This window comes from Gossypium hirsutum, chromosome A11 (genome assembly GCF_007990345.1).
Source record: "Gossypium hirsutum isolate 1008001.06 chromosome A11, Gossypium_hirsutum_v2.1, whole genome shotgun sequence".
NCBI lineage: Eukaryota > Viridiplantae > Streptophyta > Magnoliopsida > Malvales > Malvaceae > Gossypium > Gossypium hirsutum.
In genome coordinates, this window is record NC_053434.1 from 8,302,790 (window position 1) to 8,425,406 (window position 122,617).

Genomic DNA, 122,617 nt, shown 5'->3' on the forward strand with positions numbered 1-122,617 from the left:
GGGGGACCCATTTCTTCCACAATGTTGTAAAAAGTAGAACTGGTAGAAGCTCAATAAAAGGTCTAATGAATGAAAATGGGGATAGACTTAAACCTCAAGAAGAACTAGCAGAGGAGATTGTTGGATATTATAAAGAGCTTTTGGGAGTGAACGATAACAAAGAAGCAGTTCCTTCTGTCAAATTCCTAAAAGACTTGTTGCCAATGACTTTATCACAGGTTGAGCAGAGGGATTTGATGAAACCAGTGGGAAGAGAGGAAATAAAGGAGGCTATATTTTCTCGAGATGGTGATAAACCACCTGGACCAGATGGTTATGCCTCTCATATCTTTAAGGTAGCGTTGGAGATTGTGCATGAGGATGTGATAGAGGCAGGGCAGAGTTACTTTGAAACAGGAAAGCTCTTGCCTACTTTTAATTCTACAATTGTGGCTTTAGTACCAAAGAAGACAAATCCTATGTGCATCAAAGATTACACACCAATTCCTTGTCGCTCTGTAATTTTTAACTGCATTACAGGGATTTTGGTGAATAGAGTTATTAAGTTTCTACCAAGCTGCATTGGGCCTAATCAGTCAGCCTCCATTCAAGCGAGGAGTTTTTCAGAGAATATACTCTTGGTTCAGGACTTGTTAGAGGATATGGAGGACTTATCTTTCTCCTACATGCGCGTTGAAGATCAATTTACAAAGGGCGTTTGAATCAGTGAGCTGGGATTTTTTGGATATTGTTTTCAAAGCAACGAGATTTCCTCAAATTTTTATTTCATGAACTTAGGGGTCCATTACTAAATCCAGGTTTTCTATATCGATTAACGGTAGTTTAGAAGGGTACTTTAAGAGGGCAAAAGGGATTAGACAAGGAGACCCTTTGTTCCCCCTACATCTTTATGATGGCTATGAATGTGCTATCAAGGTTACTAGATGAAGCAGCAGCTAGCCAGGTATTTCATTACCATCCTAAGGTGCGAAAGATAAAACTTACTCACTTATACTTTGCAGATGATCTTCTCATTTTTGTCAAAGGAAAGCTTGAGTCTATTGTTGGAGTTCAGTGCATTCTTGAACAGTTTTATACTTTTTATGGGTTGAAGCTGAATCCTTCAAAGAGTGAGGTTTACTCAGCTGGTATGTCTCAAGTTGAATTGGAGGAGGTGCATAAGTTTACTGGTTTTACATTGGGTTGTTTACCAGTAAGATATCTGGGGGCACCACTTGTTGCAAGGAACTTGACAGTAAAAGATTGTGCTCCTTTGCTGAAAAAGGTTGCCATTAAGATTAATGGGTGGGCAGCTAAAACTTCGTCTTACACAGGTCGGGCTCAGTTGGTTCAAGTTGTCTTGTTTTACATTCAGAACTATTGGGCACAGCATTTTCTTCTACCTAAGGCAGTGATTAAGTTGGTGAATCAAATGTGTGTGAGATTTTTATGGAAGGGACAAAATGAAAAAGTTAAAGTAGCTAGATTGAGTTGGGAGCAAATTTGTAAGCCAAAAAAATGGAGGCTTGGGTCTCAAAGATCTTGCCAGCATGTGTAATTCAACACCTTTGGGCCATTCTTATCCAAGCTGGTTCATTGTGGATTGCTTGGATTAATGCTTGCATGCTAAGGGGAAGACATGTTATGCAATTACCTTTAGCTCAAAATAGTAGCTGGGATTGGAAGAAATTGATGGGATTAAGAAATGAAGCTTTTCAGGTTTTTCAAGTAAGAGATTGGCTAGTGCAGGGACAGAGGTATCAAGTGAGTAAGGTTTGGCAGGAAATAAGGCCAAAGGCTAGCAAGGTGCCTTAGAGTAGAGTCATCTAGTGCCCTCTTTATATTCCTAACCATTCATTTCTATCTTGGTTGGCTACATTAGTCAGGCTACCAACGAAAGATAAAATAAGGGCTTGGGGAATGACCATAGATGAAAGTTGTATACTTTGTAAATCAGGTCAAGAGACTAGAGGCCCCTTGTTTGTGGAATGTGTCTACTCTAGAAGAATCTCACAAGCGATACTAAAACTTTGCAAATTAAACAGGAACCTGGGACTTGGAGAAAAAGAAGAGCCTTCATTACAGTGGTTCTTAGGTTGGCTTGAAATGCTCATGTTTATGGGATATAGTGAGAAAGGAACTGTCGGCAATTTAGGAGCCAACAAAGATTCAAACTGGAGTTGCTGGAATTAATTAAAGACATTGTAAGAGTTAGATCGTCAACTCCTAAAATCAATAGAAATGATACTGTAGATAACCTTCTCCGTCAAGTGTGGGGCATTAGTTGATTTATAGGTGATTTGATTTGTTGATTGTTGGTGTATAGATAAGTTTTTTGATGTTTTCTTGTAGCAGAATACCGTTTTTTCTTGTATAATAAATCAAAGCTTACAACAAGAAGAAAAAACAAGTGGAAAAAGATACATACAGAGAAAAGCTTACATTGGCAAGATATTGCAAGGCGTGCACGTAGTCTTTATTCCTCCTTAACCCATGTCTTATTAGCCTCCATTGATTAACAAACTTTATCAAGTCACAAACAAGCCCACTGATGGTCAATCGTCACCAAAATTTGAAATTTTGGAAGAAAACCAGATTAGCAAACAGCCAATCAATTAACTTATTTTTTTCCTTTTAGCAGAGAAGTTGGAGATGGAGATGGAGATGGTGCATCGAAAAAAGTGTGTAATGCATTATACTGTAACGTAGGATATCACTAATTTTGGTTACAGTCCGTGTATAATGCTCTAGACTAATGTGATGAAAACAGAGTATCGATCATAAATCTAAAAATGGAAACCGGGGCACAAGATTGCACTTCAATGAGCAAGCATTGACCATGCGAAATCAATCTTCAAAAAAATCAGTTCAGACGATTTAATAAATAAGTTGAAAATATTTTAATAAATGGATATGTTTATTCAAGCGAGGCCCATTTGCAAGTATTTGAAGCCCAGAAATTACCAGCCCAAAGAATTGATGATTCAATATATCATGCAACGACGCCTTGAAAAGTAATTATTGCGTGAATACAAAGCGGCACCTCGTAAAATCACGATTAGGTTTTCTTGAATTTCTGCAAATTTTGTTCAAAATGCATTTGACCCTTGAATTCGGGTAAGATTTTTAATCATGTTTTTCGCTTTTTTTTTGGCTTGAAATTGCGTTGTGTTTTTTTTTTTAATCTCATCAAATCTTCTCTACTTATTTAGGCTTTTGGTTTTGCTTTTAGTTAAAATAAAATAAATTTGCCTTGTTTTTGGTACTGTTAATTCTCTGTGTGCCACAACCAATCAAAATGGTAAGAAAATATATAAGAATAATCATGGGCTTGCTTCAAATTTCCTAATTATGCTCCAAATCTGCTTCTAACTAATTTTTTTTTCTTGAGCTAATAACCCTAGTTTATTTTACTTATTCTTGCTCCTTTTAATGTATATTCATTGTTCGATGCAGTGGAGGCTTAGAGCTTTTATGTAAATCTGTTAAATTTCATAATGTGAACGTTGATCTGCCAAAAGGAGCAGATAAGGTATGCTGTTTTTTGTTCAAACTCAGTATGTTTTTAGCTGCTTAATTTATGAGGAATTTAATGTAACATATACCTATGCTAACTTATAGTAAAAAATCTTGGGTTTTGTTTTGTGCTTTTCTCAGTTAAGCATGAGGGATTTACTAGCCTGGGTTCGTACCAATTTGATCAAGGAGAGACCTGAAATGTTCATGAAAGGGGAGTCTGTGTAAGTGTTGCAAAAGTTTAGTCTTTGAATTAGGATTGTAATCTTAAAAGCAAGCCATTTAACTGATGGTGGTCTGTGGTTAATGCAGGAGACCTGGTGTTCTTGTCCTTGTAAATGACTGCGATTGGGAGTTGAGTGGCCAGCTTGATACTACCTTAGAAGAGAAGGATGTGGTAGTTTTTATCTCAACATTGCACGGTGGATAATATGAACATCTAAGGTTATAGTTACTATATGTTAACAAACATTAAGAAGAGCATTTCAGTGTTTTTGCCTTTGATGTTATATGAAAATGCAATGAAATTTGTAGTGTTTGCCTCTCATGTTGTTAATGTCACCATTGTTATGTGCTAATTTCTGTAGGATTAATGCATGCTGTAAGTTCCTTTTGTCTGTAGTTTTCATTGTATTCTTTAATCTGCTGCCTTGCTTGGTTCTCTCTCTCTTTTCAATCTTAAATCATTTTCATTGAAAAGAGAAGGATTACAGCAAGCTCTAAGACCGACAGGACTTCATGGAACCCAATCGATTGTGTTTTCCTGATCGGATAGCATAGCAAAAGCTAATATCATGAATAGGTACCACAAAAGCCATAATGTGAGAAATCGCTGTAGAAACTCTGCAAACACATTGAATCTTTTACTTAAATCATTTTGATTGTGCAGCTACAATTTGACTCAGTAATAAAGTTTTGCTAATAACGTTATCATTCAATGATCGATAACGCTTCAATAAAAATTACGTTTTGAAAAATTTACGTGTTGATTTCATTGATAACAACCCCTAACTATTACAAGTGTGACGACAGTAGTTCCAACAATGTTGAGTTAGGTTGAATATGAATATATATATATAGGGGAAAAAAACTATGTATTATATCATATTCGAAAGGAAACCAGAGTTGCAAGTAATGTAGCTCTAGTATCTCATGGTTAAGAGTTGTTCCCAAGTAACAACTTAAAACAATGTTTTCTTTTTCTTTTTCTTTTTATTAATTGACCTAAAATAACCAGAGAAAATCCATGGGAAAGTTTCGATCTTACCTAGTCCTGATTATATAAAAAGGGGAATTACTAATAACAAGAAGTTGAAGGCTTGAACCAATGGATGCCAATGATGAAATCATGAAGAACAAACCATGTTTCCCTTGGAATTGGTGATTGATAAATAGGAAGAAAGCTAGAGGCTAAATGAGTGAGTTGGCAGAGAGAGAGGAGTAATCTTGATGAGAAGTCCGGGAAATACATCATCAGGGTCATGAATATGAGGGTTGTGCTCCACTATAAAAGGATCCCCACACTTGTCGCTAATGGAGTGGAGGGTTTCTCCTTCTGCAACCACATAGATTTCATCACAAGCTCGCTCCAACACCCAACGACTCACCCCTTTCCCATCATAATCCTCATCCTTTGTTATGGTATAGTTAGTTTCCTTGAAAGAGTTGAGCAATAACAGGGTTACCAGCACAAGGACACAGCACCAACGAGCTTCTTCCTCAGCTATAGATGTCAATCCAAAACTCTGACTCTTAGAAAGATTCGAAGCCATGGGAGATTGAATAGGATTTTGAGTAGTGAAGGGAAAGGGTTATTATATTTTAAGGGAGGTATGTAGGACACGAGTGTGGTGTGAGGAGCAGTATTGGCGGTTTATAGTGGTGGGGTGGTGAGAGCGGGTTGAGAAAGAGGCCACGATTTAGTTTTACGTGAGTCACCTTCTTTGGAAGGGGCCTAAAAAGAAGGAACCACTTACAAAAGGACTTTGCTTCAGAGTTTGAGTTCTTTGTTTACTTGTTTCTTACTTTTGTCATTTCATCGGAAACTGAAAAGAAGAATAGCATTATAATACTTTTGCCTTTTTGTTTTGCTTTGTTTGTGGAGGGGGTTTGGGGATTTCCATAATTGTGGATTTACTCTCCTGATATTTGTTTATATCTATCTGAAATTTGATAAAATTTAAACGATAATATTAAGCTTAAAAATAAGTTTGGGTAAAAAATTAAGTCAGTTTAAAATATAGATTAAGCTTGAACTTGAATATTTAATATTTGAATCCAGCCTGAGTCGACTCATTTTTCAAGTTCACAATATTTTATATTATGTTATTTTTATATATTATTTAATTTATTATATATTAAAATATATAATAATACACAAATGTAAACATTAAAATAATGTTAAGATGATTATATAAAAAATTTTAATAAATAGAAAATTATATAAAATTATTAGATATTAAATTAAAATAATTTAAATTTTTTTAAAAAATATATAATATAAGTGGGTCTAAAATGAGTTTAATTAATCTTTTGCAAAAATAGATTGGTTTGAACAAAATTTTAGACTCATATTTTAAATTAAGTCGAGTTTAGATAAACATAAAATATGTTAATGTCATGATTAAGTCTGATCTGACCTATAAAAACTTTAATTGTGGATCACTTTCTTGGCTTGTTAAAAGAAATTACTTTTAAAGGAGGAGTTAAGTTGGAGGTTTATCTAATATTTTCCATGCACTGAAAGAATAAAAGGAGTTTAAAAAAAAAAGAAGCAAATTGATTGGTAGATAGAGAAACTAACAAGAATAGAGAAAAGGTTTTGACATTTTGGGATTCACCTAAGAAAAAGCTAATTACTTTTGTCCTTAGTTGGCAAATAGGCATTATATTGATTTAAAAAATGTGAGTTTGGATGGGCGGTATATTTCCCTACTGTTAGGTAAAAATAGCGGTAGCGGTGAGATTAAATATTATAACGACACTGTAGCTTGAGATAAAGTAAACTAAATGCACTCCAATGTACCCCACCGTCCATTCAAACTCACAATTAGTTTTTAAACGATTACAATTTGACATAATCAAAATTTTGTTGTTAAGAATTTTTAAGAAATTGCTTCTTGAAATTTGCCATTTTGTCCCTCCAAAAAAATAATATAAATAGGAGTTCATTTTTCTTATTTTTCATAAAACACAACAAGAGAAAAATAGTTTCTCTCATCCTTTTGTTCTCTAAATTCCGGTATTCTATAGAATTACACGAGAGAGAAATTTTATCTAGAAGATTGGATTTTAAGTAGGATCGTTTGTGACCTCTTCAATTGTGTCCCACCTGCTTTATTTAGGTGTACGAATATTGAAATACTATGTTAATATTGGGAGATGACGTTCACTACACGATTACACCAATTAGGACCAATATGCTTCTAAAACAGTGGTTCTTCCATAGTAATTGTTGTATTTATTTACATTCAATTTAATTTTCTATCAATGCTAATAATTTTATTTTACAGTAATATATTTTTAAACAATTTTTGCATCTTGAAATTATTGAACAACGAAAGGTACGAGTTAAAGTTGGTGCGAGCTGTTATTAATGTGTTGGGACTTAGCTTTTCAAACTGAATATAAGAATGCAATGCTTTCCATGATCTTGATTATAGCTTTCCCCAAAATAAAGGAAAAACTCTCCCTTCAATTCCAATCTGATTTGGTTCAATTATTAAGGCTGCAAAACTAATACCACTACAATATTCCCCCAAGGATCCTCTCCTTTTCCGAACAAACAACACAGTTAAGACTTTGAAATTGTTAGATTTTAAAATTTTAAACATATTTTGAAATAAATAAATACCATTATTTTCATTTACTATTATAATTATGATTAAATTTAAGTTAAAGTTTTTTTCCTTGTCGAATAAGTTTTCTTATTTTCCAGATTAGCTATGGAATTAAAAAAACATTACAAGTCAAGAAGCTATACTGTGTGTTTTAAGAGAAAAAATAAAATAATATAACCACACTTACCCAACTTCCAAACCTTGTTAGCAAAGATTTTATCAAATTAATTTCATTTTGTCAAATCCACCGGTCATCCTTTGCCAAAAGAGACAAGGAAAATATATTTGGATAATTTTCCCGAGAAAAAAATGCGCCAATTTTGTTTTACGCTTCCTAAATTAAATACAATGAGTCAGGTAACTTTTAGTTCATACTAATTTTATTTTTACCTTTCACATCACTCAAATTTTATTCCTTTTTCCAACATAGCAAAGCATTGTTCTATATCAAAAACCTGAAACACTACCCATAGTGACGAACAATGAAAACTAATTTAAATCTAAAGACTTCTAAAAATCTCCAATATCAGTAAAAAAATTTCATATTATACATCTAATCTAAACCGCTTTCAAAATCAAAACTGTTGCGCAAGAAGCCTTAAAGGCACGAAAGTCCAAACTTATAGATATATATGTATGTATATATCATATATCATATATCATATACCATATCATCAATGTCAAACAGGGGCAACCAAGATGCAGCAACTGCTTCAGGCCCGAAATAATATGAGTCATAGCAGCGCAAAGAATGAAATTAATTAGAAGCTACTTAAAGCCAGCCAGAGAGAGACTTGTATGATCATCTACACATTGTGATTAGTTGAGCCCAGTAACTTTTCCTCCTCTCTTGGCATGTCAACCATCGGAATCTGAAAACCGGACTTGGTAATTTTGTTCCATTCATTTTCAACTCGGAAGAATATCCATTGGAACCTTCTTAGCATCTCTAAGGCAGTGACCATAAACACAGTCAAGTAGTTGTGGCGGAGATGAGCAGACAGTTTATATGTCCATGTGCAACGCAAAATCAAGTTGCTTCCAATAACCCAAAAATAAACCTACCAAGTTTCAGAAAAGGAAAAAAAAATAATTATGCATATGAAAAACTATAGCTATTTATGTGCTATTAAGAGTCGTGAAATGAATATGTGTGAATAATTATCAGCACCAAAGATTCTTACCCATCTTCGCCCATAGAACAGATTGGTGCACAAACTTGGTTTGTTGAACTTGAAGATTCTGGTGAAGACACTGCCACACATGCCAAATTTAAAATTGAACTTCATTAGGTGCAAGAAATGCCAATGTGACCTCACCATCAAAAGCTATATAAGGAATATATTATCACACCTAAGATCCCAATCACGTGTTATATCCCAATAAAATGAGTAGAGTGAGTTGACAACACTTGAAAAAAGCCAGAGGCGACGATAAACATATGTCCACCTATCAGGTGAAACATGATATTTAAGAGCCGAGAGAAAAATCACAGGGACAGCTGTTGAATATTTTAAAGCTGAAACCACATGCAAATTGGGTTAGAATAAAAAAGATGGATGATAAACAAAAATGGGTAAAAGAATTCAGGTGCAAATAGTCACTTAGCCAATATGAGATAAACCGAGGTAAGAAATAGCAATAGAAATCACTGAAAAAGTTCAATGATGTGCTATCCACAAGGAAAATATTTTTTAGGCATCACATTGTACATTTTACCAGTTTGTATATCCATATCCATTCTGACTAAATGTAAATTAATAAAAAAAAAAAAACACCAGGTACCTAGATGTATTACCATTAGAAAGGGTTGGTTTCTCTTTTGTGTCCTTGTACTGCCGCAGACATTGCAGTAGCCGCCAAATATAAGGAATAACAAGCACTAGTGGAATTGCAACTGAGTGGCTGCCACAAACTGAGTCTGCTTCAAACCATGCGATTGTTGCAACCTACATGACAAGAGAATCCTCATCTTATTCATCCAAGGAGATCAACATTGCATCAATTCAAACAGATTCAACAGTTCAATGTTGCGATATGAATGGACCAAATCCAAATTAAGCATAATCATATTTAATACTTAATAAGAAAGACACGCAGTATACCCTCATTGTGTATATCTTCACTAAATAGATAAAAAAAGTGAGCCGATAACCACCAGCATTAGTTTGATTAGAAGACCTCATCCAATCAATTCAAAAACAGCTGTATTCTAAAGCATTACAGACACAACATAAGTTAAACTGGTTCTAAACTCTCACAAAAACCAGAAACAAGAGTAATGACTACACATATTCATCAAGTCTTTCCTTATGATCCTTTTCCTCCATATTCAAAAAGTGGTCTACCATCAACTTGTTTTTCATAGAACTCCCAAATATTAATAATCCGTGAAACTGATAGGCTGTTGAAAAGACCATTGAAGGTCTTATCTTCAGCCAGTTTGAGAAGAACAAAAATACCACAACACAATACATTTGAGAGCGCTCTTAGCCTTCTATAAATAACCTACATGAAAATCATCAGTATTAAAATTACCTGGCGATGAACCATTCGACAGACTGAACGCTCCAAATCTGAAAATACCTTCACAAAATAAAGAATACAAGCAATTAAAAAAAAAAAAAAGCTCCACTTGAAAAACCAATCCTTTTTAGCTAAGCCTTATAAAACCAAATTAATACCATAAACTTAGAGTGGCTCCAATAATTTTGGTTCTATGGCATACATCTAATCAGCATGAAACTCCATGAGAGTATCAAAGTACAAGAAAATATTTTCATAGGCCCTTTAACTGGTACAATCTACTTATTAGGAGAAACAAAAACAGCAACTTTCTTAAGGAGATGAAATGAGGTTAAAGGTTCATACCTTGGCCATGGAGGTCAGAATATCAGCCAAGAAGAAGTCGGGAAATGAAATTGGCTGTTATACAAGAATTAAACAAGTAAAAAGTGTAAATGCATGTCAGCCACAGCAAAACTCTGAGTAATAGTTACTAAAAAGGAAATTTTCAAACATTAAAGATAAAAATATGCCCATCACGACGAAATGCTAATCTGTAAATGCAGCTTGCTAGCTCAAGTACCCAAACAAAAAATTTAAAAAGCTACAATAGAAACTAGCCTGAAGTGGGAGAGCTATACGCCAGAGTGTTCTTAGCAAGAAGTAACGAGATGAAAAATAGAAAATGTCAAAGGGGAATATCAAAACCAAAGCAACAGCAACATAGAGGATCACCTGCAGGTTGTATTTCAAACGTCAGAACCATCAAAGTGTCAAATTACTTATGGCATGATTGAAAACTTGGTAACCCTACAGAATGCAATCTACAAAACTAGAAGAGAAGACTACAAGCAGTCACATAAACATTTGCATTCGTACACATAAAAAAATCATTATTGGCATCCCATACTAATGAAACTGACACGTAATAATTAAGTAGTAAAGACATAATCAATCAATCTAATGGTTGAAACAATCAAAAGCTAATGTCTTGCATATATGCAGTTAAAATTATTATCAGCATAAAAATTTGCATTCATACACATAAAAAAAATCATTATTGGCATCCCATACTAATGAAGCTGACACATAATAATTAAGTACTAAAGACATAATCGATAAATATAATGGTTGAAACAATCAAAAGCTAATGTCTTGCATATATACAGTTAAAATTATAGGAAAACAAAAGATAATGCTGGGAAACATGGTAGATATTACACTGGTTGTGATGCTGCCAATGCTACTTCTCCATGGGAGTAAAGATAAAGGTATGCTGTCATGCTAGTTGGCACTATAACTGTCATCCATATGCTAGACTGCATGCAGCAAAACAGGAGGGAAAAAAGGACATTAAAATCGGAATACGTTTTTTTTAGTAGTGGCACTACAATCTCAGGACCAAGCTCTCAATAAAGCATATGAAGTGCAAAAACGCGAATAACATGAAGAGTGTTTAGAACAAGTACCTTCCATATTTCTCTGTGAGTAAGGTGGTTTGAATCAAGGTCAAATATTTTTGCATAATTAATAGTGCTTTGTGAGAAGACCCATAAACACACTCCCCATAGCCAAACCATCATAGTCTACAATTGCAAAAACAAGAAATAAGATTTGAAAGACATCAAATAACATTTTTTTAGTCAAACTCAAATATTCGTTAACTAACCACAAGGAGGAGAGGGTTATAATATAAGAATGCCTCATACAAGAACAAGTCTCGCAAGTCCGCGCTCATTCTCATGACTGAATCCCATCCAATCTGTTTCAGGAGAACAAATCAAGAGTTTTCAAGACCAATTCTCAAAAGCATCCACGACATTTAGCTAACTGTATAAATACTGACCTTGCAACAAGTGAAGGCCCATATCAGAAACCATATAACCTAGAAAACCACTTCCGTTAGAAGTTCTCAAAGTTAATTGTTTTTAAGAGTGAATCGTGAATTCTGATTTGAAGAACCTCCAGAAAAGAACAAACCTTAAATCTCCATAGAAAGATGGGAGAAGGCATTATGGATGTGGTGTGCATGGGTGAATTAGAAGCCTTCATTTCACCTACCGTCAAAGGAAACACGTAACCCTCTTGAACACTATTTCCAGGTTCACCAGCCCCTAGCCAATAAATAAAAGGTAAAAAAGGATTCGTATCTTGTTAGATGAGTTTAAATCGAAGGTCAATCGATTACTGAAACAGATGAAAGATTTACCTAGGTCAGAAGAAACAGATTTGGAGCCAGGTTTCCGAAGGTGAGGACTGTGAGAAGAAGCGATTGCCGTCTGACTTTCAAACATGAGCTTGCCTGATTCTTTTTTTTTTTTTAAATGTTCCTAATTCAAGTTACATCCTGCGACAGTCAAACTCCAGTTACATTTTCTCATCCAAAAACAACAAAGCAAAATTATACTAAAACTAATGCAGCATATGGATTCCTTTTAACTGGAATTAGGAATTAGTAATAATGATCAGATCCAGAATGAGAATGAAACAGAACAGTTACCGGATTAGGATACGAAACGACGTCGTTGATCCGCGATTTTGACAGATCTGAAAAGACAGTTAAAGAGATGAAAGGATTTTGGACAGAGAGAGAGGTGCATTTCAGTTCAGTTCAGTTCGTCGTCATTGTGAGTGCGAAATTCACCGTTACCTTTCTCTCTCGTTCCTCGGCTTTTTCTTCTTCGAGATGGGCCTATAATAGCCCCAGCAGTATAATCTAAGTTAGGTCGAAATGGACGAAAGAGCGGGTGGTGGGCTAATTTGCCACTTCCAGCGTGATAGACGGTATGTCCTTTCAAAAGCTTCCACTCAAGTTCAAGTAAAAATAAGAACTTAATTGCCATTCTTTAAATATTAATATTTTGCTCACCTTAACTGAAATTCAAAAAAAAAAAAAAAAAACCCTCAGGTTTTAAGGTGTTATCAAGTTTTTGTTTTTTTTTTATCATATTCTAAAATACATTATATATTGGGTAAACTATTAAAATAGTTACTTTTGTTTACCTCAGTTACATTTTAGTCACTTATATTTGAAATATTATATTTTAGCCACTTGTGTTATTGCATTATAACATTTTAGTCATTGAGCTATTAATTGCCATTAATGATGTAAGGTAAACTGATATGGCATATTAAATCATCATTTTAAATAAAAATTTTAGGTTAATTTATACAACTGATATTCATATTTTTTCGTTTTAAGCAATTTAATTTTTTTCTTTTATGTTTTTTTAACTTTCTTTCTTTCTTTCTTTCTTTTTTCATTCTCTTCCGCTTCTCTCTCTATTTTTTTTCCATTCTCTATTTCATTTAGCGTAGTTTTTTTTATGTTTTCTATTTGTTAAGACTAATCCATGTACTTTTATTTTTTGAACAATTTAATTTTTTAAGTAAGACAAGCTTGTGGACTAGTTTTAACAAATGAAAAATATATAAAAACTATGTTAAAAGAAATGAAGAAATGAGAAAAACTGAAGAAGAAGCAAAAAAGAATGGAAAATAAAAAAAATAAAGCTAGAAGAACATAAAAGAAAAATTTTTAATTGCTCAAAATAAAAAAATATAATGGCCAATTGTAGAATTTAATCTAAAATTTTCGTTTGAAATGATGATTTAATGTGTCATGTCAGCTTACCGCCACACTTTTAACAATAATTAATGGCTTAGTGACTAAAATGTTACAACACAATAACATAAGTGATTAAAACATAATATTTCAAACATAAGTGATTAAAATGTAACTTGAGGCAAATAAAAATGACTATTTTAATTGTTTTTCTTTTTTTATTTTAAATTTGATTGTGAAATATGAAAGTTTTAATAAAAAATATAACTTTTATTACATTCTAAAAGTACATGTATCGGGATGGGATGTTAAATCCTATTGATTTGGCTAGAAGCAACATTTGATGAAAAGTTGTGGTTTAATGGTAAAGTAAAGTGGTTTCTTCAACATCTACATGGGGTTTGGTCTCTCCGTTAAGCAATGGTATATTTATTTACATAAAGATCACTCAAACCATCTCTTTTAAGATATATTGTTTAATTTATAAAAATAGAGGGGATTTAGGAAATTATTGCACCATCACCAAACTTTTATTTGGTAATGGGATGATTTTGAATATTTATATACGTTTGATATATATATTTACTATTTAAATAGCTTATATATGAAAACTTTGATTAAGTATTATTATGACAATTATCACTGTTAGTCCAAAATTTATTTGGGTTTTGGTCGATATCAGTCTAAACTCACGAGATCATGAATTGAGATCGTATGATGAGGTCACAAATTGAACTTGCAGCTCGATCATCAAACTTATTCCCCTGAGATGTCATATGAGCATGAGAGTGCGTAACACGTGTTTAATCTAGAGTAAGGTATGTGTTTGTATGCATAGAATTTATTTAATTTGTCATCTCAATAAATAGTACCTATATAAATAGACAAACATGATAAAAAAAAGTGATAAAAAAAGAGGACGCAAAAAAAATAGTTTTTATAATAAAAGTAACCTTAAAAAATAAATTAATTATCAAAATAACCCACATTTTAATTATGTACAAAAATAACTCATTTTCTACGGTAAAAAGTGGTGGAGCCACATGATATGGGGCCACCACTTTGCCACGTCAGCCAGGGGTATTAAAAATTTATTTTTTGGTGGAGCCATGTTTAATGGCGCCACCAGTATAAAATATTAGGAAAATATTAAAAAATCTGAAAAAACGGGAGACTTAAAAAAAATTCATTTTTTGGTGGAACAATTCTAAATGACGCCACCACTTTTCTGATTTATCAGGTTCTTATATTTTTTTTTACTTTTTTCTACTTTTTTTACTTTTTTACTTTTTTTTCTTATATTTTGTCTCTTTCTTAGATTTTTTTCTTTTTTAAGTTTTATATTATTTTCTTAATTTATTTTGCTTATTTAATTTATATTATTAATTTTAAAAAATTTATAATATATATTTAAAATGTTTTATAATATTTTTTTAAAATTTTAATTATTATTTTTAAAAATATTTTTTAACTTTATATATATATTTGTAAAATTAATTTTTTATAAATTTTAAAAATATATTTTTCAAATTAGTTTTGAAATTATTAGTTTTATAATATTTGAAATGTATGTTTAATATTTTATTAATTTTACATACAATTTTAATATTATTTTTAAATTCTTTTTTTATCATTAGGTATATATATTTAAATTTTAAAGTTTAAATTAATATATATATGTATTTATTATAACTAGTCACATCATGTCAGTGATGTGATTATTAATAAATTTAAATATAAATATAAATTTTAAAAAATATATATTAAATATTATTTTATAAATATTAAATATATTTTTTTTCTTTTTTTACTCTTTTTATTGTTTTTTTTATGTTTAATTATTATTATTAACTTTAAAAAATTTGAAATATTTTATTAATATATATATATTTGTAAATTTTAGATATGTATTTTGAGATTATTTTTTAAAATTTTAAATATAATTTTTAAATACATTTAAAAAATTATAATTTTTTAATAATATAAGAAATCATAATATTTTAAATATTTTTTTAAAATTTTGTCTTTTTTCCTTTTTTTTACTTTTTTGAAATTTTATGTTTTTTTCTTATTTTATTTTGTTTATTTATTTTATTATTAATTTTAAAAATTTTGTAATGTATATTTAAAATATTTTATAATATATTTTTTACAATTTTAAATATTATTTTTAAATTTTTTTTAACATTAGATATATGCATTTAAAATTTAAAGTTTAAATTAATATATATATATATATATATTTATTATAACTTGTCACATCATGTCAATGATGTGACTATTAATAAATTTAAATATAAATATAAATTTTAAAATATATATTAATTAAATATATTTTTTATTATTTTGACTCTTTTCATTGTTTTGTTTTTAAAAAAAAAATTGTTATATATATGGGTAGGGCTTGGTCCCCCTTTCTATAGATGAAGAAGTTGAGTGAGGGAAAAAAAAAGGTACGTTTGTTAAAATTTTATTTTTTTTGTTTTTATATTTTATAGTTAATGTAATATAATAAATAATTGTATTGTATGTTTGTTTTTTTATATTATACAGATTTGAAGATGTCTTTTGGAGCAAATACCGATCACACTTCATCGATGATCGACGAAACAGTAAAATTTATTATAAATTAAAAAAATTTTGGTTTAGTTTCCCAATTTTTTTTGCTAATCGCTACTCTGTTGAACATGTTTTGACTGCTTTAAAATACTTATCTCTAATTTGTTGTTATTTAGCTTCTGTTCAACATTTTAGATTATTAATTTGATTATACTTTGTAATACTTTATTTTTGTTATAATTGATTTAGATATACATTATTTGTAATTGTATTTGTATACTTTAAAAAAAAAGAGTTAGTAGCACCCACCTCCAAACATCTAATTTAATCACACAAATTATAATAGAATAGATATATTATAAAAATAAATTAGGATATTTTCATTTTTTTAAATAACTACCCCTTAAAATCGACTTACTTAAAACTTTACTCTATTTCTACTAATTTCATACTTAATTTATTAGACGGTGTGTAGGGATTAATACGCAAAACTATTACTTGACGAGCTCGATTTATGAAAAAAATTTCTTTTAATTTTAATATACATATTATTAAAACAATAATAATAAAAGTGAATATATTTGATTATTTACTATTTAATTTATAATTAACTAGAAAACATAAGTATTTGTTTAAAAAATACTTTATGTTTTTAAATTTTATCATATAAAAAAATATTAGTATTCCTTGAAAAACAATTTTTCGCTATTACTCACTTTAAAATTTGAATAAGATATCATAAAATTTTAAATTAGAAATATATATGTATTGTAGCCATTGGTGTCAAATTGGACTTGCTTGAACCAATATCTTCTCTTGGGTTGCTTTCTGGTTTGAACTTATTTTTTACACTGGTGGAGTTTGAGTTGCTGCTCAATGAATTTCTCTTTTCTTGTAATTTTACTAGTCCCCAATTCATATTCCTGTAATTTCTCCCATTCTTTTATTATTAATATATTTATTTTAATTAATTTAATGCTTAACTATGGTTAGGATATAATAGTCACATTTAATTTCTACGTGTTATTATTAATATTTTATGACAAATTTTCATTCTATTATTAATATATTATTACTTATTTAATTTAACTTAAATAAAAAAATACTTAGAATGGTTACGTTGATATAATATAAGTGTGATGTTTTTGTTTTCTCAACCTTTCAATTTTACTCTTCAATATATTTTTTTATGTTTAAATTATATAGATAATTGATTTATCATATTTTTATAAAAATTTACCATACAGGATGGTTATCGGGTTTTGAGGTTGCGGTGTCATTTTCTCAAGTACGATCCGGACGAGCGGATCATGCCATACTTAACACAACAACTACACCACTCTATATATAGAAGAGAACCAAGAGGTGGAGCCATAAAGAATGGCTCCACCAAAATACTGTGATTTTTTAGAGTATAGGGGGCCCGGTAGCAATTTTGTCATTTCCTGGTGGAGCCAAATAATTTGGCGCCACCAGTTTTCAAGTCTGACAGCCAACTTATTTGTTTCAGCCTTTTTTTTTTAAGTTTTAACTTTCTGTTTTCTTTTTAAGTCATTATTTATTTTATTTATTTCGAAAAACTTGAAATGTATTTTTTAAAAATGTTTTATAATATATTTTTGTTTATAAATATTAAAAATATATTTTCAAATTATTTTTTAAATATTAAATATATATTTTAATATTATAAAACATTTAAAATGATTTAAAATGATTTTTTAATATTTTAAATGATTTTAAATATTTTTTAAATTTTACATAGAATTTTGAAATTTATAATTTTCATTTATTTTTAAAAATATTTAACATTTTTTAAATTTTTTATACAAATTTTATTTAAAAATTTAAATGTTTAAATGTTTTATATTATTAAAAAATAAAAACAAATAATAAATTTGAAAGATCATATCTTTAAATTATTTTAATATTTTTTATTATTAAAAATATGGTTAATATTTAAAAAATAATATTTATAATTTTCAAAAATTAATTTGAGAAATATACATTTAAAATTTTAAAAAATCTAAAACTGATATTTAAAATTTTAACAAATATATATTATAGAACATTTCAAATATACATTACAAACTTTTAAAAATTAATAATAAGAAATAAATAAATTAAATTAAATTAAATAAAATAACAAAAAAACTATAAAATCTTAATTTAAAAAATCTATGTAAAATTAATAATATATTAAACATACATTTCAAATATTATAAAACCAATAAACAAAATACAATAAGAAAATAATATAAAACTTAAAAAAAGAAAAAAATTAAAGAAAAAGACAAAATCTATGAAAAACTAATCTAAAATTTAATTTGAAATGTATAATAAAAATAAATAAAATAGATAAACAAAATAAAATAAGAAAAAAATTAGACTTCAAAAAACTAAAAATAATTATTTTTTTAAAATTTTAAAAAATTAATTTGAAAAATACATTTTAAAATTTTATAAATAATTAATTTTACAAATATATATAAAGTTAAAAAATATTTTTAAAAATAATAATTAAAAATTTTAAAAAATATTATAAAACATTTTAAATATATATTACAAATTTTTTAAAATTAATAATATAAATTAAATAAGTAAAATAAATTAAGAAAATAATATAAAACTTAAAAAAATCTAAGAAAGAGACAAAATATAAGAAAAAAGTAAAAAAGTAAAAAAAGTAAAAAAAAGTAAAAATAAAATAAGAACCTGACAAATCAGAAAAGTGGTGGCGCTATTTAGAATGGCTCCACCCAAATATGGAAATTTTTTTTAAGTCCCCCGTTTTTTCAGATTTTTTAGTATTTTCCTAGTATTTTATATTGGTAGCACTATTCATCATGGCTCCACCAAAAAATAATTTTGTAATACCCCTGGCTGACGTGGCAAAGTGGTGGCGCCATATCATATGGCTCCACCGCTTTTTATTGTAGAAAATGAGTTATTTTTGTACATAATTAAAAAATGAATTATTTTGATAATTAATTTATTTTTTAGGGTTACTTTTATAAAAAAAACCCAAAACTTCAAGAAGCAATATTACAAGTTAATCAAATATAATTTAACAAATAATATTTTAAAATATTCTAATTATAATCAAACCAAGTGCGCTGTCAATTAATCAATGTAGTTTTCACAAGTAATACAATAAATTAGTGTAGCATTTCATTCGAAAAGACTTTTCACTCTCTTCCGTTATTAACCGGTTGTCCATTTTCATTTAAGAGAGTGAAAGATTCGGGACTTCTTCCATCCATCATCCGCTTGAAGTGGCAGCCAAACTCAGCTTTACGTGACTATGGACAATGGTATCTTTAATAATACTTAATTGCTAATATTTAAATGTAACCCCACGACTCCCTATATAAAATGATATTGTCTCTCGACAGAAGAACCAGTCAATGGGGAGCAATAAGTCGGACAAATGTTGGGATAGCCCATGATAAGATAAAGGAAAATTCCCCAATTTATAGATGCAAAAAAACAATGTCCAAAAATTGATACACCATGACATTTCGGGGTTGGAACTCCCTTACGCCAAAAAGATTACTAGAAGAAAGAGTAAATATATTATGAAATCTAGTTGTGGAAGGATTTTCTCGATGTTTGGTATAATCCAAAAATACAACGTTAGAAACCGCTAATAGGCTCTTGATAATTTGCCCAAAAGCGACATGACAAACTCACAAGATCCTCGCAAATCATTAGTTTTGGGGCAGATGAAAACCAATCTGAAACAGGTGCAGGAGAAGAAAGAAGCCTCTCGTCCATATACTGCCACTTTGCCCATTTGAATGCTCGATGACACTAAAAACTCATACTTATAATGCACACGTTGCAAACGTCCTAAACGCAACATAGCCACCATCTCCTTTATTATTGTGGTGCATGATAACTTTTCACCTTCGACTATAATATCCTTTTTTTAGAGAATTGTCAGTCATCTCTACGGGAGGCAAAAAATAAACAACAAAATCTCACGAGAAAATATTATGACAATTAAAAAGGACAAAGATGATAAACTCCCATTAAAGCACGCAATGATAAAATCCCACAAGAAAATATTATCACAACAAAAAAAGACAAAGATGTCAATCTCCAAATAAAGCACACACCCTGTTTATATAACTAGTGTAGCAATATAAGAACAGACATTCCGAATGAAATGATGACAAATATAAATAACACCTTCTCCCACCACAAATTAGGAAAAGCCATGTGTTTAAAAACAATTAGTGTAAAGAATTGAAGAATAATGATGACACTTAAAAAAAAAAAAAGTCATTTCAAGTGACGACCGTTACCTTCACCTAAAATAGACGACTTAATCCAAGTCAATTTATAACATATTTTTCATCTAGGGAGACAATTGTTATACTCCATAACTTATATGTAGTACCTAGAACCCTTCCCATCGACAAAATGATCCATTGACATAAGGATCTTCTCCATAAAGACCTATATTCATACCCTCGCCCAAGCTACGACAACATAGCCCTCTCATTGTTTCGCTTGAGAGCCCCAAACCCCAAGTCCTCACTCGAGTATCATATTTTAAGGCTAATATGATCTTTGGAGATATATTGGAAAAATCCCTAAACACAACAATCAATATATCACATTTGACAGCTTCCTCGTTTAGTCCTTTTAGATCAAGTCAAATAGTACCTTGGGTTGACTATCGCTACCTTATCATATTGCTTACATGCAATGTTTGGGTCTTACATCCAACTTTCCTCCCATTTATAAATACCCCTTAACATTAGGATCAAGTAACATGAGAACACAAGCAACCTTACTCAACAAAAACTCATTCTATTAGTTTCGTTATAATTCTTAAATTTACTGGTTCTCCTCACTTTCCAATTTCATGGTGTGAATTGCCCTATTCTTTGTGACTATTGGCACCCCTACAGTGCAAATTATCACAAAAAACCATTCATATGTATTGTGTTATAATAAGAATAATAACGGGCATTGATTGAAACTGTGAAGTTTAAGAATGAGAGAGTTTGATGTTCTAAGTTTAAGGGTGGGTTTGGATGGGCGATTGGGTGCGGTGCGGTGCGTTTAGCTTACTTTTTATCTCACGCTACAGTATCGCTACAGTATCTAATCTTACCGCCACCGCTGTTTTTACACTAACCGCAGGTAAACGCACCGCCCATTCAAACTTACCCTAAGTCCTTTTATGAGGACTTAAGTCCCACCATGTATTTTCTTTTTTTTGGGGAGGGGTTAATTTTTTTTCTTTTATATTTTTATATAAAAGTATAAAACAATATTATAATAATGTTTATTAATTATTATAGAATAGTTAATATTTATTAATTGTTATAAATTTAGTTTTTTAAATACTTTTCTTAATCGAGTTAGTGTCAGGTTAATTTATGACACCAATTTAGTTAGATACTTATGCTTAGTAGAATATAAAAGTGAGGAAACAAATGAAGAATTTTTTTTTTTGAGTATGTTTAATAGAAAGAAGGTGAGGAGAGAAAATAAGAGAGATAGTTAATGTATAAAAAAAATAATCTAAATTAAAATAATAAGATGATGGATGTTAAATTAAAATTATACATTTTTGTAACGGTTTTTTTCCTCCCATTTGTTAACTATACAAAGAAATGAATAAAATAAAATATTATGTGTTGAATTTTTGATCTTTTCAAATAGTATAATTTTCTTTTTTTGAGCAAAGGATTATTTGTTTCCTTTAACAATTTTTTTATTTGCAATGGATTATAAATAAAAGGGCTAACCTAAATTTTTAAAACAAGGTATATTACATTGATCATTTATTTTTTATAAATTTTTATTTTGGGTATCGAAAATAAAAATATATATAAATAAAGCATTATCGTTAACAACATTTTTTATTTTAGTAAACTAACTTTAATAAAATTTTATTTTAGTCACACATTTGCTTTTTTAAAAATTAATTTTATTAAAAAAACCTTGAATTTTTATAGGAGATAGAAATCTAAGTTTTTTCTTGTCACTCAATATCTATAAAAAAAAACCAAGCTTTTCTAGTAAAAATTCAGGGTTTTACATGAGGAAACCCAGATTTTTTCCCTAAAAATTAATTCTAAAAAGGGTTTTTTTTCTATAAAATCCTAGATAATTCCTAGTAAAGTCCCATGTTTTTCCCTTGTATTAGAAATAACTAAAATTCATTTAAAAAATCCATGTAATTCCTTATAAAATCCTAGATTTTTCCTTTTAAGGGAAAACTAAAATTAATTCTAAAAATAAAAAATAATAATAACAGGTTTTAAAACAATAAAATGAGTGACCAAAATAAAAATTTATTAAAATTAGGTGACTAAAATGAGTATAATAACATTGAATTAACAACAAATGACCAAAATGAAAATTATTAAAGTTCAGTGACTAAAATGAAATGATTATTGATGGCAGTGCCTAATTTGTATTGTTTTTATTTTCAGTACCCAAAATAAAAATTTATCAAAGTTGGGTGACAAATTGTGTAATTTATCTTAAAAGTAGGGGTAGTTTTGACTTTCGAGAGACGTTACAAAACGGTCGTTTTCATATTTAAGATGGGTAACTTTGGAATTAAAAAAGTTAGGACATTGAAAATAATCTTCATTTTCCAAATTTCTCGCTAAGGAAGAAATGACCACTGCGGTTCAGCTCTTCCACTCTCTCCCGCCAATTGCTTCCCTCCCGACCGCTACAGTCCCGGCGGCCAAAAGCAGCGCCCGCGCACGAAACCAACCAGCATCGTTGCATGTAGTATGCGCTTCGAGGAAGGGCCGAGATGACGACTACCACGCCACTCTCAAAGCTCTCAACTCCAAAGGTCGCTTCCCACGAAAATCCCTTGGCCAGGTCTAATTACGCGCCCCACCTTTCTACCCTGTTTTTTATGCACTGGGTTAACTTTGGTAAACTAAGTAATTTCTTAATATTTAATATATGCAGCATTACATGTTGAATCCTGAAATTAACGAGCAACTGGCACGAGCGGCCAATGTAGAAGAAGGTGACGTGGTGTTAGAAATCGGACCGGGAACTGGTTCTTTGACCAATGTCCTCATAAACTCCGGCGCCACAGTTCTCGCCATCGAAAAGGTCCGCTCATTTCTACGTTGCAATTACTGGAAATACATTTTACTACAGATTATAGCTTAGTTTTTTCTTTTTGGGTGATGTAGGATCCTCATATGGTGGATCTTGTAAGAGAAAGATTTGAAACCACGGATAAGTTCAAGGTAAATTCAGTATATTGTCTGACAAATATTACTTCTCCATTGATGATCTTCATTGGATTTTGAATCTCGTTTAATATTTATATGAAAAAAAAAATTGTAGGTATTACAAGAGGATTTTGTCAAATGTCACATTCGTTCTCATATTTCTCCAATATTGGAAAATAGAAAGGCTTTGAACGTGAGCTTGATTCGTGCCAAAGTAAGAACCGTGCTTCTTATACATTTGAAGTCAAGTTAGATTAATTTTTAGACTTCAATTTGATGATAAATGCTAATCAAGAGATTTTCGATTTATGAATAATAGATAAATCGTCCCCCCACCCCCCCAAAAAATAAAAAATAAAAAATTTTGACATGCCAGTCTTATCCATTGTTAGTTTATACTTGTTCTTTTTGCAGGTAGTTTCTAACCTACCCTTTAACATAAGTACGGATGTAATTAAACTACTTCTTCCTATGGGTGATATTTTCTCTGAAGTTGTTCTCTTGCTTCAGGTCTGTAAAGTTTTTATTTGTACCTTTTGATTTATTTATTGATATGGTAAAACTAGCATTTTTCATCAAAATTTTCGAATGTTTTTATGAGGTAGAAATGTGAGGTTGAATATGTTAAAATCTTTTGTCTCTCTATGTTGATTGTTTTTGGCTGTTTGGGTTTAGTTTTCAAACTGGTTTACTAACTTTAATGCTTGAAAAATACCAGGAGGAAACAGCTGTGCGATTGGTGGAATTGTCTTTGCGGACATCTGAGTACCGACCCATCAACATCTTTGTTAATTTTTATTCTGGTATTTCTACAATATTTAGTGGCTCTAGAATTCGTTGTTCACTTAATCTTTGCTTTTAAACTGCATCATGTGCTTTTGATTTACTGAAGGCTTTTGTTTGGTATTAATTTGTTGGTTTTTTCAGCTTTCAACTTTATGCAATGGGAAAGAATTTTGTTGATGTATTCCAGGTCAATATTGTTTTCAAAAACTTATGTCATCTTTATATTATGTTTTTTTTTTTTTCAGAGCCTGAATACAACTTTAGAGTTCCAAGAACAAATTTCTTTCCTCAACCTAATGTAAGTTATCTAACCAATGTCAGTGCACCATATTTTGTTATTTTGAGCTTCAACTTAAACCAATCTAGCTTTACCTGGAATAGGTCCTTCTTTCTCTAACCGCTTGAACCATCTTTTACTTTACTAAAAGGATGGTACTAAGGCTTCGATTGTATGCTTCTGTAGGTTGATGCAGCTGTTGTTACATTTAGGCTGAAACAAGCACCAGACTATCCTTCAGTGGCCTCCACGAAAAGCTTTTTCTCCATGGTTGGTTGATTCCTATGTTGAGGCAACCTTACTTATTGTTAGTAAAACTCATCATAGTTCCGTGGAGTTCCATAGGAACTTAAAGTAGACTTTCAAACTTGAGTTCTAACCTGTTTTGAGATGATATTCATATATTTTTTGGATGATAAAACCTAAATTAGTACTTAAATTTAAGTGACATCCTGTAGTTCTTTTCTTAGTAACTGTTATTACCTAAAAATATAGGTGCATTCTGCTTTCAATGGAAAACGGAAGATGTTGAGGAGATCACTCCAGCACATATGCCCATCTAATGAGATAGAAAGAGCTCTTGGAGATGCTGGCCTTCCAACGACAGTGAGTTTCATTGGAAATTGGCACTTTCTAATTATTAGTATAATTAGTTCCCCCTTTCTATTTTATATGCAAAATTGTTTACCTGGCTGCGATTTTCTGCACTGGGCTAATTGATGCGCGAATCATTCATGCAGTCAAGACCTGAGGAGCTCACCTTAGATGATTTTGTGAAGTTGTACAACATGATTGCAAAAGTCTAGTCCCACACAGTTCTGAATAGTTTAGACATTGCAAATGGCCCTAAGAACAGCTAGTTTTGGCAAAAGCCATTTGCCATGGGCACAAAATGCAGTCTTGTACATCGCATGGTTCACCTTGAAGAAGAAAAACACAATCTAACATGAACTCATCAATGGAGGACAGTGCCATACAAGTCATTTTGATATCCACGGTCCCATCTCGAAAGCAGTGCCTCCAGCAGAAGGTATTATCCAGGGTAATGATGGTTATGACTGCCATATCTTCTTTTCAAGTTCTCTTCAAACAGCTCGCCCCATATTTAATTCATATAGTCTTAATATTTAACACATCTATAAAGATTCCCACAGATTTTATCTGTACACTTTAATACCCGGTGTACAGAGAAAATGTGCTTTGGAAGAGGAGCTTGTACTTTTCGCTCTCTGTATCTTATAACATCAAGTTCGGCAATATTTTGACTTATTTAATTTTTGACTTCCAATGGGGAGGGCTTCCATAACGTTAAATATACGAGTAAAACAAATACTTGAATGAAATTTTCAAAGAAATAAAAAAAGATGTTTCTTTGCATTATATTTGATGAAGGGAATAAGCCCTGTACGAGTTGAAAGACCAAAAGAATCTCTTGTTAATTGAAGGAAACTGAATAAACTAAAAGGTAATATAACCAAACTTCCTCGATAATAATAACGGAAAAGCACTCTGTTCTGCTCCTCCCAAGTTTCGGCCCTGGGCCCATGAGACTTGTAGGCAAGATTCAAAGCTCAAAACTTATACCCGGATTGATGTCTTTGAAATTTTCCTGGCCTCGGCTTCATTATCACCATCGGCTTGCATTTTTGCTTGCTGCCTGCCTGCCTGCCATCCTTATGGCAGTGGCAGAGGAGAGAGTTCTCTGCTGCTACCAGTGGCAAAGGATGCTGTAGCGGAGCAGGAAATTGAGTTTTGGGTAGCATCTAACATAGCATCAAGTAACTTTGCCATCTGGGTTGCTTGATGTAGCGAAAATACTAGCTCTGTTAATTGCACTGCCGCCACTAGTGGTGCCTTGTGCCTCGGTCATGACCACGTTGTTGTAGTTCTTTTCTTATTCATAGTTTAGAGACTTAGAGAAATGTCGGTAGCAAGTCGCTGCTTTTCTTGTGTTAAGCAGTTGTGACATTGGGGAGGTTTATTATGAGTTTTTCTTATGGCTGCCGAGCACTTCTTTTCCATTGAATCAAAACATTTCTATTTCTGTTCGTTAAATAAAAAGAATAATTTCATTTCTGACCGTTAGCTATATATATATTTCCAGGTTCTGATTGAAAATGAATTTCGTAGGGCATAACTGAGAATATCATCACCAACCAGAGTACGAATTACAGCTCACAACAAATAGATAAAAGAGTAAAAGATAATGAGGCAAAACCCAAAGATCCTATTAAATCACAATTTGAAGGATCAGTACGAGAATGAAAAGTTCCAACAAACACGAAGATACTCAGAAGAAAATAAGAAGGCAGATCACGAATCACAAGAACACTCGACAGCAGTGGAGACAGGCACCTGAATATCCTTATAGAGACAAACATAGGGAACATCGCAACCAATGTAAGGTCCAGTCCATTGACCTTCAGCAATGTAGCTTGCATCCCAAACTGAAGCATACAAAACATGGGTTTCTCAGGAGCTGCCTCACCTTCCTTCTTTTCTGCTTTCCTCACCACCTTCCCATCAATAACCCACTCTATAGAATCGGGATTCCACTTGATGGTGTATTCATGGAACCCATCAGAACAGTCAAAACCCAGATCATGAATCTGCTCTCTGTTCCCAGTTCCTACATCACAATTCATAGAAAACAGTACTTGAATGCTAAAGAAAAAGGTAATAATAAATTAAAAAAACCCTTGAAATCAACGTATCAGTATACTATACTGAAAACTTAAAAACCTGTAGTGTAGTAATTGGTTTGGACAATAGTTTTGTCTTTGCCAAGGAATTCGAAGTCGATCTCGTCTTGCGATTTGTCGCCTTCGAGTGAGGAAAGGTAAATGTTGAAGTTGAGGCCACTGGTGTTGCCTTTAGGGCATTGGATGAGGGAAGTGAAAGTGCCGTAGAGGAAGCGAGTGGTGGAACGCCACCTGGCGCCTCCACGATGATCAAAGGTGAGTGTGATGGAGTTGGAGACAGGGCAGTGGGTGCAGGCCTCCGGGGTGTAGTCTATGGCTATTTCTTTGATGGGTTGGATTTGATGGTGAAGTGCTGGATCCGCCATTGCCATAGTTTGATAGCAAAGGAAACTGAGATCTAATTATTGGGTGGGTCAACTCAACTCTTGTGTAGCCACTAGCCAGCCATCGCCATTTGAGTCTTGGAATATATCCACTCTCTCTCTCAAAATAGTAAAATATATAAATAATAAATAAATAATATGGGGATGTATTCCATTTCCGATGCTCATCCATATTTATCTACCTATACTTATCTATATCTATACTAATATTTAATATTTAATATTTAAGTGTCATGAATCAATTCGATCAACACATGTATATGATAATTTATATTATCACAATAATATTTCTTTTATATTTTTAATAAAATCAATAAAAAATTTTATAACACGAGATTTAAATTCATGGTACCAATATTTATAAAATTTTCTATTTATCACTTCAACTAAAGTTTTATTTTAATAATTTTATATATTTCAATAATATTATACAAATATTGTCACCTAAGCCATTTGTATATATTATTTATATTATTATTTAAGTGTATAATTAAATTGATGTAATGAATCAACTTGATATAAACTTAGTCAAATAATTTACTAAAAAAAACCCATATTTTAAACAATTAAAATATGCTATTATAGGGTATTTTCTATTTTCATACTTTTTTTATAAAAATTATTAGAAAACAAATTTAAATTAAGAAAAATATCCAATTAAGGCTTGAATTCAAAACATGAAAATTTTTAAACTTTATTCAACCAAAGTCTCATTATTGTTTTCTGTGACGACTTTTTACATCAATTTTTTTCTTATAATTTTTTTTCTTACCTATATTGTTTTTTACAAATATATTCGTATTATTATTTAAGCATTTTATTGAGTTGGTGACACATTTAATTAGGTTACTAACTCATTTATAAAATTATAAAAATATTATTTATCTTAAATAATAATTAATGTTATTATAATGATCCTTCCTTCTTTACACACTTTTATATAATATTTAAATAAAGGAATTGAAAATTAAAAATCAAATAATTGAGCATGTGTTCAATAACATTAAATTTTAAGTTCATTATCACTCCACTCAATGACGGATATAGGATTTTACTCTAAGTGGGTCAAATTTTCTAAATTCGAATGATCTATTTTTTTAACGTAAAAAAATGACAATTCTTCTCGGATATTTTTTTCTTATCAAACTAATCAATTTAGTGCTTTTTAAAAATCGTGAATGTTTTAGCTGTGGAAAAATTAAAAGAAAAAAAATCACACTATATAAAATTAAATCTTTCTTTCCAATGTGCAAAAAAAAACAAATATTGTACTAAAAATTTCATAAATATCATTATAATTCCCAAAATTAAATTAAAAAAAACTTGACATTAGTCTTATTTCTCAATACTAGGCATCCTAAATTGCATCTTCCGCTTTTTCATAAGATCGAACTCATCAACGATAGAATTTGTTAAAAATTCTTGAGCTACCTCTTTTTTATGTATGTCACCAAGCAAGTTAAAAGAAAACCATTCTCCATTCTATTGACGAAGCTTTGACTTCACAACTTTCATGGCTGAAAATGCTCGTTCAATTGTTGTAGTAGACATGAGAAGAGTTAACACAAGACGAATAATTCTACTAATAAAAGGATAAATACTTGACTTGTTTGTCTTAACTAACAATTGACACAACTCGGCAACTGTGATGAGCATCAAGTTGAAAATGCTCCAATTGAATCTTCATGTGTAGATTTTCTTGCTACGTAAAATCGTTTGGATAAAAATCATTCATAAGTTTACAGATATCTCTCACTTGAAAAGCTTTGTAATTATCTCGTGGATTTAAATCAAAGCTAAGAACAAGTAACTCCACTACCTCATCATTAAAGCAAAAATTCATTGCTGGTTCATTTCTGTTAGCAATGAATCGATACCATCAATGAATATATCAAACTGATAGTGATGCTCAATTGTGAGGTTATCTTTCTAACTTTAAGTTCTTAACCTAATATACATGGGTATGAGGCAAATCAATTAATTTTGGAATTTGGCTTTAAAGTCCATATTGGTCCTCTAAGTTTAGTTTTTCAAGATAAATTATACATTAATATTTGATTATTACTATTAAAGTTATATAATTAAAAACTGAAAAATACTTTGTTAATATAAAGTATAACCATATAGCTTAAAGAGACGAATTATATGAAATACAATTTGGTCAAGGGAGACAAATGTTATACAATATAGACACCAAGCCTAAAATAAATGATAAATTATATATAAAATTAAAAAATCTAAAAATTCCAAGGGGCCTCCCGTGCCCCCTGAACTAATCATTGACTCCACTTATAGTCCTTATTAAATAATTTTTAACATAAAATATTCTCTTTCGCCCACAACTTGTGTGCATACCATCTAGTACAGAGTTAGTGTCACAAGTCAACTTAATATTAAATTTTTTATAATACTATTTTTAATATTGAATTTTCTTTTTTATCAACACCAGCATGATAACTTTTTAATGTGTTATAGAAAAGTGACAATACTATGATAAGTAATTAAAGTGCATTTATTATTCTCAAAATGATTTATTTACCTATTTAATTTCTTTTTACTCACAATTTAAACTATTTTTTTATTTTAATTTTATATATACTACGTATTACTATCATTATTAATTTTAAACTTTATGTTTTGTTATTTATTATATACTATTTTTAGACATATATCTATATATTAAACATGTTATTTCCACGTGCGATAAGATTTATAGTTTATGTTAAGTAACTCGCTGTCTTATTGTTATAAGTCAACTAAATACCAAATTAATTAGAGAGTTACGACAATATCCTTTTATATAAAAGGCAAGTTATATTCTTATGATTGTGTTTTTGCCCTTTTTTAAATTCTTATTTACATAATATTGTTATCACTTACTGCGTAGATGTGTTGTAACCTAGTTTATTATAAAATCTCTAAATAAATTAGTCTCATGAGTTATTGAGCATTAACTCAATTAGAAAAAAAAGACTAATATTACCTTTTTTTTAAATGATAAATAATATTTTTATGATGATATTTTTATTTTTTCATATTTCTATATAATTTTGATCAATTATTTATTTAATAAAATTTATATATAATTTTATCACTTCATATTAAATAAATTTTCAAACAATATTTTTATATAAAATAATTTTTTCGTCTGATATAATTTAGTATATTAATTTATGAATGATTGTAAAGGGAATGAAAAATCTTGAATTTCCCCTTGTAGCATGTTGTAAGGAGAAACTTGTATGGCTGTCATACAACTTGGGGCCAAAAGTTAAAAACGAATAGGGTTAACCTCAAAGCCAAACAGATCAAAATTCTTTTAAACAGAGACCCAATTACAACTCGACACTATCAGGACCTGTTTGCCAGTCAGCTGTCTGTGTGAGAGATTATAGTGTTCCGGCGTTCAGATAATGGTGGCACACGTGGGACTTATATCTCTCAGCGCTTCTTTACCGTCTATGCCTTGTCTTCCTCGAATCGGCTTCACCAAACGCAGACCATTTCCCAGTAAGCAACATTATCATTGCCTTTTCTTTTTTGCAGGACTTGTTTGTTTATGGTTGAATTTAGATGTTTCAGGACCAAGCATTGGAGGTTTGAGGAATTCCCTTGTATTGATTGAATGCGTTATTTCTTTTCATTTGAGAACTAAACGATTCCATTACCCACCATTTATTTGATGTTCTTTTGAAAGATTTTCATATATGATACTTCTAGAAGTTGCTTTAAGGTTCTGTTTAGACCAAAATATAATAATCTTCATAACTTTTCATGAGTGAAAGTGAAAATTTGTCCATAGCGTTGGCAGTTTTGGACTTTTTGTGGAAATAATATAAGGGCCTGAGAAAAATTTTTGAAAATTTGGTCTGTAGGAGTTATGAACTTTACTTTTGGGTTTTGCTTGCGTGCTATGAATTTTTTTCTTGAAAGGACTTAATTTAACAATGGATGAGAATGCTTAATATATGATTACTCTACAGTGGCAGCATTGAGTGATGATCCTGTTCAAGAATGGATTCTCACCGAAGGAAAAGCCACCCAAATTACAGGTATTCGTCCCGTAGGTGGTGGTTGCATCAATCTTGCGAATCGCTACGACACTGATGCTGGTTCCTTCTTTGTTAAAACAAATAGGTGTGTTGTGCAAAGTTCAAAACTTTTGATGTATTAGGCGTTCATAATTCATCCAAGTTATAGCATTAGGTAGTTTCTTTTGCTTAATGAATTATTGTTTGTCAAATGAATGAACGTTTGCATGTTGTTGCAAAAAATGGATCAGGAGTATCGGTCCATCAATGTTCGAGGCAGAAGCTATCGGTTTAGACGCCATGTATGAAACTCGAACAATTCGTGTGCCTAAGCCCTTTAAGGTAAGAGTCTAAGTTTACTCTGATGCTGAAATTTTGGTTTCTTAAAGTTCTCTTATGCTATTCTTTTATATGGAAAATTGTATACTTTGTTACGCATTGTAGGTTGGACCCTTACGAAATGGTGGATCATACATCATTATGGAATATATTGTTCTTCTCGAAGCAATCAAGTGAGCCAGTTCAAGTCTCCCCCGCCCTTTTTTTAATTACTGCTAACAGTAATAGTGATTTGCCTCTTATCTCCTAACTGTCTATTATCTGTTAGTCTGTGCTGGGAAGGAAGCTAGCTGAAATGCATAAAGCTGGGAAATCAGATAAAGGCTTTGGTTTTCCTGTTAATAATACTGTCGGCAGGTTCAATTTCTGAAACACCATTATTGTTTTCAATCATATTGGTCATTCTTCTGTTGTCATACAATAATTTTTCTGTTTTTGCCATTTTAGCGTTGATGGTATTGAGGAATTCAAAATGGTCTGTATGCTTAAGATTTTGTTTTTTTAACGAGTGAATATGTGCTGCCTTTGTAGTACTCCACAGATAAATACTTGGTGCTCTGATTGGATTCAGTTTTATGGAGAGCATAGATTAGGTTACCAGATCAAGTTAGCACAGGACCAGTACGGTGATTCGACCATTTACCAAAATGGTTATTCTTTCCCCATTAAATTGCTGTCTACTTTTCTTATGTACTTTCTGTTCTACATCATGACTTGCCATATATACTCTGGTACAGATAATGAGTTATCTACATTGGAAAAATGGTGTCCCGAATATTTATACCCATGGCTACATTTATTAATTACGTGTAACTTACATGCATATTAATCGGCGATTTTAGACTACTTGCATGATTTATGCAAGAATATCTCCTTGATTGTGGTTGTTTGTGCATCTTTATAGTTGCATTTCAACTAGTGCGACTTAAGGTATCAGTTTACCAAGATGGTTCAAGAACATATGGAAGTGTGTTTTTTTTTTTCCACGAACACTTACCCAAAATATCAACTTTTAGGAATTCCAAATCAAATGAGATAGATATTGACTTTTAAGACCAGCTTGTTGAAGCAGATTGTCATACACTTTTCAAATCAAAATGGAAATCTTATTTACAGGACAAAGGTTGATAAAGAACATGGCGCCTCTTTTTGAAGACATTGTTATAGAGCCATGCTTGTTACATGGAGACTTATGGAGTGGGAATATCACTTCTGACAAGAATGGCGAGCCGGTTATACTTGATCCTGCTTGTTACTGTAAGTTGCAATTTGTGTTGATAAACTACTCTATTGGTAGATTTATTTTTCCTTTGTACATATATTCAGACTTGAATTGATCTAATTTTGCATCCTGCCAGCCTAGAGCTTCTGAACGAACTAATATGCTTTTTGATGACATTGTGCTTCAATCTAAGAGAATTTAAGGCCAACTACCGTGGAGTCATCTATTATATCAGTGGCGGTATGAATGCATGTGGAGTTGGGTGCTCAAAGAAATAATTTAGTATATCTTTGTGCGTCTTACAGATGGACACAATGAAGCTGAATTTGGAATGTCATGGTGCGCTGGCTTTGGAGGATCTTTCTATACTTCTTACTTTGAGGTATTGTTATTTTCAAAAAGCTTTATGACTTTTTGTTGTTTAAAGCATTGCTGTTTCAGTAGATCTAAACAATGATCAAATTCCTGTGTAATTGTTCTTTGCATTGGAAGACGTTAATATCTTTCGGGGCCACTAGCACTTGATTTTGAAAAATTGAAAGGTTTTTATAGCAGCTACCTCCTGCCATAGAAACCTGTACTAAGCACGTTCAATTTCAATGCCATTGCAGCCCGTGAAACTGCTGAAGATTAGACCTTAAGGATTGACCACCCTTTATAAATCTTGATTGTGTTGAGTTTACTAACCAGAAATGACATTATGAGGGTTGTAGAAAATCTCATCACTGCAACCCAAGCTTCATATTTTACTTTCTCATGCTGCTTTCATTTACCAGGTGATGCCTAAACAGCCAGGCTTTGAAAAGAGGAGAGATCTTTATCTGTTGTACCATTACCTAAATCACTACAATCTATTCGGCTCTGGTTACCGCTCATCTGCTATTTCAATTATAGATGACTATCTTAGAATGCTCAATGCATAGACACATCGCGACTGAAAAGTGCTTGTACAAATCTGTATGTAGTAACTTTTGTGTGAGAAAGATCATTACTATTCATTTATTTGTTTTACTGTCACTATAATATCAATATGCTATCTGAATGGTGCCGATTTCCTCTCTGCAATGCCTGCATGATGGTGCACGCTGCCATGGATGAATCTGCTATCATTTAATGAAGCAGGTTGGTTTGAGCATTACAAACCTACAATTCAGACGCTTGCTAAGACAAACGATAAACAAGAAAAGAAAGTTGGCGGGTTTGGTCAAGAGGCAAGGACCTGGCTTGCAACGAACATGGCCTGCCATCCCTCTTGTGGAGCCAAAGAAGTACACTAAGAATCTCACACTGTAGGGCTTAACGGACATAATCTGGTGGGAGACATGGAGTTAGGTTATCTTCATTGAAGGCTAAATGGAGCAAGAACCTACAAAGTATCATGGTTATGACAGCCACTTCACTGTTGCCAGTACTTCCCATTTAGAAACTACCAATTCCAGAACCCAGTTGAGATGAATATTGAAAAAGTGGTGCACCCTAGCATCATTTTGTCTCATGTGGTGGATGAGCCGATCCCATCCTCAAATTGGGAAAGCTCCAGCGTTTTAGATTGTAGCAATGAATGGATCGGGTTTCCACTCAGCTGAGTCAGATATGGGGAAATGAGTTTAATGACCAATTATTTGCAGATCAAATGATTTTTGATGGGATCAATATCATGGTTCAAGGTTTCTTCTTCTATGGTAGTTCCTCCGACGTTTAGTCGGTCCACCCACAATTAGGGGCATATGCATGAAGATGTACTTGGTTTATCTTTATTACATTATATAGCACGTGATTTACTTTATAGTAAGAATATATAAACTAATCTTCTTTAAAAAAGAAAAAGAAACATTAAAAGCTTACACAGAAATGATAAGTTCTTTGAACCCTTTGCATTGTATGGTGGAAATCTAGATTTGGTCAAAGAGACCGGTTTCAGTTTGGCATAATTAGGCCCAAACAGGTTAAGCTGAGATAAGCCTGTGGTGAAATGGCACATTACCTGTCAAAAGGCAAAACCCAATCATATGGTTCATAATGTTCTTAAGGATGATATTTAACTTCTTGTTGGAGTTATCCAGCAAATTTGAAGGTGGGGCTTTGAGGACTTAAATAATCTGGTTTTGATTACTTGGTGTAGGTACCTAAGAGTGGAAGCAGATGAGTGGTCCCCATTTGGTGTGGGTTCTATTAAATTCATGATGTGCAATGAATCATCACTAGCAACTTGAATGATACAAAAACTTGGCATGAGTGCAAAACTTTACATATTAACAACCGCCCGCCGTCTATAATCAGGCTCTGGGCTACAGTATGCTAGCAAAGAAGGAACGATTTGAAGCTGACAGTGGACATAGAACAAAACAACATAAACAAGTTAAATGATGTCTAAGAGGCAAGGATCTGATGGTTGTTAGCACATCAAATGTACATCGAACCCAACATGTTACTCCTCTTGGGGAACTAAAGAGGTCCACTCAGATCTCACACTAGTAGGCATCAAAGTTGGTTTTGTTTTTTGTGACGACAAGGGAGAAGGTTAACCCAATACCAAGCAATGGATGATTCAAACAACTATCAAGATTCATTTCCAATGTTGGAAATTTAGGACTAATTTTGTTCGTGAAAAAAAAATAAAAATCATGGGGGCCAAGTTGTAAGATATTCAGGCCCGGTTATATAGAAGCGAAAGAGCATCGCTTTCTACAACTGGTTCATGAGATCTGGTCGGTTCACCATCTATATATATGGTTGGTATGCTTTCAGTTTCAAATCAAAACCATACGTAATTGTGGTCTCTATTTTATGTAGCTTACAAGCTAATCTGTTTCCTCTACAAACATGCTACAACATTTTAACGTTCAAGATTACCGTTAATAAAGAGTTTAAATTGATGAGTGTTATAATAAAAAAGACTGTAATTTTGTTCAGGGATCTGTGCAGTTTAATCCAAGATTTTTTTGATAACATATATTCTTGATATAATTTTTTTAGCCATTAGGCGAATTACTTGTCGGCAAAGCTAATATATTTACCTAAACAGTCCTTTACCTATATTTGGCAAATCTGAACAGGAAGGGAAGTACACAGTGTATCTTTCTCTTTGGTGTTTGTGGAGGTTGGTGTACAAAATGCCAAAAGGCCAAATAGTTGAGATATAGCCGACAAACGACAGCGTCCCATCATGGCGACGCCGACGCTAATCCTCCCTCTAGCTATAAACCTTGCTTTTTTTACTTGTCACGTCTCAGCTCGAAAAGGCTGCGGTATAATGTAAGTAATCTTTTCTTTTTTTTGGTCTTACCATCACCACTGAAACTTTTTTTAGTTTTAAGCATCCTACCTCTCCAATCTGCATGCATAAATTATTTGTTTTATATGTTGAATATGCTATACAGATAGATTTTGAGTTTGACCTTTGTTGTGTTTTGGGTGTATTTTATGGTTGAAGATTTGGACATCTTCAGACCTATCCCCACAAATCCAAAACCAATACCAACAGCACACGTGGAACAACGAATACTCAACGTAAATGGAAAATAATTTGTAAAAATTGTAACCAATACCAACGGTAGATACTGTCCTAAACAGGAATCATAACCGTACGATCTTCAAACTTGCTCGACATTTAAACGCTCCTGTCTGAAATGAATAGAGACTATATATTCGTTCTTTAGTAGTCTTTGGAAAATCGATGGCCCAGTTGCTACAGGCAATAGTTAAAAAAGGAAACACTTGCTTTTTTTTCTACAGAGAGAAGAACCAGAGTCTGAAGCACTCTGACACACTGCCTTCTATTATATATTATTTATAAAGAGAGGCAGACAGGCAGAAAGAGAGAGAAAGTTGAAGGTAATTTGATTTTTGAATTTTTGATTTTTGAATTTGATTGGGATCGTTTCCTAAACCTCGAATGCTTAAATAGGTTTTTAATTTGGTTTGTCTTCAAAGTTTAAGATCTTCCATCAGGGAACAAAAAATGGGTTCTGGGTTTTTTTTATTCTTTTAAAGAAATCTGATTGTGCGTTGCAGGATTCACATTTGGAGTAAAGGAAAGAGTTTTCTTATTTCCTTGTTTGGAAGCCATGGTGTGTTGCTGATTCTTAGAAGCGTATTTTTTCTGGGTCGGGGAATTGAGAGAGAAAGTGAAAGAAAAGTTTGAAGCTTAAGCTACAGTTGGGTTGCTTGGTGGAAAAAAAGGAACAAGCTTTGGAGTCACTGAGTCGTAAAGGTTGGTCCAATAATGGTCCTTGAAGTTGTTTTAGCTTACTCTCTTTGATCCCTTCCCTCATAAAAGGGAAAAAAAATGGTTTTTACTTTTGTTCTTTTCTCTTTTCTCTCTCTCTCTCATATATATATATTTGCTTCGTTTCATCCTAGTTCTCATATCTCTGAAATTGATCGGTTTGATTGGACTTGAATGTATGTTTACTGTTCTTTTTTCTTCGGCACTTAGCCTCGAGCAGAGGGTATTGACCATTGGAGAATAATTGGTGGCTGTAAATGGTGGAGACTAGAGTGTGCTTGTGAATTACAAGGAAAGTCAAAGCAATTTTGAGGTATTTCTTTTAGAATTTATTGCTTTGAATTTTCTTAGAATAAATTATATTGTTAGTGGGGTTGCTCCACCTTGGAGAATTTAAATACACAGCTTTGGATAGTGACTCCTATGGTTATGACCTATCTTCTCTTCGAAGGGAAGTCTCTTCTCCAGCTAACACTATTTATGGGTTTATAATTAGTAATGCAGCTTACGATCCAAATTTTTGGCTTTCATTGCTTGGAAAATTCATGACCTTTGTCTTTTAGATCACAAGTCAAGACATCAAATTTCTCTACCAATACCTGGAACAAGGATTTCCTTAGTTAAAAGCTAATTTTTTTTCTTCTTTTTTGTCAATTATTTCTTCACCCACTTACAAATCTACCCTCAAATTACAGTCCATGGCTATGGCAAAAAGGGTATTCTGGGTACTTTCTAGAATTATTCATTGACGGCTTCTTGATTAGTTTGCAGATATTTAGTAGTTAAAAGGTAACTTATTTCATTTCCATATGATTACATGTTATTTTAAAGATCATAAAATTTTTAGTTGGCATTTAATGATCACTTGATAAAGCAAAGGACTCGTGTAGGCATCTTTAGGTACTTCAATTTTGCTTGTCGGGTCTTGGTTTTTTTTTTCAGTAAACAAGCTTTGGGTGTGTGGTTACACAAGATTCCCGAAACTCTTTGGTGCTGGACCTTTTGTTTTTGTTTATTTGTATTTGGTTAATTTATGATTTAAATGTTTGATGATTGCAACTACTCCACTGCCTTTCTGTTATCTATCAAAAATATCATTTCTTTCGTATTAAATTATCCCTTTTCCTCATCTAGCTCATTGCTAAAGCTTTGGGTTTTCTATCAACTTCATTTGATACAGCTCTAATGATCATTTGGATCAAAATCCATATCTGAATCATGGGAGAAGGTACTGGAAATGGGGTTTTGGCTGATGGTAAGTCGGCTGAGGAGTGGTTATGGCATGCTCAAGAACTTGTTCCCATGGCACTTGATAAGGCAAGGAAGGTGAAGGGGTTCCCCGGTAGGTGGAAGATTATAATTTTCAAATTGGAGCAGGTCCCGTCACGGTTATCGGACTTGTCGAGCCATCCTTTCTTTTCGAAAAATGCTCTTTGTAAGGAGCAACTGCAGGCTGTGTCAAAGACATTGAAGGAAGCCATTGAATTGGCAGATTTATGTCTGAAGGAGAAGTATGAGGGGAAGCTTAAGATGCAGAGTGATCTCGATGCGTTGTCTGGGAAACTGGATCTGAATTTAAGGGATTGTGGACTTTTGATCAAGACTGGTGTACTTGGTGAAGCTACTTTGCCTGTATCTTTAGTTGGTTTGTCATCGGAATCGGAGACTGCAACACACGGCCATCTAAAGGAATTGCTTCCACGTCTTCAGATTGGGCACTTGGAAGCAAAGCACAAAGCTGTTGACAGCCTTGTTGAGATTATGAAGGAGGATGAAAAGGGTGTGTTGTCTGTTATGGGACGGAGTAACATCGCTGCTTTAGTCGAGTTGTTAACAGCAACTTCTCATCGTATCCGGGAAAAGACTGTGACTGTAATCTGCTCACTTGCAGAATCTGGGAATTGTGAGAGCTGGCTTGTTTCGGAAGGTGTTTTGCCTCCTCTCATAAGGCTTGTTGAATCTGGCAGCACAGTTGGTAAAGAGAAGGCAATAATTTCACTGCAGAGGTTATCGATGACCACAGAAACAGCCAGAGCAATTGTAGGGCATGGCGGGGTTCGACCACTAATTGAAATCTGCCGGACTGGAGGCTCGGTGTCACAGGCTGCAGCTGCTAGTACATTAAAAAACATATCAGCTGTTCCCGAGCTTCGGCAAGTGCTAGCAGAGGAAGGAATCATAAAAGTGATGATCAATCTCCTTGATTGTGGAATTTTGTTGGGTTCAAAAGAGTATGCTGCAGAATGCTTGCAGAACCTCACTGCCAGCAATGAGAATCTGAGAAGGTCTGTTGTTTCAGAAGGTGGAATTCGAAGCCTATTGGTATACCTTGATGGTCCTTTACCCCAAGAATCAGCAGTTCGAGCTTTGAGGAACTTGGTTGGCTCGGTATCGATGGAAGTTCTTGTATCACTTGGCTTCGTCCCTCGATTAGTTCATGTGCTCAAATCTGGATCATTGGGTGCACAACAAGCTGCTGCATCAACCATCTGTCAAGTTTGCAGAACAAATGAAACAAAAAAGCTGGTGGGCGAAGCTGGCTGCATTCCTCTTCTTATTAGGATGCTTGAGGCTAAATCAAACAATGCTAGAGAGGTAGCTGCTCAAGCCCTTTCAAGCTTGGTAACTGTGTCCCAGAATTGCAGGGAAGTGAAAAAGGACGATAAAAGTGTGCCAAATCTGGTCCAGTTGCTTGATCCAAGTCCCCAAAACACCGCAAAAAAGTATGCTGTGTCTTGCCTGGCATCTCTCTCATCAAGTAAGAAATGCAAAAAGCTTATGATCTCATATGGAGCCATTGGGTATCTCAAGAAGCTTTTCGAGATGGAAACCCCTGGTGCCAAGAAGCTACTTGAGAGGTTGGAAAGGGGAAAACTTAGATGTTTGTTTAACCGGAAGTAGGGGGGAAGAAATTGGAAGAAACACTCCCGTTTTGTATAATGAAAATTTCCCATTTTCTTGTTTCATCTTCTTTCCTAGCTCCTTGTATTATTGTTTCATTGCCTGTATGAAAACAAACTAGTTATGTGCTATCAATGTTTTTATATTTATCATAACTGTAAGATTTCCCTCGTGTCTTGGATCTTTGCAGACATAGATCATAAACTTCTTTTATGTTGTCTGGTAGTTTTAGATTCTGCTTGTTTTGTTGTTATGGAGAGCTTATGATTAGGAAGGACCTTTGATGGAATGGTTTCAATCAGACATTGGCATATGCTCGCATATGTTGTTTTCAGACAAGACTCCCCTACTCTTGCTTCTAACTCAAGGTAAAGCTTTTTGGATTTGATTCCATCTAAGTTTCTTCATTTATTTTTGAGACAGACATTTACTTTTTTACTTTTTTCATGAGCAAAATAGAGTTTCCATCCTTGGTTAGTACAGGGATTGAAGCTGAAAGAAACGTGGTTGGGGCTATGGGGGAATTCACTAGGAAATCAGTGTTCCTATGACTCTGTACCTAACATTTACGGCTAAAAACCAAATCTAGATGCTGAGACATTGAAGATGGGAAGAATAACATGACAAGTTGGAGCCAAAAAAGTTGGTAAACCCATGGTAATAAAGAGCAGTTAAAGCACCAAAAAGTTGTAAACCCCACCACTTTGGGTGTTTGTATCTGTCAGAATCGATCAAAGCCCTCAAATGAAACTCTTTTAACATGCTATGCCGGCAAATGCAGAACCCATCTGCAACTAGTGGCAGATGACAACCACCCCATTTATTCATTCTTTTTATCATGTATATTTTTCTTTTTGTACTAGTTCTGCTATCATCACCACTATATTTCCAACCTATGCTTCCTTGAGTAAAAATGAAACTTGGTATTAAAAAAAATTGAATAAGAGTCATTTTTATCTTAATACATAAAAATAAATAATTTCATAAGTGGAGAGAAAATACAAAAAAAATGTTTGTTACTTCAAATTTATATATTTTTTAAAATATTCATTTATTTTCATCTTTTTTTTCAATTTTATCTAGCAATGAATAAAAAATTTTACTTAGTATATTCTTCATTTAAATGGGACACATGACACTTTAAGAAAACACCAAAAAAACATACTCCCTCTTGTACCCTTATAAATTAGGACTGAAATTACAAATTTCCCTTTTTTACTTCTTTCCCAAACAAATGCAAAAACCCATCTCCAAAATTTTCCACAAATCACCCTTAACTAAACCAAGAAAGTAAAAATAAACAAATAAATTTATATTTATTGCTCCAAACAAACCTTTGGACTCTTTGAACAAAGTCAACAACTTCAATGATCCAGAACGTGGATAAGCCATAAGCATAGGCAAATTTGTATGGAACAGTAGCAGCCGTAGCTGCTGCCAATGTAAAAAAAAGAACAATTGGAATGCGTGTAAGTAAGTAGTAAGCAACTGCTTTACGAAAACCTCGTTCATCTATCTATTATATACAATTTGTTACTCTCTGTTCACACCATCACCGATTATGCTAGTGGGTCCGCCCAAACATCTTAATCCAACGGTTTAAAACTCATTGTTGGAAGCCAGAAGTTCCTGTCGTTTTAAGGCTTATTTTTTTTCCTCTTTCGAAAAGATTGGACCAAACAAGCCTTTATCAGAAGATTAGAGAATCGAAAAACGACACATTGAGCTGACGCTGGAGAGGGCGTGACACCCAGAGACCCTAATCTGCTTGCTTGCCTTAAAAAAAACGAATTTTTAATTAAAAAAGGAGAAAAGTTTGTGGATTTCGAGGTAAGATCATCGGGCACTTTCTTCGGTACTATTCCCATTCTCTTTCTCTCTTTTCTCCTCCTTGTATGTAGTTCTTCCTCAATTTACCAAATCCCTAGTGCTTTTAAATTGGTTCATATTGGTTTTTAGCTGTACGAAGAAAAATCTCTTGACTGTATGTTGATGTTGTTGTTATGGCTGTGGTTATACTTTTTTTAAATGTTTTTTTTCCCTGGGTACTTCTTGCTTTAAAGTTTAGTTTATGTTCTTCCATATGATTGTTTTTGTGTTTACGAATTTGGGTGATTTGGGTTTTGACGATTTGATTCATTTTTGAATTTATACCCCCCTTTTTTTTGTCACGGTGATAGGGTCTTCTTGGTCGACAGGAAATTGCGGAATTGAAGATTTAATTCTGAGTATCTTGTCTATTATATGGATATAATCCTAAAAACTAAGCTAAATTTTTAGGTATTAGGCTCAGCTAATTCTGATTTTGCATGTTTTTTGCTCAAGCTAAAAGCTTCCATCTGTGTACTTTCAGAAGCCAAATAGATTTGAGACAATAGTAACCGTGTGAAAAGAGTTTAATGCTTAGTACTGCATATATTCGAGAATTAAGTGGTTGAGTCCAACGAAATTTGAATGCGGGATTATGGTTATTCGGTTTAAGCTGTTCATTAGAACTTTCATACTATCTAGGGATTGCTAATTTCTTATAGCATGTTCATGCCATTAGGTAGAGCTTGGTTGTTTAAGGGACAACATACTCTCTGCTTGTATCTTATGATCATATTCGTGCTTTCGCATTTGACCTTTAAGTTTGTATGAGAGTGTAATTATCACAGCTTTTTCAGGTGTCGTGCAGATAAAGGATGAGTACACTGGATGCAACTAGAGCAGAACTTGCTCTTGTAGTTTTGTATTTGAATAAGGCTGAAGCAAGGGATAAGATATGCAGGGCTATACAATATGGCTCGAAATTCCTAAGTGATGGGCAGCCTGGCACAGCACAAAATGTTGACAAATCAACCAGCTTGGCACGGAAAGTTTTCCGTCTTTTTAAGGTATCTCACAATGTCAAATACTAAAAGTAACTAGTTGGTTTATTTGAAAAAGGATGAACTTTCTTCACTTAATAGATAATTCTTTTTTGTTCTACCATTGAATGTACAGCACTCTGAGTTAGTATTTAATACTTGGAATAAAGATGTATATTTTCCTTTTGGTTTCTAGAAAGTAATGAGTTAATTGAACTAAACTTTGATTCTTGGTACTACAAAAGGCATCTGATTCTTGGTACACCGTGAATTTGCAGTTTGTGAACGATTTGCATGGTCTTATTAGCCCAGTTCCTCAAGGAACTCCCCTTCCACTTGTTCTGCTAGGAAAGGTGTGATAAACTTCCAATTTCCTGTAAATTTTCTCTATCCTTTCGACTTAGTTAACTTAATGATCCCTTCGTGGGTTAATTTAATGCTTGTTTCAGTCAAAGAATGCACTGTTGTCAACTTTCTTATTTCTCGATCAAATTGTGTGGCTTGGCAGAACAGGCATCTATAAGGTATGTAATACACTTCATTTTGGTATTATATTGAATTTTGCTTGTCTTGATTTACAAATTTTAACTGGAAGAAAGGCATTTACAGAACAAAGAACGTGCTGAGTTGATTGGACGAATATCCCTTTTCTGTTGGATGGGATCATCAATATGTACCACATTGGTTGAGGTTTGTTGCTCTTCACTAATTTGAGGAGTCTCTGCTTACTTTTGTTATTATTAATATTTAAGATGTTCCTTAGCTCTATCCCCTTTTTCAAAACACATTACCATCTTTTTGTCAGCTTGGGGAGCTTGGAAGGCTATCTGCATCAATGAAAAAGTTGGAAAAGAGATTTAAGGATAGTGATAAGTACAAGGTATGCTTGATATGTGTTTCTTCTAAAGTGTCCTTATAAATCAGTCTTCTTCTGTAGTTTCCAACTTTATTGTGCTTTATATAAACACAGAATGAGGAGTATCGTGCGAAGCTCCAAAAATCAAATGAGAGGACTTTGGCCCTTGTTAAAGCCGGAATGGATATAGTAGTAGCAGTTGGGCTTCTTCAATTGGCACCAAAGAAAGTCACCCCTCGAGTAACGGGAGCCTTTGGATTTGTTTCATCTCTCATCTCCTGTTATCAGGTATTCGGTTCCATCTTTTTAGTTTTATAGTGGACATCTTTATTTTTCTCTGGTCGGTTGGATGTTAGAAGTGAATACCTTTGGGAAATTGCTCAAGTTATGAGGTAGGGCATTTTATATCCAAAACTCAAATCATCAAACCGACTCTACATTTAAGTGATGATAAATTATTGGCAACTTTAATCGGTGTTAATGAACGGCGCTGAGACATAAGAAAATTGGTATTTACATCTATTGTTTGTGTAACGAGAAAGGACATTGAAAATTTTGGTTCGATTTTTTGGTTTGGGAGGCTAACGATATTCTGTGTGTTGCAGTTACTTCCGTCACCGCCCAAGTCTAAGACACCTTGAAGTTGGAAGCCTGTTTTGCCCAACAAGCTTGGGTATCTCTATCGTTTAAATAATTTTATTGAACTTGTGCTTTAAGTTCATATTGGTGTAAGCTTTGAAGAATTTGTAAACCCGTGGCGACCTGACCTGATTCTAATAATACTAATATATATTTGATTTTAGGTTGTTTTAATTACGTTGTCCACTATGTTTGCATGACCATTTTGATCAGTTTGGGTTAACAATTGCCCAATTTAGTGGAAACCCACAGAAAAAATTGTGAGGCACATTTTACCTACGGCAGAGTTGGGGATTTGCCCATCTAGGTAAATTATCCCAATATGATAAAAGGAACCAACCAGCAGACTATATAAATACAAGGTCTTCTCACCCATTCCTTAGCATAGCCTTGTTTTTTTAGCATTATTTACTGTTTTAGTTTTCCGGCCAGAAATGGCACGGTATTGATGTGTCATCGGGGTTATATGTGGATACATTGGGCACATGTGGAAGCCTCGCCGCTAACAACACTTAGATAAAGCTTTTATATATTGATTAACACTAGCATATCACATCAGAATAACTAAATCCTGAACAAAGTTCAGGTAACACTCCAAAGGGCATAATCCTAGTGTTACAGGAAATTTTAACTTCCATGTGACCTGTAACTAAAGTTCAACGGGGAAAGAAAAACAGCACTAGTTTTATTCTCGGTCTTCCTCATCCTCGTCCTCCTCATCTGATTCTTCATCCTCTATTTCCCATTCATATCCATATTCCACTACGTTGACAACATTTCCCCGCAGTAAATTCAAAATCTGCTCCAAGTCTCTCACACGCATCTGCAAACTGGGTGCGGAGCTGGACTGTGCAGGTGAAGTTGGTTGTTCATAACTCAGTGCCTCCAGCACAAATTTTTCAGAGTGTTCAAATGTCTGAATACCAAATGCAGGAGATAATGGCCGCCCCACAACTTGAACATGAGACACACTGCAATGATGCCAACCAACAGATTGCATCAAAACCAGGACATAGCAAAATGGCCAAAAATATACTAAAGAAACCGAGAGACGAACATTATATAATTGAAATTTATGGGACCCTAAGATAAATCTTATCAAAAAAATCTCTACTCATTACCCCGTTGCACCAATGTTAGTATCAAACTAGGTTAACAGAGGGTGCATTTGACGGTACCATATATAGTATAAGCTATCCATTTCCTGTCTCTGGACCCTACCCAACAGCTCAATCTGTAATATTCCACCAATACAAAGAACAGGTTCCGGAAGCCTGAAATTCTGCAAACAATTTTCCTGCTTACGTAAAAAAATCCACTGTCAGCAGTGCTCCTTTTTGAATTATTACAAAACTACAAGAATAAGATAGTATTAACTTCACAAGCAAAGCAGAAATGATACTACTAAGAGATACTTTAGTATTGTATTAGTACTATATATAGCCAATCATCTTCGGGATTGGCAATGGATGCTTGCAGAATAACCAAATCTAATATTTCTTGTAGTAACAACCAGAGAAAGCCAATAAAAAAGATATACGAAATAAAACCCAGCTACTTGAACCTACCTGAGCCATAGGAAACTCTTGTGAGGTGTAAGTCCATGCAAACTTTTCGTTACCACAATCCTGGCATGATTCTTTCACAATATTGTCCATGCAGGACTTGTCGTTACCACAATCCTGGCATGATTCTTTCACGATATTGTCCATGCAGGACTTGACATGACCCATGCGAAATCTCACAGAGTTAGCTGAGTATATGGGTTTACCAATCTGGAAGTAAGCTGGATTTGAAAGAATATGCATCTTATCAGAAAATTTTCAAGTTAATATAAAACCAGATAGACGAAAGATGGAACCAAGTTAGCAGAAAATTGAAACAATTATTACCTTGGAAAGGCCTTATATTGATTTCAGTAATAACACATAAATCAGCACACAATCTATATGTCAACGTCTCAGGCACTGCAGGGTTACTTTGTCCTTTACTCGACCAGTATGAAGCTCTCCGTCCCACCCTATCTCTTGGTTCCAAAGTATTAGGTATGCCTTCCTCTGGATCATTATCAGTGCTAGAAGCGATAATTGCTTCATAGATGCACTCCCTGAGAGCAAACGACAAACAACCTCGAGCAAAAAAGGCATAAACTCTATGCTCCCTCTTCAAAGCTTCCCATTCCATAAAATTGCTAGATCCAGCTTCAGCATGCCCTTTTGCAGTGCCACATAGCTCGTTGACATGATCAACTCTAGATAATTGAGGAAACATTCTCTGGCACAGATGCTTGAGTAGACCATTTTCAATCACTACAAACCATTGAAAACTCATAAAGTCAGCAATGACTGTAAACTGGTCATGCAAAACAGCCAAAGACCAGAGTGACAAGATTGATATCATCATGAACACATAAATTTTGACACTGCCATAAAGATCAAATGGCATGATTGTCTCCTTTATTTCCAAAGGTAGATTACTCTCTTTTCTTTAGTGAAGTTAGCAGATTATGAAGTAAGTTCTTAGGAGTTCAGCAAACTTTCACGTAAAAGAGAATTGCACACCAAACCACACCAGAAGAATTGAAGACTAGATTGCAAATAAAGCAGCTTATTAAGATCAGTAGTGGTGAAAATAAAAATGCACAAATGAGGAAAGAGGAAGACTTAGCAAAAAACAATCAGCTAGTTAATCAATCAAAACTTTCTGGAACGAAAGGAAAATTTGCATCAAAGGCAGCATCTGAAAAGAAGAATTTGAGCATTTCAAATATCTGCATTGAATTGAGAGGATTATAGCCTATTGTTTTTATTGAAAACTATTTTGCTTCAAACATCCAAATTTCTTAAATAGATAAACATACAAGGCACGGAAGACAAAAGACCAAATGAAAAATAACTAAACTAAACTAAACTGAAATCCCAACAACAAAATTGCATTGAGAATACCATCCACTTATTGATGCTATGCTCCATTAGAACTTTCCCAACTTGATAAAGTAAGATGAATACAGTCTTCATCTCATAAGCTAGATTTTATATAGAGAAAGAGAATTCTAGCTCACCAAATTGTCGCCAGGAGCGTGAGACAGCACTGAAACGAACAAAATCAGATGGATCCTCTAAATTCTTAAGAATCTTTAGTGATACATCACAATTGAGTAAATTCAAGAAATCGAGACCATTTTTCATTTTCCTTTTAAATTGCTACAAAGGTATCAAGCAGCTATGCATCACTGAGCTTCAACCCCTGCTTTACAACAGCAATAAACAAAATGTTAGCTCAGATATTAAGTAAAATAAAATCTTCAGGCTTTATGCATTCACTTAATACCCTGTTTACACCACTATCTTTTCATCTAATCAAACTATGTTGTTAAAAGAAAATAGTAAATACGGTGTGATTAAATCAGACCAAATATTTGAAAAATACACACACACATCAATGCAATTGAGTACTATAATTCCCATAAAACCAACGAGATCTTGCAAGGGTTCGATCAAATTTTCCTTCGAGACCATAGAAGTACAATGGTTTACAATTCACTGATAAATAAAACCTAGTCATAACAGCTAATTCTAATCAGTATCATAATTAGTACCAACAATCCAATCAATTGAGTTTAATACGAATCTCAAGAAATAAAACTTAAAAACCGCATGAAAATTGGCAACTTTAAGGATTTTAAATAAGAATGCACCAGAATCCAACCAAATTCAATGGATTCAGAAAATAAAACAAAAAAAATTGGGGGAAAAGAGAAAGGAAGGAGAGTTTTTGAAGGAAAATATGTGAAAAGCAAAGCAAAGATCCTCACTTTTTTTTGTCGAGAAAAGAAAAACATTAAATCGAGAATCTCCCAAGCAGCGGAAACCCTAGCGATACAAAGTGAGGGAAAAAGAGAGAGAGAAAGTGTTGTCATTGTTGGAGATAATTGGAACAGAGCGATGGCGCATAAATGGCAGGTACATGGCCGATTCGGGCCGAAATTTCGACAAAATATTTTAGACCCGACCCGTTATCATCAGTTCAAGCGGCAAATTCCCAAAGCCTTCTCCCCTAATATTTTTAGTTCTTTTTCATCTCTTATTTCTAAATAATGTTTAAAAAATTACATCATTTTCTGTCCTATGTTTTTCTAAAGCAATAAATTCACTTGAATTTGTAAATTCTTCTCACTTTAATTCGATTTTTTATTCAAATTAATTTTAAAATTTGACAATTTATTTCAATTCAATCATTAAATTTAGATATTGTTAAAGTAACATAACATAGCACTTTAAGGTTCAACTATGACATCACTTGAAATTATTTTAAAATATTTTTAAAAATTTATAATTTATAATATTCTTTTGTTGTTTTTAAATTTTATATAAAAATTATAAATTTTTAAATAATGATGTAGTACAATTTTAAAGTGACACGTTATGAATGGAATTTAAATTAAAAATTTTATCAAAATTGGACAAATTTTAAGGATCAAAAAATTGCTAAATTAAGAGATTACTTATTCCTTTATCCACTTTCTAAATAAATGTGTGTGTTTTTTAATTGTATAATCTTTTAACCTCTAAATTTAAATGTAATCTCATGAAACGCACATATATTTAAGAGTAAATGAATACAATTTGATTAACATAAAAATGTTGGATTTTACTTGAAAGATATATAAAATCGATTTACTGTGTGAATAAATAAATTAAAGGGATAAATTCGCTTGTGTTTTTACTTTAATAAATAACCTTTGCTTTTACTTAAAAAGCATCTAATAAAAAAAGCAAGATTTACACTTTATGAACAGAAAGATGAAATTACTACATCTACAATTCGATATTTACAGCTTTAAAGTTGTCAAATCTCACGAACATGAACTAATCTCTTTAGCTACAGTAGTGGGGTAAATTAAAGCAGCATCCACACAAAGGCCTCCTTTGGTGTGAGTACAATCGATCTGGGTCAATGAAAATTTGATATTTGTGAACGCATTAGGATTTTGTACGACAAAATCTCCCACTCTGTAAAGTACCCAATTTCCAGGATTGTCTAAATAACACCGGGATTCGACACTTTGCCCCTCTGAAGTCGTTAGCTGGAATCGTACGGGCTTTATTTCCCAGCCATGGATGTGCTTCGAGTTACAAACACGCCGACCCAGTCTCTTTGAAGATTTCCCCAGCTGGAGCCTGAAGAATAAGCTATATGTCCCCACTGGGAATCCAAACTCGACCTCTCCATCCACTTGGAACCACCAAATTTGCTGTAGGTATGCTACCGTAGGATATCTGCATTAATGCATACCAAATCAATCAAATTCAATTATTTCCAAGACCCCAAGATCGAATGATAAACACAAATACACCTTGATTCCTCGGTGGAAATGTGAGTCCAATATCTCCTGTCATCGATCCCTGTGATGGTTAAGGCTTTGGAAGATATTGATAAACAAACCCCACCTGTATTCTTATCTAGCCATATCTCCTGCCAAAAGAATACAAGTCAAAACCCAACATTATGTAAAAAGAAAATGGAGGGAAAGAGAGAGAGAGGCAGGGAAAGTAAAAGAACAAGTGTGAAATAATATTTACCTTTCTGCCAGCATCAAAGGGATTAGGCCTGCATAGCCCAGCGTAAAGTTGTTTCTTCTGCAGGTTTAATAAAGTTGAATCCCTTAGCACTTTCTCCACGATGAATGTATAATTGGATGGCAGTTTCGATTCCCATATAAAATCAGCCGACGAAGCATCATGAAAAGATCGGTTCACTCGAGCCAATTTGCAAATCTCAGGTGGGTCTAACAGGGCCAGAACCAAGGCCGCGCAGCTCTCTGGTATGTCACCAAGTCTCGGCTTCAATGGAGAACCGGCTTCATCTCTATCCACCATAGCTCCAGATATGCTGGCACCCATTATGTACCTTTTAACCCCCAAAACCCAGATTTTGATTCGGAATCTGGGTTTTCCCAAAGACACAAATGATTCCAAAATAATAATAATAATAAATCTGAACAGAGGAGTCTAATCAAACAATGAATATATAGAACCTGCAGTTGACGTCAAGTGAAACCAAATACCAGTGGGAAAAAATAGAGATGCGCAGAGAAATATAGAACAGAATTTGTCATTTGAAATCTGACAAAAACAACTGCAAAATAACCCCTGAAATCTGAATATGCGTACAAAGTATAGTTTACACGGAGAAACAAGCGTCGTAAGCAAATAAAGGTGACGATGTATAAAATCTGTGTACACACATCAGTATTACAGTTTGTAAGAAAAAGGAAACGGGGAAAAGTATCATAAAAGCTGCTCTTGAGGGTGAACTGTTAGTTTTTTCTATTAATTCTTTTTTTAATAATTCTTTGATTTGTATATCAAATTCATCTATATTTTGTTTAGTATAGATCATAGGTTTGATTCTAATTATTTTATTAGGATTCTTTAATTTTATTTCACAAAATCTTGGACTATTTTCCCATAATTTTAATGATTCTTCACTAAAATTATTTTCTAGAATTTAGAAATTTTTCTTCTAACAAATTTTTTCTTTTTCTTATTATTATTAGTATATTTTTTATTTCTCAATTTCCATCTAATAAATTTATATTTTTTATTTTTTTTCTATATTTTTTATATGTATTAGGACGTGTTGTTTTACATCCAAATTCCATGCGTTGAGAAAATAAAATCTTCTTGGGGTGAGTTGAGAAGTTAAGACAGGAGGTTTCATGAATCAGCTTCAGTTTGTCTGAGCTGGCTGAGAGAGATCTTATCCACTTCACTATTTAAAAGGGTGGGGGTGGAGTTGCTTTCCTCGCCGTTCTTGTCCTAGGTTAGGTTAGGTAGTTCTTAGGATCTCAGTTCCAACGCGCTACAGTTTGCCGCGTGTGTCACGAATTCAGTTCTAAAATTATTCTTACCATTTTACCTTTTGCAAACACAGGTTATACTGTTTTTGGATGTCACGCCCTGGATAAGTTCAATATGTAATCAATTTTATGATAAATATGTGTTTATGTGTTTTTGTTTTGGTTAGCTTGCATAGTGATATCAATCTACATCGTGTGAGTTAATAAAAGGACACAAACATTTTATATGTAAATTGAGGATACAAATCATATAAGTTATGAATTGAGATTTAATCGAATAACCGATTAGCGGATTGATAATAACAAATATAGTAACAAGTATAATTTTCAGGGATAAGCAAATGTTTGAGGGGGGTTTGGAGAGTTTAAAGTCTCACCAGTGAAGTGGGTATAATTCCATTTTTATGCCAGGCCAGCCTAGATTATATTTGTTTAATAGAATTTATTTAATAATGGTGATGAGCGAAGCTTTTTTAAATAATTGCATACGTATTTCATTAAAATTGTTCTAGGACTACCAAAATAACATATCCTGCGACTCTCTCTCTACCCCAACCTGTCTCTGCCAACTGATTTCAGCAAACTTTTATGATTAGACTTTTCTCGAATTTTATTTTATAAAATTAATTTTAGATTTTACAAGTAAGTAATTGTATCCGTCAATCCAACAGTTTTTTTCAGCTTTCATCATTATTAAAGGGTTTTCTTTGTTCCACGCCCTCATTTTTCTCTATGCCACTGCTTTTAAATTAAACAAACGATGCAATAACATAACTTTTTTAATTTCTTGTTTTTTTTAAAAAGAATATTATTTTCTTTAAATTATTTACTTGTTAATTTGAAAGATTAAAATTTAAAATTTAAAATTTTAAAAAAATTAATATAATTATATATATTATCACATTTAATTTAATTTTTAATTATTTTATATTAAATATTATTTTAACTACTTTGGATGACTTAACTATTAGCAACAGTCCACCCGCTTCCGGCGTGGAACTGAGTCAGAAGAAATACGTATGGAGCAGAGACACGCGGCTTCCCTTACCTCCACCACGTTTCAACTGATGACATAGATCATTTTATTACATTATCAATTGAATTTGTCTGCTGTGCGACTTAATATTTAATAAATCCATCATGTTTCATCTAATTTCTGTTCGAGAGAAGAAAAAAAAAGGGTGACAAGTGGCAACTCTCCCTGCCCGCAAAAACTCCGTTTTCCGGTGGCAAAGGATATAAGACTCCCGGAGTATGATCCATCTTTTCATGTTTCATCTTCATTTCTTTCATAATTTCTACAGTCTGCTGAACCTTCTCGCTAGCTGTTAAATTTCCGAAAGCCGGAAACACCAAAACCTTCATTTCAAGTCCAATGTAAATAGAATGGCAAATCATAGCAGTAACTAATTGGCTTTTCTTGGAAGCTACCATTTTTGTCTTGTAGCCCCTTCCTTGCAGTCTAAGTAATTAATCCCAGCACAAAACCAAATTCTATATAAAGCTAGCAATTGAAAACGCTGACCTAAGACTGAAAGCTAAAAGCATGAGTGATGTGTTCAGCATTGTATACTACAATAACCAACAATCCTTGTTTAATATTGCGGCACAAAGTGACAGACAACTCAAAGAGAGATTTTGTCTTTTTCTCCTGTTGAAAGCTATAGATATCCTCCTGTTCTCCAAGTTTTTTTGTAGACTGTAACAAAGGATATTCAAGCTTTTATTCAAGAACCCTGGCCAAAAACAAGGGGAGAACTAGACACTTCAAGGGTTGCCAATAGCATTTAGGTCGCAATTCATCAAGCTGCAACAACCCATAAAAAGGCATATCATCGCATATCCTTTGAATTAGAAGGGCCTGGCTGTGCAGTCGAAAAAGTGAGATTTTGGATAAAAATATAGGTTTAAGAATGAGTTCAGGTAAAGGTTTTTAGCTCAGTTTGAATTAGAAAAAATTTTGTTGCTTTGTTGTTGTTTTCGTACAGTTTTGTTGTTATTTTATTATTATATTGTTATTATTTGGATATTGTATAATTCTTGTTTTATTGTTGATTTTTCTACCATTTTAAAGATATCTTTTTACTATTACAAATATCTTAGTGTTATTTAAATATAATTTTTTAAAATTTATTTTTAATTTATTGAAAAATATTTATTTTAATATTTTATTGTTGTTAATATATTATGTTTTTTATTTTTTTATATAAAAAATTTAATTACGGGTGTACCGGACTAGACTTAGTTTTAACATTTTTTATTTAGGTCGAGTTTGAACAAAATATTAAATCTATTTTTCAAATCGAACTCGAACCTACCAAATAAACCTAAAATTTTATTAGAACTTGACTTGACGAATGAACATTCGGAAGATATCATACACAGACTTATTATGCCCAAACCTATACATCAATTTATTAGGTCCTAAAATAATCCTTTACATTTTCCAGTTTTGGTTTTTGATCTAGTATGAAACTAACACAATTTTGTATTTTTTCACAAACTTTTTATTATTATTGATAGTTTATCAATCTAATCAACATATTTCATGTTTCACGAATGTATATAATGTATATCAAGTTTCGATTAAATAAATAAATAATTTATTTATTTATATTTAAGATTTTGATTAAGCGTCACCCACAAATCGAGCTTCAACTCAGTTGTAAAATTAACAAAAAAATTATTATTTTACAAAGTAACATATATTATTTCGAGAGCAATTTTATCTTTTTTATATAAAATCTAGAAATTTTTTGCACATAACCGTATTCGATCACAAAATATTATGATCTTTAATAATTTAACTTTATCATTTCAACCAAAACTATATTTAATTATTATATATAATTTAAAATTTATTACATAAAATTTTCACCATGTCATAAATAAAAAAATAATAAATAATAAATAAAATTTATATATTATTTTTGAAATTGTTTTTTATATACTACTTTTAAGTTATTACTATTTTTTTAAATATAAAATATTTTTACACTGTAAAAAATAAAATTCAATTTAGAGTTTTTTAATTTGTACATAAAAATCATTCAAACAATAGTGATTTTGGGTTTCACAATCTTTCTTCTTAATATCTAAAGACTACTTGAACATTTCAACAATAGAAGCAAAAATTAGTCAGAATGTATTTGGAAAGTCACTTAGTATTAGATATGGGTGTAATTGCTTGTAATTACACAGGTATGATGTATTTGAGTAACTCTCGTGATTGATGTGTTCCACTAAATTGAACGTAACAGAAGTAGCCAATTGCATTTTCTAATTCTTGAAGGTTGAGAATTTAGATAATTACAGACAAATCTAATTATTTTTCATACAAGTTATAAAATTTATATTAGAAACGTAAACACAGTTGAATATGGACAAATATACATGAACAAGTTATAAAAATTAAAATATTATTTGTTAGAAGTTATATTATATAAATTATAAAAATTAGATTATAACTATAATTACATGTATTTTATAAAATTATAATAAAAAAATTGTATTATAAATAAATAATAAATTATACTAAAAATTATCGAAGTTAGATCATACTTTATTTTAATTTATTCCCTTAGTTAAAAAATCATAAAAGCATAGTAGCAGAGACATGCTAACTATCCAAATTAATGTTACAAGAAATTTTAGTGCCTTAATATTTTTGGCTGATTCTAACCCCAAAAAATATATGCTTGGCCGACTCTATTAATGAGTATCAAGACTCGTAAATATATGGCCTAAAAATAAATAAGTTATGATTATATTATAAATCTTTATAAAAAGTCTTATAAATTTTATTATAACTTTATAAAACCCCTTTATAAAAGTTATATATATATATTTTTATGAAATAATATATCATTGTAAAAACTCTAAATTTTATTTTTTTAATTAATTTTATTAGTGACCTTAATACCAATTATTTTTATTGGATTAAAATATTGCATATGATGAGTTGATTTTAATATTTGTTACTTGTTTAAAAAAAATTAATTGTACTGATAATTTTTTATAACAATTAATATTTTTAAACTATAAAAATTAATATTTTTTATAGTAATTAATATTTTTAATTTAAAATATATAATTGTGTAAGTATAGTTTTAAATTACCAAACATGACATATGCAATTACAATGTAATTACTATCATGTACTTACTCTCCTAGTAATTACATCTTCATCTAATTATATTGTGTTTTCAATATCATAATTTCATATTATAAAAAAAAAAGATTACAAGAACCCCATGTGATGTCTTGATGGTCAAAGGTGTTCTTTGCCCCAGATGCAGCTTGGGTTCGAGTTGCATTGGTTATTTAGGCTTTGTCCTGTTACTGCAATTCTCTAAAAAATAATACAACAAAAAGAAATAAGATCCCATTCAAATAGAGATTAATGACGCCACTAACTGAATCAACAAAAGTTCAAAATTTTAATCTTTTTACTTTTTCGATTTAAAAATTCTAGTCTAATAATTATCGTTGTTGTTATTTTTTGAAAAAAATTATCAAATTAATATGTTTTTTTTTGTGTTTCAATCATATGCCACATCATATGAGGATGGTCTAATTAAAATTCCAAGCTAATAAATGTTGAGAAAAATATTTAAAATTTTAGTGATAAGTACAAAAACTAACAATATATTTTGACTGAGAAAAAACCACCATAGCTTGAATGAAGCTTCCCCACCTAAAAGGAAGCAAATATTAATACTACTGCTTAGATTAAACTGGATTAAAAACTAATTGAGGGTATCAATTCAGAAAATAATATTAGATCGATTAATTAATGAATCGATACAGATTAATTGAATGGAGTAAAAAATAAGTTGAATTGACAATTGAACTATTTTTATAATTTTTTTATAAAATTTTAATAATTTTGAATCCATTTAATTCATCCGATCAAACTAATAGAATAGGTTCACCATTTGGCTGTTCTAATAGTATTGAAGATTAGTTAATCATTTATTTTTTGGGGTAAAAAAAATTAGTTAATGATTAGTAGAAGAGTAGGGAAGCAAAGCATGTCGAATATTCAGAACTTTGGATGAACTTTTTTGGGATTGTGACGACATTTATGCTGTTGCTATGCCTTCCGTCGAGTCGACTGCCTCTTCCTCATTTACTCACGCGCTTTTTCATTCCTTTTTGTAACTTTAAAAATAATTTTAATTTTGTTCATTTTCAAGTTAAAACATTAATTATATTACCTCTTTTTTTGTTATAAATAGTGTGTTTAATGTGTCATTTGAATTCCCAAAAAGTCCACTTCACAAGGTCATAAAACATTTTTATATATATATTTAAAAATTTATTAATTCATTAAATGAATGAAATTATATAAATCGAAAAAAAATTCATCATAGAAGATGAAAGACAAGTTCCATCAATATAATTAAGGCTTTAGCCTTAATATCAATATAATATTATGACATGTTGACAATTGACCCTATCACAATTCAAGTATAACATATCTGAAGTGATTATAAGCACTTAATATTAGGATAAGCAAAATTTGATTCGATTCGAAAAACTCGATAAAAATTTCAAATGTTGAATTAAATAGTTCGAGTTATTTGAGTTAATCAAGTTATTCGGATCAACTCGAATAAAAAATTTAATTTTTCGGTTTAACTCAAATATAAATTACACAATTCAAATTATCCGGAAATCCGAAAAAGAAAATGCAAAACTACGTCGTTTTGATAAATGTTTACTCATTAAGTTAAAAGGCAAAACCATTATATTGTTGATGTAGTTAAATAATATTGCACTTCCTCTACTAGTTAAATAATTGATTCATGTAAACATAACATTGAGTATTAATAATAGGATTCGTTAACTCGACTCAACTTGACTTGAAAATTTTTAACTCGATTCGAAAAAAATTTAAATTGAATTCGGTTGCTAAAATATGATTCGTCAACTTGACTAATTCGAATTTTTTTTTACTCAATTCGAGTCGACTCAATCGAATAAAGGAATCAACCTTGGATGATCCAAAGCAACATACATAAATCGACAAAAGAATTAAGCATCCACTAAACTAGAGAGGACAACGACAAAACTAGCTTTAAAATCACTTACAAAAACAAGACTACATGTATAAACATTTTTACTCCGTAAACAAATATATATAATACAAACCAACTTTTATAGTTTAATATTATAATTTGTAACTTTATTCATTTAAAAGAAAAGTTTATTATTTCTTCTGCTTTTTAAAATAATGAATATATATAAATAAAAATTAATTAAAGGAAAACAAATAAAAGACAACCAAATCAATGAAAGGAAATACATTAAATAAAGGATAACAATGGAAAGACAATTTTAGACAAAAAAAAATCTCATAATCTTATCATAAAACACACACTATACTAAAAAAATCATATTATTAATTATAAGATTTTATTTGATACATTTATAATATATGAATTTATTATTATTAAAAATAATAAATAAAATAATATCACATAATTAAAAAATACTTTTATTTTATTCATATTTAAAAAATAAGAAAAATGAAAATATTTTAGGTATCAATTAAAAAAACAGAACAATGGAAACTTCAATATTAATTGTATTAATTAATTCTTCCTCTTTTTCTCCTTATGAGTTTAAAGCTTATGTCTCCTCTTTCTTAACCCTTTCAACAGCAAGCGTGTTTCCCTATCTATATATCTATATATATTATAAGTGTGTGTCTTTGTTTCTCTGTATTTTTATGTTTTACTCTGTCCTTTTTTGAGTGCTTTTTTTTTTTTTTGGTAGCTTGATTTGTTTGAGTTTGTCAATGGCCGCAATGGCTTGTATTCCAAGAAGACTTTCTCAAATCACATTATTCAATACCAAAAATCTCACCCTCTACCATATCACTCTCGTAGTTATTCTATGCACTACTTTTTACCTTATCGGAATTTGGCAACACTCCGTTGGCACCACCTTCTCCTCCTCCTCCGCCGCCGCGGCCTTCCTATCCTCAGTCCCTTGCTCTTCCCTTAAGACCACCCAACTCGACTTCTTGCCTCACCACCTCCCTCCTGACCCACCATCCGAGACGGCGCGTGCCGCTCAATTCCCTCCGTGTGACCATTCCTTCTCCGAATACACCCCATGTGAGGACGTTCAGAGATCGTTGAAGTTTGACAGGGACATGCTTATATACAGAGAGAGGCATTGCCCAGAAAAGGACGAGTTGTTGAAGTGTAGGATCCCGGCTCCGTACGGTTATAAGGTCCCTTTCAGGTGGCCCCAAGGTAGAGAATTTGCATGGTTTGCTAACGTGCCGCACAAAGAATTGACCGTTGAAAAAAAGAATCAAAATTGGATTAAGGTTGAAGGAGACCGGTTCAGATTCCCCGGAGGTGGCACCATGTTCCCGCATGGTGCTGATGCTTACATCGACGATATTGACAAGTTAATCAATCTAAGAGATGGTTCAATAAGGACTGCCATTGATACCGGTTGCGGGGTACGTTCCTTATTTTATATTTATAACCTTTTTAATACTAGTTTTTACGTTCATGTTTAACGTTTTCAATCAAACCGGAACAGCTGGTTCAGTTTTGAACCGGCTAATGATGCTATTGCTAGTTTAGGAAGATGGAAAGTTGGTTAGAAATTGTTGAAAAAGAAAAGTGATTGGTTGGAGGGGTTCTATAGTTAAAATTTTTCATTTGATTCTTTTTTTACTGCAAAACATAAGAAAAAGAGTATGAAAATTAATTAGCTTTTGCCAAGTTTACATAAGAAATTATTGTACTGCCTAATATGGATAGTTTTTTTTTTCCCAGTTTTACCGTGTGAACTAAGAAAAGTTAAAAAAAAGCCAGAAAATAAAAAATCATAATTATTCAGATTGAAGTTTCCTTAGTGGGATGATTTCACTGGGAGAGAAATCTGGGTTTTTGATACTGCCAGCAAGAAATTAACTAAACCAGGCATGCACTTTTATAGGGCAATGGGTTTTAATGGAATATAAAAATAAAAACTTGTCATAAGGAGAGATTCCATGTTGTTTTTAGCCAATTTAGGTAAGAATATGTTTAAAATGTAGGTTGATGAGTGTTCCTTCATTGTCAGAATTTCTCTTTTTATCTGTATGTATATATACGTTTATCTTTTAGAATATTTTCTGGTAAGATTTCAGTGTAGAAAGGGAAAAAAAACTTGTTCAACAAGATCTTGTCGCCCAACTAGGCCAAAACCTAAAATTAATTAGTATTAAACAGTTAGTGCTTTGAATTTGTATTAAATATCAATACTATTGAATAAGAGCATTTTTTGTAAGTATAATAATTTGGGTTGACTCTGAAACCACCCTCAAGAAAAAGCGTCCACTCAAATAATTATTTATGGTTTTTGTTTGAACCAATTATTGACATACAGGTTGCGAGTTGGGGAGCTTACCTTCTATCAAGGAACATCCTAGCGATGTCGTTTGCACCAAGAGACACCCACGAAGCTCAGGTTCAGTTTGCACTTGAACGTGGGGTGCCGGCCATGATCGGAGTCATGGCCTCTATTAGGCTTCCTTACCCTTCAAGAGCTTTCGACATGGCTCATTGCTCTCGTTGCCTGATCCCTTGGGGCCTGTACGGTAATAGACCCCCCTTTGTCTTTCATTTTCGAAGAAAAGCCTAATAGTTTTGGTTCATGTTGGTTGTTCAGATGGGCTTTACTTGATTGAAGTTGATAGAGTTCTTCGTCCTGGGGGTTATTGGATACTGTCGGGGCCACCAATAAACTGGCAAAAGCATTGGAAAGGTTGGAATAGGACGACTGATGATCTGAAATCAGAGCAAACCCGCATCGAAACTGTGGCTAAAAGTCTATGCTGGAAAAAACTAGTACAAAAAGACGATCTTGCAGTTTGGCAAAAACCAACTAATCATGTCCATTGCAAAGCTAACAGGAAGGATTTCAAGCGGCCTCCTATTTGCCACACTCAAAATCCTGACATGGCATGGTGAGATCTTTTTTCAATCCATTTTTTCCTCCAAGACAAATATGTAAATATTTACATTATGATTGGAGCAGGTACACGAAATTGGAGACTTGTTTAACCCCATTGCCTCACGTATCGAATATAAAGGAAATTGCTGGTGGGCAATTAGCGAAATGGCCTAGGAGGTTGAATGCAATCCCACCAAGGATCAGTAGTGGGAGTTTACTAGGAATTACAGAGACGGTATTTGTGGAAAATTCAGAGCTATGGAAGAAGAGAGTAGAATATTACAAGACAATAGATCATCAATTGGCAGAGACCGGTCGGTACCGGAACTTGTTGGACATGAATGCTTATTTAGGAGGCTTTGCAGCCGCTCTTGTTGATGACCCTGTCTGGGTGATGAACATTGTCCCTGTCGAAGCTGATCAAATCAACACCCTTGGTGTCGTATATGAACGTGGATTAACCGGAACATATCAAAATTGGTATCTTACTTTCGCTCTTTTTTTGTTCTTCCTTTTTGTTCCATTTATCATGTGTTTGTTTGTCTCTTCATAGGTGTGAAGCAATGTCTACTTATCCTAGAACTTATGATTTCATTCATGGTGATGCCATTTTCAGCCTCTACAAAGACAGGTAAGAACAAAAACCCAAATGTAAGACTGTTCTTTTTTTTTTGTTCGATCATTGATGGATCTAAATGGTTTGTAATGCAGATGTGAAATGGAGGATATAGTTTTGGAAATGGATAGGATTTTACGACCAGAGAGCAGTGTAATAATCAGAGACGATGTAGATGTGTTGATGAAGTTGAAGAACATGATGGATGGTATGCAATGGGATGGAAGAATTGTAGACCATGAAGATGGACCCCATGAAAGAACCAAGATTCTCTTTGCTGTCAAGCAGTATTGGGTTGCATCACCGTTATCACAAAATCAATAAGGATTAATAATGTTTGCTCTGTTTTCTTGTTTCTTGTTTTTCTTTTTTTTCTTTTTTTTTACTGAAAGAAAGAAGAAGATATTATTGATGCATTAAATTTTTTTTTTGAAAATAATTTAAAATACTCGATTCCCAAATTTTATAATTAATATTTATAAACTACTGACCTTTCTCACAAGAAAGCTTTTACATTATAAAGATTTTAATTTTTTTTTTATATTTCTCTCAACAATTCATTTTCTTGAATACCTTTTCAGAGTGTAATAAAATAATAAAAAATATCTTAAAAAATAGATATATTAAAATAAATATATACGTGGCATTATTTGGAATTAAAACTAATTGTACTTGCATCATCTTTCTGGGTAAAAGTACTAGCGAAGCCCCTCTACTTAGGGTGAAATATATTTTGGTTTTTTTATTGGAAAATTAAACTTTATAGATTTTGATGTATAAATTAACCCTCCATTATTATTTTTTCAATGCCCTCAATTAAATTATATTTATTAAATAATTTTATGGGTAAGTTATACTTTTCGCTCTATTTTAGTTAGCTTAATTATTTTTTATTTAATCAATGAGTTTTTTAAAATTAAATATTTTAGTCGTTCTAAATTGAGGTGGGCTTTTTACTAGTCTAGTAATAAAATTAGTCCTCTAATATTTACACATTCTATAAATGTTGTCTTAAATATTCAATAAATTTAGTCATCAATGTTTACAAAATTTGTCAATTTAGTTTTAATTATAAATAAATAAATAAATTTGACCCTCGATATTTACAAAATCTATCAATTTAGTCTTAACTCTAAAAATTTAAAAAATATATATTAGCCCTTTAAAACCAATTGGCTAACCCTATGTGAGATATTAAATAAGAAAAAGAGTACCTTCTTTCAAGCCACTTGCAAAATAACTCTAAAATTTTGGGATAATACACACAAAAGAATTAAGATCCAAAAGAAAATAAACATATTATAAACGTTATTTGTTCGAGTAGTAATACAACCAACTATTCTAGATAGGTTCCAAATAAATTGGTTTGGTCCGGTGTGAAGCTGAAATGATCGTAAAAGAAATTTTGAGTGACTAGAAAGAGGGTATTATTTTTCTTATTTTTGTAACTAACATGGGTTAATTGATGGGTTATAAAGGGTTAAAAACAATTTTTTAAAAATAGTTTTAAAAATTTTTAGTGTTAGGATTAAATTGATAGATTTTATAAATGTTGAGAGTTAAATTTATAAAATTTTTTAAAATTAGGGCTAAAATGATAAATTTTATAAACATTAAGAGTTAAGTTTGTTAAATTTTTAAATTTAAGATCAAATTAATATAATATGTAAATATTTTTAGTGACTAAGTCGAAAAAATTAATAGTTAGGTGATGTATTTGTGAATTCACTTGTATCATGAAATGAGAAGAATAGTGTTTGCAGATAAAAAACGGCATCGTTACGTCGGCAAGGAAACGTCTATAAGAGGTTACTTGCCAGCTCATTTCTTCCCCCCAGCATCTTCCGTCACTACTGCTGTTATATTCTAAACCAGTTCATAAACAGATAAACCCTAGCCTTAAAATCCCTAAAATTGCTACATCGTTTCGTTTCTAGTTCTTTTTCGCAATGGATGGCGAAGACGACGCCCCGAAATCATTGATGGAGGAGATGTACGCGAACGGCATCGAGGGCGTTGACGATGCGCCGTCATCCTCAACTTCGACAACGATCCGGAAGAACCGGCCCATCATTAGCGGCGAGCAGCTAGACATCGAGGCCTACGCTGCGCTTTACTCGGGCCGTACCAAGATCGTGCGGCTCATATTCTTAGCTGACCACTGCGACAATTCAGGGATGCAATTGGAGGCCCTAAGGATGGCTTACGATGAGCTCAAGAAGGGGGAGAACACTCAGCTATTCCGTGAAGTGGTCCAGAAGATCGACGGTCGACTGGGTCCCAACTATTCGATGGATGCCACGTGGTGCGCTATGGTTGATCGAAAAGCCGACCAAAGGAAAGATAAACTCGAGAGCGAACTCAATGCCTACAGGGTAATTCAGTTTTTCTTACTTCAAATTATTTTCTAGAAACTAATTAGGGCTTACTTCTTTTTGTTTGTTTGATTTCTTATTTTCAGACGAATTTAATCAAAGAAAGTATAAGAATGGGATACAATGATTTTGGAGATTTTTACTATGCTCATGGCGCACTGGGAGATGCTTTTAAAAGCTATGTTCGAACTCGCGATTATTGTACAACGTCAAAGCACATTATTCAGATGTGTTTGAGTGCAATTCTTGTGAGCATTGAGATGGGTCAATTTGCTCATGTGACAAGTTACGTTAGTAAGGCTGAGCAAACACCCGAGGCACTTGACCCTCCAACTATTGCTAAGCTACGTTGTGCTGCTGGATTGGCTCATCTGGAGGCTAAGAAGTACAAGCTTGCTGCTCGTAAGGTTTGTCAGCTTATAAATTGTTACCTTGGATAATTCGAATGTTGCCATTTTTGCTTGTTTTATGATTGTATCATGCTCTGCTTTACTGGCAAGATGTGTTGAATTTGATATGGCTGAAATGCATAGAAGATAATGGTACTTCCTTGTGATTATCAGGAAAGGGTTGGTTATTTACATAATTGTATTTTCTAGAACTTAAATTTAGAAGCCATTCAATTCAAGCCACACGATCTGGTTTCAAATCTTGGCCTATAAACTCAAAATAAACGGGACTTGATCTTGAGCCCAATAAGTCTGATGAAGCAAGTGTAAACAAGCTACATTTTAGGCATTCCTGGAACATTGCACTCCTAAAATTAAACCTGAAATCTTCTTATGGTGTTGGATTTGATGGAGTACATTATGGTAGAAAACTTAAGAGAGCTTGATGTACTCGATAGAAAATTAGTATTATAGTGTTCTTTCCGATGGTATTAATACAGTATAATTGTTGTATGCGTTGAAGGTTTAGTCCTGCGGTCTTTACCTGGAGCGGCCCCTATAGTTGGTTGGGCCTGATTAATTTAAAGTTTGCTTGCTTTGGTTTTTGAGGTTGAGTGTTCCTTTTGTTGGTTATCTTGCATTTTATTGTTGTACTTTTATGAATTGTAACAAGGGAGATTTTATAATTAGTTTTATTCCAAGCAATTACTATTTTATTGCTGGATTGATTGTCTTTTCTATGGATGCAGTTTTTGGAAGTGGGTCCTGAACTTGGGAATTCCTACAGTGAAGTGATTGCCCCTCAAGATGTTGCTACTTATGGTGGGCTTTGTGCACTTGCAAGCTTTGATCGAACTGAACTGAAGGCATGAATCTCTTCAGTTCGCCCCCTCCCTGTCATTTGTTTTCTGGCCTTGTCTTACTGTTGTCTTATAGATTTCTCATTCATCGAATGCTTTTACTTTGCAGAACAAAGTTATAGACAATATCAACTTCCGGAATTTCTTAGAGTTGGTACCTGAAGTAAGGGAGCTTATTAATGATTTTTACTCGAGGTATTATCCATCTTTAACTAATTTGTAGTGAATTTTCTGTGGTTAAGATTATAATATACAATCTTTTATCTTGTGACGCTGGGTTTCAGCAAGTCCTTATGAGTGCTTGATTGATGAGACGTGCTGATTTTTAACTTGTGGCTTCTTTCTTATTGCAGCCATTATGCTTCCTGCTTGGAATATCTTGGAAACCTCAAATCGAATCTGATGCTTGATATCCATATACATGACCATGTTGAGACCCTGTATGATCAAATCCGGAGCAAAGCCCTTATCCAGTACACCCACCCATTTGTGTCTGTTGATATGCGAATGATGGCTGATGCCTTTAAAACAAGTGTTGCAGGACTTGAGAAAGAACTTGAATCCTTAATTACTGACAACCAGATACAGGTATTGTTTTTCACCATTGTCTTGCTTTTCTTAAGCTTTGTTGGTGCATGTGAACATGGTTTTGTACATGATTTTTCAAATGTCAGTTCGAACTTAATTTGTCAATTAATCTGTATATCTTCAGTGATAAATGAAAAGAATTTTACTCTTTCGTTTAGAACTTGCATTGAGCATGTTTATATAGTGAAGAGCAGAAAAACAATTAAAGTGAATTTCCTAATTTCTAAACCAGAACCTTCCCAAACATTGAAAACAGTTAGACGGGGAAGTAGAGTCAATCCTTGTTTATACATTAGTTCCCTGGAGTGAAGGAAGCCAGTTCAAATGGAAATGGGCTTTTGCAAATTAAGTGATAAAGGTTTTTCTTTTCTTTTCCTTTTTTTTTTCTGTAATGTATGTTTTACGATGAGGATTATAATGTATCTGCAGGCTCGGATTGATTCACACAACAAAATTCTTTATGCACGACATGCTGATCAGAGAAATGCAACTTTCCAGCGGGTTTTGCAGACTGGTAATGAATTTGATTGGGATGTGAGGGCAATGCTGCTGAGAGCAAATCTTCTCAAGCATGAGTACAATCTTAGGGCTTCCAGGAAAATCTGAATTCTGGACTGAAGCATTATCAAGATATTCTTGAAAAGGTTCCTTCTATGGCTGGGCCTAGGTTCTGGATGTGCTGAGGCACTATTGTAAGACCTTAAAAAGGAGATTGGCTATCCATGATGATGGATTTGCATTTTGAGGGTTTTGGGATACACACTTCTGTATATACTAAAAAGTTTATCTCATAAGTGTTACATTATTTGTTTTTCTTTACATTGTTCTAATATTTTCTGCTCATGTGCAATTTGATAAAGCAAGGCTCTCTAGGTTATCTGAAGAGTTACTTGTTAGTTACTACTTGTTTATGTTGCATTAGCTGTTGATAAATTCCCCGCTGTTTATTTTTTGGCTAATTCTGCATGATCTAAGATTGATGCCAATGTTGGCCAAGGAAATGGTGCCTGTTTGTTGTTATTAGGCCTTTTTCATTGTGTTACCCCACTAATCTGATGAGTATTAATTAACATTATGCCTTTCGAATTACATATGCCTATTAAGCTTTATAGATTAGAGGGCAATCGTTTCACGTGTTTGCTGCTGAAAAGCGTACATTTCATATCAAATAAAAAGAAAAGGCTGCTGGTAATGAAGTAAACTCTGAATCTTATTGTATCTACTGGCGTCCGACCTTGGTTGATTATGAAGGAAACTATTTATTGAATATGTTTGTATTATTATTGGTTTACTGATGTATCATTAAAAAAGTTATTATTTATTATATATATTATAATAGTTTGACGGACAAATTTAAAATCTTTTGTAAGAAATAATATCTATTGCTGTCTCATATAAAATACAAATAATATTGTTAGTAACTCTCAAAATTCATAGTTTAGCATATAGTATAGAACAAACCCACACCAAAACAAGTGCATTAATTTCCACAAATTCAAACCCTCAGGATGTATGTAAGAAGTAAGTTTAATTAATTATTGCCAGAAAACGAAATCTATAGGTTTGAAATGCCCCTATTATTTTATACAAATCCCAGGCGACAAAGTTCCACGGAACTGATAAGTAAAATAGAATTCCATAAAGGCCAATATTGCGGTGCGACTAGTGGACAGCTACGCATTCGACCGCGTACGCCACGCTTCATGCTCTGCTCTCACCCTCCCAATGCCATGCTTTCACCCAAAGCTATGTTAATCTCACAAATTCTCTAAATCCATTCCCTGCACTTTCACTTGGTAAGTTGCAAACCTCCCACTCCTTTGCTTCTGCAACAAAGTTAAAACCTACTCCACTTCTCAAATTTCATTCATACAATTTCAACCAAACCCTTTATCCAATCTGGATCCGCAACCAAATCCTGTGATAAACCAGCCATTAAACTAACTACTCATACCGAAGATCCAAAAGCATGGGTCACTTAAATCTACCTGCATCCAAACGCAACCCCCGCCAATGGAAGCTTTTGGACATCATAACCGCCATATTCTTCGGCCTCGTACTCTTGTTCTTCCTCTTAGTCTTCACCCCTCTTGGGGATTCCATGGCTGCCTCTGGTAGGCAAGCCCTGTTGCTTTCCACCTCTGATCCGAGGCAACGGCATCGCTTGGTGTCCTTGGTCGAACTTGGCCACCACCACAAGCCCATCGAAGCTTGCCCTGCCAATTCCGTTGATCATATGCCCTGTGAGGACCCCAGGCGTAACAGCCAGCTCAGCAGGGAGATGAATCTATATAGAGAAAGGCATTGTCCTTTGCCTGATGAAATGCCTCTTTGCTTGATCCCTCCTCCTCCTGGTTATAAGATTCCTGTTCAGTGGCCTGAAAGCTTGCACAAGGTACAATTTCCTCTCTCTCTTTTTTTTCTCCTTTTATGGTTTTCTTGGGTTTTTCGTTTGTTAAACACAAACTTTATGTAAGATTGTTCCTGGTTGGCACAAATCGATCCTTTTTAGGAATGGAATTAAATTATTAGTGTTACTTAAAACAGTTTTAATTGTTTAATGGTCAGATATGGCACTCCAATATGCCACACAACAAAATTGCTCATAGGAAAGGTCACCAAGGATGGATGAAAAAGCAAGGTCCTCACTTTATTTTCCCTGGTGGTGGAACAATGTTTCCTGATGGAGCTGCTCCATATATCGAGAAACTTGGGCAGTATATTCCCTTGACTGGTGGAACTCTTAGGACTGCCCTTGATATGGGTTGCGGGGTAAATTAATATCATATGTGGCATGTTATCTTATTATGCTTATACTCCAGTTTTGTACCGTTTGAAAATCAACCTTATTAATCTTTTTGCAGGTTGCAAGTTTTGGGGGTTCATTGTTATCAGAAGGCATTTTGGCACTCTCATTTGCTCCTAGAGATTCCCACAAAGCACAAATACAATTTGCATTGGAAAGAGGAATACCGGCCTTTGTTCTAATGCTTGGCACTCGCAGACTCCCGTTTCCTGCATTTGCATTTGATTTCATTCACTGCTCTCGATGCCTGATCCCTTTCACAGCTTATAGTGGGTTTCTCTATCTGGAGTGTGTTTGATATATTCTCTTTTTCATCTCTCTTTCTTTGGCATTAACGTGAAGATATATGGCTTTTGCAGATGCAACTTATTTCATTGAAGTGGATCGGTTACTACGTCCAGGTGGATATTTGGTCATCTCTGGTCCCCCTGTACAGTGGCCTAAGCAAGATAAAGAGTGGGCAGATCTCCAGGCTGTGGCAAGAGCATTGTGCTATGAGTTGATTGCTGTGGACGGGAACACAGTCATTTGGAAAAAGCCTGATGGAGATTCGTGTCTGCCGAACCAAAATGAATTTGGGCTTGAATCTTGTGATGAATCAAATGACCCCAGTAATGCATGGTAATTGTCATGAGAAGCCTTTTGAAGAATTTATAATTCTGATAGCATCTAGCTTTATTTTCCTGAAGAAATTCCAAATGGAATTCAACCTGATTTTCCACCTAATTTAGCGTATGATCGGTTGTTTCTGGTTCCCACTTATACTATGTTGTTTCTAGAACTGGAATGTTGTGTTCTTCTAAGTTTATTCTCTCTTTTATTTGGGTAGGTACTTTAAGTTAAGAAGATGCGTGACGTCAACGTCTTCTGTGAATGGAGAATATCCTGTTGGGATTATTCCGAAGTGGCCAGACAGGCTAACAAGAGCTCCTTCAAGGGCCTTGGTCATGAAAAACGGGATTGATTTGTTTCGGGCAGACACAAGGAGGTGGACAAGGAGAGTTGCCTATTATAAGAATACTCTGAATCTGAAGCTTGGGAGTCCAGCAGTACGCAATGTCATGGACATGAATGCATTTTTTGGAGGTTTTGCAGCAGCACTTGTATCAGATCCAGTATGGGTGATGAATGTTGTTCCTGCTCGGAAGCCATTAACTCTTGGTGTAATATATGACAGAGGCCTTATTGGAGTATACCATGATTGGTGAGTTACTGAAGGATTTTTATCCTTATTTACTGAAAATGCTAACAGTTTGTTCCTCGTTCGGGAACAAGAGTACACTATAGTGCCTTGTCATCTACTATCTGTGACAATCTTCCCCATGGAAATACCATGTTGACTCCTTTCTGCCCAAAGCAAACTTCTACTGCTTATTCCCTGTTTGATCAAACCTGCTTTGAAAACTGTACTTGCTTGGATTTAGGTAATTTAGTTGGATGTGCAATTATTCAATTGTAGCAATGGTTTTGTACTGTGCAGTGTTTAACTTTCAAACTAGATACTTGTGTAATCCTTAACCTTCTCCTTAAATGATTGTTGTGGTTGCTTGTCTTCTTGATTCCTCTTTATTTGTGGGATTATGTGATGTGCTTAGTCTTATAGGGAAAACACTTGTGGTTTCCTGATGAGCTCAATTGCTGTTTGCAGGTGTGAACCTTTCTCAACATACCCACGTACTTATGATTTTATTCATGTAGCTGGCATTGAATCACTAATAAAGCTTCCTGGTTCAAGCAAGAGCAGGTAGATATAACGTTGACAACATCCTTCAATTCTCTTTGCATTTGTATGAGCAACTGAAGTTTCTACTCTTTATCACTTTGGTTATGCGAGAAATTGCATGCCGGTTTATATTATACTTTATTGTGACTTAACAAACCTTATTTTCTTTTTTTTTTCCTCCTTTTAAGCTTCAACTTCTAAAGGCAATGCAAAGAAAAGCATAGAAAACAATCTTAGCACCTTTGTCTCCTATGATAGTCATTTCTTGTTGTGTCGCTATTGAATCAATGGGCTCATGCAATGTTACTGCATGGATCACTCTGTAGTTAATTCTTAGCACAGTTTGTCGTCATCTTTCAACCAAAAAAGTACCTTTCATCATCAACTCTAATGTTCCTGCAGGTGTAACCTTGTGGACCTAATGGTGGAGATGGATCGAATGTTGCGTCCTGAAGGAACAGTTGTGATTCGAGATTCACCTGAAGCAATCGACAAAGTGGCACGCATAGCTCACGCAGTAAGGTGGAAGGCTACCATAAATGACAAGGAACCTGAATCACATGGGAGAGAGAAAATCCTGGTAGCAACAAAAACCTTTTGGAAGCTAACTTCATCCCATTGAGACAGACTTGTTCTTTATAATGTAGGTATTTTCCTTTTCGTTTCAATTTTTTTATTATCTGAAGCCAAGTTGTCTTCCTCATGCATCAAATAGATGCAATCTTGTTTCTTGCTCACTATTTGGGTAATATTTATATGAAGAAACTGTAGAAGTACAATATATATATTCGTATAAATCAAAAGGCTACAGCTTTCTGGCAGTAAGACACATAGTAGGTGGTAATTGCTATTTATATTGGCTGAAAGAAATTATTGTAATTTGACAGCCTAATATAGGTTCTCACTAACTTGATGCTGCTTGTTTTAGCCTCATTACCATTCTGATGCATGTTTTTATGATAGGCGATGATACACACATTTCCTCTCAAAGGTTCATAACTCATTACATTTTTTTTGCTCTGCGTCTCTAACCACATACCCCATGTATGGCTGGAGATACAAGAACAAGAGATGGGTTTGAGTTTTGTGAGTAAAACTAGCAGTGACTGAAAATTTTATGTATAATAATAAAATCTGATAACTGTTTAAATGCTATTATAATATTTCTGGGAATGATTTCATTTTACCAGGCTGGCACTATATGTTGATAGGTTTCATATTTACCAAAAGGCTTTAAATTGGCTATTAAAGGGGTTTTTTTTTCAAAGTGGTGCTTAAACTATAGGTTTTGTTTCGAGAATGTGAGATATGGTATGTTTTTACTAAACATGCATATTTTGAAGTAAAATGAAATAAAATAATAGTTTATGTACCATTTAAAAAAAAAGGCAAATTGAAATTTGGATATAGTTTGCGTGAATTGATGTCATCGGCAAAAGTTGAAATTAAGAAAAAGGTGTATGCCTGAATTTTCTATCTTTGAAAAAAAAGGCTACTGTGGAAAGGGAAATGAATGGCTATGGGTATGGAAGAAGTCAAGTAGAAAAAGCCATCGCCTTTGTTGTACCAAAAAGTTTTGAAGTCAGATTCCATCTGCAATAGTTTGAAAAGATGAAATCTTCTTTTCTTTGGCAACCTGGTATTTGATGGGGGATAATATTGGCTAATGTGAACAGAAAAGGCAAATGGGGGATCACACATGGAGCTGCCAGTTGAAGAAAACTGAGGTGTGGGGACTGAAAAAGTGGACCAAATTAAATGCAAATGCAACAATGCTAAAGCCCCATCATCAGGGTAAATTGCTTCACCATTCCAAGCAAATTATAATTAGTAATAATAATTCAGAATCAGAATTGCAAAATATCAGGGTTTTGACTAAACATTGATCCTAGTATGCATTAATTGTGTTGTCAGTTTCATGTTCAAGGAAAACCTTTGGTTGAAGGAAGATCCTCATATGAAGCATGGAAATATTAATAATGTGAGCTACCTATTTGACATCTGACAACTAAGGTTAGAGCCTGTGTTATATCAGGGTATAGGATGCAGCTTCTTTGGGGCAATTAGTATAGGCCGCCATGGGGCAGGGCTAATTGCTTCCGCATTTATCCATCTTTCTACCTGCTACGTAGCATAAACTGTAGCCCACCCCCGCCCATAGCTGAGGGTCAAAGTTCCAACTTGTTGAATTCCAAACACATGAGGGACGTGTTTGTAAATCGCCAAGATTGAAACTTTTGTATATGCACAGCATGTGACTCACTTTAATGTTGAAAACCATAAACATCACCACATGTATACTTAGGTTTAGAGCCCTTAATTCCATACTTGAAAAACCAAAGACGCGTATATCTCTAGTAATGGATGTATCAATCTACGCGTGACTGCTTCCAACTATCTTTCTTAAATTTACATGCTCAATTTCTATACAAAGCTACTTATAGAATAGTGCTTGGCGGATTTAATCCTTTCATCCTTTCTAATTCTTTTACTTTTTGGTTTTTTACTTCAATAATATAAAATATATAAATAAATACTAAAATAATATAAAGGTACTAATATTAAAGAATTTAGACAATCTCTACAGTAAAAAACTGGTACTGCCTAATTAATTCGCGGCACTCCTTTCCTCTTTAATTTTCTTTTTATGTAGTCTGATCAATCGGTGACACTCGTGTTTTTAATTTAAAATACACTTTTTTTTACATGTATAAGTATAAAAACAAAAAAATATATATTTTTTCTATGGTCGACAACACCCTATTATTTATAATAAAATATATTTTATTTAAGTTGAAAAAAATTAATATTTTAACTTTCGAGTATTGAATATTTACACTTTTCAAACCAATTTCATTAAATAATTTGATATGATTTATTTTCTAAAATATATGATGACGTGGTTTTTTTTATAGAAAATGTAATGGTAGATATACCACATCATCCCATATATTTTAAAAATAAATTATATCAAAGTGTTTGATGAAATTAATATCATAATAAAAATATACATTATTAAAAGTAAAAATTAAAGTAGAATAGAGAGATTAAATCCACCAAAAGTTTATTATGTACAAACCTCCAAAGTTTTAAACTCTACCTTGCAGAATGTCATAGTTGATCCCCTACCTAACACCATATTCCCATGACTAAAAGGTAATTAATTGGAACCTATCAAAACTTTGACATACTCTATTCACACAGCTTACTTCTTGATTTAAGAATAAATGTTGAAATTGAGGTTAAATTTTGTGAATCTTAAATCTTTTAAAATTATTAATAAAAATTCAATAATTTTGAAAATATTTAAATAAAAACTCATACATTTCAAAATGGTTAAATAATAATTTTTTAATTATCGTATATCAAGTTTTAAATGATGTTTTATTTTTTTTTTCAATTAATATTTGACCCAACTATCATGTATTCTATTCTAAATTCGTCAATATTCACCTAATTTCGTAGGTATATTGTTAAATTTAGCCCTTGATTTTTACATATTTTGTAGATTTGACATTTATTCTTTTTTTTTTTAGTTAAATTTGACCATAAACTTTCAAAAAAAGTCAAATCTTGATTAAAATTTAACGATTTCGTCTTGACAATCCACGTGGTAATCCACATATATTTCATGTTGACATGGAACTATTTGCCTTATATGTCATGTTAACAAATAATATAAAAATTATAAAAAAATTCAAAAAAAAATATATTATAAAAAGTTCATGATAATTAAAAAAAAAGAGAGCATGAAGTACATGTAAATTGCCAAGTAGGCTACTATATTAAAAATTTAATGTTTTAATTAATATTTCCATTAAAAAAATCTTTGACTCATTTTGAAAGATTGATGGGCAAATTGAATTTATTTTAAAGGTTGAAAGCTAAATTTATCTAAAAAGAAAATAAAGACCAGATTAACCAAAGATGTAAATGTTAAATTTTATAGTGCAAACTAAGGTGAATTGTATGAACAACCTTTATTTAAGTAAATTGAAAAGGTGCAAGTCTTATTTCACCATTTAAAAACATTGATGGTTGTTTAACCGTTTTAAATATATTTAACTATGATGCCAGCAAGCCCTAAAGGATTTGAACAGATTTCAGTATTTAACCTTCAATATTCTTCCATTTTATGACTATTCATAGCCTTAACCAATCACCTAAGGCTGCTATCTTAGCACGTTACTAATAAACTTCAATCAATAACAGGCAGATAAGAGACAGGATACCTTCCTAGGAAGCTTTGGAAAGTGGGAAAAATGGAGGGTTAAAACCAAAATTTTCAACTTTGAAGGACTTTTTAAAAAAAAATAATCATGTCATGAAGAAATCTTTAATTTTGTTTTGATAGCCTTTTTCGTATGTAGAAAGAAAGAAGAGGCAACCAAAACAGATCAATTGCTTTTAATGTATGCTTGAAGTTGATTGGGTGAGAATTAGAAATATAGGAGTGGCATTAATGCAACGGCAAAATAAGAGGGACTGGTGGGTGGGGCATTGCCTTAACTTTGAAAGTTATATGTATGCATGCATGCATGCATGTATGTATGAATGCACAGAAATGTTAGTTCAAAAGAATTCAGTAATTTGCAAGACTACTAAGCTGGAATCGTGGAATTGGTCTCTCCCAAAGACTTTGATGGACCAGATAATTTACAACCTAATGAGAGTATGCTTAATTATGGGTTTGATAGGTGATGGGTAACACTACTACCCCCACCTCCCATCCATTCTCATCTGCCCCTTGCATTGATTTGTACACTTTATCAATTTCCCATCTCAATGTTTTTCGGTTTCAATTTGCGACCCACTTTTTCTATACAAATCAATGTTGGTTTAGGTATTACGAGTAGATGTTATGATACCATCAATATATATGAGATTTTACGGGTAAAATTGTGAAGTTGGGAAATTTTAAATTACAATCGGTTTAAATGTGATACCAAATATACTTTTTTTTTTAAAAAGTAATTAAATTTAGAGTTGAGTCAAATAGGATCTTTAAAATGAAGATAAACTCTTCTATCATTGTTTTTTCTATTCAAATATTTGAAACTCCCCTCAAAGTCTTTACCACTTAACCTAACCAGCATTGGTATCAAAGACATAATAATCTCTTATTGGAGTGAGAGAGAATGTCATGATTTTAAAAAGTCATGAACCATATGTTCGTAATGCAAAGTGGCTAATCCCACGTTAGTTGAGAAAAGACTTCTAAGGGGGTTTAAATATAGTAATATTGCCTCTTATTCTCTTGCTGGAGTGAGAGATAATGTCATGATTTTTTAAAATCATGAACCATAGCTCTTTTTTTTTCCTTAGATAAGAATAAAATAAACAAAACCCTATTTTCTTAATGGGTAGATTGTTTTTAGATTAATTCTATATAAACAGATATAAAATAATAAAAAATCCTATTTATTCTGAATCTATAATTTCGAATTTATATTTAGAATAAACAAATTTCAAATTAAAAGTTTTTATATTTCTAAAATTCTAATAAATATTATATATTAGTTAGATATTATAATTCCTTTTATTTAAAAAAATCCGACATGGGGTGAAAACGAAAAAATATTACTTGTTTTGAATTTGTATAGTATTATATTATATATAGTCTAAGTATATACTTATACTAGTACTATACAAATTAGTACCATATCGAAATTAAATCAAAATAATAGGATCAATTTCAATTAATAAATCTTAAAACGCAACATAAAAACACAACAAATAAACGAAATTAGACAATTCGATAGCAGGTCATTTTCCTCATTTTATATAACAAGCAAATAACAAATGAAACAATAAAATAGTTTATTTGACAAGAGAGTTTAGGTTTCACACTTTAAACTTACTCTCCTTAATGAGATGGGGTAGGGTAGGGTAGGGTAGGGTGGTGTATATTTTACCTCTCTAGTCTCTTGGACTTGCTTTTGGTCAACAGTTTGAAACTAAGAACCATACTATGCTTGCTTTTCGTGGGTTTTGAATTTGACCCTCTAAACTACATTTCCATATTTCTTCTTTTCAGATCTTTGTTTTCTTTTTGTGATGCCAAAACTGTATTATCACTATTCAAACATGTAACCTAAACCAACCCCAATGGCAGTCAAAAATGGGTAGCCACCCACTTCGATTTCCAAAAAAAATTTGATAATACGAAAATGATAAATCAAATTTTTTCTCTTAATTTTTAACATTTTCAGTTTGATTTAAATTTTTTCTGAAAAAAAAAAGAATGAAAATTAGGAGAAAAAAATTTGATTTGTTATTTTCCAATTGGAAAGGAATATAGATGAGGTGAAATCATAATTTCATACAATAATTTCTCATCTTTTCAAATATTATAAAATGGTCTAATAATAAAAAGTATAATGATAAATTTAGTCTTTACCATCTACATTTTTTATTTAATTTTTTTAGTTAAATCTGGTCACGAATATTTCAAAAAGAATTGAATAGTATTTTAATGGAAATGTGTATACTTTATACTAGCATGATATTATTTGTCTTATATGATATATCAGTAAATTATTTAAAATTTTAAAAACAAACCCGAAAAAAATCAACAATAAGTGCACACAAATTTCAATATAGCATGCTATATTTAAAATTTTAACATTTTGATTAGTTTATCCGTTAAAAAATAATAATTCAACCATTTTTAATAGATTAATGGTCAAATTCTACCATGTTTAAAAAATTAAAAGTTAAATTTAACCTGAAAAAGAAGCATAAACACCAAAAATAGATCAAACGTGTAAACATTAACATTATGACTTTAAAAATTTTTATAATCCAATCCCATGTCTTAAAAATTAATATAAGAAGGGAAGACAGGTGATTAGATGAGGTGAGTGGGTTTTGTCGGCAAAACATAGCATAGCATGTGGGCTTAAAGAGAAAGCCATGTAAAAGGAGTACAACCTTGGCTACGCTACTTTTCTATTTGCTGTCTTCCTTTGCTTCCTCCCAACCTTTCCAAACCCTAAAATCAAACCAATGACGAGGAAACTACTGTTTATTTTTATTTCATATGTGAAGTTAAAAGATTTCAATGTCATCATGTATTTGTAATAACAATCCAAATTAAAACAGCTGCTAACATTAGGTAGAAAACCTTTTTAAGGTGTCGAAATTAAATTTTAATTTTTACAATAGTAAAAATATAATCTCATCATTTGAATAGCCTATGTTATTATAATTTTTAAATAATTAAATGAAATTCTTATTATTTTTAAAGGGAGTCAAAGTACAGTTTTACTTTTATTAATTTAAAATTTTAAAAATTTAAAAAGCTTAAATAAAAAATTCTCATTTTAAGGAGGTCGAGGCCCCTGCCAGTCCCCTGACTACAACCCTGTCTGTAATTCTATTCTATGTATATATATATATATGATACTTATATTTATACTTACACAAATGAATTTAAATAATAAAAATTTCAATATTTATTCTACAGTTAAAAAAAATTGATCGAATTAAGGCCACGAATTAATTAGACAACAACTCAATTGATAAATTGTCTAGAAAATATTTTTTTTACAAAGTAAATTATATTGTTATATTTTTTTAATTTTTTATTTTTTATATAAAATTAATAAAAATGCATAATAGTGAAACATGAACTCGAGATACGGAACAATTTTTAGAGTTTAATTTTCTAAAGAATGAAAAATTATTTCTACCAAAAAGGAAAGAAAAATTTAAACAACATAAACCTTGATTGCTTAATTGTTTGCAAAAAAAAAAAGATTGATTAAGAAAATGGAAATGGAAATTGTTGCATAAATATGGAAATGATATGTAAAATTGAAGTTTCTTTTGGCAAACACAAAGTAGGTGAAGGAGAGCTTTTAGTGGTGGGGCATTGTTTAGATACTTGATAATAACAAGGCATTCAAGCCACTATTTATCATAATTTAATTTATTGTACAGTTGGCCATTTTTATTAACCCCATGTGTGTAATTAAATCAAATACCACCCAAACTATAGGTCACATATAAAGTAATAAATTATTCATAAATTTAATCTATGTTTCTATTGTAACAAATTTTTGGCATACCTTCATCAACCATTACTTTTTATTTATGAAAAATCTCAAAATTTCACATTAAATTAATATAAAATTTTTAATTTGGTGTAATTATATGCATATAAAATTTTTAATCGTGGTTCAAATGCATACATGATATTTTAATTTTAATTCAACCATACATATTTTAAGAAATAAATACATTAATTTATTTTTATATTTGATAAATATAATAATTTTTATGTAATATATAAACATAAAATGATGTTATGTCCAGGGGCGAAGCCAGAATTTTTTTTTCGAGGGGGCCGAAATTAAATCTTAATTTTTAATAGCCTATATATTTATAATTTTTAAATGATTAAATCAAATTTTTATTATTTTAGAGGAGTAAATGTGCAATTTTACCTTTACTAATTAAAAATTTTAAAATTTTTAAAAGGCCTAAATGAGTAATTTTCCATTTTAGGGGAGACCGGGGCCCTTGCCAGCCCCCTAAATGTGCCACCAGTTATGCTAATAATTTGTAAGAATTGGATCAAATCAAAATTTCACGTGTAAAATTATACAAAAATAAAGTTTGTGTATAAAATTACACGTTAGACTAAAGTTCATATATAACTTTAAGATTTATCCCTTTTATAATAAGCTTTGATACTTTAAATTTGTTTGGTTTATTCCCATACTAATATTTGCATACAATTTATGCTACTGTTTGAACTATATATTGATTAAATTGGTATCATACATCAATCGAGTATCCATTCAATTACGAAAATTATGAAAATGTCCTTCCATATTTAAAATAAATTATATTATTCAAGAGTACTCTAAGTTTTTTTATTTAAAAAATAATAGAATTTTGCATATTAATATTTGAATCCATACCATTTACATTGATAAAATCTTAAATTTACCACTCAATTAATTTTTATTTTAATGTATTTAATACATTTTAATTTTATCATGGATTCTTTCTTCTTCCTCCATCAACTGTGTATACATATTATTCAAACTCCTAATTGGTTGGTGTACGAGTTAACTGAATATCAATTTGGTTAGAAAAATTACAAAAATATCCATCCATGTTTAAAATAAATTATACTATTTAATGATACTTTAGTCTTTTATTTAAAAAATATATATTTGAACCCATGCCGTTTACTTCGATAAATTTTTTTTTTTTTACATTTCTACTCAACCAAACTTTATTCTAATATGTTTTATACATTTTAATTTTAGTATTCATTTTTTTTTCCTCCATTGATTATATAAACTAATAATATTGTTGATAGAGTTGGCGTCATAAGTTAACTCGACACTAACTCAAGATTGATGACAATACTATATTAAACAATTGAAGTGCATTTAGTATTCTTAATACGATGTATTTAAATGTTTAACTCGTTTTACTCAATATTTGTTTTTTTTTCATTTCAATATCATACATATTTCATTTATTATTATTAATTATTTCAAATAATATATTTCATTATTTATTGTTTGTTATTTTTAAACACACCTATGTTTTGAATGCATAGTTTCCACAAGTATACATGTGTGTTAGAATTTATAGTACTAATAATATTGTTGATTGAGTTGATGTCAGAAGTTAACTTGATACAAGTTCAAGATTGATGACAACGTTGTCATAAATAATTGTAGTGTATTTAATATTCCTAATATCATGTATTTGCGTGTTAAAATTTATTTTACTCCCAATTTTATCTATTTTTTCATTTAAATTTAAAATCGTATATGTTTTATGTGTTATTATAAATTAATTTCAAACCATATGTTTCATTATTTATTATTTATTATTTTAAATACATCTATATTCTAAATACGTAGTTTTCACGTGTATAAAATTTCAACCTTTTATTGTAATTAAACATATGATGGATTTTAACTCTTTTTACTTACTTTTTTTTTTAATTTTAGTTGACCTGAAGAATGGCTTAATTTAACTATACGAATCCAGGTATTTAAGTATTAAAAAAAAACCTGGATATTTAATTTTAATGATGAACAAATTTAATTAAGTTGATACATACACATGTAAATTAATAATCAATGGTATTAAATAGAGTACTCAGACATTACCTCCCATTAAAATACATAATAAAAGAATAACAATTTAGTATCTTAAATATTGATCTTAACAATTATAATTTAATAAAACAATAAAATCGATTGAGTTGGAATGCGACAATACTATTTGGGTATGTAGCTTCTTTATGGTGGTGAGTACGGAGACGCATTTTTAAAATTAAAGATAGAACTGTTTTAGAGAGTTTCAGCTTAGCATGAGAAAAAATATTAAGATAGATTGAGTTGGAATGCGACAATGCTCTTTTAGTGGAATTTTTTTGGCAAGTGGAGCTGCTAACAGTTCAATGACTGAGCTACGTTTATTACATTGTCTCTTAAGCAGGAATTGGAATGTACGTGTTTGTCATGTTTCAACGACGCATAAAGAAATTGAAGATCGTATGGCTAAGTGTGCGAATTTTGGTTTATAAGTTTATATGTGTTTGTTAAACCGTCATTATCTATTCAGGGGTTGTTGTTAGCTAATTGTAACAAACCTTCACGGGCTTAAATGTTATTTTGATGTAGTCGTAATTTGCTGTTATTTTAAACAACAGATTAAATTAATGGTACTATAGGCATATTAATTCATTTTCAATGCATAAAGGTAAGAGAGATCTTTGCCATTTTACTTAACTCTTATAGTTATAAATTATTCTATTTTAAACATAAATAAAATACATAGAATTGCTTTTTCTTTTCGCAGTCAAATATCAAAGCGAGCTATTAACATAAAAATACTAATAACAACTCTTTATAGCAATTTCCATTTCAAAAAAACTCTTGATTGAGCAAACATTTATTTTAGTGATAGCTTAATATCATTAATTTTGGGTAAGTAAATATTATTCTTTGACAATAAATAAATAAGGTGTAAAGCTGAAAATAAAATGGTGGATAAAGTGGATTATCATTAATTATAGAACAATAATGTCATACTTGTTATTAATCACCACTTTAATCTTTGTTAACTTTTTCTCCCAGAGAGGTTGATGGTAAAACTGGGAGGCTTCATATGATATTCACTCTGTTAAAATCTCATTTCCATTTGTAACATGTTTGAATATTAATCAAGAAAAATGTACGGTGACATAAATTGGAGTGATACATAATAAAGATTAAAATTTCGATATTATTTATTTATTCGTAATATTCGAATTTGAGAAAGCATACAATTTTGTGAGTGCAAAACCAAAAGCACCCTAACATTTGTCCTTGTTTGTTTGGATTTCTCCATAAATTTAGTGTTTTTACAGATCCCAATGCATTGAATTTCTATGGAAAGTGGAAAAGAAAAAAAAATGCAGAAAATCTGTAACTCTGTCTCATGTCAATGTAAAAAAAATAAAAAAGGTGTAAAACAGGCTCAAAGGGGAAAAAAAGTTAGAAAAAAGATAAACTTTTTTACTGCCAACCTCAGTGTTTTGAAGAGCAAAGAAAAAGAGTCAACCAACCTGTTTTTGGTGGTATGTATATGTAAGGCTTCGAAGAGTCCACATAATGGGTTTCATTATCTTCACCTGTTCCTTTTTTTTCCCTTTTGAAAAAGGCTTGGGGTTTTCATTTTCCCTTTCATATGGTAGTTTTGGTTTTGTTGTTTGGGGAGATGACTTTCATGTCTTTTTGAAAAGCTTTATTTTAGTAGCAGTGTAAAAGTCAAGCATGCAGAGAAACGAGAAGATAAATAATACTAACATAACACTCTCAGCCATGAACTAGGGTTCCCAGTTACTATCTTTGAAACGCTCAGTCCATTGATTCTCAGGGCCTTGCCTTCTATTTCTCTTTTTCAGACCTAAAACAAAAAACCCAGAAAGGTTTTCCTTTTTTTCTTAAAGAGAAAGAGAGAGAGGGATAGAGAACGAAGAGCTAAGCTGTAACAAGCAGAAAGGGTTTTGCTTGAGCCTTCTTTCTCTTTCTTTCTCTCCATTACAATCACTTGTTTATAGAGAGGGACTGTGAGACATTTATAGTTTCTTTGTTTATCCTTTTTGTTTCCTTTATTTCTCTTCCGTAGGTTTTTTCTTCTTCTTTTTTTTTAGGTATATGTTGGTTAGCAAATCTGGGTTCCATTCCATGAGAGTGTGAAATGAATCAAATCAGTCAAACGGGAGTGTAGTTAGAAAGAGTGCTTGTAAATTTGTTTAGAGGAAAAAAAGAGAGAAATAAAAGTAGTACGCTTGATAGGTATAGAACAATAAAGAACAGGGAGAAAAAAAGGATATTATTTGATGAGTTTTGGGGGATTTTTGGATAACAGCACTGGCGGAGGCTTTGGGGGTGCAAGAATGGTTGCAGACATCCCTTATAGCAATAACATGGCCACCGGTGCTACTGCTATTGCCCAGCCTCGGCTTATGTCTCCTTCTCTTCCTAAGAACATATTTAACTCTCCAGGGCTCTCCCTTGCTCTTGTAATGATGACAGCAATGCTGTATTTATTGATTGAAAAGCTTTCTTCCTTTGTTTTTTTTTTGTTGTTGTTGTTGCCTTTTTTGGTCGGGACTGATCTGGGTTGTACGATGTTTTCTGCAGCAACCGAATATAGATAATCAAGGAGATCATGGGAGCAGGATAATGCGTGAGAGTTTGGAGGGAAGTGTGGGGAGAAGAAGTAGAGAAGAAGAACATGAGAGCAGATCTGGGAGTGATAACATGGATGGAGCTTCGGGAGATGATCAAGACGCCGCCGACAAGCCTCCCAGGAAGAAGAGATACCACCGACACACTCCTCAGCAAATCCAAGAGCTTGAAGCGTATGATTTCATGTTTCAAAGCAAGCTTCTTTTTTTTTTCTTTCTATTTTGGAACCATCACCTTAACAAGTTATTTTTGCTGTTCTTGGTTTTGGTTTTAGTCTCTTTAAGGAGTGCCCTCATCCCGATGAGAAGCAGAGATTGGAGCTTAGCAAAAGGCTTTGCTTAGAAACCAGGCAGGTTAAGTTTTGGTTCCAAAACCGCCGTACCCAAATGAAGGTACGTTTTAAATCATCTCCTTCTTCTCTTGTTCCTTTGTTGGGGGGGGGGGAGGCTTTGTTTGTTATGCAAAGTTAAAAACATTATCTTTCTTTTCCAGACCCAATTGGAACGCCATGAGAACTCTTTGCTCAGGCAAGAAAATGATAAGCTTCGAGCTGAAAACATGTCTATAAGGGACGCTATGAGGAACCCCATTTGTACTAATTGCGGGGGTCCGGCGATTATCGGTGATATATCCCTTGAAGAACAACACCTTAGGATCGAGAACGCTCGTTTAAAAGATGAGCTAGATCGAGTTTGTGCACTGGCAGGCAAGTTTTTGGGGCGTCCCATTTCAACACTAGCCACTTCAATTGCACCTCCATTGCCCAACTCAAGTTTGGAGCTTGGAGTTGGTAGCAACGGTTTCGGAGCTTTAAGCACCGTGGCTACAACATTGCCTTTGGGGCCTGACTTTGGAGGTGGGATGTCAAATGCTTTGGTTCCTCCTAGCAGACCAACAACTGCAGTGACTGGACTCGACAGATCGGTGGAAAGATCCATGTTTTTGGAACTTGCTTTGGCAGCAATGAATGAATTGGTTAAGATGGCACAAACTGATGAACCGCTTTGGATTAGGAGCTTGGAAGGTGGGAGAGAAATACTAAACCAAGATGAGTACTTGAGGACTTTCACTCCTTGCATTGGCATGAAATCCAACGGCTTTGTCACGGAGGCTTCTCGAGAGTCTGGGATGGTGATTATCAACAGTTTGGCCCTTGTTGAAACCTTGATGGACTCGGTGAGCCAACTGTATCTGTTTCACTTGAATTTTCAAAGCATAATTTTGAATTTTCTCAGTAGGACTAATTTGTAGGTTTGGATTTTCTTTTTCCCTCTTTTAACCAAGTTTTTTTGTTAGATGGCATATGGTTGAGAAATTTCGGTCATTTCATTTTCTTCTCAGTTTTCTAGACGTTTGTGCCATGGGAACTACTAACTTTCAACTTCCTTTTCTCCCCTTTGTTTTTTTTTTTGATAGAATCGTTGGTCGGAGATGTTTCCATGTATGATTGCCAGAACATCAACGACTGATGTGATATCTGGTGGTGTGGGAGGAACCAGGAACGGTGCACTTCAACTGGTAAGTTAATTAATTTCAAGCCATAATTAATGCAAATGTCAATGTCATCATTCCTCAAATATAAACAACTTTTTGCTCAAACAGATGCATGCTGAGCTCCAAGTCCTTTCTCCTTTGGTTCCAGTTCGCGAGGTTAATTTCCTAAGGTTCTGCAAGCAACACGTAGAAGGGGTTTGGGCTGTGGTCGATGTGTCCGTTGACACCAACCGAGAAACTTCGGGTGCACCCTCATTTGTGAACTGCAGGAGGCTTCCTTCTGGCTGTGTTGTGCAAGATATGCCCAATGGCTACTCCAAGGTATACTAAATTACTAAATTACTAATATTATAATCTCTTTTTTCTGAAATTAAATAAAGTAGGAGCCGGACTTTAGAAAAAAAAATATTAATTTTTAAGAAAATACTAGGTCATGAAATCCACGGGAATTTGCATTCCCAAGCCCCAACTTTAGGGCTCATGCATCTAAAGAATCTTGTGCTTAATTTCTAGCGATTACTCAGTTTAACCCCACACTGTCAGTGCCTGGTTTTGCTTCAAACCAACTCATTAACTCCCCCTTACAGAAGAATCTGAACCTTCCTACACACTTATTTCATTGATTTTGATGCTTCTTCTGATGTTAAAAAAAAGTATTTGTTTAAAACTTCAAGTTTCAACAACTGGGTTTTTGCTTGAACACAATAAAATAAAGCAAATCGAGGTTAGCTTCCAATATTATATTAATGTAAATATATCAAAGGAAGCCTCCTTTACTCTTTTAATTTTGTGTACCTTTAACATTAATAAACATCTCTTAAATGAATAAACTATTGATTTGATGTTTCTATTCCAATTTTTTGATTCTGCCTCGATTCTCCCATCTAGCCAGCTGCATTTAAGGCATGTAGCAGCGTATGACCTGGTTCCAGCCCCGCCTGATGTGCTTGTTTTCCTACTCTAACAAGGACCCTCTTGCCTTTTGTCAACATCCCATACACTAGCTATTTTGGTCGTATCCCAGGACCTCAGCCCTTTGATTTGAGTCCTCATCGCTACACATCTCGATGTCACACACACAACTTTGTTCCTTCAAGATCTTTAAAAAGTTTATCTTCTCCATTATTCAATTATTTTATGTTCTTCCATGTTTTCTAATGCCTCAATACAAGGGACAATGTCACAGTGAGAGAGAGAGACCATTTCTTTCATTGAGCCCAATCTTTGAGTCATTTCCAAGATTTGCCTCGTATTTTTCTATTGCGGAAATCAGTAACTATTATTTTGTCAATAACGATAGCATACAAACGTCCACTGTAGTCGTAGAATTTTTTTTATTAAGATAATAATAACAATAACTCCTTTTAATAATGAGAAGGTTGAGGAATCATTATTATAGCAATGATTGTTAGTGTAATTAGTCAAAATTCTGCATGGAATTGCGACTGACGATATGTAATAAAAAAATTACCCAGGTGACATGGGTGGAACATGCAGAATATGAGGAGAGCCAAGTTCACCAACTCTACCACCCATTGCTAAGATCGGGGATGGCCTTCGGTGCCCAACGCTGGGTGGCCACCCTACAGCGCCAATGCGAATGCCTTGCTATCCTTATGTCCTCCTCTGTTCCCACTAGGGATCATACAGGTAACCCATATATGTTTCCAAATATGGATTGACTTATTTATCCAATATATACATGGAAAGACTGAATTGTTGGTTCTAGGGATAACTGCAAGTGGGAGACGAAGCATGCTAAAGCTAGCCCAACGAATGACGGATAATTTCTGTGCTGGGGTGTGTGCCTCCACGGTTCATAAATGGAACAAGCTGAACGTAGGGAACGTGGATGAGGACGTTAGGGTAATGACCCGAAAGAGCGTTGACGACCCCGGTGAGCCACCAGGCATCGTGTTGAGCGCGGCTACTTCAGTTTGGTTGCCAGTGTCACCTCAAAGACTGTTTGATTTCCTGCGTGATGAACGGCTGAGAAGCGAGTGGGACATCTTGTCCAACGGTGGTCCCATGCAAGAGATGGCCCACATCGCCAAAGGCCAAGATCACGGCAACTGCGTCTCCCTCCTCCGTGCCAGCGTAAATATTCTCACGCCCTGCCCTTTCTTTCATTTTATATTTAGTGCTAGTATTAGAATTTTAAAAATTAAAAGTTAAAATCTGGCGAATTATTTAGTGAGGAATATGACAACTGAAAAGACGACTCTCGAAATTTGGAAGTATCCATGAGGACAATTTGGAGAGAGTGAAAAACGATTATTTAATTTTTCTCCTCTTTATAAACTTTTTAAAAAAAAACACTCTTTATCAACTTTTAAAAAGTCAAAGTTTTGAAGGTTTTTTTTTTAACTCTTTTCTGGTGCAGTTGTTGTAAACGTAGTGAGACTTGGTCTCAAAATACTACACAATTTTGTTTGAATTTGTAATTTTTTTTATTTGAGGGGGGTGCAGGCCATGAACGCAAACCAGAGCAGCATGCTGATACTGCAGGAGACATGCATCGATGCGGCGGGATCGCTTGTGGTTTACGCGCCTGTTGACATCCCAGCCATGCACGTGGTTATGAACGGAGGTGATTCCGCTTACGTGGCTCTCTTACCCTCGGGTTTTGCTATCGTCCCCGATGGACCAGGCTCTCGTGGGCCTACCTCTAATGGGCAGGTTAACGGGAACGGCAGTGGTGGGGGCGGGGCTGAAAGAGTGGGTGGGTCCCTTCTCACGGTGGCTTTCCAAATACTGGTCAACAGTTTACCGACGGCCAAACTCACTGTGGAATCGGTGGAGACGGTGAATAATCTGATTTCATGCACCGTCCAGAAGATTAAAGCTGCCCTTCAATGTGAAAGCTGAGGGAAAAGGCTCACGTGATCCTGAGGCCAGTTTCTTTATTAGTTTATTTTTTTTGTTCTAGTCCTTCTTAAAAAAAACTCAAAAGGAAGTGTGCTTTTACCGTTTTACTCTTTTGTGTGAGGAAGTGTTTGCGTGTAACTCAGTGGGTGTTGAGTCAAGAACGAACCGCGCTTGGAGACTCCTTGCATGGATCGTATATCAGGCTTGTGACTCAAGTGCAAAATGTAAGGGTGGTGGTTCGGGTATTGACTCAGGTCGACCCTTGAGATGGCTCAACATGGAAAATGAAAAAAAAAAGTTAAAAAAAATCCAAGAACAAGGATATCTTCAAAAAACAACTGCTTAGTTATTATTGTATTAAAAACATCTTTTGCTACGAATTCAAATTTTCAAGCTCAAGTGCTAGTTTAATGATGGCATTAATATGAATCTTCAGTTTATCCAAATAACCAAGTGTTTTCTGTTTCAAACCTTATTACACGGCGGCTGGGCAAGTAAAGCCAACGCGCTGCAGGTGCAATTTAGATTGGGTTTCAGGCTTAAGTTGCAAATGGGCATTAAATGAGGAAGCAGGACCTCTCGTAAGAAAGCTTTTTTTTTTTTTTTTTTAATTAGGCAATGCGATTAATACCATTTGAACTTAGATCACATATGGGACAACGAATACCTAAACTGGTTAAGCTAGCTTTGCTGGTTGTCATTGTCTACGTGATAAATTGATAAGCCAATGAAACGGCACCACGTTTCTAGAGGTTACTTGACTGAAAGAAAAGGGCCGAAACAGTAACAGCGTTTTTTTGGATAATGATATGGTTTGTTTGCCAGCTTTGCTTAGCTTGGTTTGGTTTTTATGTGGGGGAACATTGGGTCACAATCTAAGAACGATAGTTTTAAAGATAGCCATAAAATTTTGTTTACATATTTAAATTTTTTTAATGTAACACTTTGGCTAATATGAGAACAAAATTTTAGATATTAATAATTTATTTTGATAAAAAAATTTAAAATTTAAATCATTAATTCCATATGAAATTAAAATGGGACAAAATTTTGAAATCCAAGCAATAATGCATGTATAGGTGTCAAACTTACTAAAAGGATTCGTTAAATCTTTCACATCAAGAGAGATAAAATGTGAAATTTGGACGTTTTGGGGTGACATGATTGTAGCTCGTCTTCATGCAATGATATCGTGGTCAAAAAGCTGCACCACCTTTGTCTGCTACTGGACACATGATTTAGGAACAAATTTAACCCCACAAATGAAGGAAAAAGCCACTAAATTGCCTACAGGTTTTACACATTCCCTTCTCCAAAATTCAACCCTAAAAAAGAATATTAAATTTCATTTCCATTCAGGGCAAAACAAAACTCAAACACGTTTAAGTAAGAGATATTTTACTTTCTCTTGATAATCGTAAAAAAAAAAAGAGTATGGCTTTCAAACATTTTTCAAATATCTTACCTACTTACCTTGTAGCTTATATCGAATTTATGTTTAGTAAATTATTTTTTTTAATTTCAGTTAATTCAAAGTTTTCCATAAAAATGTGTGAAATAATAGGTAGTTGCTTAAATTGATTTTATAACTATATTAAAAACAAATAATGTTTTTACTTGTTAAAAATGAAATAATTAAACTATTATGTTTAATTTTATCTAAAACTATCTATAATAATGTAAAATATTATATTAATAAAATTAAATTATGAAATAATTATTTTTCTAAAATTAAAATTTATTATTATCCTTGTAAAAATTATTTTTATGAAACAATATAATTATATATTTTCCCGTATTTAAAAAATTATATATTTATTTAATTTTTTTTAGTTTATCAAATAACATTTTAATATAATTTTAAGCCAAGATTTTAAAACCCGATATTGCTAAACTTTCGAAAAGGTAGTGTTATACATATTCTTATGGGCTTCTGGTCCATAATTATTAAGATTGCGCAGCCATTGGACTGAGTTTCTGATGGGCCAACAATTGCATCGTGCCTTCCTTACAGCTTCTGTGCATAGCGAGCCTTCCCCTATTTTTAATTACATAAATTTATACTTTTTGGTCGCACTTTATAATCATTTTGGTACATTACTTTATAATCATACATTATAATTATTTTTTTGGTACATCACTTTATAATTATAAAACATCATGATATATCATCTTTATGCGTAGGAACGAAACTCATTTGCTAGATTCAAAATTGAGTTCAAAGCGGTCAAATATTTGAATGTAATAAAAAATATAATATGAGTTTTCAACTTCAACTCTTTGTCTTTGAATTTTTATATTATTTATACAAATTTTTTTGCATAATTTAGAAAAAAAACATGTATAGCTTATAGTAATGATGAAGCCTAGAAAACTGCATAATTTAAGCATAGTTTTTTTTTTGTTGTTGGCTCTTACATACACATTCAAATTTCAATTAAAAAATAATCACGCGTAATGTTATTATATTAAAAAAAAAAACAAGTCCACACGTAGACTGACCTAAACCCACAATAATAATAATAATAATAATAATATAAAAAGGAAATTAAAAATACATATTAGAGTCTATTAATTTCTGAATTAGAAGGAAATTAATATAAAATTTAACCGCCAAAAGATGCGTCAAAGATTGGTCAAAGTTCCCCCGAATATCCCGTCAAGGGGAAAATGAAAAATCTGTCCCAAGAACCTCCCTTACATAAAGGAGAGTTGTAATTACCTAAAAGTCCTTATCGTACCCGATCGTTGGATCTCCCTTTGTGAGGAATCGACGGCTCATATTTTCCGTTTGACTGAAGTTAGCAATAGATTAGGCTTGTATGATTGGCTTTTGGTCCAGCTTTGACCAACGAAAAATCAAACCAGGAAAGACATTTGGTGGGTTTTATGGAACAAAAAAATTTCTATAGACAGAAAGTTTTCCTTTTCTTAGTTTTTTAAAAAATATAAATTTTAAATTGAGTTTTGTTAGATATTCAAAGAGAAAAGAAAGAAAAAGGAAAAGAAAACTTGAGAAAATTTTAAAAAAATATTTATGTTTATATAAAATGTTTTAAAATAAATGTAGTGAAGTTATAATTTTTGTTGATTACATTAATTTGTTTTATTTTATTTCCTTTTGGGTTGGTTTTGCCACCATCTGTAATTCTGGTTATAGGATCGAAGACGGAGAAGAAGAAGAGAGAAAGCAGGTTTTCTCTCTTCTCTTCTCGTATCTGTTGTGAAGGCCAAAATCGTTGTTTTAGCTTCAAGAAGTTACGGTCTAAAATCATGAATGTGATGCGTCGTCTCAAGAGCATTGCTTCCGGTCGTTCTTCTAGTTCTTCCGATCCCGTAAGTTCTTGTTTTTTTCATGGATTTATTTGACGCTAATCTCTCTTTTTGTAATGTTTATAGAAATGCTAGAAAAACGGAATGGATTTTTGGATTTCTTTTATAAGTTTTGCTCACCGAAAATATTGTTTTTTTTTGTTATTCAATTTTCTTCATTCGTAGATAAATGGAGAAAATATATATTTTTGTTATGATTATATCTAGATTTAGCTGGATTATTATTTGCTTAATGCTATATATGTGATTTCTTTTGTTCTGGTTGCGTAATTATTTTTGTCTTATAGCTGGTTATTTAACTATTATTCTCTTTTTGTTTTTTGTTTTTTTTTATAAATATAATAGTTTTTGAAGGTTGAAACAAGGACGAGAGGAATGGCATTGGTAGCTTAAGTCTTTTGCTTTTTGCTTCATTGCTTTTGTTTCTGAAAAGGTTTTATTGCCGTGCTTTTTGAATTGTCTTGCATATTTGTATCGACTTTGATTGTGTTCTATTCATTTATTGATCAACGTTGGTGGATCTCTTCTTTGATTTTCTGATTTAGGATATCTTGATATCAATAGCATAAGGTCATGCTTATGCTTTTATGCGTGTAATTGTCATAAGCCAACCTTTAGTTTTAGATTATATGTTTACCATGGTTGTTTATGGAAAGTCAGGATGCAATGGTTGCATCTTCTGTAGAGCTTTGCTTTTAGATTGGTGATGGGTCAAATCACCAATTTTGGTTTTTCCTGAGAATGGGAAATGTCTTAAACGAACTTTCATTTTTCTTGGTAGGGGCTTTAATATAGAGGTAAAATGCTGCAGACATGTTACTTACCTAAATGGTTGGGTCCTTGTGATGTTAACCTCAATATGTGATCATGGACTAAAGTCTAGAATGGAAAGGAACTTAGAAAATTACATTTGAGCCTCTACATCGTTTCTTCCGATTGCCTTTACACCTACTGCAGAGTAGTAAAGCAAACTACAATAGAAAAGATGGATTCCACTTAATTTGAGATTTGACCATTAAGTTTCAGACTGGGGTTTTTTAAGTCTGTCTATCCTCCCTGAACTCTTGAGCTTAATCTGGGTTGCCCTTAGGTAACCAAATGAGCCACAAGATCTTATACAAGTGACAAGAGTTGTTTAAAGGAGGAGGAGAACTGAATGTTAATCTGCATCTTGTAAACATATGAGCTACTTGCCTGTGTCTCTTTATGTAATATTTATGCAATTTAAACTGTTACTTCATCATTCAAAGTCACTACCTTCTGTATATATAAAATTCCATTCTGATGAAAAGATAACATACGAGATCTACAATGAGACTAGTATACGAAGATAGCAGTATGAAAGTTCTCTATTACTCTGAGGTTGCTTGTTTTCTTTATTTTTGGTTTTATGATTTATTTTTATTTTCACATCAGAGTGGGGATATTGGCACCAAGAGGGCAAAGGTTGATCAAGAATCAGAATGCAAGGTAAATGAGGCATCAAATTTTGTTGAGAGGAGTACCACTGATAGAGAGAAACATATGGCTTCTTCATCTCTGGAAACTGTAGCAAGTACGTCCTGTGTAACTTCTGTTGCTAGAACTGAAAAGCCAGATGTTGATCTGCTTCCTAATGAAATGCATGAAATGAGAATTAGAGATGAGAAAACAGCTGACCCAGATGAGAAGGTGATTGCTTGGTCTTATACTCTCAGAGTTAACACTACATATATGTTGAAATGTCCCTCTTAAATATTGTCTTCATATCCACCTTGTTTTAAATTTATAACCAGGTAAGCTGGAATACCATCTAAGAAGTTATTCACTTCTTCAAACTTAAAAAGTCAGAAGCCGTTGATATAATTTGAAGTAATTATATTGTTCCTTCTATGCATATGACTTGAATTGAGCCTGAACAAGAGCAATGGATTGAATCAATGAGGAATGATCTTTTCCTTTCCATGTTATGACTTGAATTGAGCCTTAATGAGGGCTATGGATTGAATCAACGAGGAAGCAATCTACTTATTCCTCAGGCTATGGCTCGTGGTTCTACAAGAGATCTTCTGAGCAACTTTTTTGGATAATGTTACTTGATTCTATGAAATGATTCAAAGCTGCCTACAGTTATCTATTTCCTTGATTATTTCTAAACTATTGTTTGTAACTTGTATTTCACAGGATGTGGAGGCTCCTGTTATTAATGGAAATGGAACAGAAACAGGTCAGATAATTTCAGCTACTATTGGTGGTCGGGATGGGCAACCAAAACAGGTGATTTGTTTTGGGTGACGTTTTGTTGTACATAACTGCTTATCTGGATTGTAAATTTTTCCATGCCCTTTTCTTTCTTGATGGGGTGGAGATAAGTTTTCCTGTGGAGGCTGTTTGTTTTAGTTGTTATTTAAAAAATGAACACAGCTCAATAGTTTGCTCAAGTCATTGTCATGTCAGAGTCTTGGTTTACATGCATGGTGGTTCATTTCATTTGATAATTCTATTTGGTCTAAGCTGCAATTAACACATAATATTGCATTTCTTTTCTTGGGCTTCAGACAATCTCTTACATGGCAGAGCGTGTGATTGGCACAGGTTCATTTGGCGTTGTCTTTCAGGTATAAATTTATTGGCTCTTAACCCTTTTCTTGTTTGTAACCCTTTGTCTTTGGTATCTGCATTTATTCAGAATATTCTGTCTCTTTGAGTTTTACATGAGACTTTATGTTAATGTAGGCCAAGTGCTTGGAAAGAGGTGAATCTGTTGCTATAAAGAAGGTTCTGCAGGATAAAAGATACAAAAATAGGGAACTCCAGATTATGCGTATACTTGACCATCCTAATGTGGTTCAACTGAAGCACTGTTTCTTTTCAAACACTGACAAAGATGAGCTCTATCTTAATCTTGTTCTAGAGTATGTACCAGACACTGTTTACCAAGTTTCAAAGCACTACACCAAAATGAACTATCATGTGCCCATTCTTCATGTGCAGCTGTATATATACCAGGTGATCGTTGGCTCTGCTTTGCTAATATATGCCAGCTGTATGTATTCACAGTGCATATTGTGACAAGCTATATTGCTTTTGCAGATTTGTCGTGCTCTGAATTATTTACATCATGTGGTTGGTGTTTGTCATCGTGATATTAAGCCTCAAAATTTACTGGTGAGGCTTTTTTGCCTTTTTATTATAAGGTGGAGGTTGATACTATGGTTCACCTTTACTTGACAAAATTGTTATCAACTTGAATGCGCTATAATGTGTGACGCTCTCTTTTCATGGTGGTCAGGCATACTGCTTGTCTAAAGCATTTATTGTCTATGTTTATAATATAATGTGGTCCTTTTCTGTGAAATTTTATCGGCTTTACCATGTCATTGTGTTAAGTTCACAAATTAAGGATCTATTTACTTTCGCGGTAAAGTCTGCTTTGATTAAATGGGCTTTCCCCTTGTTATGGTTTCTACCATGAGATAACCTATGATGAATATGTGGAACTCATTGAAGGGAGCTCCTAACCTTAGATTTATTACAAAAGAGAAGTATTAAACCTCTGTAATTGCATTAAAATTCTGACTTGTTTTTATTACTTTAAATAGAGATTATTTTTGTTTATTCTTTCGAAGTGGAGACTAAAACTAAGGGAACTAAAACTAAAATAGGACTTCTAATAAAATAAGGAAACTAAAAAAAGAGGACTTTTAACAAAAGTACTCCTAACACCACGAGGTGCTTGCTAAAATGAATTATTTATATTTTCTAAATATAATATTAGCTGTCTCCATTATCCATCCGTTACACATTGCTTTTTGTTATTCTTTTGATAAAGTTTTTATTACCAAATATTGAAGCATGTCAGAGCTTATGTTGCTATGTATTTGCAGGTCAATCCCCACACTCACCAGTTGAAGATATGTGATTTTGGTAGTGCAAAAATGTTGGTATGTTCAATACTTCAATATTTTGGAAAGTTACAAAGGCTTTTGTTTGTCTAAAACTTATACAAGATTTATTCTGCAATGTTTAGGTACCAGGTGAACCTAACATATCATATATATGCTCAAGATATTATAGGGCTCCAGAACTTATATTCGGGGCGACGGTGTATAGCACTGCTATTGATATGTGGTCTGTTGGTTGTGTCATGGCTGAGCTTCTGCTTGGACATGTGAGTTTATAAATTAAAGTTCCTTTTACATTCAGATTGATGCCAACCTATGTTATATTTACCTCTCTAATACTTTGCAGGGCTCTAGTATTGCTTTAATAGCATTCTTTGCTCCGCATATTCATGATATGTGTTGCTGCATTTAAACATTGTTTCATTTTGCTTTGGGCATTTATGCCTGCAATGTCTCTCTGATGCCATTATTCTTTTGAGCCCTTCTAGTTTCTTAGTATGCTATTCAGGCCTTTGACATCCTAAAAGTCTACATGAAAGCACATTGTGCAAAACTATACTGCCATCTATATACTTTTGGAGTGCTTATCTAAGGCATCCATTTGTAGTATGTAAAAGTTTCATCTTTTGAAGAGAATCTCTGTTCTGTGCAATAATTCATATTTGGTATTCCGTTTGCAGCCGCTATTTCCTGGTGAAAGTGGTGTCGATCAACTGGTGGAAATTATTAAGGTGTTCATCTGTGCCTTTTTTTTTCCTCTCAAGTGTTTACTTCTGCTTTTCTTTTTCTACGATTCTCATCTTTTCACTTTCTTCTGCTTTATTTAATTAGATACTGGGAACACCAACCAGAGAAGAAATTAAATGCATGAATCCAAATTACACTGAATATAAGTTCCCTCAGATCAAAGCTCATCCATGGCATAAGGTAAGCTGATTGGATCATCTTCTAGTTACCTTGTTATACATTGTACATAAAAGTGGAAATCTTATTAAAATTACAACTTTCAGATATTTCACAAGCAATTGCCCCCCGCTGCGGTGGATCTAGTGTCAAGGCTGCTTCAATATTCACCAAACATACGTTGCACCTCTGTGAGAATTTTGAAATATATTATTGTTGTTTTCAGTTACATATCACTTGTTCTTTAGACCTCGACCTTGATTGGGAACTTCTAGTTTTGTAAGTAACCATCCTTTATGTTTGCATTTAATGAGATGAAACTTCCTGGCTTTCAGTTGGAGGCATGTGCACACCCTTTCTTCGATAATTTAAGGGACCCTAATGTATGCTTGCCTAACGGGCAAGCCCTACCTCCGCTATTCAATTTCACAGCTAAAGGTAAACCAGTTTCACCTCATCACTATGATTCTCTTAAAATTTTCCGTGTATTGTTCATATGTAAATGGTTATGCAGAACTGGCTGGTGCATCTGATGAACTACGGCAATGTCTGATCCCTGAACATGCAAGGACATAAATGATCGAATGGGACGGCATCTGTTCGTATTGTAAATTGGTTTTGGATGATGCTAGGTTGCCACCGCTGACAAGCTAGATTGCCCTATCTCTTTCTAGTTCAGAGATGACCATCTTTGTTGGTTAATAGTTCCAAGTGATGATCAGGTTGTAGGAGGCTATCCCATTGAAGGACCACCCCACCTACAATGCATATTCAGATGGTGCTTTGAGGTGGGCGAATTATAGGACTGGTAGTGTTGAGGTTTTGGGATTTTCTTTTTCGTTTTACGATCTGATTTGCTATCTGACTCGACTAATGAAAAAGATTACTATTTAGAGTGGAGGTTTCCACTGAATTTTCAACCAGAGAAATTTCTACTTTTTCCACACTAATTTTCTTCCCAGTTCTACAGTTTCAAATTTCACTGATAGAAGGTTCATTTGGTTTGGTAAATATTATAGAATCAAAGATTTTGTAAATCTGTAAAAATAATGTTAATATCAGTTTTTTAAGTTTATTTTGATTTAGTTCTTTTAAGAGCAAGTTGTGCAATGAGATTTGAATTTTAAGATCTTAAAATTAAATATACTTATTAACTTTTGTTATGGAATTTTTCCTGTTACCGATCTAAAATCCAAATATAATCCCAAATTGTCTACCCACAATCCGAGTAGATGCAAAGGAATTTGGGCCCCACAAGGTAGAAAATTAAGGGCTCGTTATTGGGGGCTTGCAGACAGAGGATGCGAAGTCAAGCGTGTGGTATGATAAACACATGTTAAGTCTAGAGTAGTATACGTGTTGGCGAGCATGGAGCCTACCTAAGGCATCATTTCGATAAGCAATAACCGTATTTTATAAATACCCAATTTCCCTCACTAAGAAGACACAACAATTATGGATTTTATAAGTTTGAAAAGCATTGGTTGAAAAATACAAAAATGTGTAGAATACAAATTAAATGTAACGGAAGATCACAGAAGTGTATGGAGAATTAGGAGCGTGGTTAGACTAAAACCAATCTACCAATAATCTCCGCATGAGCATTGTCCTTCCTTTAAGTGATGAAAACAATTAGAATCTCTCAAGATGATGTGACGATGGAAAACTTTAGATATGTATTTCATAGCAGTATGACAATCACCACAAACTCGAAGATTCTTAAAAATTCGGATCGGAGCCCCACGTGGCAAGCTCAGAAGTCCGAATGCCACGGCCAGTTTTTCACTGTGATAGGCCAGACCAAGCTCCTTCCCTTCTTTATCCATGTTATGGAGTGCAAAACTGATGTCGGGTTCGTAACCAGCTTCCTTTATCAAAACCATGATCTCATCAATCTTGGAATAGATCTCAGTAGTTCTCGAATGCCCTCTGTCTTCCGACATAAAGGTGTGCACTCTGCTGTTTACCTCGATCCAACTACATCCAGGCTCCTTACTAATCCCCTTCCATTTCATTGTTCTTCGAATCCTTGCGGCGTCTTCCCATTTTCCGGCAGCAGAATACATGTTAGACAACATTATGTATGGCACAGCATTTTTGGACTCTAATTCAAAGAGGTTCTTTGCTGCTCTTTCCCCCAATTCCAGGTTGCCCTGCACTCTACATGCAGCAAGAATGGCCTTCCACACAGTTGCATCCGGTTCCACATCCATTTCATTCAACAACATTTCTGCTTCAACGAGTTTTCCAGAGCGACCCAAGAGGTCAATCATACAAGCATAGTGTTCAGGACCTGGTTTAATTCCATATTCCTTCTCCATTGATGCAAAATACAAGCGACCCCTTTCCAAAAGACCGGCATGGCTGCAAGCAAATAGTAAGCCTATAAAAGTAATGTAGTCTGGTTTTGTGCCACTAGCAATCATTTGATCATAGAACCTTACTGAGTCCTTTCCTTTACCATTCCGGGCATAACCAACTATTAGTGCAGTCCAAGTTACCGCATCCCGGATTTGCATGTAATCAAATACTCTGCTTGCATCGTCTATACATCCACACTTGGCATACATTGTTACAAGGGAATTATCTACTGAAGTGGATGATTGGAGGCCAGATTTAACAAAGTTTGCATGAACTTGTTGCCCAAGTTCCAGAACTGTTAATTCTGCACAAGCACTCAAAGCACTGGCAAGAACGACATGGTCGGGATGAATGCCTGCCAATCTCATGTCACAAAACAACTTGAGAGCTTCTTCATGATATTTATTACGTGCACATCCCGTCACTAGAGAGGTCCATGAGACAACATCCTTGTTTGGCATGTGGTTGAAAACCTGAAAAGCGCAATCCATGTTTCCTTGTTTAGCATACATGTCAACCAAAGCATTATTCACAAGCTTGGAAGCCTCAAATCCTGTTTTAATGATCAAACAGTGGACTGACATTGCATTGTTCATATCTTTCGTTGAAGCAAAACAGTTTAGAACCGATGGGTATGTGAAATTACCCAGCTTCATATCTCTAGCATGCATCTTCCGGAACAATGAGAGAGCTTCCTCTTCACAGCCTTGCCTCACGCACCCCACTAACATAGAGTTCCAAGAAACAACATCATCAACCTCCATATTCTCTAAGACTATCAAGGCACTATCCAAATCCCTGCATTTTGCATACATATCGATCAACGCACTTTGAACAAAAACATTAGCTTCAAAACCACTCCTAACAATGAAACTATGCACTTGTGCGCCAAAATTACGAGCTTGAACCATAGCACAAGCTGTTAACACACTCGGGAAAGTGAACTGATTAGAGGCAACTCCTTCAACCACCATATCTCTATAGCATTCAATCGCTTTGAATGCCTCTCCATTCTGAGAATAACCAGCAACCATGGCAGTCCACATGACATGGTTTCTCTTGTTGGGCATCATTATAAACAGATACTCAGCTTCCAAAATGCAATTGCACTTCGCATACATATCAACAAGACCGGTCACAACATAGTCATTCGACTCGAATTGTGTCTTTATTACATTACCATGCACCTGTTTTCCTCTTTGAAGCAAACCCAATGTTGAACACAACCTTAAAATAGTTCCCATTGTGTATTGATTAGGCCTTTGCCCCTCAAATTGCATTCTAGAAAACAAATCAAAAGCTTCGGTTTCCATACCATGTAGACAATAACCTGAAATTAGTAAATTCCAAGTGACGGAACTTTTTATTGGGGTTTCTTTGAAAAGCTGTATAGCTTCAGTTAATTTCCCGGAAGTTGCATACGCAGCTATCAACGTGTTCCAGGTGAACTCATCCCGTTCAGGCATTTTGTCAAATAGCTTCCGAGCTTCATTAATCCGACCCGATTTAGATAATCCATTCAAAACCCGATTGGAATCAATCTTTGATTGACTGGAATTCGCAAAATGAAAATGCATTGTTCGCACGTGAATGCATTGATGAAATGACTTGAAAGACAAGTCCAGGAATTTGAAATTTAGTTTTATCATTAAAGCTTCAAATCGAGCAGCAATGGAAGTCCCAAGTCCCAAAACCAGCCACAAACAAGAAGATTACGAAAAGGGTTAAAATTTGATACGGAATTAAGAGTAAATTATGAAATAAAAATATCTCAAGGGTCGAAATACTAAATACGGCTCACGGTCTCCTTCACGGAAAAAGGGACAGGTGGGGTCCTTTTGACAGTTACATGGAGCGCCTGATGCTCAAGCTACTTGGCGGGAACTTCCATGGGATCATAACAGATGAAATTGAGATGCTCCGATAGCAGGGGACGCCTTCGGTCTTGTCTGTTTTCATCTCCTTGGCTTTTGCTGCTCTTTCTGAGTGTTCATTCATTCATCGCTATCCATCAAAATTTTACTCCTAAATAGAGAAAATTTTAAAACAGTAATAAAAATAATAATATAATAGGAAGCTGTTGGCTGTTGCTATCTATCATTGTATTTTCATCGTCATGATTCGTCGTCTTCGAAACCTATTTCCACTGTCCTCTATTCACACTAATAATTCAAGTCTTTTGTACTAAAGTTATTGCCTTTTTATAAGATGGAGAGTACCCTTTTTTTTTTCTTGTTATCTGAATTCAAAGTTTCAAAATTTTCCTACATAAATCCAAATAAACCCACCAAAATTCAAATTCCTGCCAAGTTTGGTTAAGACCTTTTCTTCTTTCTTTCTTTTTTTCTTTTTTTCCCAATTTTCATTCAATTATCTTGTATTGTTTCCTTTAAAGTCATTCCTCATTAAAGTAGATTCTTTTATCATTATTACTAAGTAATTGCTTCATAGAATTTTTTTTTTCTTACGACCTTAATTTCCAGGAAGGTTTTATTATTTTGAAGGAGATGAACCATCAAACGCACCACCTCAGACATCACCTCCATCAGATGCGGTGGACACGTCACCCCTCCTGACCCATTCCATATCCGACCACCTTCTCCGCAGCCGCCGCATCCTCCGTCGTCGATCTCCACCTTTACCTCGCACAGCCGCTAGGCTCCTCCGACGCGCCAGCAGTCGTCGTTTGATGCTCCGTGAGCCATCGGTTCGCGTGCGAGAAACCGCTGCGGAGCAACTCGAAGAGCGTCAAAGCGATTGGGCCTACTCGAAGCCCGTTATAATCCTCGACATTCTCTGGAATATGGCGTTTGTGGTAATGGCGGTTGTCGTTTTGGGACTCAGCCTTGAAGAAAAGCCCAGCGTCCCCTTAAGGCTCTGGATTTGGGGTTACGGCTTACAGTGTTTGTTTCACGGGGCTTGCGTAGCAGTAGAATATAAAATAAGAAACGAAAGGAGGGTTGAGGGCTTGCAGAGCAACGAGGATCCGGATTTGGGTCTGAATTCTGAGTCCGGGAGTGAAGCAGAGGATTCCGAGGATAATGTAACAGAGGAGCTGAATAGTGGAGATGAAACCAGGTAAATTAACTATATAAGAATAAGTTAGGAATGGAATCAAAATACTGCTTATGCTCAATAAATATTTATGAATTTTGCAGAGTTGCCAAGAGCTTGGAGTCTGCAAATACGATGTTTTCATTTCTTTGGTGGATAATCGGATTTTACTGGATAATTGCCAAAGGACAAGTTTTGACACATCAGGCACCTAAGCTTTACTGGTACTATCAAGATAAAGTTTTTTTCTATTATTATCAATTACTTTTTATGATTATTAACATGGGTTCTTAACTGGGCAGGCTTTGTGTTACATTTCTTGCGTTGGATGTGGTGTTTGTATTCATCTGTTTTGCTGTTGCCTGCCTTATTGGTCTTGCTGTTTGCTGCTGTCTTCCTTGTATCATTGCAATTTTGTATGCTCTTACAGACCGGGTAAAATTTTTTAACTTTTTTTTTAAATAATGCAGATTGTTATTGCGTTAAAGAATATTCATTGATGTATTCATCAGCTTCAGTTTCGGTGGATTAGTTTTTTAATTGTGATTGAGACGAAGATTGCTTCTTTTATCATGTTTTCCAAAGTAGAACAAAAAATCTTCTTGTATGATAAACTAAATCTGCAATGAGTTGGTGATTACGGATTATAACATTCTGTGAGGAAACATGTAATTTTAGACTGTATGGACCATAGTCTGTAATGGCTTTCACTGTTGAATGCGTCACTGTGAATAGAAATATGTTATATATGCCGCATCCTTCATAATCTCTGTACAAGGTTAAACTCTCCCTGCTGTTCTCCATAGTTTAAACCATCTTCAATGTGTAAAAACAGGATGGAGCAACAGATGAAGAAATTGATTGATTGCCAAAGTACAGGTTTCAAAGGACAGCTGATCTCGAAAAAGTACATGGTGAAATTTATAACATAATGACTGAATCTAACACCGATACTCCTACTGAACGGATTCTTTCACGTGAAGATGCTGTAAGTAGCCTGTATTGTTGTGCACTCGGATGCTGCTTTTGTAAAATCATTGAAACTTTTAGGAAGCTGCAATTCATAATATAACCAATTTGCAATCCGACATTGAATCAAATACTGGTAGCCTTATATCTGGCATTTGAAAAGTAGTGTTGTTCTGGCCTTTCAAAGAACAAATTTTCACGATTTTGACATAAATTTATGTGCCAATCATAATACAGGAATGCTGCATCTGCCTTTCTGCTTATGAAGATGGGACCGAGTTGCGCGAACTTCCTTGCGATCACCATTTCCATTGCAACTGTATAGACAAGTGGTTGTATATCAATGCTACATGTCCTCTCTGCAAGTTCAACATTCTAAAGGGGAGCGAAGAGGTTTAGAAAACCCTAAATTGCAGGAATTAGCACTGCCTGTTTGCAGTTCCCTGCTTGTATGTAAATGTAATTATATGACTATACATCAGCATAGAACAGGTTTTGCAACGAAGGCAGATGTGTTTTTTGTTTTCCATTTGGAGTGTTTTTGAAATTGTTAATATACTACATACAGTAAATGCTTTTTCCCAGCTTCTTTTGCCTTTGATTCCCTCTGAGTTAAGGTAATCACTTTAATTTAGTTATTAATGAAGTACTTATTTTTCTAGTACTTACTATTCTAGGGAATCATGTTTTAGGTACGAAAGTGAATCTAATATTTGGATTTCGACCTATTTACGGTTTCATATTTCCAAATTCATCATGTATGTAAACAGTAAACACTGAGTAGAAGTTAAAAATAAAAATTAAAAAGAGAAGAGCTTAGATACTCTTAATGTCATCTTTAAGTTCAGATGAGTATGATAAACCCTAACGATCACATAAGCACAGAGATCTTCACAGCTCAAATGCACCAGCCGGGAATCGAACCCGGGTCTGTACCGTGGCAGGGTACTATTCTACCACTAGACCACTGGTGCTTGTTGCTTTTTCGATAAAATATTTTATACTTTTTGTAAGACTAATGAAGACAGACAGGTTTGTATGGCAGGGCCCAAAAAAATGTTCACATGATCAAATTGATACACAATGACGTGCTGTATTTGGCGATGGACCATACAATTCATTATTATGAATATTTTTTATTATTGGATTAATAGAAGTTTCTTCATTAATTATTCAAAATAAAAGTAAATAATGAGCTAAGCTAACTTGGCATTAAATAAAAACACGATTTATTAATATGAATATCTTTTATCATTGGATTAATGAGAGTTTCTTCATTAATTATTCAAAACAAAAGTAAATAATGGGCTAAGCTAACTTGGCATTAAATAAAAATGAGCATCACGACTGGCATCGACTAAGGATCAAGTGTAGTTTCCCAGCAGCATTGACCGGAATAGAAGGTGTTGTTCTTGAATTTCATAACCTCCTCTGTCGTAAAAGTTTAAATTGAAAGCATTAAGAGCAGGGGCTTTGTCCCCATCGCTAATGGAAATCACTCTCCAAACCTCATCTTCAGTGAAGGGCAGCACAAGCATTGTAGCACCATCAGCAGACAATGGGTCCATACTACTTAGGATACCCAAATGTGTCCGTTTCTCAGAGATAAACTGCTCAGCTGCAACTTAAGCATTAACGGGAAGAGCTGCATCTTCTTCCTTGTAAAAAGATTTCACTCCTTCATAGACTAAGAGTAAAACCAACATCCAGAAACACAAATGCATTCCGGACCTTATACCAATCAATTAGAGTGCATTCATTAAAACCAACAACAATTCCCTGACCTTGATCTGTCGAGAGATGAATAAGAAAGAGTATTGACACTTTGGGAAAAGCTTGACAACCAATTTACAAGATAAGTAGGCATATTGATAGATGTAGCCTTCAAGTGATTACACTGGGTGGAGATCTTAGGATAGGTTGCCCTTCTGTGAAGATGATGTCAGCGGAGATACAGTTTCCACTTCATCAGTCACAGTAGAAAGTTTCCAGAATGACACATATTAGCGTTACTTTTTCCCTTGCAGAGAAAACAATAAGACACAGCTACAAAATCAACCACCACATGGAGAGTAATTATGCAAGATACCAGATATGTAGGAAGAGCAGAACAAGTAAGGGAATGAAAGTACCTCGTACGTAAAACTATTTCACAAGTTTTACTTATGACGTACCGCCTGCGTGATGAAAACGTCCATCTGAAGCACATATCTTGTAGAGGGCAACACCCCAGGCCAAAACCAGCAATGAGGATATAGAAACCATTAAATAAGGGTGCTATGCTGAAGTTTATTTAAAAAGTATTAAGAATTATAAAAAATATTACAATATGATAAATGATTGTCTAGACTGAATGAAACTGGACAATCATTTTAGGTTAATTTTAGAGTGAATTTTTAAAAAATTATACAAAATTATTTAGAATTATTAAGAATTATAAGAAATCATAAATAATTATTAATTTTTTTAAAAACCAATTTTTTTTGTAAACTATAAAAACTCTTAAAGTAGTCAAATATATATACATATCTTCTTAATTAAATTGATATTTTTAATGATAGATCCTAATTTTATTATTTCCTAATATTTCTTATAATTCAAATATATATACATATATAAAATAGTAACCTTTTGTAATAAGGTTTCATTATTACTGTCTAAAAAATTAATAATTTTTTTATATTTCTTAATAATTTTTAAATTATTTTTTTTATAAATTTTATAATTATTTAAGAAACCATTCTAGAATAAATCTAGATAAATGATTGTTTAGACTCGTTTAAGCATGGATAACCATTTTTCAAGTTCATTATGTTGTCTTTAATAATTTTTAAATAATTTTTTATATTTTTCTATAATTATTTACAATTATTTAAAATATTTGTTGAAGTGATAAAATGTCACATGTTATTTTCTTGTTATTTCGTCAGTCACATTATCATTTAGTAGTAAAAACAGAAAAAAAAATTAATAAAGAAACAATATACTTTTTAATTTGATGTACAAAGATTAATTTATTTATTTTTAAGTAGAAGGTAAAATACAAAATTATTTTAAACATCAATTCAGTTTGTTTTTCTAACAAATAAATTATAAAATCTTATTTATAACATTATTAAAGAAAATAAATAAATTTAAAACAAACAAAATGAAACTATTAATTAATAAAACTTCCATCAAACAAATGATGTACATGTGGAGCTACTTACATCAGCGGGCAGTCGTCAGCATGGAAGTGGAAGTAAGGAAATCTGTTTATTATTTATTGGCTAATAAAATAAATGCCTAGAGAGGGTCTAAGCCACAACATTTGTGTTGGAATGTAAGTAATAAAAAAATGTCCATTGGTTTTCTCTTTTCTATAGTTCTTTTGCCAGGAAATTTTGGAGTAGAAATTTAGGTCAACCACAACTACCTTGCAAAAACGATAGATTTTACCTAAACATGTCCTGCAATCTGTTTAAGATCTTCTTCCATTTTGCTAATGGAAAGATGACTATTATCTGTTTACTTAAATCTACAAGCCATCAAATTTCATTTTCAATTAAAAACAGTGTCAATTCAATTACAAAAATAATTTATTAAAATATTTATAATTAAAAATAATATATATAATTATTGTGACTTTAATTCACCAAAGATAATTAAAAAATAATGAATAAAAATGAGGTAATTTGATTTTTTTGGGTAAAAAATCACATTCTTAAAAAGCTAAATTTAGTTTAGCAAAAAAATAAAGGGTCAATTATTGTCTACCTAATTTCTCCTCAACAGGAAAAAGGGATAAATTTTAAAACTATACATGAATTATAATTTAATGTGTAATTGTATACATGAATTTTAATTTTGTTCAATGTTATACATGAAATTTTGATTTGATCAAATTATTATAAATATTTAACACAATTATTGATATAAGATCATTTTATGTATATATATTGCATACATGAGTAATTATATTTATCCAATAGAAAAAATAAATTGATATATTTATTTCTTTGAATACGCACGATTAACTCAAAATTAAAGTTTCAAGTATACATTTGAACCACAATTAAAGTTCATATATACAATTGCACATTAAGTCAAAGTTCATGTATAATTTTGAGGTTTATCCCTAAGAAAAATAATTATCTACTTTATTTTTAAAAAATATGTTATCATATTTTCTAAATACAAAATTTATATAGAAAACATTTTTTTAGGAGGGGCAAAATTAAATTGTATATTTTTATGATAGTAAAAATATAATTTTACCATTTTAATAGCTTATATCTATATAAATTTTAAAGGGTTAAATTAATTTTTTATCATTTTTGAAGGGACCAAAATGTAATTTTATCATTACTAGTTTAAAATTTTAAGGGACCTAAATAAAAAAATCCATTTTAGAGGGTTGGGGGCCCTGCTAGCCCTCTAGATTCGCCAATTTTAATTCATTTTACTATTTTCAAAATTTTATGAGGCAAACATAGGTGAAAAATTCATGAAGGTTTTTATATTGGGTGTCATATTACATTTTGTTTTCTGTACTTAAAAAATAGATAAATTAATCCATGTACGTTAAATCAAATGCCAAACTCGTCCTTTATGTTAAAAAGTTCGTCTACTTCTATTGTTAAAAAATGTCATGACTAAAACAATAACCAAATAGTGTCACATGCATCTCATGCTTACGTACATGGCTCTTTTACTCTTTAATTTAATGCACAGTGATTGATTTGTCTATTTTTTGAGTAGAGATGATAAAATGCAATTTAGCTCCTAATATAAGGGACCTTCGTAGTACTTTTATCTGCAAACATATTATAACATTTGTAATGTCATGTTACCTTGCTATTTTATCATATTATTAAAAAGAAACTAATAAACAAATTTAAGGGTTCCCTAATTGTGTTAGACTGAAATTTCAAAATTAAAAAAAAATATAAGATTTAAGAATGATTAAATTAAAAAATATAGATTAAGTCTACAATTTTATGCATAATATAAAATTTAATCAAATAAATTTAACTGAGTGAAATTAAAAAATTAAAAAAGTAAATAAACAAAATTCATTCAATTAAAATATAAAAATTAAATACAGACCAAACGTAACCAAATTAATGCACACTGACGTGGGCTGGTGGATTGGCGATGGACCATGCATTCATGAACGGTAAATATTGGTCTCATTCGATTAATATATATTTAATGAAAATTTCCTGATTAATTATTCAAAAAAATAGTAAAAATGGGCTAAGCTAACTTGGCTGTAAGAATACAAATTAAAGGCTGAAATATTGGCGGAAGTTTCCCAGCAACCATCTAAGATGTAGAAGCTATCAAGCCCCGCACAGGCAGATGCCACGCTATGCAACTTTTTTTCACTTGAAATTGCTAGGAAGCTTTCGAGATAGGAAAGATATATCTGTTTCACTTTCTGTATCAAACTAAATTATATAATTCCACTTTCACATAGCCGTTGTATATGCATAATTCTTTATTTTTCATTAAGGTACTTTTGAATTGGCAGTGCTAGTTAGTATAAAAATAGCAATAACTATAATATAGTATTAATATAAGATAAAAGGAAAATTAAATGCGCCGAACTAAAACCAAACGCCACCCTAAGACTAAATTTTTTTCCCTTGAGTTGGGGTGAGGAGAACAAAAGCAATGTTTGAGATTTCTAAACGTGAAGAACCTATTCTTCTTTTCTTCTCACGTGTTTTGACTTTAACTTGGAACACCCAAGTCGTTCACCAAATTGAGATAGGCATAGGCTTAATTCTTATACCCAAATCTTCATCATAATCAACATTATTCCTGGAAACCGAGTAATCAATGCCAAATGAGCCCATTTGAGTAGTATTTCTGAATGAAGTAATGAAATGTAGCGACAAGTTTTTAGTTTTATCTGGGGAAAATAAAAGAAAAAGTTTAATTGACTGTGTTTTATACAACTGAATAAAGATTGCTTCATCTAAAGAAAGAAGTAGATGGATAGCCACTACAAATGGGAATCCCAGTAACAACTCCAAAATCATTTCGTCCGTCGATGGGGATCCCAAGCCCAGACGCTACAGCCTGGGAAGAACAAGCTTGTAAGGGTTCTTTTAGTCTTATAGAAACGTTAAGGATTCTGTTCTTGAGTCTCTTTGGATCTCTTAATCGGTAACTCAAGAACTGTAAGCAAGTCTCGGGAGAATACCCTCCGATAAAATCCGTCACCGGTATTCTTACAAGTCCGACGGTTTTATCCCTACCACCTGAGGACTTGCAATTGACTTGGAGCGTGACGAAGTGTGTGTGCATGGGCATGTCCTGATGTGATCCTGATCGCATCATGTAATGTCACAACCCAACGCCGTCGAGATTGGCCTAAACACGAGGGCCCCAAGTGCAAGATGAAGCTAATTTTTAGCTCATTTGAATTTCTTTTCGTGTGGTTCAACTCATTCGAGCTCAAGTTAGCTCATTCGTGCTTAAGTCAACTCATTCAAGCTCAATTTAACTCGTTGAGCTCGTTATTAGCTCTTTAGCTCTTTTAATTTAATTTGCCGGAATAAATTAATTAGTTGAGTTAGTTATTTTAGCTCAAATAATTACTAAGTGTTTAATTAAGAAATCTGGACATTTTAATTATGTTTGTTTATTGCATGTTTAAATTGTTTTAATTATTACCTAGCATAAATGTGTTTGCCTTATTACAATTATTTAATGTGTGCGATTTAAGCTAAGTAAATTTGTTGAATTTGCTAGGACAATGTACATGGACGACAAAGAAGAGGTGGACAACATCATGCATAATTCATGGAAGAATTTGAGGAAGCATTTGGCCAACATCATGCATAATTCATGGAAGAATTTGAGGAAGCATTTGGCCAACATCATGCATAATTCATGGAAGAATTTGAGGAAGCATTTTACCAACATCATTCATAATTCATGGAAGAATTTGAGGAAGCATTTGGCCAACATCATGCATAATTCATGGAAGAATTTGAGGAAGCATTTGACCAACATCATGCATAATTCATGGAAGAATTTAAGGAAGCATTTGGCCAACATCATGCATAATTTAAGGAACAAATTGAGGAAGCACCATGGCCGAATTTGGCTTCCAATTTTACCCATTCGGCTACCCTTTTGTTTTGCCTATAAATATGTGTTAAATTTCATTATAAGGGGAAGAACCTTGAATTAATGTTTTTACATTTTGTGAAATTGTTTACAACTCTCATTGTTCTCCGAAGACTCGTTTGACTTATCAAGTAACCCTTGTGGCGTCAACCCATTCTTCTTATCCGAACTTATCACTTTGCATCCAAAGTGTGGCGTTCAAGTTATACCGAGGTTCTTATCATCTTTGATAGTGGGTCAAGGTTCCATTTTATTCGTTTTCCATCCATACAACATTTAACCTTTCCTAAGTATTCGTATAAGTCCCGGGTTAACACACTTATATTGTGTTGGTTCAACTTGAATACTTGGTTTTCATTCACCTATCATCCTCAATACACTTCATAACCCCTTTTGAACTAAATTTGAGCCTTTATCCCTTCTTTCTTAACCTATCTTCGACAAACCTTGATATTACTCCAATTCACGATCGGGTACATCAATGACTCGACTCTCATCACCGAGGCCGGGGCGTATCATGTCCATCACTAGTTTATCGTTCCACGAAGGAGAGCTCCCTCCTTTCCCGTTCATCTTCGTCGTCTTAGAGTTAAAACTGTCGGTCTGGACGACGATGAAAGCGTTCTTTTTAACCGATTTGTTATGGATTCTTAGATCTTCCGCTGACAAAATTGTGATCTCCAGAGTGCGAGATTTTGTCTCCATTGTAACAATTAATGAAGAAGAAGAGGAAAAGAAATAAGCGAAGATTATTAAGAAGAATATTGAAATGAGGTTTAGGATTTTTGATGAAATTCAATATGAGAGAGTTAAAGAGGAGGGAGGGTTTATATTATATAACATAAGGAAGAGGTAGTGGTTGAAAGGAAGTTGGTGAGAAAGGCGGAGAAAAGAGAGGTGTTGCTTCACTGTTGACTATAGACTTTCAAATTTTGACCGAACTAGAAGTCATAATTGGCTATGATAAGAAGCGCGTGTGTGGTACGAAATTGGTGATCGATTTTTGCAAATGCCAACGAAAGAACCTAGAAGGATGGATGTAAGGGGTTAAATAAAAAGATAAAAGATAAACAAAGGAATCAAACACAGAAAATCCGGAGGAACAAATGTTTAAACGGGTTACGTCATCTAAACCAAACGTTGAATGATACAATTACTTAGGCTTGTATTTACTTTCAATGAGGTTAAAAATAGTAGTTGTTGTGAGATTAATTATTATAGTGGTAAGATTAGATATTATAGCGGTAGAAATAGAAATAGCGATGAATGTGTGTTTGTATTCAAACGTAGCTATAGTGGTGAGATGAAAATAAAAAAATAACAATTATAGACATTAATTTACAATGTAGTTATAATAAAATAAATAATTAAATTATATTAATATTAAATAATATATGCAATAAAATTTAAATATTTTTAAATTATATTCATAATAAATAATAAAATACATTTAAATTATTTTACAAAGGACGGAATCGTGATTTAACGTCTTGTAAGGAACGTTTTGTTAAAACTTTTTCTGTAACAGATGAACAACAAAAACATTTCATTGTGATTGCCATATGGAGTCTATGGTATCGAAGAAATAAACTGACGCATGAAGGTGTAAAGTTCTCTCTGCAAGAAGTGGTGGGGTTTATTAAAGGGTCTGAACAAGAGCTTAGATTTATTCAGGAGAAACTTAGCCTGTCTTCTAAACCTATGATAAAAGAAATTTGGAGATCCCCAGGTACTGATGTTATTAATTAAGATAAATTTTGATGCGACTTTTCATAGCTCAGTTAGACTCGCTATTACAGCAGCTATAGCTAGAGATTCAACAGGAGAAATTAGAGGGACGGAAACTTATCTTTTTGAAGATGTTGTTGATGCCTTTGTGGCTGAAGCGAGGGCATGCGAAAGGGCATTAATTTTAGCGGGTTTGATGGGCTTTCGGAGACTAGCTGTGGAGGGTGATTCTCTGACGGTTATCAAAAGTATCAAGAAAAAGGAAAAGGATAAATCAATGATCAGGTCGATTATTCACCACATCAGTATTTTGGAAACTCAAATTGATAAAGTTACATACCGTTTTGTGCCCCGTATGGCTAATGAAGTGGCTCACATGTTGACATTGGAAGGTCGAAGAAGTCAGTGTTGTGGTGTCTGGGTGGATGGAGTGCCCGATGCTGTGGAGGCGAGGGCGATGAAGGACGTTTTGGACTGGAACTAGAGTTATCATAGTCCCCCATGATGTGCTTTGAATAATGGAGAAGGTTTGCTGAATCTCCAGGTTGGATTCAAAGCTCCCGTTCTTCTTCTTTACTAGTTTTTTTCCTCAGAGGTAGAAGAAGATGGTCGGCCGATATTTGATAGAATGCTTCTGATTGTTTGGCTTTGGGTGTTTCTTTTTCTTTGTTGGGTTTGATTGCCCCTAGGTGCTTTATTACTTTGTTTATTTTGCAAGCTGTTTTATTTTCTTTGTTGTTTTTTGTCGTTTCATGTTGCTGTTCCTTTAGTTGATTTTTTGTTTGCATAGTCTTTTCGTGATACTGTTGTGCCGAGTTTTCTCAGTCTTTTTGCCTTGAGCCATGTGATAATAAATATCAGTCAATTTCACTAAAAAATTATTTTATATTAAATAACAATTAAACTTATATATTTATGACAATAAATTTATATATTTATTAAATTGTTATATAAAAATTATATAATAATATTTAATAATATTTTACTTTCTATAAAACTAAAAAAAACACACACACAAACAACAAGGGTAATAAAGAAATTGACCTCAACTTTTTTTCCATTGGCACCTTTGGCTCTAGTGAAAATTGAGAGCAGCAATGTGATGAGAGTGCTCAATTGCACCGTATCTCAAATATTCCAAATAAGAAATCAGTGCAGTGAAAAGGAATATTCACCCAATATTCCATCTCATCATGGGTAAAATCCAATTCAAAGGAAGCCTTAAACTGGGTTTGGATGGGTGATTGGGTGCGAAACGGTGCGTTCAACTTATTTTTTATCTCACGCTATAATATCGCTACAATATCTAATTTTATTGTCACTGCTCTTTTTACACTAATTGCAAGTAAACGAACCGCACATCTAAACTCACCTTTATAGATATTAATGTTTCAAGTTGATTGTACTAGAGATCCTTGAATTGTGATTTTTATTTTAAATTAGTCTCTAAACTTCAAAATATTTTAGTTACATCATTAAATTATTAATCATGTCTTTTTATTATTAAAATCATTAAGTGGTACACCAAATCTTATATAGCTAAATTTAAAATGATTTAAAAAAATAAAACATAGTCACATTAAATTTAAAAGTAAAAATTAAAAAAAATAAAGTAAAGCTAAAAACAAAATTAAAGAATAAACATTAAAGCTTTGATTAAAGTTTTGAAAACATCAAAACTAAAATTTTTAAAATATACACTTTTATAACATTTATTTTTTCTTAAATTTTTTATTTTAAATTGTCACATAAGATCTAATATATCATTTGACAATTAAATTAATAAATTTTATAATGAAAGGATTTAATTGATATAACTTCAATAATTTAAAACTGTAATTAGAGTAATTTAAATTTTAAAGACTGATTTAGACTGAAGGTGATAGTTTAGAGATTTTTGATGCAATTAACCCTAAATTAAACATTACTAAAATTAATAAATAAATTTAAAACAAAAATTAAACTCTATTAATAAAATGTTTATCCAACAATTGATTTACAGGTATTAGTGCTTTATGTATTTGTGATGGAACTGGACCAAACTAAATCTGTTAATTATTTATTGGCCAATAAATTTGATAAAATATATGCCTGTGGAGGGCGGAGGCGCTGGTCAAAACTGGTGGTCGGAACACATAAAAACAAGAAAATATCTTGTCCGAAGTGCAAGTAATAAAAAATGTTTGAAAATGATGGGGGCTTTTCATTAGTATTTTGCTGCACTTTCTAATTCTATTGGTTTTTTTCTTTTCTCCAGCGATTTTGCCAGGAAGTTTTGGAGTAGAAATTTACGTCAACTAATCGGTCAACCATAATCACGTTGCAAAAAGGATGGATTTTACCTGAACATATTGCAGACTCAACCAAAGTTGTCCCTAAAGCCGTGGGATTCAAAAATTTGGAATTGAAATTGTTTATATTTGGAGACTACTAAGCAAAGAAAAAATAATAATGATTTGAAGGGCAATCTAATTTTGATTGCATCAGTGTTGTTGTTGTGTGTTCGGAACCCTTGGAAGGCTCCTTGTATCTATAGAAATATATATCATCCACTCATGCAAGGACCCCTCCCTGGCTAGGAGGTGGTTCATCTCTCAGATTCCGAATTAGCCAATGAAGATACAGATAAGTTGGTCAAGTCTGAGATTGTTACAACTCATAACTTGCTTTCGGTTATTTAATTGAGATCTGTGTCAAGTTGCATCCCTGCTGCTGGTGTTTTAATGCTGACAAATTTTAGTTTAAGTTGAGACTTGGATTCGGTCCATTCCAAGGGATATCCTGGTGGAAATTGATTGACTTGGCTTGCAATGACGGGTTCTCACATTTAGCCCCCCTGGATTGGGTTATTGATTCTGGTGATTTGGCATGGTGGTTATCAAAATTTGTTTTAGCTATGTTTTATTAAAGCCTGGCTACTCTTTGTATCATGCTGTGTATTTGCTGCATTTGTTGTTGACGTATTCTGTATGTGTAGGGGCAGGTGACCATATTATCGTTTTGTTGAGTATTAGTGCATTCTTTTCTTTTCTTTTTTAAGCAAAAGCCCGTGAGGAAAGTGAATTAAGCTGCAATAGCGTCATCCTATACCAACATGAGAATGGCATCGGGACAGCCCAATTCAAAATCTCGAGATCAATAGGCAAGGCCTTGGGGAACTCCATTGGCCGGCCTAGGAATGTAATGGAAAGAAACAAAATAAAATCCGACACAAAATCCACATGCCCCTCAAAGATTTGACCATACTCATATAAAGATAAGTCCAAAGGTCGATTATTAAACCTAGAAGTAAGAGAGCATAACAGATGAAAACCATGATTTCTGATAAAGAGAAGGGCCTCAACAACAACTTAAGTTTCAGTAGAAAGATTCAAAGGCACGAGGCACAACCAGCTCTAACCATGCCTTTCGAGTTGCGTATAATCACTTCGCAAGCTACTTTTCTCCCGGTTGATCTCTAGGCAACATCCACATAAAGCTTGAGCACATCTCCACTGGGTGCTTCCCATTTCACAATAGAGGAGCGAATGGGCAGCGACAACGCATACAACAAATCTTGCACCCTGAAGAATTCTCTTGCAACGTCTGTGCCCTAATTAGTGCATCTCATGGAGCCATCGCCTTGACTTGAGTGATCTCCATATTACAAGCATCTCAAAGCTACCAAAGCACCACCTAAAAGCTCATAAAGGCATATCTGTTTAGCTTCCTCATTGCATATTCCATCTAATTAATGGCCCTGCAAAAAGAAACACCGAGAAGGATTTTTTGTGCCATAATGCATTCTTCGCGTGGTTACGTATTCCTGTAAGAATTTTCGGTGCTTATACTCGTTATTGAGGGTGACTTGAAAAATCGACATTGAGAAAAAAAATAAACGTACATTTTCTAAAAGTGTCGAGCTTTATAAGTATTTTCGGTTCTAGTCCCCTCAAAAAAACCTATTGTTGTTTTGTTATTATTTTTTCATTATTTTGTTATCATTTTGCAATTATATTGCTATTATTATTTTATTATTATTTAGGTATTATATAACTCTTGTTTTATTATTAATTTTGTTACTAATGTAGAGGTATTTGCTATTTAAATTACATTTTTCTTAATATTTTTTTAATTTTTTATATGTTGGTAAACATTTATTTTGATGTTTTTAATATATTTAATATATTATATTTTTTAAATTTATTTATATATAAAAAAATTAATACAGGTAGGTCAAGCTTAGGTTTTAGTATTTTTATTTAAGCTGGGTCGGGCCCAAAAAATGAGCCTAAATTTTTTCTTGATTCGGTTCGAACTTAATCCGACTCAACCTATGAACAACTCTAGAGAATTTTTTATCATATGAATTATTACTTAAATAATAAATTATTAAAAAATTTAAATATGTAATACGTGTTTGATAATTATATTAGTTTTTTATTTATTTTGTAAAACATTTTAAAAAAAACCATTGAAGAATATAATTAGGTAAATAGTTATTTATCAGTTGAAAATTTTAAATATATATTTTTATATTTTTTAGATTATTTATATATTTTTAAAATTTTAAATGATGATAGATATCACATCGTGACACTTTAACCTAATTCAAGAACTAAATTAAAAAAAAATTATTAAATTTTAGAATGAATGTGGAAAAAAATTAGATATGTTATAAAATAAAGAGAGATGGAGAAGAATAAAGAATAAAGAAAATATGAAAGCAATAGATAATGTAATCAAAAGAGATACTTTATCAGAGTCTCTATTTATAGGCATAAGAAATATAATAGTAGTAGTGATCTAATTTTAATAACTATAACTATTAGAATTTAAATTATATTAAAACTTTATCTTAATCATAGTAGACATCTACTTAATAAGATATTCATAACAAGATATACCTAATTGTAAAATTTAAGACAAAAATAGATAACTCAAGATTTTTTTTCTTGCACCATCTTTTTTTTGGAACACTTTAGTACGGAAGTGTAAAAATAATATTGTCTATGGAAATAAATAGTAAAAATATATATTTACTGGATAAAATATATACAAGTTAACTATCGGATTAAAGTCCGGTTGAAGCCGACTTCAGAAATAAAATTGGATTATCTTTTGACATCCACATCTATTAGACCGTTGCATCCAAACGACGTCGTTGGGAGAATGCTATCCACTCCGAGTCCTTCGCTTCATCTCACAGAATTCAGTTTACCGAGAGCCATAGAAATGGCTTCTTCTGCTCAGTTCTCCCTCACTTTCAAACCCTCACCGTCACCGCTCTTTTCCAACTTCCCTCGAACCCGGTTCAGTCCTTTCACAACCGCTAGGCCAATCGCTTCCCGTTTCAAAGTCCTGGCTAGTCAGACCGGGTTCTTCACTCGGCTCGGCCGGTTGATCAAGGAAAAGGCCAAGAGTGACGTCGAAAAGATCTTCTCAGGTTTCTCCAAAACCAGAGACAACCTCGCCGTCATCGACGAACTCTTATTATACTGGAACCTCGCCGACACCGATCGCGTCCTCGATGAACTTGAAGAGGTTTTCTCTTCTCTATTCATTGATCAAATGCTATTGAAAAAGTGTAATTAAAGCAGTTAAAAAGATCTGAAAATGAATAAATTTATTTATTTTTAGTTTGATTTTGCAGGCTTTGTTGGTATCCGATTTTGGGCCAAGAATTACTATTAAAATAGTGGAACGCTTGCGGGAGGATATTCTAAGTGGAAAACTTAAATCAGGAAGTGAAATAAAGGTTAATACAGGAAATACCATAATATTTTTAAATTTCTTTTATTGGATTTAGTTAGTGAAAGTGTTCTATTTTATGAGGTTACACATATTGAAAAATGTGAATCAATTGTGGGTTTAGGATGCATTGAAGAAGAGTGTGTTGGATCTCTTAACAACGAAGGGGAGTAACACCGAGCTTCGACTTGGATTCAGGTTTATCATCTTTCATCTTTTGAATTTTCTTGATGTTCCTGTTGTAAACTGGTGTCGGTTGTTCCTCTTGCTGAACGCTCTTTGATGCTATCAGGAAGCCAGCCGTGATCATGATTGTTGGCGTTAATGGAGGTGGCAAGACAACATCACTTGGTGAGGCTAAAAAGCAATGTCTGAATTGTTATAGAGTTAAGGGAGTTAAGATTTGGGAATGGGGTTCTGTGGGTTATCTTAATTGATGAGCAACTTTTATCTAAACAAATTGATGCCTGACGATTTATTATAAAATAATCCAATTAATGATTCCCTTGCAGGAAAGCTGGCTTATAGACTAAAGAATGAAGGGGCAAAAGTGAGCTACTAAAAAGCATAAAATGCTTTAGCTACTACAACGTGATGAAGGCCTTTATGGTTATAAACATGCTTATTCACAAATGGTTCTTGCATGTAATTTTTTCTTACAGTTTGAGATCTTGGCAGATATTGATGGCTGCAGGGGACACATTCAGAGCAGCTGCTAGTGATCAACTAGAGATATGGGCCGAGAGAACTGGTTGTGAGATAGTTGTAGCTGAAAAAGAGAATGCGAAAGCATCATCAGGTAGACAAATAGAATAGGACCGAAAAGGAAAGGGGCCTTGCTGTTTGTTATCATTGTGATGCGTTACAGAACTGTTAACTTGTGGTTTTAAAATGCTTTCTGAATAGTGCTTTCGCAGGCTGTGAAAAGAGGTAAAGAGCAAGGTTTTGATGTTGTCTTATGTGACACATCTGGACGTAAGTATTATGAAACCTTCATCTTTTGATCTTGTCGATTTTCTCTGCCTTGAAACTGTTTCTCACTGGCATGATTTATTAATTTTGCAGGCCTTCACACCAATTACAGCTTGATGGAAGAGTTGATAGCATGTAAGAAGGCTGTCGAAAAAGTTGTTCGTGGTGCACCTAATGTAAGCTCAAGTTATTCCTGACCATGAACTCATTAAAATGTGCGGGCAATGTGACAGATTTGCATTTACCCATCTATCCAGACAAAGCTCATCTTTGATACATTATTTTATCTGCTTCTATTTCCCACCTTCATTTACTTTGGGCATCATTTTTGTCTTATTCCTTAAGAGCATGTCTCCCCTGACATGAAAATGGGTGATTTCTTAATATCAGTTTCTATGGTTTAGTTATAGCTTTTAGTAGTATCTTCAAAGGTACCTTCAAGGATAATGAATTTGAAGCGAATTGAATATGCTACGTATTTATCTTTTCAAATTCTTGTATTTATAGCAAAGAGTTATCCTAATTAAGGCAATACCACAACATGTGCAGGAGATACTACTAGTTCTTGATGGGAACACCGGATTGAATATGCTTCCTCAAGCTAGAGAGTTCAATGAGGCACTCTTCCTACCCTCGCCTTCATCAAGATACTAGGACAAACTTGTCAAATGCTAACATCTTATTTCATCTGTATTAACATGCAATTTTTGTGTCAGGTTGTTGGAATAACTGGTTTTATTTTGACAAAACTTGATGGTTCTGCTAGAGGTGGCTGTGTGGTACCCTCTCTTAAACCAGCTTCTCTTTGCTTTTGGGGTGAGAGGTGGGAGGGTGTCAGGGTTGCTTTTGAACTTTCAATTCACATTTTATCAATGTTCTTACCTCAGGTCAGTGTGGTTGATGAGCTTGGCATTCCCGTGAAGTTTGTCGGTGTTGGTGAAGGTGTTGAAGACCTTCAACCCTTTGATGCAGAGGCATTTGTTAATGCCATATTTTCGTGAGAAATATTGTTGGTAAAGTGATCCGTTTATATAATCCTTTTGATAACATCTTATCAATCACCATGTTCATTGGAATTAAACCAGTGCAATTTCTTCATGTTTCTTAGAATTGTAATCGTTTGAGACCAGTTTGGCTTATGTCAGGCTTCTACACGCATATTGTTGTAAGAACGCGGTCACAAGAGTACTCGTTCGGATGTGTGAAAAAGCTTCAGCAAGATAATGATGATGCAAATTTTTGGGTCTATACATTATTCCTCTGTCCTAATATTTGAGCATTATGATCTTGTCTTCATTGATGAGCAAATTCTTTAGTTGATAAGTAAAAAACCAAAAGCTCACACTTCTAAGAATGTTAGATTAGTAAATGAAATGTGCTATTCAAATAGTTTGTTTCTGTTCCATTTTTTTAGGATAATGTTGCATCTGCTTTTATCAACCTGTAATATGCATAAGTATGCCACAAAAGTGCAGTTAACCAGAAACTAATGGAAAACCCATTTGATCTGAATTAACCAGATTCAATTTTAGGTCCCTCTTTGTTAATCTCTAAATTAGGCATATTAAACAGATCGTTTAGACCTGATAATTTTGTGTAACAATTTGACACATTAATCTATTTTCCTATTGGTCTACAATATATTTCATCAAGAATTACAGAGTAACAAGATTTTTTCTTGATTATTGGCACATGATTATTATTGACGTGGCAATACCAACACAAAGATAAGTCTTATAGGAGTTTGGTTATCAGCAGAGCGACTTAGTATGGGGAAGTCCATAGCTTGGCAATGGGTGAATTATAGAAGGTAGCACGGCTACTATAGACCAGTTTCCCAGTTTTCCTCATTTTGAACTCGACCGCAACTACAGTTGTATTTCTTCCACTTCTCACTACAGACCCATCAACAATCAACTCTGCCTGCACGTTGAAAGTATACAACATATGATAGCATGAGCTTCACTGAAACCGCAAAGAAAGAGTCAAGAATGCAAATAAACTATTGAGATGCAAGGGAAGGTCAGGCAATGCAGGGTGAAATGCAGAAGTAAGCTCCTATCTAAGCAATTTGAAGCATCCATGTCCGGCACTAGCCTTCAGTACGTATTTGGACATTGGTAAAGGTGTGTACTACTATGTCTAGGCATATTGCAATGGGAAGTTCATTAAAAATGAAGGTAAATAAAATGTAGAAAACATCAGACTTGAACAAACTCCAATCAACAGTTAGATAACATGTGAAAGTCATAGCATCATTTAAACATCAAATTGCAGGCACAATCACAGTCAAGTTCAATTGAAACCACAATAAGGATTAAAGAAAACCAATATTAGAAATTGAAAACCCTAAAATAGGAAATAATATCTCACGTTTATAGTAGCAGAAGAGAGATAAGACATCGCCAATTCACCAAGAAAAAGCTCTTTATCCTCACCCACCACCGTTCTAGCTGTCGCAATCGCCACTCTTTCTGATATTGCTGCAATTACCCCTCCGTGTAACCCACCCATCGAATTCTGCAAAACAAACCCCCAAACAAAAAAGAAAAAGAAAATTTTCATCTAACAAGTCCGATAAGAAAAAATAGAGAGAAAATATCCAAAAGAATTACGAGTATAGAGGGCTTGACGGTGGTGAAGCAGGTGATGTGTCCACGTCGTACAGTGTCGGTCTTGAGGTGGTTACATAAGAAATCAGAATAAAAGTCTTCTGAACTGTAATTGTCCGGGATGGGATTGGAAATCCCGACGCTTTCTAGAAAACGCATAACGTTAGATGCGTACGGCGTAGATCGCTCACCAGGTCTCGCCGTAGTGGCACCATCGGAAGAAGACAGTGCTTGAGGTTCCCGAGAAGCAGGAGAAGCAGATGAGGGATTTGCCATTTCTGTGTCTATTGAGAATTGACGACTTGACGCATATGCTTTTAACAGTATTCTTTTTTAGCTTTATTTTAGGTTTTTTTGGTAAATTCCCAAATTTAGATTACAATTTTGTCAATTAACACTAAAATTGTGGATTTGTGTGAAGAGATATAGGTTAACAAAATTTGATTTGAATTGAAAATTTTAATTTTTTTTTAAAATTTTGAGTTAATTAAATTAAATTATTTGAGTCAACTTAATTAATTCGATTCAAATTCGAGTCGAGTTAAATTTTATAATTCGAATAACTCAAATAATTCTAATAATCTGAATAACAGATTAGTGTAAAAACGTTCTTAGTAACTTTGAAAATAAGTAAATTGATTTCTTTCACAACAAAAATTAAAAAAAAATTAAAATAATTTTCAAAAATTTAAAATTTATTTAAAAAATATATAAAAAATTTAAAAATTTAAAAATTTTCTAAAATAATAATTTTTGGACCTAATTAATGATTCAAATTTATCATACTCAAGTATCTTATTTTTTGATTATGTTGCTTTGTAAAAATTTTCAAATTAGTTATTCCTACCAATATTTTTATTTGACATGTTTATGTTTTTTAATTTAACTCGAATAAATTTATTCGATTCAATTCGACTCGACTCGAATTTCATTTCACTAGACTCAATTTGAAACAATTTTAAATTAAGTTAAGATGATAAAATAGAACTTGCAAACTTAATTAACTCGAAATTTTTTTCACTCAATTTAATCAAACGCTCACCACTAATATCACCACTAATATAAAGTAAACTTATAATTTAGGAGAAATGTAAATTGACATTTTTTGGTATGAATCTGTCTAAACACCAAAGTAAACTGTTTGCCCCTTAAAATAAATTAGGACAAATGTAAAATTCCTATCTACGAGTATTATTTAAATTTATTTTTATAAAAAATATATGCATTTTAATTTATCTGTTTGAGTTCAATTTATGTTTGGTAGATTTTGAGTGATTGCAATCATAGTAACTTCAAAAAAAAAAAAGTTTTAAGATTAGAATTTTGATTTATATTAATTATGTAACTTCAAAAAATATGGTTTTTTGGCAAAAAAAAGAATTAGAATTTTATAAAAGTAATGTTTTATAGTTTGTAATATAATAAAGTAAGAATATAATTTTTAGACCTCTCAACCTAGGTTAAGAAGGTGGAGATTGTAGTTTTGGTCGAGAAAATTCGGAGATTCAAGAAAAGGAGAGAGTTCACTTGGATTGTTAGTATCACTCTTTTATGGTGAAAAACAAATTTAGATATGTTTCTTAAGATTGTTGACATGAAAGTTTGATTTGATATTTTTTATAATAGCTTTGATATGACATTTTAGGATAAGACATATTAAGGCTATTAGCAATCAATTATTTTGAATCTCCATGTGGCCTTCACATAGTCTTAGAGGTTCGTCGAGTTGGGATTCACGAATTAACTTAAATTATGAAAACACAGTCAAATTTGTAAGGTACACTGTAAAGTTCGTAAAATCCATTACACAATATATAAAAAGATCAAACTTGAAAAAAATTACAACATAAAAAATTAAATGTTGAAAATTTATATGATATATGAAAAGTTAAAAAAAGTATATAATCAATATTTATTAATTATTATGCTTAAATTTTTATATTGTGCTAATACTTTAACATTCTATTAAACCATGCTATAGGGATTTTTTTGGTGTGTGCATCTGTTTTGTCCATATTCAAAAAGTGTAAAAATAAGAAGTAAAACAGAATATTAGGATTGTCCATGATTAGGCTGAGTTTTAACAAAATTTTAAACTTGATTGATAGGTTAAGGTTTAGTTTGAAAAATAGATATAAGTCTAATCTAGATAAAAATGTTAAAATTCGGACTTGATCCACTAATATTAATTTTATATATATATTTAAATATAATACTCCAAATAAATTGAAAATATTAAAACAAATATTTCCCACCAAATTGAAAATAAATTAAGAAAAATCTTTATAACTAAGATAAGTGCAACTTAACAAGCAAATACCTATAATATAGTAGCAAAATTAACAATAAAATAAATGTTATACAATATTCAAATATTAACAACAAAATAATGAAATGGTAACAAAATAGTGACAAAAAGTGGGAAAACAACAATAAACAGTAGGATTTTTTTATTGTAAATTCGAACCGAAGAATTGTCGGATGAAAGAATGAATGATACTAATGAAGAAATGCATACCAGAGAAGAAGAATCTTACGGGTTAGATGAAACTGAATCGGTAACACCTAGTATTAACCCGATAAGAAACCAACCTCCTAGAGCAGAAAGAAGAAATGATAGAGATGATTTTGACACATTGAGAAAAATTGTCGATGCACTACAAAGAGTAGCGGAAATTGTTCCTGCTACGACTTCAGTTCCAATTCAAAGGCGGGCCCTAATAAATGAATTGAGAAAGTATAGTGCCACTGAATTTATGGGTCTGAAAGGAGTCGATCCGTCTGCAGCTGAAAATTGGATAGAGTCGACTAAAAAAATTTTACAACAATTAGATTGTACCCCGCGAGAGTGTTTGATTTGTGTTGTATCGTTGCTACAAGGAGAAGCTTACTTATGGTGGGAATCAATAGTTCGACATTTACTTGAGAATCAGATAACTTGGGGTCTATTTCAAAAAGAGTTTTAAAAGAAATATATCAGAGAAATGTATATCGAAGACAAGAAACAAGAGTCTTTGACGTTACAACAGGGTGACATGACAGTAATAGATTATGAGAGAGAATTCTCGAGACTCATCAGATATGCCTCAGAGTTTATTCCAACTGAAGCTGACAGTTGTAAGAGATTTTTACGGGGTCTGCGAGATGAGATCAAATTACAGTTGGTATCTCAACGTATTACTGAAATGGTAGACTTGATTGAGCGAGCTAAAATGGTTGAACAAGTGTTGGGCTTCAATAAAAAGACTGAAAGTGTTCGACCAACTGGAAAGCGTAT

The 122,617-nt window shown here is 32.9% G+C and overlaps 20 protein-coding genes, 1 long non-coding RNA gene, 2 other non-coding genes and 1 pseudogene across 53 annotated transcripts; 13 read left to right on the forward strand and 11 right to left on the reverse strand.

Annotated features, from left to right (window-relative positions):
• The first annotated feature begins 892 nt into the window (after positions 1 to 892).
• Positions 893 to 2,172, forward strand: LOC107960554 (uncharacterized). Its single transcript, XM_016896887.1, has 2 exons — positions 893 to 1,484; positions 1,937 to 2,172. The coding sequence occupies exons 1-2, from the start codon at positions 893 to 895 to the stop codon at positions 2,170 to 2,172; spliced, it is 828 nt and encodes a 275-aa protein (XP_016752376.1).
• Positions 2,173 to 2,962: 790 nt separating this feature from the next.
• LOC107957273 (ubiquitin-related modifier 1 homolog 2) lies at positions 2,963 to 4,042 on the forward strand. Its single transcript, XM_016892761.2, has 4 exons — positions 2,963 to 3,096; positions 3,436 to 3,511; positions 3,637 to 3,719; positions 3,808 to 4,042. The coding sequence occupies exons 1-4, from the start codon at positions 3,074 to 3,076 to the stop codon at positions 3,923 to 3,925; spliced, it is 300 nt and encodes a 99-aa protein (XP_016748250.1). The 5' UTR covers positions 2,963 to 3,073; the 3' UTR covers positions 3,926 to 4,042.
• Positions 4,043 to 4,572: 530 nt separating this feature from the next.
• On the reverse strand, positions 4,573 to 5,563 carry LOC107960553 (uncharacterized). Its single transcript, XM_016896886.2, has one exon. It carries the CDS (start codon positions 5,265 to 5,267, stop codon positions 4,899 to 4,901), a length of 369 nt encoding a protein of 122 aa, XP_016752375.1. The 5' UTR covers positions 5,268 to 5,563; the 3' UTR covers positions 4,573 to 4,898.
• A 2,297-nt stretch (positions 5,564 to 7,860) lies between these two features.
• On the reverse strand, positions 7,861 to 12,665 carry LOC107957272 (SPX and EXS domain-containing protein 1). Of its 2 annotated transcripts, XM_041080906.1 has the most exons (15): positions 12,490 to 12,659; positions 12,340 to 12,386; positions 12,049 to 12,186; positions 11,820 to 11,953; positions 11,686 to 11,724; positions 11,509 to 11,601; positions 11,309 to 11,425; positions 11,063 to 11,158; positions 10,461 to 10,574; positions 10,206 to 10,259; positions 9,873 to 9,920; positions 9,133 to 9,283; positions 8,688 to 8,853; positions 8,519 to 8,588; positions 7,861 to 8,395 (listed from the first exon to the last, which is right to left on the reverse strand). In XM_041080906.1, exons 3-15 carry the CDS (start codon positions 12,131 to 12,133, stop codon positions 8,141 to 8,143), a joined length of 1,422 nt encoding a protein of 473 aa, XP_040936840.1. In that variant the 5' UTR covers positions 12,134 to 12,186; positions 12,340 to 12,386; positions 12,490 to 12,659; the 3' UTR covers positions 7,861 to 8,140. The 2 variants fall into 2 exon arrangements, with proteins under 2 accessions (XP_040936840.1, XP_040936841.1); XM_041080907.1 differs by having other exon boundaries at positions 12,340 to 12,665.
• A 9,869-nt stretch (positions 12,666 to 22,534) lies between these two features.
• LOC107960552 (ribosomal RNA small subunit methyltransferase, chloroplastic) lies at positions 22,535 to 25,529 on the forward strand. The gene is made up of 10 exons (XM_016896885.2): positions 22,535 to 22,824; positions 22,918 to 23,067; positions 23,151 to 23,207; positions 23,308 to 23,406; positions 23,607 to 23,702; positions 23,911 to 23,995; positions 24,224 to 24,276; positions 24,442 to 24,525; positions 24,751 to 24,861; positions 24,996 to 25,529. The coding sequence occupies exons 1-10, from the start codon at positions 22,609 to 22,611 to the stop codon at positions 25,059 to 25,061; spliced, it is 1,017 nt and encodes a 338-aa protein (XP_016752374.2). The 5' UTR covers positions 22,535 to 22,608; the 3' UTR covers positions 25,062 to 25,529.
• Positions 25,530 to 26,366: 837 nt separating this feature from the next.
• Positions 26,367 to 27,450, reverse strand: LOC107957271 (probable xyloglucan endotransglucosylase/hydrolase protein 21). The gene is given in 3 exon segments (XM_016892760.2): positions 26,367 to 26,714; positions 26,717 to 26,884; positions 26,998 to 27,450. Coding segments are annotated over 3 exon segments (645 nt in total). The 5' UTR covers positions 27,329 to 27,450; the 3' UTR covers positions 26,367 to 26,568.
• A 3,086-nt stretch (positions 27,451 to 30,536) lies between these two features.
• LOC107957270 (protein-ribulosamine 3-kinase, chloroplastic-like) lies at positions 30,537 to 33,934 on the forward strand (annotated as a pseudogene).
• A 2,234-nt stretch (positions 33,935 to 36,168) lies between these two features.
• On the forward strand, positions 36,169 to 40,235 carry LOC107957269 (protein spotted leaf 11). 4 transcript variants are annotated; one of them, XM_016892757.2, is made up of 4 exons: positions 36,169 to 36,766; positions 36,947 to 37,145; positions 37,371 to 37,473; positions 38,341 to 40,235. In XM_016892757.2, exon 4 carries the CDS (start codon positions 38,379 to 38,381, stop codon positions 40,059 to 40,061), a length of 1,683 nt encoding a protein of 560 aa, XP_016748246.1. In that variant the 5' UTR covers positions 36,169 to 36,766; positions 36,947 to 37,145; positions 37,371 to 37,473; positions 38,341 to 38,378; the 3' UTR covers positions 40,062 to 40,235. The 4 variants fall into 4 exon arrangements, with proteins under 4 accessions (XP_016748246.1, XP_040936843.1, XP_016748247.1 ...); XM_041080909.1 differs by lacking the exon at positions 37,371 to 37,473; XM_016892758.2 differs by lacking the exons at positions 36,169 to 36,766; positions 37,371 to 37,473 and having other exon boundaries at positions 36,768 to 37,145.
• A 1,169-nt stretch (positions 40,236 to 41,404) lies between these two features.
• Positions 41,405 to 44,579, forward strand: LOC107957268 (peroxisomal membrane protein 11C). Of its 13 annotated transcripts, none has more exons than XM_016892756.2 (8): positions 41,405 to 41,891; positions 42,739 to 42,937; positions 43,189 to 43,263; positions 43,360 to 43,434; positions 43,520 to 43,600; positions 43,716 to 43,790; positions 43,881 to 44,054; positions 44,372 to 44,579. In XM_016892756.2, the coding sequence occupies exons 2-8, from the start codon at positions 42,746 to 42,748 to the stop codon at positions 44,405 to 44,407; spliced, it is 708 nt and encodes a 235-aa protein (XP_016748245.1). In that variant the 5' UTR covers positions 41,405 to 41,891; positions 42,739 to 42,745; the 3' UTR covers positions 44,408 to 44,579. The 13 variants fall into 13 exon arrangements, with proteins under 13 accessions (XP_016748245.1, XP_016748241.1, XP_016748244.1 ...); XM_016892752.2 differs by having other exon boundaries at positions 41,414 to 41,891; positions 42,728 to 42,937; XM_016892755.2 differs by having other exon boundaries at positions 41,618 to 41,954; positions 42,728 to 42,937.
• A 338-nt stretch (positions 44,580 to 44,917) lies between these two features.
• Positions 44,918 to 48,466, reverse strand: LOC107957267 (F-box protein At4g00755). 3 transcript variants are annotated; one of them, XM_016892751.2, is made up of 7 exons: positions 48,220 to 48,466; positions 47,467 to 47,651; positions 46,298 to 46,714; positions 46,125 to 46,191; positions 45,974 to 46,070; positions 45,584 to 45,702; positions 44,918 to 45,376 (listed from the first exon to the last, which is right to left on the reverse strand). In XM_016892751.2, the coding sequence occupies exons 2-7, from the start codon at positions 47,591 to 47,593 to the stop codon at positions 45,091 to 45,093; spliced, it is 1,113 nt and encodes a 370-aa protein (XP_016748240.1). In that variant the 5' UTR covers positions 47,594 to 47,651; positions 48,220 to 48,466; the 3' UTR covers positions 44,918 to 45,090. The 3 variants fall into 3 exon arrangements, with proteins under 3 accessions (XP_016748240.1, XP_016748238.1, XP_016748239.1); XM_016892749.2 differs by having other exon boundaries at positions 45,974 to 46,191; XM_016892750.2 differs by having other exon boundaries at positions 45,974 to 46,191; positions 47,467 to 47,654; positions 48,220 to 48,458.
• A 635-nt stretch (positions 48,467 to 49,101) lies between these two features.
• On the reverse strand, positions 49,102 to 50,734 carry LOC107957266 (F-box protein PP2-A13). The gene is made up of 3 exons (XM_041080920.1): positions 49,988 to 50,734; positions 49,762 to 49,880; positions 49,102 to 49,684 (listed from the first exon to the last, which is right to left on the reverse strand). The coding sequence occupies exons 1-3, from the start codon at positions 50,306 to 50,308 to the stop codon at positions 49,261 to 49,263; spliced, it is 864 nt and encodes a 287-aa protein (XP_040936854.1). The 5' UTR covers positions 50,309 to 50,734; the 3' UTR covers positions 49,102 to 49,260.
• Positions 50,735 to 57,986: 7,252 nt separating this feature from the next.
• Positions 57,987 to 61,393, forward strand: LOC107957265 (probable methyltransferase PMT15). Its single transcript, XM_016892747.2, has 6 exons — positions 57,987 to 58,750; positions 59,668 to 59,878; positions 59,950 to 60,247; positions 60,319 to 60,714; positions 60,788 to 60,865; positions 60,946 to 61,393. The coding sequence occupies exons 1-6, from the start codon at positions 58,073 to 58,075 to the stop codon at positions 61,172 to 61,174; spliced, it is 1,890 nt and encodes a 629-aa protein (XP_016748236.1). The 5' UTR covers positions 57,987 to 58,072; the 3' UTR covers positions 61,175 to 61,393.
• A 1,205-nt stretch (positions 61,394 to 62,598) lies between these two features.
• On the forward strand, positions 62,599 to 65,881 carry LOC107957264 (COP9 signalosome complex subunit 1). Of its 3 annotated transcripts, XM_016892745.2 has the most exons (7): positions 62,628 to 63,225; positions 63,312 to 63,632; positions 64,364 to 64,480; positions 64,584 to 64,669; positions 64,828 to 65,062; positions 65,319 to 65,420; positions 65,492 to 65,723. In XM_016892745.2, exons 1-6 carry the CDS (start codon positions 62,800 to 62,802, stop codon positions 65,409 to 65,411), a joined length of 1,278 nt encoding a protein of 425 aa, XP_016748234.2. In that variant the 5' UTR covers positions 62,628 to 62,799; the 3' UTR covers positions 65,412 to 65,420; positions 65,492 to 65,723. The 3 variants fall into 3 exon arrangements, with proteins under 3 accessions (XP_016748233.2, XP_016748234.2, XP_016748235.2); XM_016892744.2 differs by lacking the exon at positions 65,319 to 65,420 and having other exon boundaries at positions 62,599 to 63,225; positions 65,492 to 65,881; XM_016892746.2 differs by lacking the exon at positions 65,492 to 65,723 and having other exon boundaries at positions 65,295 to 65,421.
• Positions 65,882 to 66,493: 612 nt separating this feature from the next.
• On the forward strand, positions 66,494 to 70,511 carry LOC107957263 (probable pectin methyltransferase QUA3). The gene is made up of 7 exons (XM_016892743.2): positions 66,494 to 67,457; positions 67,631 to 67,834; positions 67,927 to 68,137; positions 68,228 to 68,489; positions 68,698 to 69,072; positions 69,517 to 69,612; positions 69,994 to 70,511. The coding sequence occupies exons 1-7, from the start codon at positions 67,032 to 67,034 to the stop codon at positions 70,211 to 70,213; spliced, it is 1,794 nt and encodes a 597-aa protein (XP_016748232.2). The 5' UTR covers positions 66,494 to 67,031; the 3' UTR covers positions 70,214 to 70,511.
• A 10,499-nt stretch (positions 70,512 to 81,010) lies between these two features.
• On the forward strand, positions 81,011 to 87,068 carry LOC107957262 (homeobox-leucine zipper protein ANTHOCYANINLESS 2). 2 transcript variants are annotated; one of them, XM_041080922.1, is made up of 9 exons: positions 81,011 to 81,190; positions 82,260 to 82,480; positions 82,582 to 82,699; positions 82,800 to 83,483; positions 83,724 to 83,825; positions 83,910 to 84,122; positions 85,277 to 85,451; positions 85,531 to 85,898; positions 86,271 to 87,068. In XM_041080922.1, exons 1-9 carry the CDS (start codon positions 81,026 to 81,028, stop codon positions 86,667 to 86,669), a joined length of 2,445 nt encoding a protein of 814 aa, XP_040936856.1. In that variant the 5' UTR covers positions 81,011 to 81,025; the 3' UTR covers positions 86,670 to 87,068. The 2 variants fall into 2 exon arrangements, with proteins under 2 accessions (XP_040936856.1, XP_016748231.2); XM_016892742.2 differs by having other exon boundaries at positions 81,176 to 82,138.
• Positions 87,069 to 89,556: 2,488 nt separating this feature from the next.
• On the forward strand, positions 89,557 to 95,859 carry LOC107957261 (shaggy-related protein kinase theta). 6 transcript variants are annotated; one of them, XM_041080923.1, is made up of 14 exons: positions 89,665 to 90,005; positions 90,348 to 90,386; positions 91,419 to 91,673; positions 92,166 to 92,258; positions 92,540 to 92,599; positions 92,718 to 92,990; positions 93,075 to 93,149; positions 93,869 to 93,925; positions 94,012 to 94,152; positions 94,567 to 94,617; positions 94,718 to 94,813; positions 94,897 to 94,980; positions 95,125 to 95,227; positions 95,304 to 95,859. In XM_041080923.1, exons 1-14 carry the CDS (start codon positions 89,943 to 89,945, stop codon positions 95,363 to 95,365), a joined length of 1,452 nt encoding a protein of 483 aa, XP_040936857.1. In that variant the 5' UTR covers positions 89,665 to 89,942; the 3' UTR covers positions 95,366 to 95,859. The 6 variants fall into 6 exon arrangements, with proteins under 6 accessions (XP_040936858.1, XP_040936857.1, XP_016748229.2 ...); XM_041080924.1 differs by lacking the exon at positions 90,348 to 90,386 and having other exon boundaries at positions 89,557 to 90,005; XM_016892740.2 differs by lacking the exon at positions 89,665 to 90,005 and having other exon boundaries at positions 90,348 to 90,435.
• A 371-nt stretch (positions 95,860 to 96,230) lies between these two features.
• Positions 96,231 to 99,317, reverse strand: LOC107957259 (pentatricopeptide repeat-containing protein At2g03880, mitochondrial-like). The gene has a single exon (XM_016892736.2). The coding sequence runs from the start codon at positions 98,797 to 98,799 to the stop codon at positions 96,370 to 96,372; it is 2,430 nt and encodes an 809-aa protein (XP_016748225.2). The 5' UTR covers positions 98,800 to 99,317; the 3' UTR covers positions 96,231 to 96,369.
• A 10-nt stretch (positions 99,318 to 99,327) lies between these two features.
• Positions 99,328 to 101,757, forward strand: LOC107957260 (E3 ubiquitin-protein ligase At4g11680). 2 transcript variants are annotated; one of them, XM_016892737.2, is made up of 4 exons: positions 99,328 to 100,228; positions 100,309 to 100,428; positions 100,507 to 100,639; positions 101,411 to 101,757. In XM_016892737.2, the coding sequence occupies exons 1-4, from the start codon at positions 99,840 to 99,842 to the stop codon at positions 101,570 to 101,572; spliced, it is 804 nt and encodes a 267-aa protein (XP_016748226.2). In that variant the 5' UTR covers positions 99,328 to 99,839; the 3' UTR covers positions 101,573 to 101,757. The 2 variants fall into 2 exon arrangements, with proteins under 2 accessions (XP_016748226.2, XP_040936860.1); XM_041080926.1 differs by lacking the exon at positions 101,411 to 101,757 and adding an exon at positions 101,040 to 101,192.
• A 228-nt stretch (positions 101,758 to 101,985) lies between these two features.
• LOC121210272 (small nucleolar RNA snoR114) lies at positions 101,986 to 102,073 on the reverse strand. The gene has a single exon (XR_005905392.1). It is a non-coding gene; the product is annotated as a small nucleolar RNA snoR114 (small nucleolar RNA).
• Positions 102,074 to 102,076: 3 nt separating this feature from the next.
• Positions 102,077 to 102,147, reverse strand: TRNAG-GCC (transfer RNA glycine (anticodon GCC)). Its single transcript has one exon. It is a non-coding gene; the product is annotated as a tRNA-Gly (tRNA).
• A 238-nt stretch (positions 102,148 to 102,385) lies between these two features.
• On the reverse strand, positions 102,386 to 103,664 carry LOC121209711 (uncharacterized). Of its 2 annotated transcripts, none has more exons than XR_005904795.1 (2): positions 103,306 to 103,664; positions 102,386 to 103,193 (listed from the first exon to the last, which is right to left on the reverse strand). It is a non-coding gene; the product is annotated as an uncharacterized lncRNA (long non-coding RNA). The 2 variants fall into 2 exon arrangements; XR_005904796.1 differs by having other exon boundaries at positions 102,386 to 103,219.
• Positions 103,665 to 106,888: 3,224 nt separating this feature from the next.
• On the reverse strand, positions 106,889 to 109,206 carry LOC107960551 (BON1-associated protein 1). Its single transcript, XM_041082008.1, has 2 exons — positions 108,758 to 109,206; positions 106,889 to 107,506 (listed from the first exon to the last, which is right to left on the reverse strand). The coding sequence occupies exons 1-2, from the start codon at positions 109,001 to 109,003 to the stop codon at positions 107,135 to 107,137; spliced, it is 618 nt and encodes a 205-aa protein (XP_040937942.1). The 5' UTR covers positions 109,004 to 109,206; the 3' UTR covers positions 106,889 to 107,134.
• A 5,887-nt stretch (positions 109,207 to 115,093) lies between these two features.
• On the forward strand, positions 115,094 to 118,117 carry LOC107957256 (cell division protein FtsY homolog, chloroplastic). Of its 3 annotated transcripts, none has more exons than XM_016892733.2 (12): positions 115,094 to 115,549; positions 115,659 to 115,763; positions 115,881 to 115,954; positions 116,049 to 116,107; positions 116,269 to 116,306; positions 116,435 to 116,555; positions 116,663 to 116,731; positions 116,822 to 116,904; positions 117,278 to 117,346; positions 117,445 to 117,507; positions 117,616 to 117,741; positions 117,837 to 118,117. In XM_016892733.2, exons 1-11 carry the CDS (start codon positions 115,178 to 115,180, stop codon positions 117,727 to 117,729), a joined length of 1,167 nt encoding a protein of 388 aa, XP_016748222.2. In that variant the 5' UTR covers positions 115,094 to 115,177; the 3' UTR covers positions 117,730 to 117,741; positions 117,837 to 118,117. The 3 variants fall into 3 exon arrangements, with proteins under 3 accessions (XP_016748222.2, XP_016748223.2, XP_016748221.2); XM_016892734.2 differs by having other exon boundaries at positions 117,874 to 118,117; XM_016892732.2 differs by having other exon boundaries at positions 117,616 to 118,117.
• A 229-nt stretch (positions 118,118 to 118,346) lies between these two features.
• LOC107957257 (acyl-coenzyme A thioesterase 13) lies at positions 118,347 to 119,703 on the reverse strand. The gene is made up of 3 exons (XM_016892735.2): positions 119,344 to 119,703; positions 119,102 to 119,248; positions 118,347 to 118,651 (listed from the first exon to the last, which is right to left on the reverse strand). The coding sequence occupies exons 1-3, from the start codon at positions 119,614 to 119,616 to the stop codon at positions 118,493 to 118,495; spliced, it is 579 nt and encodes a 192-aa protein (XP_016748224.2). The 5' UTR covers positions 119,617 to 119,703; the 3' UTR covers positions 118,347 to 118,492.
• Positions 119,704 to 122,617: the final 2,914 nt, after the last annotated feature.

Excerpts from the sequence above, each read along its gene's own strand:
- LOC107960554 (XM_016896887.1), top strand. The coding sequence starts at position 893 with ATGGCTATGAATGTGCTATCAAGGTTACTAGATGAAGCAGCAGCTAGC. Across the intron at positions 1,485-1,936 it reads ATTGAGTTGGGAGCAAATTT|GTCAAGAGACTAGAGGCCCC; the intron begins GTAAGCCAAAAA and ends TTTGTAAATCAG.
- LOC107957273 (XM_016892761.2), top strand. The coding sequence starts at position 3,074 with ATGCATTTGACCCTTGAATTCGG. Across the intron at positions 3,097-3,435 it reads CATTTGACCCTTGAATTCGG|TGGAGGCTTAGAGCTTTTAT; the intron begins GTAAGATTTTTA and ends TGTTCGATGCAG. Across the intron at positions 3,512-3,636 it reads TGCCAAAAGGAGCAGATAAG|TTAAGCATGAGGGATTTACT; the intron begins GTATGCTGTTTT and ends TGCTTTTCTCAG.
- LOC107960553 (XM_016896886.2), bottom strand. The coding sequence starts at position 5,267 with ATGGCTTCGAATCTTTCTAAGAGTCAGAGTTTTGGATTGACATCTATA.
- LOC107957272 (XM_041080907.1), bottom strand. The coding sequence starts at position 12,133 with ATGTTTGAAAGTCAGACGGCAATCGCTTCTTCTCACAGTCCTCACCTT. Across the intron at positions 11,602-11,685 it reads GGGCCTTCACTTGTTGCAAG|ATTGGATGGGATTCAGTCAT; the intron begins GTCAGTATTTAT and ends CTCCTGAAACAG. Across the intron at positions 9,284-9,872 it reads GTCGAATGGTTCATCGCCAG|GTTGCAACAATCGCATGGTT; the intron begins GTAATTTTAATA and ends CTTGTCATGTAG.
- LOC107960552 (XM_016896885.2), top strand. The coding sequence starts at position 22,609 with ATGACCACTGCGGTTCAGCTCTTCCACTCTCTCCCGCCAATTGCTTCC. Across the intron at positions 23,996-24,223 it reads CTTTGTTAATTTTTATTCTG|AGCCTGAATACAACTTTAGA; the intron begins GTATTTCTACAA and ends TTTTTTTTTCAG. Across the intron at positions 24,277-24,441 it reads ATTTCTTTCCTCAACCTAAT|GTTGATGCAGCTGTTGTTAC; the intron begins GTAAGTTATCTA and ends ATGCTTCTGTAG.
- LOC107957269 (XM_016892757.2), top strand. The coding sequence starts at position 38,379 with ATGGGAGAAGGTACTGGAAATGGGGTTTTGGCTGATGGTAAGTCGGCT.
- LOC107957268 (XM_016892756.2), top strand. The coding sequence starts at position 42,746 with ATGAGTACACTGGATGCAACTAGAGCAGAACTTGCTCTTGTAGTTTTG. Across the intron at positions 42,938-43,188 it reads AAGTTTTCCGTCTTTTTAAG|TTTGTGAACGATTTGCATGG; the intron begins GTATCTCACAAT and ends GTGAATTTGCAG. Across the intron at positions 43,601-43,715 it reads TATGTACCACATTGGTTGAG|CTTGGGGAGCTTGGAAGGCT; the intron begins GTTTGTTGCTCT and ends TCTTTTTGTCAG.
- LOC107957267 (XM_016892749.2), bottom strand. The coding sequence starts at position 47,593 with ATGAAAAATGGTCTCGATTTCTTGAATTTACTCAATTGTGATGTATCA. Across the intron at positions 46,192-46,297 it reads CAATATAAGGCCTTTCCAAG|CTTACTTCCAGATTGGTAAA; the intron begins GTAATAATTGTT and ends TTTCAAATCCAG. Across the intron at positions 45,703-45,973 it reads AAGAGTTTCCTATGGCTCAG|GAAAATTGTTTGCAGAATTT; the intron begins GTAGGTTCAAGT and ends TTACGTAAGCAG.
- LOC107957266 (XM_041080920.1), bottom strand. The coding sequence starts at position 50,308 with ATGGGTGCCAGCATATCTGGAGCTATGGTGGATAGAGATGAAGCCGGT. Across the intron at positions 49,881-49,987 it reads CCTTTGATGCTGGCAGAAAG|GAGATATGGCTAGATAAGAA; the intron begins GTAAATATTATT and ends TTCTTTTGGCAG. Across the intron at positions 49,685-49,761 it reads ATTTCCACCGAGGAATCAAG|ATATCCTACGGTAGCATACC; the intron begins GTGTATTTGTGT and ends GCATTAATGCAG.
- LOC107957265 (XM_016892747.2), top strand. The coding sequence starts at position 58,073 with ATGGCCGCAATGGCTTGTATTCCAAGAAGACTTTCTCAAATCACATTA. Across the intron at positions 58,751-59,667 it reads CCATTGATACCGGTTGCGGG|GTTGCGAGTTGGGGAGCTTA; the intron begins GTACGTTCCTTA and ends ATTGACATACAG. Across the intron at positions 60,248-60,318 it reads CAAAATCCTGACATGGCATG|GTACACGAAATTGGAGACTT; the intron begins GTGAGATCTTTT and ends TGATTGGAGCAG.
- LOC107957264 (XM_016892744.2), top strand. The coding sequence starts at position 62,800 with ATGGATGGCGAAGACGACGCCCCGAAATCATTGATGGAGGAGATGTAC. Across the intron at positions 63,633-64,363 it reads ACAAGCTTGCTGCTCGTAAG|TTTTTGGAAGTGGGTCCTGA; the intron begins GTTTGTCAGCTT and ends CTATGGATGCAG. Across the intron at positions 64,670-64,827 it reads ATTAATGATTTTTACTCGAG|CCATTATGCTTCCTGCTTGG; the intron begins GTATTATCCATC and ends TTCTTATTGCAG.
- LOC107957263 (XM_016892743.2), top strand. The coding sequence starts at position 67,032 with ATGGGTCACTTAAATCTACCTGCATCCAAACGCAACCCCCGCCAATGG. Across the intron at positions 68,138-68,227 it reads GATCCCTTTCACAGCTTATA|ATGCAACTTATTTCATTGAA; the intron begins GTGGGTTTCTCT and ends TGGCTTTTGCAG. Across the intron at positions 69,613-69,993 it reads CCTGGTTCAAGCAAGAGCAG|GTGTAACCTTGTGGACCTAA; the intron begins GTAGATATAACG and ends ATGTTCCTGCAG.
- LOC107957262 (XM_016892742.2), top strand. The coding sequence starts at position 81,956 with ATGAGTTTTGGGGGATTTTTGGATAACAGCACTGGCGGAGGCTTTGGG. Across the intron at positions 82,139-82,259 it reads CAGGGCTCTCCCTTGCTCTT|CAACCGAATATAGATAATCA; the intron begins GTAATGATGACA and ends TGTTTTCTGCAG. Across the intron at positions 83,484-83,723 it reads TTGAAACCTTGATGGACTCG|AATCGTTGGTCGGAGATGTT; the intron begins GTGAGCCAACTG and ends TTTTTTTGATAG.
- LOC107957261 (XM_041080923.1), top strand. The coding sequence starts at position 89,943 with ATGAATGTGATGCGTCGTCTCAAGAGCATTGCTTCCGGTCGTTCTTCT. Across the intron at positions 92,259-92,539 it reads GGGATGGGCAACCAAAACAG|ACAATCTCTTACATGGCAGA; the intron begins GTGATTTGTTTT and ends CTTGGGCTTCAG. Across the intron at positions 94,618-94,717 it reads AACTGGTGGAAATTATTAAG|ATACTGGGAACACCAACCAG; the intron begins GTGTTCATCTGT and ends TTATTTAATTAG.
- LOC107957259 (XM_016892736.2), bottom strand. The coding sequence starts at position 98,799 with ATGATAAAACTAAATTTCAAATTCCTGGACTTGTCTTTCAAGTCATTT.
- LOC107957260 (XM_016892737.2), top strand. The coding sequence starts at position 99,840 with ATGCTCCGTGAGCCATCGGTTCGCGTGCGAGAAACCGCTGCGGAGCAA. Across the intron at positions 100,229-100,308 it reads AATAGTGGAGATGAAACCAG|AGTTGCCAAGAGCTTGGAGT; the intron begins GTAAATTAACTA and ends TGAATTTTGCAG. Across the intron at positions 100,640-101,410 it reads TGTATGCTCTTACAGACCGG|GAATGCTGCATCTGCCTTTC; the intron begins GTAAAATTTTTT and ends ATCATAATACAG.
- LOC107960551 (XM_041082008.1), bottom strand. The coding sequence starts at position 109,003 with ATGGAGACAAAATCTCGCACTCTGGAGATCACAATTTTGTCAGCGGAA. Across the intron at positions 107,507-108,757 it reads ATGTACCCGATCGTGAATTG|TACATGATGCGATCAGGATC; the intron begins GAGTAATATCAA and ends GGGTTGTGACAT.
- LOC107957256 (XM_016892732.2), top strand. The coding sequence starts at position 115,178 with ATGCTATCCACTCCGAGTCCTTCGCTTCATCTCACAGAATTCAGTTTA. Across the intron at positions 116,108-116,268 it reads TGGCAAGACAACATCACTTG|GAAAGCTGGCTTATAGACTA; the intron begins GTGAGGCTAAAA and ends ATTCCCTTGCAG. Across the intron at positions 117,508-117,615 it reads CTGCTAGAGGTGGCTGTGTG|GTCAGTGTGGTTGATGAGCT; the intron begins GTACCCTCTCTT and ends TTCTTACCTCAG.
- LOC107957257 (XM_016892735.2), bottom strand. The coding sequence starts at position 119,616 with ATGGCAAATCCCTCATCTGCTTCTCCTGCTTCTCGGGAACCTCAAGCA. Across the intron at positions 119,249-119,343 it reads CCGTCAAGCCCTCTATACTC|AATTCGATGGGTGGGTTACA; the intron begins GTAATTCTTTTG and ends TTTGTTTTGCAG. Across the intron at positions 118,652-119,101 it reads TCTCTTCTGCTACTATAAAC|GCAGAGTTGATTGTTGATGG; the intron begins GTGAGATATTAT and ends TTCAACGTGCAG.